This window comes from Oncorhynchus kisutch, linkage group LG5 (genome assembly GCF_002021735.2).
Source record: "Oncorhynchus kisutch isolate 150728-3 linkage group LG5, Okis_V2, whole genome shotgun sequence".
NCBI lineage: Eukaryota > Metazoa > Chordata > Actinopteri > Salmoniformes > Salmonidae > Oncorhynchus > Oncorhynchus kisutch.
Genome location: NC_034178.2, coordinates 52,389,970 through 52,508,602, shown reverse-complemented (window position 1 = coordinate 52,508,602; position 118,633 = coordinate 52,389,970). Strand labels below are relative to the sequence as shown.

The 118,633-nt window shown below is 42.7% G+C and overlaps 7 protein-coding genes and 1 pseudogene across 14 annotated transcripts; 4 read left to right on the top strand and 4 right to left on the bottom strand.

The window, feature by feature from the left end:
• The first annotated feature begins 9,960 nt into the window (after window positions 1–9,960).
• LOC109891229 (translocon-associated protein subunit alpha) lies at window positions 9,961–14,146 on the top strand. Its single transcript, XM_020483606.2, has 9 exons — window positions 9,961–10,128; window positions 11,249–11,367; window positions 11,480–11,573; window positions 11,726–11,853; window positions 12,193–12,327; window positions 12,493–12,569; window positions 12,708–12,786; window positions 12,924–13,017; window positions 13,227–14,146. The coding sequence occupies exons 1-9, from the start codon at window positions 10,059–10,061 to the stop codon at window positions 13,295–13,297; spliced, it is 867 nt and encodes a 288-aa protein (XP_020339195.1). The 5' UTR covers window positions 9,961–10,058; the 3' UTR covers window positions 13,298–14,146.
• A 104-nt stretch (window positions 14,147–14,250) lies between these two features.
• On the top strand, window positions 14,251–23,550 carry LOC109891228 (neuritin-like). 2 transcript variants are annotated; one of them, XM_031825364.1, is made up of 4 exons: window positions 14,251–14,783; window positions 14,885–14,973; window positions 18,325–18,475; window positions 19,353–23,550. In XM_031825364.1, exons 2-4 carry the CDS (start codon window positions 14,916–14,918, stop codon window positions 19,576–19,578), a joined length of 435 nt encoding a protein of 144 aa, XP_031681224.1. In that variant the 5' UTR covers window positions 14,251–14,783; window positions 14,885–14,915; the 3' UTR covers window positions 19,579–23,550. The 2 variants fall into 2 exon arrangements, with proteins under 2 accessions (XP_031681224.1, XP_020339194.1); XM_020483605.2 differs by having other exon boundaries at window positions 14,251–14,973.
• Window positions 23,551–27,814: 4,264 nt separating this feature from the next.
• On the bottom strand, window positions 27,815–30,153 carry LOC109890247 (protein SYS1 homolog). 3 transcript variants are annotated; one of them, XM_020482232.2, is made up of 4 exons: window positions 29,826–30,153; window positions 29,336–29,536; window positions 29,176–29,243; window positions 27,815–28,896 (listed from the first exon to the last, which is right to left on the bottom strand). In XM_020482232.2, the coding sequence occupies exons 2-4, from the start codon at window positions 29,495–29,497 to the stop codon at window positions 28,656–28,658; spliced, it is 471 nt and encodes a 156-aa protein (XP_020337821.1). In that variant the 5' UTR covers window positions 29,498–29,536; window positions 29,826–30,153; the 3' UTR covers window positions 27,815–28,655. The 3 variants fall into 3 exon arrangements, with proteins under 3 accessions (XP_020337821.1, XP_020337820.1, XP_020337819.1); XM_020482231.2 differs by having other exon boundaries at window positions 29,336–29,568; window positions 29,992–30,153; XM_020482230.2 differs by having other exon boundaries at window positions 29,992–30,153.
• A 16,624-nt stretch (window positions 30,154–46,777) lies between these two features.
• Window positions 46,778–58,531, top strand: LOC109891589 (inositol polyphosphate 1-phosphatase-like; annotated as a pseudogene).
• LOC109891227 (dnaJ homolog subfamily C member 14-like) lies at window positions 58,438–69,073 on the bottom strand. Its single transcript, XM_020483604.2, has 7 exons — window positions 68,778–69,073; window positions 66,609–68,161; window positions 64,820–64,926; window positions 64,288–64,407; window positions 63,900–64,060; window positions 63,346–63,451; window positions 58,438–61,631 (listed from the first exon to the last, which is right to left on the bottom strand). Exons 2-7 carry the CDS (start codon window positions 67,899–67,901, stop codon window positions 61,310–61,312), a joined length of 2,109 nt encoding a protein of 702 aa, XP_020339193.1. The 5' UTR covers window positions 67,902–68,161; window positions 68,778–69,073; the 3' UTR covers window positions 58,438–61,309.
• A 3,678-nt stretch (window positions 69,074–72,751) lies between these two features.
• On the top strand, window positions 72,752–80,956 carry LOC109891226 (NGFI-A-binding protein 2). 2 transcript variants are annotated; one of them, XM_031825357.1, is made up of 7 exons: window positions 72,912–73,338; window positions 74,084–75,004; window positions 75,145–75,278; window positions 75,985–76,036; window positions 76,691–76,805; window positions 77,627–77,812; window positions 79,419–80,956. In XM_031825357.1, exons 2-7 carry the CDS (start codon window positions 74,093–74,095, stop codon window positions 79,514–79,516), a joined length of 1,497 nt encoding a protein of 498 aa, XP_031681217.1. In that variant the 5' UTR covers window positions 72,912–73,338; window positions 74,084–74,092; the 3' UTR covers window positions 79,517–80,956. The 2 variants fall into 2 exon arrangements, with proteins under 2 accessions (XP_031681219.1, XP_031681217.1); XM_031825359.1 differs by lacking the exon at window positions 77,627–77,812 and having other exon boundaries at window positions 72,752–73,338.
• On the bottom strand, window positions 80,516–84,356 carry LOC116374220 (uncharacterized). Of its 3 annotated transcripts, none has more exons than XM_031825362.1 (5): window positions 83,885–84,356; window positions 83,418–83,521; window positions 82,428–82,556; window positions 81,848–82,230; window positions 80,519–81,755 (listed from the first exon to the last, which is right to left on the bottom strand). In XM_031825362.1, exons 3-5 carry the CDS (start codon window positions 82,537–82,539, stop codon window positions 81,576–81,578), a joined length of 675 nt encoding a protein of 224 aa, XP_031681222.1. In that variant the 5' UTR covers window positions 82,540–82,556; window positions 83,418–83,521; window positions 83,885–84,356; the 3' UTR covers window positions 80,519–81,575. The 3 variants fall into 3 exon arrangements, with proteins under 3 accessions (XP_031681221.1, XP_031681222.1, XP_031681223.1); XM_031825363.1 differs by having other exon boundaries at window positions 83,895–84,036; XM_031825361.1 differs by having other exon boundaries at window positions 80,516–81,755; window positions 83,418–84,115.
• A 2,756-nt stretch (window positions 84,357–87,112) lies between these two features.
• LOC109891225 (LETM1 domain-containing protein 1) lies at window positions 87,113–98,096 on the bottom strand. 2 transcript variants are annotated; one of them, XM_020483601.2, is made up of 9 exons: window positions 97,901–98,096; window positions 96,493–96,626; window positions 96,038–96,153; window positions 95,678–95,760; window positions 95,288–95,474; window positions 94,726–94,827; window positions 94,186–94,338; window positions 93,659–93,755; window positions 87,113–88,001 (listed from the first exon to the last, which is right to left on the bottom strand). In XM_020483601.2, exons 1-9 carry the CDS (start codon window positions 98,020–98,022, stop codon window positions 87,937–87,939), a joined length of 1,059 nt encoding a protein of 352 aa, XP_020339190.1. In that variant the 5' UTR covers window positions 98,023–98,096; the 3' UTR covers window positions 87,113–87,936. The 2 variants fall into 2 exon arrangements, with proteins under 2 accessions (XP_020339190.1, XP_031681220.1); XM_031825360.1 differs by having other exon boundaries at window positions 97,835–97,955.
• Window positions 98,097–118,633: the final 20,537 nt, after the last annotated feature.

Here is a 118,633-nt window from a genome sequence, read left to right as displayed (position 1 = left end):
TCCAGCATCTTATCTCAATCAAGATGACAGAGGAGTAATAATCCACAAGCGATAATTGTTAATGAGAAAATACTTTATGGTCAAAATGGTAAATTAACAATGATCGATAAATAACGATAATCCCATAATAAAGAATTACTACCTTAGTAAAACTATTTTTGCAGATTATGTGTAGCACCGTCCACAGAATGAAAGTGGACAGAAAGTGATGCTGCTCTATACTCTCTACCAGAGATCATGTGTAACGTGGATGGTGCTGTTTTATAAGCCTTACTAAACTCTGGGTGAAATCAATAATGTGGACATAATACAATGTTTTGATCACTTTGAACCTGTGTATCCGGAAACCCAGTATCCTTCATGGCTCTGTTCCCAGAGCTTCTGTGAGAGGAGACGAGTGGCAAAGGGCATAACACACAAGACTGCTTTATCAAGTGCAAAAGCAACAACACTGACCTGCTAATAAAAATAGTTGTATTCCTAATGTCTGGGGCCAGGGTTTTGTCCTGACCATGTGACCTGACCAGGAACAACTCTGGGCCTTGACCTTGCAGTGGCAATTAAAAGATCCAACAAAGATATGAAGTACACGTGCTCCCACCACTCAGCAACAGTAATGAGTATCAGTGGTGGCTGGTGCCACTTTAAATCGAAGGATGGGCTTATTGTAATGGTTGGAATGGAACCGTATCAAACACATGGTTTCATGGTACTTGTTGCCTATTCCAATAGAACACCTTGAGCCGGTCAACAATACAGATGTAGGATCTTAATTTGATCACCCTGTTACAGGATAAATGTAAAACGTGTACTGTATTTGAGGTGTAAACAGGCTTTTGAAGTTTGTAATTTCCACTTTTAAATTTCAAACTTGATATTCACTTACGAAAAATGTATCAACCCCTACAAAAATGTCCATAATCCACATAATAACGCAGATAGAACAATGAGACAAGATATTTCACCTGATATATAGTTGTGAAGCATCGGCTTGTGTTTCCACTCACTACCAAATATGGTAGTGTGAGGAAGCACAGTGGGAGAAGATGGAGAAAAGATGGAATTTGGCCAACATTCTGAAAATTTTCTCATCGATGAAATATTTGATCTCAATACAGTTTTCTGTCCCCAAAACTAGAATCTATTACGAACAGAGTGGACTAGGTTTTGCAGACTTTACCCTTTGCCAAAGTTTTTTTTAAATTGTGTTGTTTAGAAGGAACTCAACAGCAAATTGAACTATTGCACACACACACTTAAACAAGGATCTCACCTTTAAGGCAAAGAAATTAAAAGCTTGAAAGTGGTATATGTAGTACAGTAATGAATGCTAGATTTCAAATGAATTTCAGACAAACTGCTCAAGTTTTAATATAGTGATTATAACTTGCAAAGCCTCATGCCTGTATCTCAACGTGGCAGCTAGCCTAGTAGTTAGAGTGTTGGACTAGTAACTGAAAGGTTGCAAGATCAAATCCTTGAGCTGACAAGGTAAAAATCTGTCATTTTGCCCCTGAACAAGGCAGTTAACCCACTGTTCCTAGGCTGTCATTAAAAATAAGAATTTGTTCTTAACTGACTTGCCTAGTTAAATAAAGGTAAAATTAAGTTTTAAAAAGGCCTAGTCACTCACAATCACGAATGCAGCATTCTATGGGTTTAAACATTAACATATCAAAAGGTCTATGATGCATTATTACCCTTACAGTAGAATCTGACTGTCAAATGAACTGACAAAATAAATATACACCGAACTTAAATAAATTATCTGTTTTTTGTTTATTTCGAAAGGAGGTATTAGCAATTTAGACATAAACAATATGGGTGAACATCTCAACGATATAGAAATGGATTGCTTTTCACAATTTTCTCTTCATACATTTCATGTTCAGTTCAACCTTACTGTTAGGCAGGATCTGGAAATTATAAAACGGTAAATAACATTCCCCTGAAGGTAGACACTCTACCCGAACAGGCATCTGAAAATGTGTCATTGAAAAAAATTGAGGAAATAATCAACCCCAAATATTTTGCATCACATAAGGCTGCTGAGGGGAGAACGGCTCATAAAAATGTCCGGAATTCTGATTACTGAAGTTAAACCACACAGTTGTCACACACACACCGCTCTGCAGACTTTGACATTAAGAAGAGCAAGGGGATATATTTTTCAATAACTCACAAATAGCGACACTCAGTGGTTAAGAAGTGAAACTGCGGCTAGACAACCAACATCGTTTCCAAATCTTGCCAAATAAAAACAAAAATTCAATAACAGATTGGAAAGAATATCACCAACGTTTTGTCTCTCAGACATGGTTGGCATAGCCATCATTGCCATCCTCTGTGTCCAGAGTTTTGGTGCGGTCCGTTTGCACTGAGGCATAGAGGTCAGAAAGCACTGAGACCGTGTCAGCGTTGTTGTTGGTCACAGTCACCTTCTCCACTTCCTGTGGCCCCTGTAGTGTCACCACATCAGAGTACTCAATCTGGGGCTGTGGGGAGCTGCGGCCAGACACCATCTTTGGGGCCTTCAGAGTCAGGTTGGCATAACAGTCCTGCCTTTTAGAGGGCGCCTGACAGAAAGAAGAAACATGGTAAATGTTTAATAAAGGTCCAATACAGCCCTTTTTATCTGAATATCAAATTATTTCTGAGTAACAGCTAAGTACCTTACTGTGATTGTTTAAATTAAACTAGTCAAAAAGAAACAAAAATAGCTTCTTAGCAAAGAGCAATTTCTCAAGAAAGAATTTAGCTAGGACTGTCTGGGAGTGGTCTGAATGGGTAGGAGAAAACGAAAAATTAGCTGTTATTGGCAGAGAGGTTTGGAACTATTTTTCCCCATGGTCTGCTAACTAATTTACCGCTTGGTGATTTCACCAGGCAGGCCAAAACTTCATCCTTCCAATACAGGCTGAAATTTCAGGTAGTCTTTTCAAACAGTTCTTACACAAAAAGGGTATTATCAGAATTTTCTCAATTTCGCAGTATAATTCCAACCACAAAGGGAAATCACATTTTTGACTGCACTGGACCGTTTATATATAATCTTGTCGACCAGCCAGCACTCTCTAGCAATTGAGCCTGGGGACAAGGTTAGGTTTAATATACTGTAGCACCTTTTGGTATGGGCCTATACATGACACAAAGAGATAGGTAACACAAATAATGAACAATAACAGGAGACATCTGTGCTTCACAAGGAGAAGGTGTAGAAAAAGAAGCACCTGAGAACTACTTTTGATCGGACGATCTCTGATGGATGAGGAACTGAGTGGAAGTTCTACTCCTGTCAACAAAGAGAAACCAGTTGTGAAAAATAGAATAATTCAACCCTGTGTCACTCATCACATCGCAGTGCACATATTCCATGCAGTAAGATGGAATTGTATTTTCTTGGTGTTATTACATGTAAGTACATAGTAACTAAACTACAAAACAAATTTGAAAAACTAAATGACCTGTTTCATTACATTATGATTCAGAATGCTTTGCTTTCGGGTGCTTGCATTGTGAATCGTAATGTAATGAAACAGGTCATTTAGTTTTTCAAATTTGTTTTGTAGTATAGTTACTATGTACTTACATGTAATAACACCAAGAAAATACAATTCCATCTTACTGCATCGGACGATATGTGCACTACTCTGACAACAGTGAAACATTGACATTCAAAATGAAATCTTCTGGGAACTTCTTCTCACTTGTCTGGGTGTAGCTGATGTTCCCATAGATAGGGTTGTCCTCCATGTCCCTCAGTCTCAGACTAAGACTGGTTGATTCACATCAAGGATGAGGAGAGAGCAAACAGTGAGGTCATTAGCAAAATGGATGTTAGCATGTAATAATAGTCCAAAGCCATCATGATCAAACCAGATAAACAAATCTAAAGGTGAATAAAGACAAACATCTGTGATCCAGAGCCATGTATATACTGTATCTATATCTGTCTATATACTGTATATATGGCTCTGCATCATTCATTGCAGCCCCATCAGACAGACAATTAATCTGTCATTAAACCTTTTTGTCCCTTTGTCCCTCTGTCTAATCATTACAGTTTTTCTCAATTGCCTACAAGCATTTTTTTGGAACAAAACAGTAAATACATTTTCCAGATGTAGTTGCCTTCTCAAAACATAAATACATTCATCAAAACTATTTTATACAGTCAGAATTGCAAATTCATGAATCAAAAGAACACGAATGCCTGCAAGAAGAATAACACAACCATATTTACCTTGAGTCCATGCAGACAAAACAAAGTTAGTCTGTCTTTTCAATATCCCAGTAGATAAATACATTGTTTTTGCAGTCACTAAATCATGAAGATCAAATTTGGAAGAGCAACTATCCAAAGGTGCAGAACTATGGGCAATTACTCTAAATTTTTGCATATTTCAGCAAACAACTTCATACACAATTTCATACACCAAATTGTTCAAATAAAAATAATGTAAAAAATGCATTGGTTGCAGGATTCAGATTCAGAGTGTTTAATAGTCACATGTACAGGGTTGCAGGTGTTATTGCAGGGTACAGGGAAAATATTAGGCTCCAAGCTCCAGCATGCAGGACTTAAAATGATGCAGTGAAATAAAATAATGAAAATGGTAATAAAAACCAAAAACAATAGAAATAGCCCTATATACATCCTAACTGTAGTAGTGATGAATAAATAAATGTCCATTGGTGTGGAGGCAGAGTAAATAATGTTTAGTGGGTGTCGGGGTGTGGGGGAATGACCATAGGGTGAAAAGCATGACCATTGAGGGGGTGTGAAATAAAAACAATCAAAATGATATATAATATACAGTGGGGCAAAAAAGTATTTAGTCAGCCACCAATTGTGCAAGTTCTCTCACTTAAAAAGATGAGAGAGGCCTGTAATTTTCATCATAGGTACACTTCAACTATGACAGACAAAATGAGAAAAAAAATCCTGAAAATCACATTGTAGGATTTTTTATTAATTAATTTGCAAATGATGGTGGAAAATATGTATTTGGTCAATAACAAAAGTTTATCTCAATACTTTGTTATATACCCTTTGTTGGCAATGACAGAGGTCAAACGTTTTCTGTAAGTCTTCACAAGGTTTTCACACACTGTTGCTGGTATTTTGGCCCATTCCTCCATGCAGATCTCCTTTAGAGCAGTGATGTTTTGGGGCTGTTGCTGGGCAGCACGCACTTTCAACTCCCTCCAAAGATTTTCTATGGGGTTGAGATCTGGAGACTGGCTAGGCCACTCCAGGACCTTGAAATGCTTCTCACGAAGCCACTCCTTTGTTGCCCGAGCGGTGTGTTTGGGATCATTGTCATGCTGAAAGACCCAGCCACGTTTCATCTTCAATGCCCGTGCTGATGGGAGGTTTTCACTCAAAATCTCACGATACATGGCCCCATTCATTCTTTCCTTTACACGGATCAGTCGTCCTGGTCCTTTTGCAGAAAAACAGCCCCAAAGCATGATGTTTCCACCCCCATGCTTGACAGTAGGTATGGTGTTCTTTGGATGCAACTCAGCATTCTTTGTCCTCCAAACACGACAAGTTGAGTTTTTACCAAAAATGTATATTTTGGTTTCATCTGACCATATGACATTCTCCCAATCTTCTTCTGGATCATCCAAATGCTCTCTAGCAAACTTCAGACGGGCCTGGACATGTACTGGCTTAAGCAGGGGGAGACGTCTGGCACTGCAGGATTTGAGTCCCTGGCGGCGTAGTGTGTTACTGATGGTAGGCTTTGTTACTTTGGTCCCAGCTCTCTGCAGGTCATTCACTAGGTCCCCCCGTGTGGTTCTGGGATTTTTGCTCACCATTCTTGTGATCATCTTGACCCCACGGGGTCTGATCTTGCGTGGAGCCCCAGATCGAGGGAGATTATCAGTGGTCTTGTATGTCTTCCATTTCCTAATATTTGCTCCCACAGTTGATTTCTTCAAACCAAGCTGCTTACCTATTGCAGATTCAGTCTTCCCAGCCTGGTGCAGGTCTACAATTTTGTTTCTGGTGTCCTTTGACAGCTCTTTGGTCTTGGCCATAGTGGGGTCTGGAGTGTGACTGTTTGAGGTTGTGGACATGTGTCTTTTATACTGATAACCAGTTAATACAGGTAACAGAGGAGCCTCTTAAAGAAGAAGTTACAGGTCTGTGAGAGCCAGAAATCTTGCTTTTTTGTAGGTGACCAAATACTTATTTTCCACCATAATTTGCTAATAAATTCATAAAAATCCTACAATGTGATTTTCTGGATTTTTTTTCTCATTTTGTCTGTCATAGTTGAAGTGTATCTATGATGAAAATTACAGGCCTCTCTCATCTTTTTAAGTGGGAGAACTTGCACAATTGGTGGCTGACTAAATACTTTTTTGCCCCACTGTATATATTAATAACTGCAAAAGTGATGAATGTCGTCGGGTGGGGGCAGAGTAAAAGTCCCTTGCGGGTTGTCCATAGTGGCAGTAGCAGGGGAGCGGGGGGAGCAGGTAGCTGACTAGTGGTGGCTATTCAGCAGCCTGATGGTCTGAGGGTAGAAACTATTGGCCAGTCTTCCAGTTTTTACCATGATGCGCCTGTACTCTCCGCGTCTGAGTGATAGAAGCGGGGAGAACAGGCCATGGCTTGGGTGGCTGGTGTCCCTGAGAATCGGCCATCCTGCAACACCTGGCATTGTAGGTGTCCTGTAGGGCAGGCAGTGTGTACCCAATGGTGCGTTCGCCTGCACATATCACCATCTGAAGAGTCTTGCGGTCCGCAGAGGTGGAGTTACCGTACCAGGCTATGATGCAGCCCGACATTATGCTCTCAATGGTTCTCCTGTAGAACACTGTGAGGGTTCTCGGGGACAGGCAAAAAATGTTCAGCATCCTGAGGATGAAGAGTCGCTGTCATGCCTTCTTCACCACGTGTCCATGTGGTTAGACCATTTCAGCTTCTCTGAGATGTGTACGCCGAGGAAATAGAAGTTATTGATCGTCTCCATGGCGGCCCTGTTGATGAGGATGGGGGTGTGCCCCAGCCTGGTTCCTCCTGAAAACCACAATCAGCTCCTTTGTTTAGCTAACGCTGAGGGAGAGGTTGCTTACCTGGCACCACACCGTCAGAGTGCCTACCTCCTCCCTGTAGGCTGTCTCATCGTTGTTGGTAATCAGGCATACTATTGTTGTCGTCATGGAACTTGATGATAGAGTTGGAACTGTGTGATGCCACACACTCGTGGGCATACAGGGGAATACAGGAGGGAACTGAGAACGCACCCTTGTGGGGCACCCGTGTTGAGAATCACTGTTGAAGAGGTAATGTTGCTTACCTTCACCTTCACTGGGGGCGCCCGGTCAGGAAGTCAAGGACCAGTTGCATAGGGAGGAGTTCAGACTGATTGCTATGAGCTTTCTAAATAGCTTATAGGGCACTATGGTATTGAAGGCCGAGATGTAGTCGATGAACAGCATATTATGCATTTCTTTTGTCCAGGTAGGTGAGGGCAGTGTGCAGTGCATTGACGATTGCATCGTCCATGAAGCTGTCAGGGAGGTAGGCGAATTGGAGAGGGTCGAGTGTGTTGGGGAGGGAGGAGGTGAGTGCTACTGGTCGGTAGTCGTTCAGTTACTTTCCCTTTTTTTCTTTTTTTGTAGCAGAGTTTCGACTGTTAGATGCACATCAGCTGTAGTGATGCATAAAACAGTGGAAAGAGGCATGCTGCTAGCCAACATTGTACCGGAGAACAAGTGCCCACACATGGATTATTTGGCCTCCCCATCTTTCCAGACCAGATTTATACCCCCCAGAAAGGCTGGATGTTTTGCCCCTGCCTGCTATGAGAGTGAGCTAGTGAGTGAGTAAGTGAGCCAGCCAGCCAACACTTTAGCCAGATTCATTCATCGGTATCATCACAATCTAATTCCATGTAGTCAATACATAGGCTGATTTGTTGTAGTTTTGGAGACTTTCCTTTGGCGCACAGAAACAAAATCCACAGTAGAAATAAGGAAAGGTGAATACAATGGAGGAACAGAATTGATATGAATGTATAGCCCTCAATATATACCAAAGTAATTATCGATAATGGAATGTAAAATTGTTGAAGATTAAGATTTAATATTAACCAAAAGTTACTGAAAGTAACCCTCTACATCTCTGCATGTCTGCAATTTTATAAAAAGTATAAAAATGATATTGTCCCTATTGCCTAGATCTTTCCCTTTATTGTACATGGCTATGACACTGATGGGGTGATTAATAGTTTACTGATTGCCGGAAACAGAACACAATTGCACATATTTCTCTTCTGACAAAAACGTTGTGTTAATATTCTGTGAACAAAGCACATAACAGTGAATTTCGTATTCACTGATGACATATGTATTTAAAGTTTTGCAAAAGGTGGTCTAAGATATGCAAGTCAGGTATAAAACCAAGAATATGATCAGAAGATCTGTAAATGGATTTGAGCACAGATCAAAAAATTGTTTGTAGGCAATTGAGAAACTGCGATTAGATACACACCTCCTTCTGAAGCGGGGCAGAAATGTATTTCCTTTATCTGTAACAACAAAAGAGTGTTCTCTGTCAGTATTTTCTTTTCAATCAGAGGTTGTGTTAACCATTGACTTCAGTCTTACCTGTACAATGTGTTTCGATACAGCAAAGAATATTCCAGCACACTGAAAAGACCAACATTGTGCTGACAACTGACAGTAGGATCCACAGCTCAAAAGACCCGCAGAAAATACCAAAAACTATGGGGAGAACAACAACAAGAAAGAGAACAGGTGTATAACCGTTAGTATACGTTGTTTTCTTTGCATTCGGCTGACAAGACTTTATGGCATGTCTGACAAAGACTTTCGGGTCTAGATTTTGCACAATAAAACGGCAGGTGCATGCCACATGTCTTTTGGGAGCCTACAACAGTGTGTGGGTTCATTTGGATTACACTGTGTAATACTTTTTATTTTAAATTACGCTGACACCAATCTTTGAACCTGAAGCGTTTTGAGCTGCATTTTTTTTTTTTATGGCATGTAAATTTGACCTTTTTGACCTCTTGATGAGAATAAAATATTGTCTAACTTCAAACAAGCTTTTAAAAAGGACACCACAATATCCACTGTTTCTAGGCCGTCATTGAAAATAAGAATTTGTTCTTAACTGCCTTGCCTAGTTAAATAAAGGTTAAAAAAATCAAAATAATATTGTGAGTTAAAATAGATCAGACTTACCTGTTGTTTGAGTGCTGCTGTTACAGCTATCTGCCATGATTGCGAGTTTATAAACCTGATAAATTCAGACTCGCTTGAGAAAAATAAATTATTTAATCCCTCCCTGTGACTCTCTAAAAGATTGATCCAAGATGTAATTATATTGAAGCGTAATTCTGTACTAAACTATTACATTTGTATTTTAAGGTGTTGGTTTTAGTGATGCAGGTTCATCTAGGGTTCTTTCTGGGAGTTTGCTGCAGGATGTTAGCTTGTCATTTCTTTTGTGCATCAGCAGGGCAATCTGCAGAAAACCACAATCCTTCCTATGAAAACAACTCATGCTGAGCCACATTTTGGTAATGCGCAAAAGAGAGAGAATATTCTGTGTGAGTTTTATACCAAGGGATGCAGCACCGCTTTATTTTTGACTGAAAGATTAGGACACATTTTTGGTTTGTACGTTTTGGGAAATGTACTAATGTGTTTGCTATTGTGCTAAAAAAGATAGAAAATTATAGTGTCTGCAAAGAAAAAAAAAAAAAAACATTATAAATATTTAGACAGCGTAGGCCTAAAATGATCTACAATGGTTACCTATACTGAGACCCCCCCCCCCCCCCCCCCCCCCCAACATAAGTTAATTTAATTATCGATGATGGATGGAAGAATGACATGTGTTTTTGTTGTTGTTGAGTCAACCAATTTCTCCTAAACAGTTTGACAATACCTATACGTGCATAGTATGGGCGTGTCTTAAAACTCTTATCCCACGTCTTCTCTAACTTTTCTTCCTTTTCCTGAGTGCTGGTGTGTATGTAGCAAGCTACGAACTTGACCGCAGCAAAATGTTCAATTTCGGATCAAAAATACTTGTACTTTTTCTCGTGGCTTTCCCATGTGGCCTGATATCCTTCGGTAAGTCATTTTATCCTTTTGAATGTGTATTCGTCACTCCAACGGTCCAGAGTTCATTGCAATAATGAAACGTTAACAAAGTTAACATTGACGTGGCATAACGCAGTTTTTCATTCAGTGATATTTAACGTTTGAAGACTGCATTGTCTTAAAGCTTCGTGCTCAATATCCATATTTGATTAATTAAACAAATGCATTTAACATAAAATTATAGCAGGAACATAACACTTTGGGAAGCTTTCTCAATATAGGCTTGTTGAGACATCGCATGCTTATGCAAATTAAACAATTTCCATAGATGTAGTTTTGTGGTGAAAGATAATAAGAACCTTAAATGGAGAAACAAAAATGACACATTTTTCAAGACAAAATTTCTATACACAAACTAGTATTCTGCACTAGAGCGCTAAAAACGATATTCACAAAGTTTAGCATATCTTTGCAGGGGGGCTCTTATTTTGAAAAATACAAGTAAAAGATCTGCGGTCATGCTGCCAGCATAATATACTGCTGCTAGGAGAACGTGCGGTCATGCTGCCAGCATAATATACTGCTGCTAGGAGAACGGTAATCTCCACACTGAGTTCCCCTTTTCTCTATGGTGACGTGTCCCAGGATCATCGTTGCGATAGTACTGTGTTGATGCATTGTAACACCCGTGTGAGGCGCTTACTTTTACGTTGTATCTTGCCTGTTACATAGTGTTCAAATTGATACAATAGGGCAGGCCTACTACTAAATTTTTGGCTTTGCAATTTGTTATACAAAGTTTATACAGAATGTTCGATTAATTAGGCCTACCAATCATGAAGCATAACAAGACCTAGTTTTAACCTTTAGGCTACACATTCTTTGTGAACGAGCACAATTAACGAATTAATCTCTTTTCATTATCACTTGTATCTATTTAGTAGTGTCACTAGTTTACATTTATTTGATCCATTGTATCCTATGTGTATTTTTTGTGAAGATGGACAAACTAGGGGTAACGTTAGGTTAAGAGACCTGGCCTTTTTAACAGGTGGCGAGTTGAAATCACACATATCAGTTATTATAGCAATTTATGCAATGTGTATGTGTTAAAATGCACACATTGCTAATGGCTTCTCTGTTTGGACAGGCCAAGTATCTGCAGACTCTGAGTCTGCGGAGGACATTTTTCCGGATTCAACAGTCGATGAGGAGGAGGAGGAGGAAGAGGATGAGGTGCTGGTGGAAGAAGATCAGGTCCCAGGCTCAGTATGTGTCGTTGGTCGAACTGGGATGAAAGCGGCTTCTATTGTCCCTGCCAAATGAACCAGACAGTCATTTGACATATTGCTATTTGATTTGATATTTTTAAATCTCTCAGGAAACAGAAGATGACATAGATGAAGATGCTGCAGTTGGAGATGTAACCTCTCACCCTGATGCTGACACCACCATTGTCTTTGTGACTGGGGAAGGTTGGCCTTCTCTTCCTTGATGAAGACTTTCATATAATTTTACACTCAGTCATTCATTGTAAATTTAAAGGCTAATATGCAAGACAGCATTGATGTGAATGAATTATTCAATTCAATGGTTTAATTTGTATATCTTTGTGCCCTCTATCCAGAGTTCCCAGCCAATGAGATTGTGAAGTTCCTGGTGGGTTTCACCAACAAGGGAAGCCAGGATTTCACTGTCCATTCCCTGGAGGCCTCCTTCCGTTACCCTCAGGACTTCCAGTTCTACATCCAGAACGTGAGTCTGGTCTCTCGGATGCATGACGCCTGCATGCCTCATATGAGGAATAGAAAGTCCCCATGAAAACACACATGATTCTGTAACACTTCATACATTATAATGGGGTTTGTAATCTGTTTACTTCCAATTTATTAACTAACAATTACTATAATATTAACTTATTATAAAGCCTTTACAAACCTGATAACATATGTATTACCTATGATAGATGACAGTTAGTTCAAAAACAGTGTGTTGTATTTACCAAATATACATGGAATGCCCTGTAAAATGTAGTATTGGGAACTTTCTGCCATTGTTGATCAGAAAAGTAGACAAGATTTTTTTGGTATCTAGTTCACAGCCTTGCCCCTGAGCACTGTGGTCCAGCCCCAGAAGCAGGCCTCCTTTGAGTACTCCTTCATCCCTGCTCAGCCTATGGCTGGTCGTCCCTTCGGCCTGGTTATCCTACTCAACTACCAGGACAGTGAGGTGAGATTTATTGATTGTTTTTATTATTGTAATGTTTTACATCTTCAGTATGCCCAGCTCATATGGGTGGTTGACCAGGTGTTCAGACATCACCCTGACCAGGTTCAGAAGTTCATTGGAATGTATGTCCTGAGGCGCTGATCTTGTGTTTTGACTGTCCTGCAGGGCAACGGTTTCCAGACGGCCATTTACAACCAGACCGTCACTATCGTTGAGCTGGAGGAGGGACTGGATGGAGAGACGTAAGCATTTCTTTGCATACATCAATTCTATTTTTATGCCAGTATTTGGTTTATTTTAATTTATGTTTTAGGTACATTTGTTTAAATATTTTAACTCATTTTTATAGTATGACATGTTTTCCTTTGTTTCTCCTCCAGAATATTCATGTATATCTTCCTGACTGGATTGGTTGTCTTGGCGGTCTTTGGAATGTACCAGGTGCTGGAGTCTAGGACGGTACGAGTTTCATGAATCTAAATTGTCATAGTTTATCTTCTATGTCATCTCCACATCTTTACATAAGGTGTTGAATGTTACATTAAAAATGAGCACCAGGGTGAATGAAGTGATGACCTTTCATCTATGTTGTGCAGAGGAAGAGGTTCCCTGTGAAGGTGGAGACGGGCACTGGTGGGATGAACGGTGTGGACATAAGCTGGATTCCCCAAGAGACCCTCAACATCATGAGTAAGTTGAGCTTCGTCATGAGCTTTAATACTCTGTCATAGCTTTTCTTCCTGAGTGCAGGAAGACAAATTCAAACTCTGCTTATAACAACCACTTTTTTGGAAGTGTACTTGAAAAGGCCTCTGTTTTTATCTTGTCTGTACAAAGATGAATATCAACTCAAATGGCTGTATTGACCATCCCTCTTTCTCTCTCGCTCTCTCTTACAGGCAAGGCATCGGCATCCCCTAAAGCCTCCCCAAGGAAACGCACCAAGAGAGCGGTGGGAGTAGATCAGTAAACCATTCCATGATGTGGCCGCCTTCATATCAATGTCCACCAGGCCCATGTTCAAGGCCCATGACATCACAACCGTCAACACCATCAACCTCTGCTCAACCTCTGGGTGGACCTAGTTAGTTATCCAAGAGCTTTTTGCCACTGATACATAGGCATACACCAAATGTCTCAATGTCAAGGGTTCTTGGACTGAAGACACTGGTGTCACGAATGTGTCCCATTTAGACACCACTCTAGTTGGACATGGTCATAATTGTGCATATTTGGCCCACATTTAGTTTAATAAAGGAACTTGTTTTTTATCACTGTGTGGTTGAAACACTAACGGACTGATATGAGACTAAAGACTGAGTAATTGAATCACCATGCCAGCTCCATGAAAGACATGGGGAAGACTTGGAGTTTTAGACCTGCCAAAGAAAGCTATAATGCTACACCAAGTATTTCAATCAATCTTTTTTCTTACTTTTACAAATGTATTTAAATACTGAAATTCCTGAAGTATTATGATATTGAGCTTTTAGTTCTATTTTATTCTGTGCCTTAGTGGCTGACTCCCTGTCTGCACGGTCAGGAATTGAGATAGTGACCAAAAGGGTATCCCAAGTTCCTCCAAGGGAAAGTTTTCCTTAATGTGGACCAGGTTTTTCAGTGTCATACTTTGGAATATCATAAAGATGCTTTGAAAGGCTCAGCAAAGAGAATTTCAAAAGAAAAGGCCATAAGCTACCAGGTTACATTGTTAAATGTCAAATGATACAAATGCATTTGAAAAGGTACTTGCTTTCAGAGTCCGGTTTCATTTTTTCCCAAAGCATACTACAATAAATGTAACTGGTTGACTTATGAATTATATATTTTTTTCACACATACTGCGCTGACACTCCAACACACACAAACTACATATGTACACACTGCAGCTACTCTGTTTATTATCTATCCTGATTGCCTAGCACATTGACTCAGTACCGGTACTCCTTGTACTGTATATATCCTTGTTATTTTATTGTGTTTCTATTTCCTTTTTATTTTGTATAATTGTCATTTTCAATCTGCATTGTTGGGAAAGGGCTCTTAAGTAAGCATTTCATGGTAAAGTCTACACCTGTTGTATTTGGAGCATGTGACAAATACATTTGTTTTGATTTCATGCCTCAATTTATGATGCTCTGAAATAAGCACTTTATATGGTCTTTTGATTTTGCTCAATACTATTCTCAGAGAAATCAAAGATGACTGATGTCAGATTGTCAAGGGATCTGAATGAGAGGAGACTGTCCATATGTACCAATGGGCTATTTGTTTGTCAGCAAATGAGAGACATGGGATGGCACTAAACGTATCTCTGGCGAAGAGCGTTGATGAGGTGAGAGAAGCGCTCTGAGACGAAGCACGCACGCGAGGGGCAGGTTAAGTAACGTCACCGTTATCATGTTTTGGATGGAGAATAAACTGCAACTGATACTGCAAATGTCAATCGACTCCTGGTAACCAGATAGGACGTCATAAGCAATTTATCTTGATCGATTCATCTTACTTCGCTTTGATTTTTTTCTCAATTTATGAGCGACTTTGTTGGATCCCACAGATGGCGAGAGGCACCCTCCGCTGGGTTTGATATGGGAATGGGATTTACGTCAGCGAAGATTCTAATATTTTGTGCATGTATTACATTAGGTAAGACGGGTTCAATAATCGTTCTAGATACATATTTATTTGTAGAATATTCAATTTATTTTTCGACACCACTGTATTGGCTCTGTTTTTATAATATATTGGATGAAACGTAATATTTTATTAATTAAGGGTGTAGGCTAAATGTAGATGTTGCATGCAGAGTGAGAGTTGTAGCCTACTATTTGATAGTGACAAGCCTTATTCATATTTTAAGTGCTTATCAATAATGCATTGTCACTCAGGTGTGTGCAGTTAGATTTTGGAGTGCTTGAATGATATTTGACAAGAAATAGACTTGCAATGTTGTGCTGGTTTGGGGTCACAAAGTACTGAGTATGGCTGGAGGGGGACTAGGCCCCATCCTGAAGTTGGAGAATTGTGCATTTTTCAAACACCTGAAACATTTTTAATCATTATGCTTAATTCTATGTACAAAAAAATATATATGTAAATGTCTCTGCATATTTAAGTTTACCTCTTGAGCTGTATCCTCCTGACTGGTGGTTAAGAAACTAAATATGCTTCTCTGGTAAAAACTGGGTAAATGATTGAAAGGAATGTGAGTTGTATTCAGTAATTGCTTGCTTTTCTGAAGTCTACCAACCTTGCCAGAAGGTATTTAATTTTGTCCTTATTTTACCAGGTACGTTTTATCATCTACAGGAACAACCCTCAGAATAGTTACAGGGGAGCAGAATGATCCAATTGAAAGCTGGGGATAATTAGTTGACCATGATGGTATGAGGGCCAGATTGGGAATTTAGCCAGGACACCAGGGTTAAAACTCCTACTCTTACAATAAATGCCATTGGATATTTTAGTTACCACAGAGAGTCAGGACACCTGTTTAATGTCCCATCCAGAAGACAGCACCCTACACAGGGCAATGTCCCCAATCACTGCCCTGGGGCATTGGGAACTTTTTTTATATATATATCAGAGGAAATAGTGCCCTCTACTGGCCCTCTAACACCACTTCGAGCAGCATCTGGTCTCCCATCCAAGACCAATCCTGCTTAGCTTCAGTGGCAAGCCAGCAGTGTGTTGCAGGGTGGTGGTATGCAGCTTATGAGGTTGGGAGATTGGGACCCTATCTAGGCTAGCTAAAGCCAACGTCATACAATTGCTAGGTGGCCAGTAGTATTACAGCTAATATATATTTTTAAATATCATTATTATTATATAGTGCCTTGCAAAAGTATTCATCCCCCTTGGCATTATTCATATTTTGTTGGATTACAACCTGTAATTTAAATAGATTTTTATATTGATTTCATTTAATAGACATACACAAAATAGTCCAAATTGGTTAAGTGAAATGTAAAAAAATGACTTGTTTAAAAAAATAAAAATAGAAAAACAAAAAAGTGCTGTGTGCATATGTATTCACCCCCTTTGCTATGAAGCCCCTAAATAAGATCTGGTGCAACCAATTACATTCAGAAGTCACATAATTAGTTAAATAAAGTTCACCTGTGTGCAATCTAAATGTTACATGATCTGTCACATGATCTCATTATATATACACCTGTTCTGAAAGGCCCTAGAGTCTGCAACACCCCTAAGCAAGCTGCACCACCAAGCAAGCATCACCATGAAGACCAAGGAGCTCTCCAAAGTTGTGGAGAAGTACAGATCAAGGTTGGATTATAAAAAAACATCTGAAACTTTGAAAATCACACGGAGCACCGTTAAATCCATTATTAAAAATGTTTTGAAAGAAAATGGCACCACAAAAAACCTGCCAAGAGAGGACAGCCCACCAAAACTGACGGACCAAGCAATGAGGGCATTAATAGAGAGAGGCAGAGAGGACAACAAAGAGACCAAAGATAAAGCAACACTTGAGTGGTTTAAGGGTAAACATTTAAATGTCTTGGAATGGCCTAGTCAAAGCCCAGACCTCAATCCAATTGAGAATCTGTGGTATGACTTAAAGATTGCTGTACACCAGTGGAACCCATCCAACTTGAAGGAGCTGGAGCAGTTTTGCCTTGAAGATTGGGCAAAAATCCCAGTGGCTAGACGTGCCAAGCTTATAAAGACATACCCCAAGAGACTTGCAGCTGTAATTGCTGCAAAGGGGGGCTCTACAAAGTATTGACTTTTTGAGGGGGGGGAGGATAATTATGCATGCTCAAGTTCAGTTATTTGTCTTATTTCTTGTTTGATTCACAATAATAAAAAAAAAATTGCATGTTGTTTAAATCACATGATACAAACCCCCCCAAAATCTATTTGATTTCCAGTTTGTAAAGCAACAAAATAGGAAAAATGCCAAGGGGGTGAATACTTTTGCAAGCCAATGTATTTGGGGAGGGGGCATTGGATTGAATGTGCAGTGGGACACTGCAAATGATCCAGGCAAGCAACCAAATCTGGGGGCAGTTGCTCTATTCTCAGAATCACAATATAACCCATGCCCTGATATACTTCAAAGTTTTCTATGCTTTAAAATCAATCATTCAAGCTTATATAACAGACAGTTGCTATTACAGTGGCCTTGGACAACTTATCCCTGACACCTGACCCCTGAGCCTAAATGATCAATAAGGGGGTGGGAGGGAGGAGGTAGATGGGAGAGAATTGTGACATGAACCATTCTCACAGGTAGCCTATGCTGCTTATATCTATTGGCAACGGACATATCTGCTGATGGCATCATCCACTCTTTGAAGCATTTCTAAATCACAGGAGGACAAATATCTCTAATGCAATCTCGTCATTAAAACTACATTGAAAGGCCATTTTGAAAGACTGGAAGAAAAAAATTTGCCAAACTTCCTGGGAGGGATGCTGAGAGCTGTTATGTCTCTGTTTCCTCCATTTTAACTCCAAGAACAACAAAGAAGGAGGGTGACCTACTTCTGGCATCCTCCCATTTGTTTCAGAAGACACTCTTCTCTTCAAACAGGGAGATGGATAAAGGTCTGGATCAGTGGAGGCTGGTGGGAGGAGCTATAAGAGAACGGGCTCAATGTAATGGCTGGAATGGAATTAATAGAACGGTATCAAACACATCAACCATATGGAAACCACATGTTTGACTCCATTCCATTCACTGCATTCCTGCCATTACAATGAGCCCGTCATCTTACAGCCCCTCTCACCAGTGTCCTCTGATCTAGATAAAGATGAGAACCTATTGCTATTCTATCATGACATAAAACAATTATATTTGGCCTCTGTAAGAGCAATGCCTGAATTGTACAATAAAACCTGTGGTAAAAATGAACAAGCAGGATATGTACCATATGGATACAGTATTATTTTTTTCACAACAGGCAATATAATGGGCTTTCTTTCCTTAATGCATTTGGATGTATTTTTCTCTCTGTGTGTGTTTTGCAGTGTCCCTGGCTGTGGCAAGAGTCTCAGCGGCAGATGTGAAGTGTGAGAATATTTACAGGGACTTCTCTGACTGTGTTCTGGAGCTGGGGGAGAGCATGGATAACTACCAGGAGAATGTGACCAGCGAGATGGGAGTGGAAGCTGTGTGTAGGTGAGAGGGGTGTGTGTGTCTGTGTGTCTGTGCGTGTGTGTGTGTGTGTGTGTGCAACGTACAGCATCCTCTACGTAGCTGCATCTGTATTTGCAGTGCACCAGGATCTCATGGGACCTGATTACTCTTACGACTGTAGGCAGAACGTATAAAACAGTGTCTGTGTTTTTCTCCTTCTGCTTGTGCATATAAGATCTAATATCGAAATCCAGTAAGGTGTGTACCTTGCGTAAGAACAGTGGAGAGAAGAGAGAGATGCTGCAACCTCTGAGGAAGATAGCATAAGTGAATGGTGCTGAAACACTGAGCCACTGTACTGAAGAATATACAACTTTGCTGCAGCAGTAATGAAACTCAGAGGCCATCTTCTATATATTTTTTTATTGTTACTGAGTGCATTCCTATACATAGTAAAAAATATTGTCTAAAGCTTACGCAGGCCTTGCCTTCCCCGGGTGAAAGAAGTTCCCTGTGCAGCATCAGCTCTTTTTTCGTATCGAATTTCTGTGACTACAAAATAAAGGTGGGTTGATCTTGCAAAACGCTAGAATAAAAACTGTTACAGTTTCACTGGACAGTAGTATAAAAAACAATAATAAACCAAAAATACTAATGTAAAACACACCTTTGGCCATATGTGTTACAGATGAGCTTTGAAGCCTGGCATGTGAGGCGATTAAAGTGCCAGATAAATCAAATCAATGATATTCTTCAATCCAATAGATTGAAAACCAATGGAATGTTTTCATGTCAAATATGAAACAGTTAGTGGATTTGTAGAAGACCCTCTTGTAAAGCACTTTGAGACAACTGCTGATGTAAAAAGGGTTTTATAAAATATATTTGACTGATTCATTGATTGATCTTTCATCCCTAGCCACTGGGAGGCGTTCCACACGTGTGCCCTGACGGCACTGTCCGGGTGTCAGAAGGAGGTGGGCTCCATCTGGGAGACGCTAAGAGAAGACTCCAGGAAGATCCGCTTCCAGGGCAGCCTCTTCGACCTGTGCAGCCCTAGCTCGGCCCCAAGCCTGCGCTCGCCTCTACCCCTGCTGTTCCTGGGCTTGCTGATCCTGGGGGGGCCCATCTGGCCCCCCACATAGGTGAGGGATCTCTCCTCCTCCTCGCTTCCACCACCATGCGCTCTCACATTCCCTGAGGTGGGGTGAGTAGTGAGACGATCAGTGAGTAGAGAGGGGATATGGATTGAAGATTAGGTTAGCACACAGAGCCATGTCTCTATGGAGACACCATTGATATATTTTGTACTGGGTAATCAGAAGCCTATGATGTCACAGAGCCATTTATGTCTATGGAGAGATTAATGGATACTTATGGCTCTGGGTTACCATAGATGTCACCATAGATATCTTTGGCACTAAGTAATTATAGGGTTATGATATCAGGGCCTTGGATGTTAATGTCATCAATATCTAGGAGTCTGGATAAACATACATACCCAAGACCCAAGCAATTGTAATGAAATTACCTACTACAGTATACGCCTATGAAAAAAAGCAATTTTAAAGCAATTGGTCGGTTTTGTTGACAATCAGGTGAATTCTTTATAAACAATGACCTTTTGACCCCTACACACCAGCCCCAAATGGTTGGAGTTGCATGGCTGCTATAATGACACCAAAAAGGTATTTTCTATATTTTTGCTCTGTTAAACCGTTTCTTTGGTCATCCTGTTAAACAGTAGGTGCTGTTAAAGTCAGGTAATGCTCTTAACTGAATATTGTAAAAAATCATTGTTAGTAATTGTGGATAAAGGACAACAGTCTAGTTAGTTTCTCTCTTGCCAACTAGTTATTGTACCTGAAAATTATCCCTGGTTATGTGAGAATGTTCAGTGTTGTTTTATGAACCTGTGTCTTGTATGGAAGTCCAAGTTTTTGGCTGTTAATTCATTTTATATCATTGACTCCACAACCATATACAATTGTACACAGTTCACTTCCAAGCACATTCAACCTTACAGAAAACGCACAGCATACTGAGTAGAAATAAAGATGAGGTAATGCCACAAATATTAACTTTATTATGGAAGCTAAAATATATAGGACTTAAGTCATAGGATTATCCTATGGCACCACCTTGCATTGTTAGGGCTAATGTCTCAATGCATTACAATATTTGATTTTGTCAACAGTTGTAATATTACATCAAACTGAGTAAATATAAATATAAAATCGAAGTAATTTGTAGTTTTATAGCAACATGTGGTGTTATTGTATAGCTTCTCCGTTACTACTCTGACTGAATAGGCAATGAGGGGTGAATCCTGACTTAGGAATTTATTCCTATCCTACACACTTCTCAGTATATTCAGACTTACCTTATTGAGTCGCGTAATGCGCTCTGCAGGTATGGCTACCTTGCGCACTCTGAATAAATGTAAAACCCTCCCACTTGCTGGCCACCATATTTTCTAGATGAGTTTTCATTCAATGGTATTTTCAGTACATTTATCTTAAGGCATCCCTTTAAATACAGTGTAACTTAATTTTTTAAATTTCACCTTTATTTTAACCATAGGCCAGTTGAGAACAAGTTCTCATTTACAACTGCAACCTGGCCAAGATAAAGCAAAGCAGTGCGACAAAAACAACACATGGAATAAACAAACGTACAGTCAATAACACAATAGACAAATCTGTATACAGTGTGTGCAAATTAAGTAAGGAGGCAAGGAAATAAATAGGCCAATAGTGGCGAAGTAATTACAATTTAGCATTTTACACTGGAGTGATATATGTGCAGATGAGAATGTGCAAGTAGAAATACTGGTGTGCAAAAGAGCAGAAAAACAAAAACAAATATGGGGATGAGGTAGGTAGTTGGTTGGATGGGCTATTTAAGATGGGCTATATACAGCTGCAGCGATTGGTAAGCTGCTCTGACAGCTGAAGCTTAAAGTTAGTGAGGGAGATATAAGTCTCCAACTTCAGTGATTTTTTTCAATTCGTTCCAGTCATTGGCAGCAGAGAACTGTAAGGAAAGGCAGCCAAAGGAGGTGTTGGCTTTGGGGATGACCAGTGGAATATACCTGCTGGAGCGTGTGCTACAGGTAGGTGTTGCTATGGTGACCAGTGAGCTGAGATAAGGCGGAGCTTTACCTAGCAAAGACTTGTAGATGACCTAGAGCCAGTGGGTTTGGCGACAAATATGTAGCGAGGACCAGCCAACGAGAGCATACAGGTCGCTGTGGTGGGTAGTATATGGGGCTTTGGTGACAAAAAGGATGGCACTGTGATAGACTGCATCCAATTTGCTGAGTAGAGTGTTGGAGGCTATTTTGTAAATGACATCGCCGAAGTCAAGGATCGGTAGGATAGTCAGTTTAACTAGGGTATGTTTGGCAGCTTGAGTGAAGGAGGCTTTGTTGCGAAATAGGAAGCCAATTCTAGATTTAACTTTGGATTGGAGATGCTTAATGTGAGTCTGGAAGGAGACTTTACAGTCTTGCCAGACACCTAGGTATGTATAGTTGTCCACATATTCTAAGTCAGAACCGTACAGAGTAGTGATGCTAGTTGGGCAGGCCGGTACGGGCAGCGATCGGTTGAAGAGCATGCATTTCGTTTTACTAGTATTGAAGAGCAGTTGGAGGCCACAGAATGAGTGTTGTATGGCATTGAAGCTCGTTTGGAGGTTTTTAACACAGTGTCCAAAGACAAATATAGTTAGAATATAGTCAACAGACTCAATAGAATACATAGAGAGAACGGGGTCAGAATATAGGGATTAATGAAAGAAAGCCATCTATGCATATTCATCTCTGTTTCAGCACCAACTGGTAGATTTAAAAATACTCTGATCTTGTCGATTATTTAGGCACATTTTTGGGCTTTACGCACAAAATATACTGATGAATAAAAAATACAGTGGTTCGAGTCAAACTGAAAGCTGTCATATTCAAGTTCAATCCATAAAATATTGTAAGGTGGAAAAAAAAAAGAGTACAATAGAGGTTGAACAATAATCCTATAAATCTACTCTAATTCCCACTAATCATGGAACTGTATGACAACAGTCCAGTCGTGTGTTCTTAGTTCCAGAATGATTCAAATAGGCTACATGTCCCAACTTATTGCACAACGTTAGCCGAATATGATCCACTAATGCTAGCAACCCCCAGGAACAATTTACAAGGACATGACAGAGGAAAGAAAGGTAAACGGAATGGAATGAAATTATGCAAAAATAAATGTATGTGGGTATTACTGACGGTGGCTCGAGATAGTGGCTAATATTTAACGTGATACAAATTGTCAAATAAAACAGAGAAAAGCCTGGGCATATAATCAAAACATTCTAAAGAGCATACATCAACTTGGCAGGTTCAGCCCTACAGAAGCCTACAAATTTCATCAATGCAAATTATGAGGGCACACAATTACAATTCTGAATAATGACACAGCAATTTTTGTTTTCTATTTCACTGTGTTAAAGGGGCGGCAATATATGTCATGTTGATATGATTTTCAGTTTGCTTCTATATGCCTGGTGTCACATTTGTCTCCAGGGGTCATAAGAAAATATTATCTAAAACAACTGCCATGTTTATTTACAATTCTCCAAACGGTATACTAATTTACCTAGCTCTTATCAATATATAAATTCCAGTGCATGGAGAATGCTGTTATTTAAATTAGAAAAAAAGAAAGCACATGCTTTTTCCACTTGGAACTGTCAGGCTAGCTTGACCTTATTCATGGTTTCCCTGCAAGTTAAAATGGCGGAATTATGAGGGGAATTAAATCAAGGTCAAAATACGATGTGTCCGTAGACACAACTCCACCACACCTTCACCACACACCTCCACCTCAAACGAATAGCAGGTGAATATCATGCTATTCTCAAGCTTAAATTCAAGGTAATAATATGTATAGAGAGAAAAGCTCATAAAAAGGTAATTACCTTCCATTTACGCACGCTTAACTTGGGTTGGAATCGGGGCCTTAGTACTAAGATTTTTGTGCAAATCTCTCATTGATAAGAATGCATGATTTACGCCTAAACTAAAGCTATATCCACATCCATGTATCTCAAATTAGGATTTGACCCAGAGAGAGCATGTCAAATATTCACACTGCTTCAGCCAACATAGGACAGTCTTCTTGTTTTCTTTTGTACCCTCCCAACAGTACCTATAGTATGAATGGATCTCTCTCTGCATGGTTGTGTCTAGATATTCAGTTGAAAATACATTCCCAAGAGACATCCTATATCAGCATGTTTGTACTGGTTGTCCTCCACACCTAGTCTGTGCTCCTGATTGTGGTAGCATTCTGTCACCCAATCTGTGTGACTGATGGCAAGAGTCCACATTTGTTTATTTTTTTAACAGAGTTGTGCTATTCACAAAGCATGAGCAATATGTATGGGAAACACTACTTTCCTTTTCTGTGAGATCGGCAGCTAACAAAAGCATGAACAATATCACATTTTTAAAGGGAGATATCATAAACACTAAGCATATCATTATGTATGACTGATTATTGAAAGAATTACTGCATGGAAAAATAGGCCTACATCAGGAAACACTAAGAAGTCAAAATGTATGTGGTTTTTCAGCGATACAAACTACAGAGTACATTAAATATTGTATTAAGTATTGTATTGCAAAGTAATGTGTTTGAAATAATAAAGTATCAAGTTTCAAAATATGACATATTATTCTGTTTATACCTGCATGACCACAGGATCTGCTAGATCAAGATGATACTTGCTCCTACTCAGTATATGCTCTATCGCAGTTATAGAGGATAGATTCTAGGCACGAGACACTTATTGTTGATATGATGTCCCTCCCCTGCACCATGGTTTCTTTTTTAGTCGTCCTCGTGGCAAGGTGCTAATAATCAGGACTGGATCCAGTATGGAACAGCCCAGCTGGCAGTCAGCCGCTTGTTAGTGGGCTACCATCTGTTCTCCCCAACCTGGCCACAGAGAATGCAGAGAGGGAGTGGGGGGAGTGGCAGAGGGTGCAGCAGGGCTCAGGGCCCCCAGGACTCCCCATGGAAGGCTAACATCTATGTGTGGTGGTGGTGTAAGCATCTCATTATGTTGCCTCCTCCGTCGCTGACATTTCTACAGTCCAGTTTATCACCCACAATATCCCACATTACAATGCACACGATCACTTCGTCTGTGCCAATGATAATGCACTTAATAAGAAAGTAGGTCTGTATTGCATGTTGCAGTAAGTAACTTCTTCCTGCACTGTCTAGTAATGCTCTGGTGGATAGAAATCTGATGACAAGTAATGAATGACTGAATATTCAGATCTATCTTATTGATGGAAGACAAATAATCTTAACATGGATCCAGTGATGCAATAAGTGGAAACTACAGCATTGCACTTCCTTACAGAGAAACCTTACAAAGTCCAAGACAATTAGCTGATCCATGACTTTCCTGAGTGCTTATCATCTAGTCGAATAGATTGTTCCCACACCGAGAGCTAATTTTCAACAAATGCATCTACTATACTGCAGGCAATTATGATTTCATTCATTTCATGGTTTTTCTCTGATTTTAAACCACAAGCCCTGTTTTTTCAGGACTTGCGGTTTAAAATCAGAGAAAAACCATCCCAGATAATATGTTAAGGTCACATACAGTGGGGCAAAAAAGTATTTAGTCAGCCACCAATTGAGCAAGTTCTCCCACTTAAAAAGGTGAGAGAGGCCTTTAATTTTCATCATAGGTACACTTCAACTATGACAGACAAAATGAGAAGGAAAAAAAATCTAGAAAATCACATTGTAGGATTTTTTATGAATTTATTTGCAAAATATGGTGGAAAATAAGTATTTGGTCAATAACAAAAGTTTATCTCAATACTTTGTTATATACCCTTTGTTGGCAATGACAGAGGTCAAACGTTTTCTGTAAGTCTTCACAAGGTTTTCACACACTGTTGCTGGTATTTCGGCCCATTCCTCCATGTAGATCTCCTCTAGAGCAGTGATGTTTTGGGCAACACGGACTTTCAACTCCCTCCAAAGATTTTCTATGGGGTTGAGATCTGGAGACTGGCTAGGCCACTCCAGGACCTTGAAATGCTTCTTACGAAGCCACTCCTTTGTTGCCCGGGCGGTGTGTTTGGGATAATTGTCATGCTGAAAGACCCAGCCACGTTTCATCTTCAATGCCCTTGCTGATGGTAGGCTTTGTTACTTTGGTCCCAGCTCTCTGCAGGTCATTCACTAGGTCCCCCTGTGTGGTTCTGAGATTTTTGCTCACCGTTCTTGTGATCATTTTGACCCCACGGGGTGAGATCTTGCGTGGAGCCCCAGATCGTGGGAGATTATCAGTGGTCTTGTATGTCTTCCATTTCCTAATATTTACTCCCACAGTTGATTTCTTCAAACCAAGCTGCTTACCTATTGCAGATTCAGTCTTCCCAGCCTGGTGCAGGTCTACAATTTTGTTTCTGGTGTCCTTTGACAGCTCTTTGGTCTTGGCCATAGTGGGGTTTGGAGTGTGACTGTTTGAGGTTGTGGACAGGTGTCTTTTATACTGATAATAAGTTCAAACAGGTGCCATTAATACAGGTAACGAGTGGAGGACAGAGGAGCCTCTTAAAGAAATCTTGCTTGTTTGTAGGTGACCAAATACTTATTTTCCACCATAATTTGCAAATAAGTTCATTAAAAATCCTACAATGTGATTTTCTGGATTTTTTTCTCATTGTCTGTCATAGTTGAAGTGTACCTATGATGAAAATTACAGGCCTCTCTCATCTTTTTAAGTGGGAGAACATGCACAATTGGTGGCTGACTAAATACTTGTTTTGCCCCACTGTATGAGTCAAATATGTGATGTGAAGAGAAGCACTCTTTGTGGTGACTATAAACCAAAATAAAAAGATTTGGTCTTAAGACACCAAATGGTCCCACTTATTATCAAGAGTTCAATACCTAAGTTATATAAAAACCACAGCAGCAATGCCAGCGGAAAAAACATTAACAGGTGAGGTGTAGAAAGATCTCACTGCATAGTCCAGATTTCTACCGCAATTCAAGTAAAACCTCTGTGATCTCACACAAAGTTCAGAATGATATAAAAATGTGTAAGGTCCAGACATAGTTTCAATGCCATACAACACTCCTTCCGTGGCCTCCAACTGCTCTTAAACGCTAGTAAAAACCAAATGCATGCTTTTCAACCGGTCGCTGCCTGCACCCGCATGCCCGACTAGCATCACCACCCTGGATGGTTCCGACCTAGAATATGTGGACGTCTATAAGTACCTAGGTGTCTGGCTAGACTGCAAACTCTCCTTCCAGACTCATATCAAACATCTCCAATCGAAAATCAAATCAAGAGTCGGCTTTCTATTCCGCAACAAAGCCTCCTTCACTCACGCCGCCAAGCTTACCCTAGTAAAACTGACTATCCTACCGATCCTCGACGTCATCTACAAAATGGCTTCCAACACTCTACTCAGCAAACTGGATGCAGTCTATCACAGTGCCATCCGTTTTGTCACTAAAGCACCTTATACCACCCATCACTGCGACTTGTATGCTCTAGTCGGCTGGCCCTCGCTACATATTCGTCGCCAGACCCACTGGCTCCAGGTCATCTACAAGTCCATGCTAGGTAAAGCTCCGCCTTATCTCAGCTCACTGGTCACGATGGCAACACCCATCCGTAGCACGCGCTCCAGCAGGTGTATCTCACTGATCATCCCTAAAGCCAACACCTCATTTGGCCGCCTTTCGTTCCAGTACTCTGCTGCCTGTGACTGGAACGAATTGCAAAAATCGCTGAAGTTGGAGACTTTTATCTCCCTCACCAACTTCAAACATCAGCTATCTGAGCAGCTAACCGATCGCTGCAGCTGTACATAGTCTATTGGTAAATAGCCCACCCTTTTTCACCTACCTCATCCCCATACTGTTTTTATTTATTTACTTTTCTGCTCTTTTGCACACCAATATCTCTACCTGTACATGACCATCTGATCATTCATCACTCCAGTGTTAATCTGCAAAATTGTAATTATTTGCCTACCTCCTCATGCCTTTTGCACACATTGTATATAGACTCCCCCTTTGTTTTCTACTGTGTTATTGACTTGTTAATTGTTTACTCCATGTGTAACTCTTTGTTGTCTGCTCACACTGCTATGCTTTATCTTGGCCAGGTCGCAGATGCAAATGAGAACTTGTTCTCAACTAGCCTACCTGGTTAAATAAAGGTGAAATAAAAAGGAAAAAAAAAAAATGTGTCAGAAAATCATTTTGACAAATAATAGGATATGAGAAGGAAAGAGAAAGTGCATTGAAAATCAGCAGAGACCCATGAGTACTAAGCATGCTTACTAAAATAGGTTTACGTATAATTTGACCATAGATGGCAGTCACTGCACCATCGAGCACAGTCAGGCACACACACAGTGACAGCATCTTGTCAGAACACAGCTGGTGGCTGACAGACCATCCCCAGAGGAGCCATCTGCTCTCCACAGCATCACATCTTGTACACACACAACACTATGATCATGCTAAGCGATGATTATCAGATACTTGCTGCTCCTACAGCGTTGTCATGTTAACTTCATAATGTTGACGTACGGATGAGCATTGCTGATTCCTTTCACCCCTCAAGCTCACAAACTATAATGAGGAATAAAATATAATTCCATACGTGGTGATCTGTTTACATGTATGACTAGTTTGTTATAGTTTTTTTTTTTTCAACTGGAAAGGACATAACCGAAAGCATGTGCATGACAATCATTTTGCCACAATCATGTGATATCATCATTATTTAATTAAATCATGAAACCTTTAAGCTCTTTGTAGGACAAACTAAACTCTGCTTCGAACTGTCTCAAAGCAAGTGATATCTTAGTGGGTCGAGGAAAAAGTTAGCATTCACTGTTAGACAGGTAGTACATGTTTACAAATAAATACAGCAACCAGCACCATTTCAGTTAATTTCCAAGTCCTTGAATCTATTGAGAGGTGTGCAATGTTCCAACTTGGAGCATCTCTGTCTCTAGATCCAACTACTGCGTTATAGCAGCTGACATCCCAGTCCCACCAAGTCTTTGGGCACAAATGTCATACCCTACATCATACTGGGCAGAATACTGTCAGTGAACAGTTCACAGGGAATGAGCCAGAGTCACAGAGTGGGGTCAGGTGGTCAGCAGTCAAAGGTTAGACTTAGGTCCACTGTTGACTGGGATGGCCCTGAGCTCAGTCCGCATGCATAGGTACTCTCCAATCACGGCCATCAGAGCCATGCAGGCCACGTTGACCAGCCACCAGGACAGGGCCGCCGGGAGGTGGGCATTGTAGAGCCAACAGCCTATCATGTGGAAGAAGTGCACGGTGATAGTGAAGTCCAGACACTGCTTCCCTCGGCGGATAAAGAACAACAGGCCCAGGGCACTGACAAAACAGCGAGACAGATGTACGATGAAAGACAACATGCCACAAAACAGGTTGGTCATTCAACTGACGTGTGTGTGTAAATGTTATGATAGTTTTTGATTCATAGCTCGTAGTTAGGCTAAGTTTACCAAACGTTAAGATTGTCATCTACTATAAAGCATCAAAGATTATTGACCTCATAACAAACCAGCCTTTCATCAATGGTATATGACTAGACTTCTTCATACCAAAGTGTTGAGGGAACATGCAGCACTCGAAGTCGGCTCATTAACTTACCAGGTAAGTGAGTTCAAGATGAACGCCATCATTGAGAGTCTGCCCTGCATTGTTGCAAATCCAAGAACCTGCAAGCATAGAGCCATGTTGTGAATCAGTCTACTGTCAACTCAACAGACAAAAATTAGGAAAATGTAGGAAACATTTCACAAAGACTCACCTCATAACTGAAGATCTGGTCCAGTGATCTGTTGGTTTGTACAAGACTGTCCACAACAGCCAGCCACAAACCCAGGAAGCTGTAGTAGATGCATTGCATCAACAAAATCTGAGACAAAATGAGGACCGGGTCCCAGATGTAACTGCGGAAATGACTGCCCATTCCAAAGCTTTAGGAGGGAACACAGGGACCGCCGAACAGCTGAAAAGTAGGGAGTGTCAGTGAATCAAAACCTGAAATGAAATTGTAGACATTTCAAAGGTCCATTATAGTTGAGTTAGTACATTATAACCTAACGTTAGCTATAAGCTGTTCTGTTACACGCATTATTCAAGATAGTTAGCTGGCTAGATATCTAACAACGTTGCTAGGCCTACTTGTTACAGTAGTTATCTAGCTATGTGACATAGCTAATTTAATTTAGCCAATTAGCTAACGTTACAACCAAACTCGTGTTTTACATGTCCTCTTTTGAAAAAAATCTAGCTACCTTAAATGTTTGATAGCTGGCCGACATTAGCTAATTGGATTAGCTTTGTAGCTAGCGAGCTATGTCAACAACTGCTTGGCGACATAGCTACCTAGCTGGTAACTTTAGCTAGCTATTAACTTGTTAGCAGCAGTAATTGTTATTGAGTTTACAAACTGTAGCCTACTTTTGCAGATAATCAATATCGAATCGGGGTGTTTGGTAGTGAGATATCCAAAAGTACAACACATGAAATGCCACGATAAATCTACCAGATAACGTGGAGCTGATGACGAAAAACAGAAATATGAAAACAACGCCACCAAATTTGACCCGGAAGTGATTAACCTCTAATACATTCATTTCAAAATAAAATAGTGTATCTGGAATGGGAGGGAATATCCGGCTTTTTGAAAAATGAATGAACATCTTTAATAAAAATGTTATTTCACTGATTTTGGGGGCCGAAATTAATACGTATGTTGTTACGATTTTGTTTTAAGGCCTTTACAAGTTGCCGTATTGTAGTTCATTCTTCTGAAACTTTTTTGTTTGTTTGTTTTTTTGCAGGCCCCATTCTTCACTGAATGGGCCCTGAATGTTTGCCTGGCCAGGTGGACGCCCAAGAAAAATTTGCAAGCAGTCAAGACTTTGCCAAAAGCCGTGCATATGAAAAATAGGAGGTAGGTATAAAATACAATGCCATATAAATGTTCTTAAACAATTACCAGTCCCTAAATGCTTTGCTCACTTCTCTCTCAGGCAAGTGGGCAATCCCATGGTAAAGACTTTACGCTGAGATTCAGATGTTTCATTTTAAAATGTATACCATACAAAAACCATTGATGTCAAAGTTTAACAAACCATACAACTCTGTGTATAAGGACCACTTTTAACAATTTCCACAGAAAATTGTACAAACACATTTCCAGGATGAACTGTGCAGATAAAATGTTTATCAAACTTTGCATCTGCAGTTTTTCCAGTAAATGTTTTTGTTTATTTACTGTGTAAATTGTTCAAAGTAGTCACTGTGCATAGAGTTGTATGGTTTGTTAAACTTTGAAATCAATGTTTTTTGTACATGCATTTTAAAATGAAACATTTTCACTGTCAATATTACATTTGTTCATAGATAAACAATGAAATTGGATGTTCTGGGTCATTGTCAATGCTTAAATCACATCAGGAGACCATTTTTTAGGTCTGGAAGAAAACGAACACATTTCGGGGGGAGGGGGCGCGGGCGCTATCTCGAATTAAAGAAATCTATAGACTGACCTCATATCACTTTAATACTAGGCTGCTACGGTAAGATGACAAGATCCATTTGGAAATTAAAATAGGGGGTTTATTTTTCAGAGTGGGTGGTGTAGCTTCACAATAAAGAAAAAGACATCGACTATATTTAACTTATCAATTTTCGCTTTTCAAATAGGGTATGGTTATGGGTGTAAGATGGCACAGTGATGCCATCTGTTGGTAAATGTTAATTACTGCAATTCCAGTGTTTTACCGGTGTGCTTGAGATACCCGGGTGGATTGCAATGTACTGAACAAGACTGGTTACTATGCCTCTGTTTCGTCATTTAACATTCAAACATGGTGTCAGAGGCGGATAACTAACCATGCTTTCCGCAAGTTAGAGTCACCTGTTCTGGTTTACCATAACAAAAACAAAAAATGCTTATTTGAGTAAAACTTCGCCGGAATTGGCATTAGCTAGAGTGAGTTTGGTAGTTAGCTTCAGTGTTGTTAGCACCAGTTAGACGTGGCAGCGAACATTCCCCCTCCCGCCGTTATGAAGCTCAGCGGGGATTGGAGCACGAACTGGGATACGTTTATAGGTGAATGGGAGGACTATGCGCTAGCAACGGGACGTCTGGAAAAGGACGATGAGGTAGTGGCTGTCACTTTGAGCACTATAATGGGAACTGAATGCCGACACGTATACAAACACAACCTGAACCTAACAGCAGCACAGCAAGGTAATGCTGCAGCTATTCTTGATCCTCTTGAACATTACTTTACGCCAGCAAAGAACGTCATTGTTTCAGTATGATATGTTAGATAAAGGAACAAAGACAGACACCAATGTCAGGTTCAATATCCTTGTTTGTGCATTGTACAAATCCCTACAACTGGAGTCCCGGGGAACAGTCCGGCTAGTCGATTACCTATCAACTAGACTCCGTAACATCATCCTTTTCAATAGAAAGTTTTTACTTCAGTTGTCATCTTCCTTTTTTAATTTAAATTGAATTATTTAAGAAAAAAATATAGATTTTAATTAACCGAGGGCAAGTTAACAGTCCCTTGCTTACAGAGTAAGCCTGTCCGGTGGCTTGCACAGCCGACCCACCCGTGAGTAAGTATTGGCTCTGACAGGGGTAGGATTAGGGGCACGAGCTGGAGAGCTTGGTGAGGTAGAAGCCTCACCTTCAGTTGGCCCATGTCTCAATTCTGCGCCCCTTACCCTTAGGCCTGGACTGTGATCCAGCTCATCTAGGTGAGTGTATGGCGTGTTCTGGTTTGTCTGCTCTGCTACACGCAGATCCACCCGACTGCGACGATAGAGGGAGCCACCAACATCCACCAGGTAAGAACGTGGTGCAACTCTCTGCAGGCATGTGCCCAGCCTCCAAAGTCCTGTGTGGTCTCCCGGCAGCAATTTCATCCTTATCGTTTCACCCATCTCCAGCTCTGGTAGGTCCCGAGCAGTCCGGTCGTAGAAGCACTTAGCGAGCTGCTTTCTGTGACGCAGTTTGTCCAACCATGACGCAGGGCTCAAGTAGCTTGTTAGCTACGGGGATGGTAGTCTTCAGACGTCTGGACAGAAGGTGTTGTGCTGGGCTGCTGTCCATGTTTTCGGTGGGTGTGTTCCTCCACTGTAAGATCGCTTTCCATGGTTCGTTGCTGTCGCGCAAGGCCCTGCTTAACAGGTTTTTTGCAATCTTGACAGCTGACTCTGCCTTGCCATTTGCTTTTAGGTGTCTTGGAGAGGAGGTCACGTGGTCAAACTCCCATTCTGAGGCGAAACGCTTGAAGTGTGCAGTGAATTGTGGGCCATTGTCCGTGATTACCTTGTCAGGCTGACCTTGCAAACTGCGCCTTGCAGCGCTTTATGACCGTCTCTGCAGACAAGTCAGGGAGCAGTTCAATTTCCAAAAAGTCAGAGTAGTGATCAACGATGAGAAGATAGTCCTTTTGTCTGTGGCTGAATAAGTCCATGCTGACGATTTGCCAGGCCCTTGTGGGCAGTTCGTGTGACATCATGGTTTCCTTTTGCTTTTCATGAGCGTACTCGTTGCATGTGGTACAGTTGCTGACAAAGTCTTTAATTTCTGCTTGCATGTTTGGCCAGTATAATGTTTCACGAGCCTGGCGGTAGCATGCATCACCTCCAACGTGACTGGAGTGTATGCGGGTAAGCATCTCTGGACGTAGTGATTTGGGAATAATGACCTTCTGACCTCTGAACAAGACGCCATTTTGCAAGCTGATCTCATCTCGAAAGGTCCAGTATTCTCTCACTGTGAAAGGTGTCTCCTCTTTCAGGTATGGCCAACCTGCGAGAGCCATGGACTTCAGTGACTGTAGGTGTTCGTCCTTGTCAGTGTGTTGCCTTATCTGGGCTAGGCGGTGATCTGTGACGTTTAAGTAGTCTGCCTGATTGATCTGTTGAACATCTTGTTGTTCCTGCTGTAGCGAACAGATGGCCTGCTGCAGATAGACAGTGCCTCTGCCTGTACATTGTGTTGTTGCCCTGCTCAGTGTGTCGCTGATGTACATCTCTGGTCCTGGCTTGTATATGACCTTCAGGCTGTAGTTTTGCACAGTCAGGAGCATGCTTTGAAGCCTCCTGGGCGCATTGAGGAGAGGTTTACTGAATATGGCAATGAGTGGTTTGTGGTCAGTTTCAGCGATGACCAGGTCTCGCCCATATAAGTAGTGATGGAATCGCTGGCAGGAGAAGACGATGCTGAGGCACTCTTTCTCAATTTGTGCATAGTTTTGTTCGGTGGGGGTGAGCGCTCTCGAGGCAAACGCAACGGGCTGGCCTTCCTGCATAAGGCAGCATCCAAGTCCCCTTTGGCTGGAGTCGCTCTGGATTGTGACAGGCTTCATGACGTCGTAGTAGCGCAACACTGGCATGGATGAAGCCAGAGATTTCATCTCCTGCACTGCGGCCTCGTGCTTGGGTAGCCAGTGTCATGGTGTGTCTTTGTCCAGCAACCGGCGCAGAGGCTCACAGACTGCTGATAGGTGTGGCATGAACTTTGCAAGATAGTTTGCAAAGCCGATGAGACGCTGTACTCCTTTTGCATCAGACGGGTTTGGCATGTCGAGGATCTCTCTGACCTTGTCTGGGTCCGGCTTCAGGCCTTTTGCCGAGAGAATGTGGCCATGGAAGTGGACGTCTTTCACCTTGAACTGCAGCTTCTTCAGGCCAAGGCGAAGCTTAACTGATCGGCAGCGCTCCATCAGTGCCAGGAGCTTCACATCGTGGTCGCGTTCTGCTTCTTCGCCTGTGTCACCACAGCCTACGATCAGGACATCATCGGCGATGGGTTCAATGCCCTTGAGCCCAGCCAGTAACTCGTGCTGCTTACGTTGGTATATCTCAGGCGCCACTGAGACACCAAACGGGAGCTTGAGCCAGTGTTTCCGACCCCAGGGGGTCCAGAAGGTAGTCATGAGGCTGCTTTCTTCATCCAGCTTGCATTGAAGGAATGCATCTCGGGCATCCACCAAGGTGAAAATCCTGGCCTTGGGAAGCTTATAGAGGACATCCTCCAGTGTCGGCATGATGTAGTGGGATCGTTTCAGTGCTTGGTTCAGATGCTTTGGGTCGATGCAGACCCTCAGCTTCTCTGTTTTTTTTCACAATGACCATGTTGCTGATCCAGTCAGTTGGTTCAGTCACAGATGTCATGTGGCCATCGGCCTCATACTTGTCCAGCTGGGCCTTCACAGCCACTTTCATTGCAATGGGCACGTTGCGAGGAGCACACTGGACTGGAGTGATGCTCTCATCCACTTCAAAGTGTACCTCCCCAGGCACAGATTCAACGGGCATGTTGAATACATCGTCATATCTGCTGAGTAGTTGTTCTTTGGACAATGCTGGACATGATCCACAATGTGCAGGTCATTTGGTACAGTGAACTGCATCAGTCCCAGGCGTTCGCATGTAGAGCCTGAGAGGAGAGGATGTTGACTGGTTTTTACAATCTCAAACTCCAGCTTGTGTTTGCGTCCCCGAATAACACATTCGGTCTCAAAGGTGCCCATAGAGCTCATTAGCTCTCCTGAGTACAGCTTTAGTCTAGTATCGCTGGGCAATAGATGTGTGTCAGGTGCCAGATTGATTTTGTCTTTGTAGCTCATTACGTTGCATGTAGCACCAGAATCCAGTTGACATTGTTGTTGCTTGTTGTGTAATCGTAGTGTCACAAACCATTTCTTCCCTCTTGAGTGTACAGCCCCAATGGATTCATGCATGTAAATGTAACTTTCACTTTTCAGCTCTGAACATTGAGTGACATCATCAACACAGTGAATCTTGCCCTCACTCACCCTTCTTTTGCTTTGAGACACTTTTGCAAAATTATTATTAGTTCCACAAGCTCTGCATGGTTTTCCGTAGGCAGGGCAGTGCTCTTTGCCACGTGTGTGTGTGTATTCCCACAGTATTTACATGCTACGGGGCTCTCTGTGTTCACCGTTCGTGGTGAATTGCTCTGCCTCGATTGGTTTAGTCTGAATGTGCCTAGCAACAGCGTGAACATTATCAACGTTGGAGCGTGGGGTTTCGATTTCCATTGCTCTCATTCTCATGTCAGTGACTTCAGCAGTGCGGCACATTTCGATGGCAGTTACTAATGTTAAGTCTCTCTCTCTCTCAGTAGACACCGGCGTGTATCCTCATTTGCAATTCCCAGCACTATTTTGTCACGAATCAATTCATCTTTCAATCCCCCGTATTCACAAGTGGTGGATTTCTCTCTCAAACGGGTTACAAAGTTGTGTACTGACTCACCCTCTTCCTGTTTACAGCTTCCGAAAACGAACCGCTCATAAATTACGTTTCTGGCGGGTTTGAAGTAATTCTCCAATGCATCCAATATAGCCTTTGCATCACACTGTTGTCGTGCTGTGAGGGTGAGATTGTGCCGGTAGATATGCCTGCATTCGCTGCCCATTAAACTCCTCAGAGTTGCAGCTTGTACCTCGTTGGCTTTCTCATGTAGACTGGTCGCCAGCGCATAGTCCTCGAATTCATCCCTGAAGTTGTCCCAATTAGTATTCCAGTCCCCTGTGAGAACCATGGGATTTAGTGGCGGAATGTTCGCTGCCATAGCAATTGAATATGAGATTTCTTTGCCTTCAGTCATCGACGTAGGTAGTGATGCTAGCTAGCCAGCTAACAACGAGTTGATCAGTGTTGTGAGTAGGAAACGGCGTGTGTTCGCATATGGAACGTAACTGCGCCTATACTGTACTTAGCTACAAAAATAACAAACGTGTGTTTTCCGAGCCACTTCTGATACCATGTTTCAGTATGATATGTTAGATAAAGGAATAAAGACAGACACCAATGTCAGGTTCAATAGCCTTGTTTGTGCATTGTACAAATCCCTACAACTGGTGTCCCGGGGAACAGTACGCTAGTCGATTACCTATCAACTAAACTCCGTAACAGTAATCTACGAGCATTATGTTTTCGGTTGTTGCAAACAGGAGGACGGGGAGTCCATTGACAGCTTTGTCACTAGGCTAAGGGAAAAGGCAGCTACATGTGACTATGGTGATTTAAAGAGATGAACTTATCAGAGATAAGATTGTGCTTGGCATAACTGATGAGGGCACCCGCACACGTTTGCTGAGAGAACGTGACCTGACGCTGGCCTTGGCAGTGGAGACATGCCGTGCAGCAGAGCTTACTGATATACTGATAAGGTCCATGGAGCTAGAAAGGCAACATATGGACAATGTCAATGCAACATTCAGGCAGCCAGTAAAGAAATTCCCCTTTGCCACAGCTAATGCTAATACTACAGCCAACTCTGCTGTAGACAACCCCAATACATGCCAATATTGTGGCATTTCTCATGGACGAGGAAAATAACACTGCCCAGCCTATGGAAAAATATGCAAATCCTGTGGTACAGCTAATTACTTCGCAAGGGCCTGCATGAAAAGCAAGAGAAAGGAGGGTATAGTGCACTCTGGAAACAAACACAGATGAAGGGAACGACAGCACAGAGGATGTATATGCTAGCGAGTGCATAGGGGCAGTGAGGGCAAAAGGACAAAAGTGGTTTGTCACTCTGCTACTTAATAATAAACCACAGCAATGCCAGCTAGATTCAGGGGCCACATGTAACGTTATGAGCCTCAAAGATATAAGGAGGCTCGCGCCCAGAGACAAACTCACACAGAGTAGCACCAAGCTGAAACTATATTCAGGCCAGTTCATGACCTCTTTAGGCCTGTTTGTGACCGTGTGTTTTACGTGGCCAGAAACACACCCTTGAGTTAGAAATAGTTGAGGCTAGTCAACAGCCATTACTGTCAGGTTCTACATGCAAGCGCCTTGGGCTTATTAACTTCACCATTCCAGCTGATATTAACATTATAGACAAAGTCCAGGCTGGGCCCCTGAGCAAGGAGACACTCCTAAGCAATTACCATGATGTCTTCAACGCACCGGTCGAGTCAGTTCCCGACGAAGTCCACTTTGAGTTGGACGCAGCAATCCAGCCTGTCCAGTGTGCACCCCGCAATGTACCAGTGGCCATGAAAGCAGCTACGAAGGCTCAGCTTGACAAACACGAAGCAGATGGCCACATATCCGTCACCGAGCCTACAGACTGGATAAGTAATATGGTTATCGTCAAGAAACAAGACCAGCTACGGATATGCATTGATCCTAAACACCTCAACCGGGCTCTCCGACGTTCACATTACATTATGCCCACGTTGGAGGATGTTCTTTACAAGCTCCCAAAGGCCAGAGTCTTCCCTCTCGTGGATGCCAGAGATGCCTTCCTGCAGTGCAAGCTTGACGAGCCCAGCAGCTACATGACAACCTTTTGGACACCCTGGGGCAGGAAGAGGTGGTTGAAGCTTCCGTTTGGTGTCTCCGTGGCTCCAGAGGTGTATCAGCGGAAACAGCATGAGCTGTTGATGGGACTCAGTGGAGTGGAACCCATAGCAGATGACATCCTCGTAGTGGGCTGTGGGGACAGTGATGAGGAGGCAGAATGTGACCATGACGCCAAGCTGCTGGCCCAGATGGTCAGATGCAGACAGGTCAAACTAAGGCTAAGCATAAAAAAGCTTCATTTTAAAGTGCCAGAGGTCCGCTTTCATGGGCACATCTTGTCCTCCACCGGATTGAAGGTGGATCCTGAAAAAGTGAAGACTGTCTTGGAAATGTCCCACCCATCTGACGTGAAGGGAGTGCAGCGCTTTGTCGGAATCGTCACCTACCTGGCCAAGTTCCTACCGCAGCTCTCTGAAGTGTGTGAGCCACTAAGGAGGCTCATGGACAAGGACACCATCTGGCATTGGCTCCCAAAACATGACGCAGCGGTGAGGGAAATAAAACAACTGGTCACCAAAACCTGTCACGATTCAGAGCGACTCAAGCCAATATGGACTTGGCTGTTGCCTCATGCAGGAGGGCCAGCCTGTGGCATTCGCCTCTAGGGCACTCACCCCAACAGAGCAGAACTATGACCAGATAGAGAAGGAGTGTTGGCGCGCGTGCATTCAAGTCACATAGGAGGTGAGGCCTGTTACAGACAAGCACGTGACGCACTGTATTGGCCAGTAATGCAGAGTGAAATCAAAGACTGTCAGTAAATGCACAATCAGCAATGAATATGCCATTGAGCAACAGAGAGAGACGATGATGTCCCACAAGCTACCGATGCGCCCCTGGCAGATAGTAAGTCTAGATCTCTTCCATCACAGTGGCAAAGACTTTCTGCTGGTAGTCGATAATTTCTCAGACTTCTGGGAGATTGACCTCCTCCCCGACCTCTCAGCAGAGACAACGATCAAACGCTGCAAGGCTCAGTTTGCCCGCTATGGCCAGCCAGATAGGGTAATTTCTGACAATGGACCCCAATTCTCCGGAGGTGAGTTCCGAAAATGTGCTGCAGAATGGAATTTGAGCACGTCACTTCATCACCACGACACCCAAAAGCTAATGGGAAGGCGGAGTCCGCAGTCAAAATCGCAAAGAACCTCTGCAAAAAAGCTCTGAGAGAGGGCAAAGATGCCTGGAAAGCAATCCTGCAGTGGCGCAATACCCCGACAGAAGGCACGGATAGCAGCCCGGCCCAGCGCCTCATGGCACGGCGCTTAAAAGCAGCTCTGCCAGTAACCAGCACTCTTCTGGAGCCATGTGTGGTGACAGACGTGCTGGTGAAGCTACGTCACAGAAGACAGGTCTCCAAGTTCATCTACGACAAATCAGCAAAAGACTTACCTGAGCTCAGGGTGGGTGAAACGGTGCGAATGAAGCCACCTCCAGTGGACCGAACGGGCCTCTGGAGACTCTGGTCCTGTGTACAGAAAGTGAAACCACGCTCCTACTTGGTCGACGTGAATGGATCACTGTACCGTTGTAACAGGGTTAACCTTTGGATTGCTGAGCCAGCACCAGCAGAACCCTGATGGTCAATGGGGTCGCATGACAAAAGACGGAACCCCAGCAAGTCACATGGGGCCTGAGGCACTGGGCGAAGAGCCAGGGGATCACAGGTCGGCCGCTCCCTCACCCATTAATACTCCCCTTAGACAGTCAGGTGACACGCCTGTGCGGGAACCTGCAGTCCTCGCAGACAAGCCCCCTGTCTTTTCACGCTGCGGGCGTCTGTCCCAGCCACCAAAAATACTTAATCTGTAGGTTTCCCATTAGGGATTGTTGACACAGAGATAAAAGTGAAGAGAGTATCAAAATGTGTTACAGTTTCCTGGAAATAAATAAATAATAATAAATAAAATAACTAAACTGTTCATGTTGGAAATTATTACTAGGTTTGTTAGTGAATTGACAGCTCCTGTCCTATTTTATATTAGTAGTAGAATTATTAGCAATAATATTTATATGATGACAGATTGTTTTGTCTGAACAGCTATTATTATTTAGTCTAAGACTATCTCACTCTCTCCCATCTCTCTATTTATGCTCTCTCTCTCTCTCCCTCCCCTAACCCTCTTCTAACAGTGACCACAGATGTGTCTGTATGGAGTTCCTATGTGGGCTGTGAGCCCATGGGATTGTTTTGGAGCCTGCACCTGGAGAGAGAGAGAGGGTCTGAGGTTGGAACAGGGAATAAAACTAACAAAGCATGCGAAGCTATCGTCACATTGAAAATGATTCAGAGACAAATGCTATTGTTCAACGAAGTCAATATAAAGATTTTTAAAAGGGATAGTATAACAACATGATAAAACTATGTATATATTGGGTGATTCCTCACAAAGCTAGAACAAAAAAAGACCATGATTTGGGGGATTTCATTGAAATGTAATCCATAGAATGGTCATTTTGAAGATGGAATTTTGACATACAGTTGAAGTCGGAAGTTTACATACACTTAAGTTGGAGTCATTAAAACCCATTTTTCAACCACTCCACAAATTTCTTGTTAACAAACTATAGTTTTGCCAAGTCGGTTAGGGCATCTACTTTGTGCATGACAAAAGTAATTTTTCCAACAATTGTTTACAGACAGATTATTTCCCTTACAATTCACTGTATCACAATTCCAGTGGGTCAGAAGTTTACATAAACTAATTTGACTGTGCCTTTCAACAGTTTAAACATTTCCTGAATATTATGTCATGGGTTTAGAATCTTCTGATAGGCTAATTGACATTTGAGTCAATTGGAGGTGTACCTGTGGATATATTTCAAGGTCTACCTTCAAACCCAGTGCCTCTTTGCTTGACATCATGGGGAAATCCAAGGAAATTCCAAACGCATGAATGTACCACGTTTGTCTGTACAAACAATAGTACGTAAGTATAAACACCATGGGACCAAGCAGCCGTCATACTGCTCAGGAAGGAGACGCGTTCTGTCTCCTAGAGATGAACGTACTTTGGTGCGAAAAGTGCAACTCAGTCCCAGAACAACAGCAAAGGACCTTGTGAAGATGCTGGAGTAAACGGGTGCAAAAGTATCTGTATCCACAGTAAAACGAGTCCTATATAGACCTAACCTGAAAGGCCGCTCAGCAAGGAAGAGGCCGCTGCTCCAAAACCGCCATAAAAAAGACAGACTACAATTTGCAACTGCACATGGGGACAAAGATCATACTTTTTGGAGAAATGGCCTCTGGTCTAATGAAACAAAAATAGAGAACTATTTAGCCGTAGAACAGAATAGAAGTGTTTGGCCATAATGACCATCGATATGTTTGGAGGAAAAAGGCTGACGCTTGCAAGCCGAAGAACACCATCCCAACCGTGAAGCACGGGGGTGGCAGCATCATGTTGTGGGGGTGCTTTGCTGCAGGAGGGACTGGTGCACTTCACAAAATAGATGGCATCATGAGGATGGAAAATTATGTGGCTATATTGACGCAACATCTCAAGACAGTCAGGAAGTTAAAACTTGATCGCAAATGGGTCTTCCAATGGACAATGACCCCAAGCATACTGCCAAAGTTGTGGCAAAATGGCTTAAGGACAACAAAGTCAAGGTATTGGAGTGGCCATCACAAAGCCCTGACCTCAATCCTATAGAAAATTTGTGGGCAGAACTGAAAAAGCGTGTGTGAGCAAGGAGGCCTACAAACATGACTCAGTTACACCTGCTCTGTCAGTAGGAATGGGCCAAAATTCACCCAACTTATTGTGGGAAGCATCTGGAAGGCGACCCAAAACGTTTGACCCAAGTTAAAGAATTTAAAGGCAGTGCTACCAACTACTAATTGAGTGTATGTAAACTTCTGACCCACTGGGAATGTGATGAAAGAAAATAAAGCTGAAAAAAATAATTATCTCTACTATTATTTTGACATTTCACATTCTTAAAATACAGGGGTGATCCTAACTGACCTAAGACAGGGAATTTTTACTAGGATTAAATGTCAGGAATTGTGAAAACTGTGTTTAAATATATTTGGGTAGGGTGCATGTAAACTTCTAACTTCAACTGTAATTAACATTTGTATCTTAGAGGATAATTGAGAAATAATTAGTTGAAGTCAGAATATTTGTAAATTTTTTTGGGCCTTTCTGTAGGTGCTACAAAGCAAAAGTTGGTGTCACATGAAGTTTTACCGCTTGCTCTGTAATATGAGTAGTATTGTAATATCATTAAGACATTTATGAATATAGAAAAAGATAAACATGAATATTGAAAATACAACATTTTAGTTTTGGCAAATTATTCTTTGCTAGTTTTAAAGTTATGGCCCATTTTCACTTTCACTCTGTTGGTAATGTTTACAAATTGGATCATACAGTAACTCTAATAGTAGCAGAGATCCCAATCTGAAACTTTGATATGCCCGCAGAGTATATTATGTTCAACAATATATTGAAAAAATTGCCAACAAATATATATTTCTATATTAATGTGTATATTTTTTGACATTCATAAATGTATTAAGGACATTTGTTATTGAAATAAAAATACCTCTCATTTAGAGCAAGTGTTAAAGCTTCATATGACACCAACTTTTGCTTTGTAGCACTTACAGATTAAGTCTTAAATGAGGCTTGGGTAAGGCCAAAATGTCACAAATATTCAAATTTCAATTAATTATTTCTCAATTATGCTTTATTAAAGAGACAATCTGCAGCTGCTTTGACTTGCATTTTTTAAACTTAAATGAATGATATGAACCCATTGATTCTTGAAGAATATACCTTATAAATGCCGCATGAGCTTAGATCAGCTGTCGTACCCAATCAGAACCAAAAATATAAGCGTGTTTTACTCCAATGTGTGTAAACTAAGTGAATGTAAACAAACACTATATAGCCTCAACATCTTTAAAGCTGTAATTCTGATATCATGAATGGTGGTTACATTTCTCTTACCAAAACAGCGGCGAAGAGGCCGCTTTGTTACTGTTTGCCGCATTAAGATACAAATGTGAAATATATTTCAACAATCCTTCCTCCAAAGGACCCATGGTCTTGTTTTGTGAGGAATCACCCCATTTCCTTATTTTGAAAGTAGTCTATAGGCCAGGAGTTATTGTGGTACAATCTTGGTGTTTGTATACATAGTCCATGATAGTGACAATTTCATCCATGTATTTTCCCACAGGCTGCGGAAGAGAAACGTTGAGACTCTGTACTCAGTACAGTTGTCCTTATTAGAGGGTCATATTCAGGTTCGATCAGGTGAGGGTTCAAACAAGGAGTAGCAGCAGAGAGGGGAACAGGAGCTGGCTACAGTGACTATTGAACGCTGGTACATGGCACCAGGTGTCCAGAGAATAGAGATTCGGCAGAACGGAGTAGTGGGGACCTTGTTCTTACCCCCAGGTAAGAACTAGGTCTGAGGGAAAAGGATGATTGCTTTGTTAAATTGTACATATCAAATCTTTGATTTCTACCACAAGATTAGAGTATCTTTACAAAAACTATTATGACTGAGGCTTTATTCCAATACTGTGTTGTGGTGTCCTCTTTTGTTGCCTCCATAGGTCCAGGTCCTTTCCCAGCCATGGTGGACCTGTGGGGTATGGGCAGGGGGCTGATAGAGTACCGCTCAGCCTTGTTTGCTTCCCGGGGATTTGCCGGTCTCTCCCTGGCCTACATTGGCCACAAAGACATCCCTGGTCCACTCAACACTATCAATGTGGGAGATGCCTACTTTCAGGTAATAAGGTGGTAGTGCATAGCCTATAGAAATGTAGGACAACATGGGCTTATAGGAACACATTTCATTCCATGCATCAACCAGCTATGAAGAGATGGCTCTCGCTGTGCAACATGTTATCCTATTACTCTCGAATTCTGAATGCCAGGGCTCTCATGAAGAGTTTGATTAGATTTTTGATTGGATTTGCATTGATGTTAGTGTGATTAGAGGGAACAAGTGCCGGCGATTAGCGACTGGCAGTTAGTAAGTTTGTTGGGCTACTAATGACCATCAGTGGCATCAGAGTGTAGTGTTGGAGAAGCCTAGTTACCGTGACTCAATGGTCACATGGAATTTGACTGCGGTCAGGACTCGTGACTACCGGTGTGGCGGTAATATGGTCACGTAACAGTCCTAGTTAGTGCTAGTGTAACGGGTGTGAAATGGCTAGCTTAGTTAGCGGTGTTGCGCGCTAAATAGGGTTTCAATAGGTGACGTCACTTGCTCTGAGACCTTGAAGTAGTAGTTCCCCTTGCTCTGCAAGTGCTGCGGTTTTTGTGGAGCGATGGGTAACGATGCTTCGAGGGTGACTTGTTGATGTGTGCAGAGGGTCCCTGGTTCGCGCCCGGGTATGGTCTAAAGTTATACTGTTACACTAGGTTTCAAAGTAGCTAGGTGATGCTCCCCTGTATGACATAACATTCTGGCACCTCTGCAAAACTCTCATTCCTCCTTGTTTTCTCAATGGGCATTGAAAGACTGCATTCCAGTTTCTCCAGGACCACCCCCAGGTGTGTGGGGACAGGCTGGGGGTCATTGGCCTCTCGTTCAGAGCCTACCTGGCTCTGTGAATCACCACTCAGATTGGTGTCAATGTAAGTCTGGCCATACAACCCCCTGAAGCGGTCATCTGGAGTATTCCTTACCAGTCATCAAACAACTATTAGCCTTCCAAATATGAAATCATGTTTATACCTCTTGTGATGTGTTTGGGAGTTGGTATGTCCAATGTAGTCTAAGGTGGAATGACCAGAATTTGGGTAAAAGAGAAAGTGGAGAATAAAGGCTATATACAAATATGAAAGGCATATGTCATGAGTATGATGCGTTACAGTGAGCTCCAAAAGTATTGGGACAGTGACAAGTTTTTTTGTTTTGTTTTGGCTCTGTATTCCAGTACTTTGGATTTAAACAGATAAAATGACTGAGGTTAGAGTGCAGACTGTCAGCTTTAATTTGAGGGTATTTTCATCCATATTGGGTAAACCTTTTAGAAATTCTAGCACATTTTGTACATAGTCCCTCCATTTTAGGGGACCAAAAATATTGGAACAAATTCACTTATGTGTATCAATAGTTTAGTACTTGGTCCCATATTCCTAGCACGCAATGATTACATCAAGCTTGTGACTTTACAAACTTGTTGAATACATTTGCTGTTTGTTTTGGTTGTGTTTGAGATTATTTTGTGCCCAATAGAAATTAATAGTAAATTATGTATTGTGTCATTTTGGTGTCACTTTTAATGTAAATAATTGTTAAGAGTGTTGAGCCAGTAAGCGAAAGGTGGCTGTTTCGAATCCCAGAGCCGACTAAGTGAAAAATCTGTCTGTGCCCTTGAGTAAGGCATTTTACCCTAATTGCTCCTGTAAATCGTTCTGGATAAAAGGGTCTGCTAAATGACTAAATTCAAAGTGTTGGAGTACCGAGCCAAAACAACACAAAATGTGTCACTGTCCCAATACTTTTGGAGCTCACTGTATCTGCATGTAGGACTGCATCTGAATAGAAATTCCTGTGATTCCCATTCACTCAGTTTCTTTCTCTCAGCCCAGGTGTGTGATCGGAGTCAATGGTCCAAGGCAAGACCGAAAGCTTTGAAGGGTTAGTTACCATGAAAACACAGAAATAAGCTTTTGAAGAACTGTTAACATTATATAGCTATTTTGAAATATAGTTAACCTATTCAAGTATTGTGATGTTTAAAAAAAATATGGTATGCCTGAAAGATGACTTCACAGGGACTAAATTAGATCATTCTCATTATATTGGGTTATTGTCAAGAGGGGTGCAACTCTTTTCTTATCCCACTCATTGTTATGTTATAGGGATCAGAAGCACTGGGGCTACGTCAGCTTCAGAGAAGTGTCCACACCCAACAACATTCCACCTGAGAACAAAGCAAAGGTATGACCCTCAAGTGTTGATGGGGTCAAGAACACCCTCCAGCCAGCTGCACAGAAAACGTTAATACTCATATCATTTTATTTCTAGTATAGTAATACCTGTGCAGCTAGTGGGGTATTGGTGGAAATGAATGTAGAATTAGTTTCCTAGGGTTACATCAACAATGATATCCTCTGTACGTGCAGGTTGAAAACCTGTGTTGCCCCCTACTCTACATTGTGGGTGAAGATGACTTGAGCTGTGCAGCTATTGAGAACGCAGATGAGATAAGCGTACTTCAAGGTATGTCCATTAAACCAACCATATGACATACTATGGTAGTATATAGCTAGTGTCCTAGTTATAGCTGCGGATAGTAATAACTTTTCCAATATCCTGACGAGTCAAATGTCGTGAACATTTGAATGAATAATGTATATCTCCTTGGTTTTCAGATTGAGAAGAAGCTTAAAGATGCTGGTAGATCCCACCTGTTCACCCGCTTGTCATACCTGGGTGCTGGCCACCTGATTAAGCCTCCCTACACTCCCAATGCCCGAGCCTCCATGTGGACCACCCGACCAAAGAAACGTGGGTCCTCCTTTCCTCCCATACACACCTTCACATCTCTTTCATATTTGGTTTGTCATGCTGTTATGACCTTGTTTTCAGTGGTACTTTTTGTAAATAGTCTTGATTGTATCCTAAATGATAATCATACTTTGAATTTGTCTTGAAGTACATTTCTCAGTCCTTTATTCTTGATCTCTATCTCCAGTTAGATTGTAAAGGGTTTCCAAAAAAGGGTCATAGAAAGAAGGGTAATAGACATTTTAATTAACGTATATCAATGAGAGGATGACAATGTAATTTATTTTTCCAGGTTATTTCCCATGCTGTCCTGTTATGTATTTTTTTTCTCCTATAGTGATCACTCTCTGGGGAGGGCACCTGGCACCCCACGCTGTGCCACTAATGGTTGTGATCTGGGCTGAAGAGGTCGTGGCATGCTGATGTCACCATGGCGATCAACTCTTGGAAGTCAAACTCCAGGTCTCTGTTCTGTCCAGGTCTGCAAATACCTCATTCAGTCTGATTTTCCTGTATTTTCTTAAATGAGACAAGAGTCAACAGTAAAAATGAATCTGTCAGATTATTTTAGTTAAAAATGTCCTGTATAGGCCCGTACAATTTTATAACAAGTAATAACACATAGACCTGCAGGCTTTTAGTAAAGTGTAATAATCTAATAATCATAGAATAGTCATCTAAATCATTAGTTGTTCAATGTAATTCTTTATTGTATTTTTTAAATTTATTCATACAGAAGGCTAAAAAACAATTCCTCTTTATCGAATTGGATGAGCCCGTAGGGCTCTGGTCAAAAGTAGTGCACTATGGTATACAGTTGAGTGACTCACGATGATGAAGTGACTCATCTCATTATTGATAAGATCTATGAGCTCTGCCTTCTTCAGCTTGCACTTGTGGCCAGAGTATTTATGGAACACATGGATGATGGCGATCATGGAACTCTCTAGTTCTGACATGCTCCGCTCAGTTCTTTCAGGAACACAGTACCATATAATTACATATAGAACACACTATGCACAAAACACAGATACAACAAGCACACATCACCTATCAAAACTATATTTAAATATTAAGTAAATTGTCATTAAATACAAAAGTTTTATTAGGCATATTTAGAATTGTATAGCATCTTACCTGGTTAAATAAAAAAACATGTTGGTCTCATATTGCTCCTTAGCTAAACTCAATGTTCAAATAAATGTACATTGTGTTCGCCTTATCGTCTTATAAATGGACACAAATGAAAGCTCATTCAGATCATCTGACCATAGCGTGAAATACGAAAGGACATGAATGACTACAGAATGACACTAGGCGTGGGACAATACAACACCAAAATGACATGGACAACTATAGAATGACACTAGGCGTGGGATAATACACCAGAATTATTTTCCTCAATTATCTAAAACAATTCCATGCAAATTCAATCATTACTGCTAAATTATTTGCTTTATTATATTACCTGCATTTGAAGACAGAAACCCACACTTCTTTTGCTGTATTGTGAGACTTGGCAAACTGATGCTCTAAGACTGAGACACTCCTTGTCAGTGACCAGGACCCGCTGTATAGGGCTCTGATCAAAGGTAGTGTACTTCATAGGGAACAGGGTGTCATTTGGGACATATCCTTGTCCAGTGGTTGTGTGTTTTGCTGCCTCTTGCCTCAGTGCTGTGAATAGCTAAACTGTAATGATCAACCACATTAAAGCTCTTGGCAGTCAGTGGTTCTGTCACAAACAGCACCCTATTCTCTTTATAGTGCACTACTTTTTATGGGCCCTGGTCAAAAGTAGTGCACTATAAAGGGAATATGGTGCCATTTGGGGCTTAAATCTCCATTGCAGGCCTACTACAGTAATGCTTGATGTATGCAGCATGATAATGGATGCTTCTGGTGGTAATAGAGGGGCAATTTAGGGCGCACTAAAAACCATTCTCTTAAATTGTCTTATTTATTAGGATTATTTTACTGTTGTGTTCATATCAAATGACAGTGCATATACAGTTGAAGTCGGAAGTTTACACACTTATTAAAACTCATTTTCAACCACTCCACATTTCTTGTTAACAAACTATAGTTTTGGCAAGTCGGTTAGGACATCTACTTTGTGCATGACAAGTAATTTTTGCAACAATTGTTTATCACAATTCCAGTTGGTCAGAAGTTTACATACACTAAGTTGACTATGCCTTTAAATAACATGGAAAATACCAGAAAATTATGTCATGGCTTTAGAAGCTTCTGATAGGCTAATTGACATCATTTAAGGTATACCTGTGGATATATTTCAAGGTACCTTCCTTCAAACTCAGTGCCTCTTTTGATCATGAGAAAATCAAAAGAAATCAGCCAAGACCTCAAAAAAGATTGTAGACCTCCACAAGTCTGGTTCATCGTTGGGAGCAATTTCCAAACGCCTGAAGGTACCACGTTCATCTGTACAAACAATAGTACACAAGTATAAACACCATGGGACCACGCAGCCGTCGTACCGCTCAGGAAGAAGACTCGTTCTGTCTCCTAGAGATGAACATATTTTGGTGCGAAAAACGCAAATTAATCCCAGAACAACAGCAAAGGACCTTGTGAAGATGCTGGAGTAAACATGTACAAAAGTATCTATATCCACAGTGAAATGAGTCCTATATAGACATAACCTGAAAGGCCGCTCAGCAAGGAAGAAGCCACGGCTCAAACCACCATAAAAAATCCAGACTACGGTTTGCAACTGCACATGGGGACAAAGATTGTACTCTTTGGAGAAATGTCCTCTGGTCTATTGAAACAAATATTGAACTGTTTGACCATAATGACCATTGTTATGTTTGAAGGAAAAAGGGGGAGGCTTGCAAGCCGAAGAACATCATCCCAACCGTGAAACACGGGGGTGGCAGCATCATGTTGTGGGGGTGCTATGCTGCAGGAGGGACTGTTGCACTTCACAAAATAGATAGCTTCATTAGGATGGAAAATTGCGTGGATATATTGACGCAACATCTCAAGAGAGTCAGGAAGTTAAAGCTTGGTCGCAAATGGGTCTTCCAAATGGACAATGACCAAGCATACATCCAAAGTTGTGGCAAAATGGCTTAAGGATGACAAAGTCAAGGTATTGGAGTGGCCATCACAAAGCCCTGACCTCAATCCTATAGAAAATTTGTGGGCAGAACTGAAAAAGCGTGTGTGAGCAAGGAGGCCTACAAACCTGACTCCGTTATACCTGCTCTGTCAGGAAAATTCACCCAACTTATTGTGGGAAGCTTGTGGAAGGCTACCCGAAACGTTTGACCAAGTTGCTGCATAGGTCACCTTTACCTAGGATTGAGCATTTAGAATTGATGCAATGATTATTCTTCTCCCAGACTTCTAAATGTTGTGTTGCATAGCTTTTGTCCAGTCCTTTTACCTTTCTATGTAGATAAAAAATATTGGGCATGTAGAATAATTAATTATGTTGTAGGAAATAAACAGGAGTGGACGCCGTAGACGTCTATTACGCCGTAGACGGGTCCAGAAGTGTTGATGTTCAAATTGTTACATTGTAGCAGTGCTTACTTTCACGCATGCTAAATTAGGTTACATTGTAGCAGCACAGAACTCTCCACTGGTAGGCTACAGTAAGCACTACATTCTAAACTCTGCCCTCGTCTGCGCAGGAAAAGCCTTCACGAGCTGTGGAAAATCACCTCATCCGCCCTTCCCAAACGCAACATCTGCACCGACGTAATCAAACAAGAAAAGGCAACCCCTTCCCTGAAGTAAGGAATTCAGATCCCCTACATTGGCGTTTTGCCCATAGTGCATGTGTTTTTGTAGTCGATTGTAGACTAGCCTACACTGCTTCACGCCCATTCTGGAAATCCCCACCCTGTGTGCATTGACACAGGAAACATCTGCAGTGATCGTGACAGTCCAACTTCGAAGGTTGATAGACGAGAAAAGACCAAAGTACGAATCAGCCGGAACCTTTCCCGGTAAGAGTAGAATAAACTACAATGATTTTATTTCACTTAGGGTAGCATCCACTGTTGATAGTATTTTTATATAAAGACATGTCTTAATTACTAGATCAGATAATCTACTCAAGTGCGGAGTGGCTGGGTTTATCGTTTTTTTCTGCTACTACGGTAAAGAACTACAGCTGCATGAAATATGCGCATGTACAGGAAGTAGTCAACAGTATATTCGGAAAGTATTCAGACCCCTTGACCTTTTCCACATTTTGTTACAGCCGTATACTCAAATTGATTACATTCAATGTTTTCTCCATGATCTAAACACAATACCATATAATGACTAAATGAAAACATGTTTGCAAATGTATATAAAAAAAAAAACATCTTATTTACATAAGTATTCAGAGCTTTTGCATGAGATTCAAAATTGAGCTTAGGTGCATCCTGTTTCCATTGATCATCCTTGAGATTTCTACAAATTGATTGGACATGATTTGGAAAGGCACACGCCTGTCTATATAAGGTCCCGCAGTTGACAGTGCATGTCAGAGCAAAAAACCAAGCCATGAGGTCGAAGGAATTGGCCATAGACCTCCAAGACAAGATTGTGCCGAGGCACAGATATGGGGAAGAGTATCAAAACATGTATGCATCATTGAAGGTCCCCAAGAACACAGTGGCATTCGTTATTCTTAAATGGAAGAAGATTGGAACCACCAAGACACTTCCTAGAGCTAGCTGGCTGGCTGCCTGGCCAAACTGAGCAATCGTGGGAGAAGGGCCTTGGTCAGGGAGGTGACCAAGAATCCAATGGTCACTCTGACAGAGCTCCAGAGTTCCTCTGTGGAGATGGGAGAAGCTTCCAGAAGGACAACAATCTCTGCAGCACTCTACCAATCAGGCCTTTATGTTAGAGTGACCAGAAGGAAGCCACTCCTCGGTAAAAGGCACATGACAGCCTGCATGGAGTTTGCCAAAAGGCACCTAGACTCAGACCATGAGAAACAAGGTTCTCTGGTCTGATGAAACCAAGATTGAACTCTTTGGCCTGAATGCCAAGCTTCACGTCTGGAGGAAACCTGTCACCATCCCTACGGTGAAGCATGGAGGTGGCAGCATCATGCTGTGGGGATGTTTTTCAGCGGCAGAGACGAGGAGACTAGTCAGGATCGAGGGAAAGTGAACGGAGCAAAGTACAGAGAGATCCTTGATGGAAACCTGCTCGGGACCTTAGACTGGGGCAAACGTATACCTTCCAACAGGACAATGACCCTAAGTACACAGCCAAGACAATGTAGGAGTGGCTTTGGGACAAGTCTCTTGAGTGGCCCAGCCAGAGCCCGGACTTGAACCCGATCTAACATCTCTGGGGAGACCTGAAAATAGCTGTGCAGCGATGCTCCCACATCCAACCTGACAGAGCTTGAGAGGATATGCAGAGAAGAATGGGAGAAACTCACCAAATATAGGTGTGCCAAGCTTGTAGCGTCATACCCAAGAAGACTCAAGGCTGTAATCGCTGCCAAAGGTGCTTCAAGAAAGTACTGAGTAAAGGGTCTGAATATTTATGTAAATGTGTTATTTCAGTTTCTTATTTTTAATAAATAGAAAACAGTTTTTGCTTTGTCATTATGGGGTATTGTGTGTAGATTGATGGGGGGGGGGGGGGGGGGAGACTATTAAGCCCGTTTTAGAATAAGGCTGTAATGTAACAAAATGTGAAAAAAGTCAGGTAGGACATTACTGAGTGACTGGCGACACAATTACAATTGAAATTATTTAGCATTTACAGTGAGTGTATTAAACATTAAGAACCCCAGTATAGCCTCAATTTGTCAGGGCATGGACTACAAGGTTTTGAAAGCATTCCACAGGGATGCTGGCCCATGTTGACTTGTTAAAAAAAATATATATATATATTATTTTTTTATTTTTTTAACCTTTATTCAACCAGGCAAGTCAGTTAAGAACAAATTCTTATTTTCAATGACTGCCTAGGAACAGTGGGTTAACTGCCTGTTCAGGGGCAGAACGACAGATTTGTACCTTGTCAGCTCGGGGGTTTGAACTTGCAACCTTCCGGTTACTAGTCCAACGCTCTTTCTGGTTCATCCTCACTGCTTTAAGTCAAAACCATCTATGGAATTTGGGCACATTGAGGCAGCTGTGTGGTTGCCCCATTGGGTATTTTTGTACAGCCAGTGTTTCTCTGGTTATGGCCCTGCTAACAAATTGTTTGGAGACAAACAATTCAAGAGTTAAACTGATTACAATCTTCTAGAGTGCACAGTCAAGAATAGGCTACTAACACAGAGAACACCAGTTTACTAACACAAAGAACTGCAAAAGTTTCCAGTGAGTATCAAGAATGACCCACCACCCAAAGGACATCCAGCCAACTTGACACAACTGAAGGAAGCATTGGGGCGGTAGGGTAACCTTTTGCATTATTTAAACTAAATTGAACATGTTTCGTTATTTATTTGAGGCTAAATTGATTTTGATGTATTATATTAAGTTAAAATAAGTGTTCATTCAGTATTGTTGTAATTGTCATTATTACAACAAAACCAATCATAATAAATAAAATAATAATCGGTATCGGCGTTGAAAAATCATAATCGGTCGACCTCTCGTGGACACCTGCTTGTCGAACATCTCATTCCAAATTCATGGGCATTAATATGTAGTTGGTCCCCTCTTTGCTGCTATAACAGCCTCCGCTCTTCTGGGAAGGCTTGCCACTAGATGTTGGAACTAGAGGTCGACCGATTATTGGATGACCATAAAAGCAGATACCGATTAATCGGCTGATTTTATTTATTTGTAATAATGACAATTACAACAATATTGAATGAACAATTATTTTAGCTTAATATAATACATCAATTTAGCCTCAAGTAAATAATGAAACATGTTCAATTTGGTTTAAATAATGCAAAAAAGTGTTGAAGAAAGTAAAAGTGCAATATGTTCCATGTAAAATGTGTGCCATGTAAGAAAGCTAACGTTTCAGTTCCTTGCTCAGAACATGAGAACATATGAAAGCTGGTGGTTCCTTTTAATCTTCAATATTCCCAGGTAAGAAGTTTTAGGTTGTAGTTATTATAGGACTATTTCTCTCTATACCATTTGTATTTCATTAACCTTTGACTATTGAATGTTCTTATAGGCACTTTAGTATTGCCAGTGTAACAGTATAGCTTCCGTCCCTCTCCTCGCTCCTCCCTGGGCTCGAACCAGCAACAACGTTAAGCGTGCGCTACACAATTAGCGCGCGCTAACTAGCTAGCCATTTCACTTCGGTTACACGAGCCTCATCTCGGGAGTTGATAGGCTTGAAGTCAAACAGCGCAATGCTTGACGCACAACGAAGAGCTGCTGGCAAAAAGCACGAAAGTGCTGTTTGAATTAATGTTTACGCGCCTGCTTCTGCCTACCACCGCTCAGTCAATACACTAATATTGCAGTTAGCCATGATAGCCTTTATAATAGAACGCTTGAGACCACACACATTAATATTGTACTTGGGAGAAAAAATCTATAATTAGAAATGAAATTAAACAAACGGGCATTCTATTTCTCTCTTATCACCACTATAGACATTGATTAAGTGCACAAGAGGCTACATGTGTGCAAAAATAACATTCACTGAAAAAAAAAGTATCATCTCCCTCACTCACACAGGTACAACAAAAGCAATATATTTGGGCTACACTGCACATTATTACATTGTACACTTTCTGCCTATGGACATCTGTTCTACAATGTGCCAGCAAAAGTGAGGAAGAGGGAAAGCGTGTGGTGTTCCTTTCACCTATAGTGGCATCCAGTTTAAGCCAGGCCCAGCTCCAGCTACACTTGATCCCCGAATCCACTTGTTTAACAAGCAACGCCTCATTTTCACCTAATTCTGAAAATTAACCACATACTGTAGAGTGAGTGGTTAGTTAGTTAACATTTCACAAAGGATCTAGTAAGCAACTAACCCGTTATAGCTTGAGGAATGGCAAGGAGTCGTATACCAGTTAATACTATAGCGAATTGGTTATATATATATATTTTTTTATTTTTTATTTATTTAACTAGGCAAGTCAGTTAAGAACCAACTCTTATTTACAATGAGCCTAGGACCAGTGGGTCAACTGCCTTGTTCAGGGGTAGAACGACATTTCTACCTTGTCAGCTCGGGGATTCAATCTAGCATCCTTTAGGTTACTGGCCCAACGCTCTAACCACTAGGCTACCCGCTGCCCCAAGGGTACTAATGTTAGCTCATCTGATGTTGTAACGTTAGCTGTCTGACTTTATTAGCAAGTTCATTTTCACACCATAAACTCAAATTATTTTATCAGATAAGTTGGCTAATGTTGCTCAACATTTCTCTGGCTAGCTAACGGAGAATTCGATCCAGCTAGCAAGATGCTTAACAATGCTAATGCTTGTTCTACCACTTTCTCCCGTACCTCAAACTTTCCAACTGTTAGTAGTTCTTCGGTTACAGCTCATAAAGTACGCTTCATCACCTTCTCACCCCTGTCTCCGTGGTCAGGCTTCTCACCTAACGTTACCGTTCAGGGGACGCGCTGCCCTGACTGGCAAGCTGCCTTTCCAGAGCGCGCGCGGATGCTGTAACTAGCACATTGTCTCTTCTTCCTTCAGTCGCATGCTGCGCTGCATTCTGTTTGCTATGTGGACGATTGGCTGAGCCTTAGATACAGCCAGAATTGCTCCAAACGCGCATCACTCGTTCGTTTACAGCCAGTGGGGATCCAACCCCCACTCCTCTTAGTTTGCATCCCCGTAGGCGACGGTTAAATTCAGTGAGCTCTTCCGTGCTCGTCTTTATACACCTATCACCGAATCCAGTCATTTGAATGGATGTCGACATACTTTTGTATATATAGTGTATGTTGTTTCTATGTGTTTGGTTTTCGTTCAGATGCCACTAGCCAGTACATTGAGGGTCGTGAGGAGGTGGTGGAGGAGTATCCTCATTTGTAATTATCAGCACTATTTTGTCTTGAATTAATTCATCTTTCAATCCCCCGTATTCACAAGTGGCGGATTTCTCTCTCAAACGGGTTACAAAGTTCTGTACTGACTCACCCTCTTCCTGTTTACAGCTTCCGAAAACGAACCGCTCATAAATTACGTTTCTGGCGGGTTTGAAGTAATTCTCCAATGCATCCAATATAGCCTTTGCATCACACTGTTGTCGTGCTGTGAGGGTGGGATTGTGCCGGTAGATATGCCTGCATTCGCCGCCCATTAAACTCCTCAGAGTTGCAGCTTGTACCTCGTTGGGTTTCTCATGTAGACCGGTCGCCAGCGCATAGTCCTCGAATTCATCTCTGAAGTTGTCCCAATTAGTATTCCAGTCCCCTGTGAGAACCATGGGATTTGGTGGCGGAATGTTCGCTGCCATAGCAATGGAATATGAGAGTTCTTTGCCTTCAGTCATCGGTAGTGATGCTAGCTAGCCAGCTAACAACGAGTTGATCAGTGTTGCGAGTAGGAAACGGCGTGTGTTCGCATATGGAAGGTAACTGCGCCTATACTGTTCTTAGCTACAAAAATAACAAACGTGTGTTTTCCGAGCCACTTCTGATACCATGTTTCAGTATGATATGTTAGATAAAGGAATAAAGACAGACACCAATGTCAGGTTCAATAGCCTTGTTTGTGCATTGTACAAATCCCTACAACTGGAGTCCCGGGGAACAGTACGCTAGTCGATTACCTAATCAACTAGACTCCGTAACAGCTGTCTCTGTCCTTCAGGTCTGCAGTGTGCCCTGGTCCTGATCGGGGTATACCTCCGCGCCACTGGGGAACCCGTCATAGGGGTCATAAACCAGCCCTTCAACCACAAAGACCCAACAGGGTGAGACTCTTACTTTTCTATTATTTATCTATTTTCTTTCTCTCTGAATTGTTGGGAAGGGCTTGTATTTAAGCATGTCACTGTTAGTCTACACCTGTTGTTTACAAAGCATGTGACAAAAACAATTGGATTTGACTCTAGAACCAGAACAGCAATCATTTTGACACCAGGGTTAGGGTCAATGCTATTTAAGTTGTTGATTAAATTACCAATTTCTTTCAAGTTAAGTATTGGAAAAGGTATTTTCATTTGCAATGACTATTTTCAATCCACTTACTGAATTTAAATAGAATTAACACAGAAATAACATACTTAGTAATGCTTAGACCTCACCATCTAAGCTTCCTTTAATGACATTTGGTTGATGTGATGTGCATATTTGTTGCAGCTGGAAGGGGAAGCATTTCTGGGGTGTGTCATGTGGGAGCGTCAAAGCCTCCTCGGTGCTCCGACCTAAAGAAAGACCTGCGCAGTGTCCAGGATTATCGGTGGTGCTGAGCTCCAGTGAGAAGCAGGTGGTGAAGGAGGTCTTGGCCCCTCTGTGTAGGCCTGACAAGCTGATGTATGCCTCGGGGCCCGGATACAAGATCCTGTGTGTGATCCTGGGCCTAGCTGACATCTACGTCCTCTCCGAGGGCAGCACCTTCAAGTGGGACTCATGCGGCCCCATGCCCTGCTCCTTGCACTGGGTGGGGGGATGCTAGACCTTTAAAGAGTGCCTCCGCTTCGGCCACTGTGAGGGGGGGCACCATGACCAGGGGGAACTGACCTACCACCAATCCCACTCGGAGAGCCCTGGGGCAGACCGCTGGGCCAACCAGGGTGGCCTATCTAGACTGTCAAATGCTTCATAGGGTTATTGGGGAACTGAAAGGCAAGTTTTAAAGGAAGAGGCATTGATTATGGTGAAGGGCACAAGTAGCAGTATCATTGCTTATAGGGACATGCTGCTTAATATGTCCATTTTTGGAGGAGCTGTGTTTTAAAAAAATCTATGCTGTCAGTTATTTTGTAAAAGCTAGATGTATATGCAAATGTAAATATATAGTAAGGAATGTAAAAATGTTAAACTATCTACAGTAGCTGGAATGTTAAAGGTGTTTTGTAAAGGATTAAGTTGCCTCTAACTTCTACAGTTACTGGTTTTCTCATTGACAGGAAGTGTGTTGGTGGCAAACAAATCTAACTTAAGGAAAGACCTGGGTGCTGTTTAAGTAAAACTAATTCCAAAGCAAGATAATCAGAATCGAGAGACTGGTATGAATGGGAACAAGCATGGTTCAGGGAACAGTAGCACCCACTGCGTAGCTGAAACATGTTTTTTGTCTCAGTCATACCAAAATGTGGCACATGGCTATAACCCTGCTTTTGATTGGTTAAGGATCTCTGTTGGACTTACCTGAATATTACTTGATGGCCTTGTTGAAGTTGTGGTATAGTGGGACAGGGAGACATAGTAAATATCCCAAGTGTCCCCCCTTGACAGAAGCACTAATGGTGTGTGAGAGGCGAGAGCGGAGAGGACTCAAACTGGCTTCTGGGAATCTGCAGCGGCCCAGTTAAGGCCTTTTATGGAAAAGAGGTGCATTTTACACTGTTTCCATAGCTCTAGCTGTATGACCTAGGATAAATCAGAGCAGAGGATGGAAAAACACGAGGTGCAGCAATCAACAATGAAACGGGGGCTAGTGTTCATTTACTGTAAATGAAGGATTAAACCCCTTTAAGGAAAGGAGGGGAACTGTCACTGTCACACAGCCAGGTTAGTGGATCTATAGAGATGTAGCAGAATTCAGGGGTATTTAAACCCACTCCATTTATAGGATTAGGTTTGTCATTATCACTTGCACCACTTCATTGGCACACCCAATAATCTATTGGGATGCAGTCCAAAGTGGTTGTCATTACTAAATATGGCTGTCTATGGTCTTCCATCAGAAAAGCATGACAACCACTCAGGTCAGTGTTGTGGACCACTTGTGTATAAAGACTGGTTTGATCTACTGTATGTTTAAAATTTGTGTATTGTAAAACGCCATTTCATGAGTGTGCTCCAGAAGTGCCATTAGCAGGTCCCCTGGTTTCTGCTCCATTGGAATTATCCAGCATTCTCCTGTCTTGTGAGTCAGAATTTGAAGACGGAATTCAATCTACAAAACAATGAAAGTCCATTCATCCATCTGAAATCAACTTTACTATGAAATCCAGACAAAAGGAAAATCAACTGAACACTGATGTTTCACAATTGTAATAAACTCTTGCCAGCAAACTCACTTTCCTACCCCAAAAAACTGAAAAAAAATGCAAGTGCCCCGCACATTTAACCCTGATGATTGTCAGATTTTTTTGCAATATTTGTTTTTGCATATACTGTTTAAAAATATCTCAAGAACAAATTATAATCTGCGATATTGGCTCTTCTTCCACATTGGGAGCCCTTAGTTGACTTGCCACTTTAGACTGCTACTTAAGCCATACATTCTCAAGTCAACTAGGGTATCTAACAATCTGACAGTATTGACAATTCAGACTAAAACAGATTAAATTAAACCTCTAATACCTCCATAAAAAAATAAAAAGCAAGTGGACAATTGCACTGAAAACATTTTTCACTTCAAGGAGAACAAATAAACATGCGCAACAAGGGACCTAGGCCCTTTAAATCAAAGCTACAACCCATCTCCCAACATCCACAGAATAACACAAATCAAAAAGGTAAAATGGAACCGATACCTGGGCAGGGCACATATTCATAAAGCGTCTTGGTGTAGGAGTACTAATCTAGGATCAATTTAGCCTTTTTGATGCTAATGAATAAGATTACATGGAAAGGCCTGAACCTAGATCAGCGCTCCTACTCTGGGGTTATCGATAAATATGGAATCAGACCTATTAACGTTTGAATGTTTTATCTCCTTCACTGGAACCTAGCTAGACCTGTGGCTTATAAAAGGAATTAGATGATCAACTTTCACCACATTTATTTCCAATACTGTATCTCCACAGGAAAAACACAATGATTTGCCATAATGAGTACAGGCAGATTGTTAGAGATCTGAATACTACTATACAATCTGGAGCATACTGACTAATGAGATCTGAATACTATCCCTCTTCAATCTGGAGCATACTGACCAATGAGAAAGGGGCAAAAGAGGGCAGTGGTAGCTCTTCTTTGAAATAAAAAGTGGTGGTAGGACTGTTAGTCTTGATATTCAGCTCCCCTGTCATTCAATCAACCTTTAAACTGTTGGTAAGTATCTGCCAAAGACTAATCTCTGATAACAATATTGTACACTGCTAGTCATTGTGTTCTCAATGGAAGTTCAGCCACACCCGTTGCTGAGGGGTGTATAAAATCGAGCACATAGCCAATGGCAGTGGAATGGCCCATACTACAGAGCTAAGTGACTTTCAACAAGGCACCATCGTAGGATGCCACCTTTCCAACAAGTCAGTTTGTCAAATATCTACCCTGCTAGAGCTGCCCCGGTCAACTGTAAATGCTGTGATTGAGAAGTGGAAACATCTAGTAGCAACAACAGTTCAGCCGCAAAGTGGTAGGCCACACAAGCTTACAGAATGGGACTACTGAGTGTTGAAGCGCGTAGCATCATGGTTGCAACACTCACTACCAAGTTCCAAACTACCTCCGGTAGCAAGGTCAATCACGCTTCATCATCTGCCAGTAGAACGCTACCTACCCGAATGCATAGTGCCAACTGTAAAGGTGGAGAAGGAATAATGGTTCGAGGCTCTTTTTCATGTTTCAGGCTAGGCCCCTCAGTTCCAGTAAAGGGAAATCTAACGCTTCAGCAAGGCCATTCTAGACGATTCTGTGCTTCCAACTTTGTGGCAACAGTTTATGGAAGGCCCTTTTCTTTTTCAGCATGACAATACCCCTGTGCACAAAGCAAGGCCCATACAGAAATGGTTTGTCGAGATCGGTGTGGAAGAACTTCACTGGCCTGCACAGAGCCCCGACCTCAACTCCATACAACATCTTGGGATGAATAGGAACGCCGACTGCGAGCCAAGCCTAATCGCCCAACATCAGTGCCCGACCTAACTAATGCTCGTGGCTGAATGGAAGCAAGTCCCCGCAGCAATGTTCCAACATCTAGTGAAAGAGTGGAGGCTGTTATAACAGCAAAGGGGGACCAACTCCATATTAATGCCAATGATTTTTGAATAAGATGTTCAATGAGCAGTGTATCTATGTTGGGCAGGGAGCATACTTGCACTCTAATTCAGGTGCAAAAGCATTCCCCACAAACCTACTTCCCAATATAACTTAGTGACAAACTTTCACTCTAACTTCATTCAAAGCAATAAAAATGGCAGAAAAGCAGTTGCTCAAATGATAACCTAACAATTTATCAAAGAAGGCAACAGGCGGAAGGAAGGATGTGTACAAGCAGTAACAGGCAGAGGAGCCCTCTCTCTGGACAGTCTTCTCCCAGGATTCAGCTTGAACAGTTAAATTCAGAAATGAATCAATTCTGATTGGCTTCTTCTAGCCATGTCCCTCTCAAACACAAATGCAGAGACCTGAAGCAATATTACATTACCATATCCCCAAAAATGTATCACAAAAGTCTCAAGGACTAAAAGAGTCCAATGGCATGTAATTGTGTATGCAGAATTGTGCAGGAAAGTAAGATCTAAGGAAATGTGTTTGCATTATAAGCAATAGGCTTGTGATTTCAGTGGCATGGCTACAGCTGTTTCATCAAAGAAGAAAACAAATGAGAGTGGGAGAAGCAGAAATACTGCCACCTCCTTACCCCAAATATACTTAAACAGAGTTAGTTTCTTCTTCTTATACATGGTCCAGTCTCATCTCTGGCTTGGGACCTATGTGTTGTCAGTCATTGATTCGGGTGGTAGCCCCGACCAGTGTGAATCTTCCTGAGCTCGAGTGATCCTTCGACTCATGTACAGTAAGGGGAGGTCCGGGCTCGCTGACAGACAAGCAAGAAGACAGATATGGCCATGTGTAGTGTCCCTGTGTTGCTATGATGACGTATCACAACAATGGCCGCTCTCACCTCTGGAAGGGCTTGCGGACCTTCTTCTTCCTGCGGGGTGGAGGTTTGCCTCCGCTCTCAGCCCACGTCTCGCTGGGCTCTGGCCGGGGCCCCCCAGGAGGCATGAAGAAGCCAGTCTGAGGTGGAGGAGGGGAAAAAGGTCCACTAGGTCCCAGTCCAGCGCCAGAGGGGTGATGGGGGGGCGGTCCTGAGGGAAAGAAACCCCCGTTGGCAGCCATATCAGGGGGAGGTCCCCCCTGGAAGATGCGGTTGAAAAAGTCCTGCAGGTCAGCAGGGTTGGTCGGGCCTGGAGGAGGGTGCTCTGGGCCTGGAGGTGTCCTGGAGATCATGAAAGGAGAGTTACATTAATTTAAAAAAAAAAACATTCAACAGGTGACTCCAGGAAAATCAAGAAAAAGGAGCACTCGGTGTCTGAGTTTTATTCACGGGACAAACAAAAAACCATCAGAGCCTTGGATAGCCTTTCATTAATTTCTTTTTGATACTGTCGCAATGCTAACTAAAAAGCAGCATTCCCCAAGAGAGGATGGCTTTCACTTCAGCAGTAATAAATTCATTAACTTCTTTGAGGAAAAGATCATGATCATTAGAAAGCAAATTACGGACTCCTCTTTAAATCTGCGTATTCTTCCAAAGCTCAGTTGTCCTGAGTCTGCACAACTCTGCCAAGACCTAGGATCAAGAGAGACACTCAAGTGTTTTAGTACTATATCTCTTGACACAATGATGAAAATAATCATGGACTCTAAACCTTCAAGCTGCATACTGGACCCTATTCCAACTACTGAAAGAGCTGCTTCCTGTGCTTGGCCCTCCTATGTTGAACATAATAAACGGCTCTCTATCCACCGGATGTGTACCAAACTCACTAAAAGTGGCAGTAATAAAGCCTCTCTTGAAAAAGTGTCCGGTGTCCTGTGTGAATGCTCTCTCTAATTCTCTCTCTCTCGGAGGAGGACCTGAGCCCTAGGACCATGCCTCAGGACTACCTGGCATGATGACTCCTTGCTGTCCCCAGTCTACCTGGCCGTGCTGCTGCTCCAGTTTCAACTGTTCTGCCTGCGGCTATGGAACCCTGACCTGTTCACCGGACGTGCTACCTGTCCCAGACCTGCTGTTTTCAACTCTCTAGAGACAGCAGGAGCGGTAGAGATACTCCTAATGATCGGCTATGAAAAGCCAACTGACATTTACTCCTGAGGTGCTGACTTGCTGCACCCTTGACAACTACTGTGATTATTATTATTTGACCATGCTGGTAATTTATGAACATTTGAACATCTTGGCCATGTTGTGTTATAATCTCCACCCGGCACAGCCAGAAGAGGACTGGCCACCCCTCATAGCCTGGTTCCTCTCTAGGTATATATCAATACATTTGATTTGTTACATTCATTCTATTTCCATCTAGCCCACCAGGGTTGGGCAACCGGGGACACGTGGGCCAAATGGCCTTGGATCAATCCCACCCCCCAAAAAAAGTTACTCAGTCTCATGTGGGTACGCAGACCCGCGAGCAACTGCGGCCTCTCATAATGAGTTCAGATTTTTTGTGGCCCCACCCCCATCTAGCCTATAGTTAACCCTGATGCAAGTCACATTGAGATTGTTGCCTCTTTTGCCTTGGCCAAGAGGAGGCATTATTCACAAGCATCAGAGATGCTTAATAATTTTGAGCTCCAAAACTAATCTCTCTCCATAAATATGTAACTCTTTCACATGCAGGAGCACCTGCACTGACCAGAGCGTAATTGTATTTCAGAGAAAAATCTAATTTCGGCCTCTGTGGTCTTTTAGACGGTTGGTCACATAACACCTAGGTTGTGTCCCAATAATCTCTCCTTTCTCACAAAATATACACTTGTTCCCTTCCCTTCATGGATTTGAAAGGATATGACAAGTATATGGAAACTCCCTCTAGCCCATGCAGACACCAATACAATCATTTTACATTAGTGTGGAGTAGTTTACGATTGCAAACTTCAGGAGGAAAATTAGATTGGAACGCAACCCTCAGTGCCCTGGGACCTACCTGTGGCGCTGCGTGGAGTTGCTGTTGTTCTTGGATCCGAAGGAGATGTGGTAGGGAACGCGGTGTGTGTCTGGGGAGATTCCTATCCTCTGGCAGCCGGCCCACTCTGAAAGGTGGGAGCGGAAAAGGTGACAAATTAATCAATGTGACAATACTGAAGCAAGCGGCAAGGAGAAATAGTCAGTCTGACTTTAAGTGTCTTAACATTATTTAGCAGCTTAGAATTCAATTTAGTTGTAGAGCTCTTGAGCCTGTCAGTTGGCTTGTTAAGAGTGCTTTTAGTGTACAGATGAAACAGAAACATCTTTAAGTCAATACATAAAGAAGTATTGCATTAGCACAGATGAGAGCCTAACTATCCATGTGGGTGTCATTACACAGCTTGTCAAAGCAATGGGCTTGTTCGACAGTGGCGATTGCAGACTGACTGATCTACAAATCACTGTGCAGCATAAATAACTTCTCAATATAATTTTTTGATCAGTCAGTCAACATGTACCCACAATGCATTACAGTTTTGATGCTCTCAAAAACTGTCATAGTCAAGCCAGTACCTGTGATGTCGTAGACCTTGCCATCCATGCAGGCAAAGTATGTGATGCGTAGGCCCAGCATGCTGGACTCGGCCCACAGGTCTCCCTCCTCGGCGCTGTGGCGTCTGTTACACTCTGCACAGAACCGAGCCTCCGCAGGCTCCCGGTCCATCTCAAACCTCCTGCACACACAGGGAGGAGTCAGGGCCTGAGCTTTTTGTATGTAACTAATTATTTTGTAAGCAGCAAAATGTACAAATACAATTTTAGTGATTGGGAGTAGTCAGGATAGGTAAATTATATTACTATTCCAATCCCTCACTTTCACAATAGTCTGGTTATAAAAGTATGATACAGATATTATTAATAGATTCAAATATTACAGATATTAATTATGTCAGTGATGTACCTGTGCTTGCCCTCACACTTGGTGCACATCATAGTGTTCATAGCTTCCTTCAGGTCATCCTGCAGTTTGGTGAGGAACTCATTCATCGACTTGGAGAGTTCTGTCTTCGCCATGCGCTTCCTGAGGGAGGAGCAGGGAAACAAAAGTCAAAGCCATATCAACTACACCAAACATCCCACCGGCCTTCAGTGCAGTCATTTGATCACGGTTTATTGCATTTTAATAAAGTAATAGTCCAGTTTGGACTATTTGGACTATTTGGACTATTGTTTGGACTATTGTTCTACTCATATCACGTATTCTCTCCATGTGTCTGGGTTACTGAGGAACTAAACTAAACATCCCACAGGCCTTTAAATTGACTATAACATGCTAAGGACCACAGTTAAGGAATGCTTCTCCATCTGTAAACCTATTGTGAGAGGCCTGAGTTCTAACTTCAGATGTTTTTGTTAAAGGTGAAGTCATGTGATCATAGTTTCTTGCATTTCATATAAGTACTGGTCCAGTAGCTTGTGTGTCTTCAACTCACAGCTCGTATTCCCTCCGTGTTTCTGGGTTACTGACGATGTCCCAGGCAGCCCTGAGCACCTTAAAGGCCTCCCCAGCGCGTGGGTGCTTGTTCTTGTCTGGATGGACCTGAAAAGGAAAAAATAAATACAAACAGAAGGGTACAGCAGAAAACATAATGGAAGAGAGAGAAAAACTAAGGAAGAGACTACTTCTAGTAATTTTCTGATGACATTTTATATTGTGGATTAGAGGTCGACCGATTATGATTTTTTTAACGCCGATACCGATTATTGGAGGCCCAAAAAAAAACGATACCGATTAATCAACCAATTTTTAAAATGTATTTATTTGTAATAATGACAATTACAACAATACTGAATGAACACTTATTTTAACTTAATATAATACATCAAAATCAATTTAGCCTCAAATAAATAATGAAACATGTTCAATTTGGTTTAAATAATGCAAAAACAAAGTGTTGGAGAAGAAAGTAAAATTGCAATATGTGCCATGTAAAAAAGCTAACGTTTAAGTTCCTTGCTCAGAACACGAGAAGATATGAAAGCGTGTGGTTCCTTTTAACATGAGTCTTCAATATTCCCAGGTAAGAAGTTTTAGGTTGTAGTTATTATAGGAATTATCGGACTATTTCTCTCTATACCATTTGTATTTCATTAACCTTTGACTATTGAATGTTCTTATAGGCACTTTAGTATTGCCAGCGTAACAGTATAGCTTCCGTCCCTCTCCTCGCCCCTACCTGGGCTCAAACCAGGAACACATCGACAACAGCCACCCTCGAAGCATCGTTACCCATCGCTCCACAAAAGCCGCAGCCCTCGCAGAGCAAGGGGAACAACTACTTCAAGGTCTCAGAGCGAGTTACATCACCGATTGAAATGCTATTAGTGCGCACCCCGCTAACTAGCTAGCCATTTCACATCGGTTACACCAGCCTAATCTCGGGAGTTGATAGGCTTGAAGTCATAAACAGCTCAATGCTTGAAGCACAGGGAAGAGCTGCTGGCAAATGCACGAAAGTGCTTTTTGAATGAATGCTTACGAGCCTGCTGCTGCCTACCACCGCTCAGTCAGACTGCTCTATCAAATCATAGATTTAATTATAACATAACACACAGAAATATGAGCCTTATGTCATTAACATGGTCAAATCCGGAAACTATCATTTCAAAAACAAAACGTTTATTCTTTCAGTGAAATACGGAACCGTTCCATATTTTTTTATCCATAAGACTAAATATTCCTGTTACATTGAAGGTTGTGCAATGTTATGTCATAATTACGTAAAATTCTGGCAAATTAGTTCGCAACGAGCCAGGCGGCCCAAACTGCTGCATATATCCTGACTCTGTTGCACAGAACGTAAGAGAAGTGACAATTTCCCTAGTTAAAAGAAATTCATGTTAGCAGGGAATATTAACTAAATATATTATATTACCGAATATTAATAAATATCCTTGCTGCACTCGCATAACAGGTATAATCAGCCTGCCACTCAGTCTTCTCGTGGAGTGCAATGTAATCGGCCATGATCAGTGTCCAGAAATGCAGATTACCGATTGTTATGAAAACTTGAAACCGACCCTAATTAATCAGCCATTCCAATTAATCGGTCAACCTCTATTGTGGATATTTAAAAAATGATGTATGCAGCCATGCACAGCCAAGTGCAAATCTTGTGTTTGACTATAATCGCTACACTCTCCCTTTAATGAATTCCACACATTTTTATACACATGTATTCAAAAGATGTAATGCACATCTCATTGCACCCGTAAACTCACCTGGACAGCCAGCTGTCTGTAGGCCCTCTTTAGCTCAGCTTCAGTGGCATGGGCCTCCACCCCCAGCACTGTAAAAGGGTCCAGCTCCTCCTCAGGGACTTGAGCCAGCGCCAGCAGTCTCTCCAGCTCCTTCCCAGGTTGGTATCTGCCTGCTCCACCAGGAGAATCTGGGGTCAAGGGGGGCACCTGGGTGGCTCTCCTCCTGAACCAGCTGCTGACCCTCTCCACCAGCGAAGCCACCCTCCTCCATACCCTGGAGTCCTGCATGGTCGTCCACCACCGCTGGGCCCTCTCCCCGCCCAGCCGGACCAGCGTGAACCGGGCCCACTGGAACCCCAGCAGTACCACGGCACAGAGGAGGCCGAAGCAAGTTAGGGAGGCCTTCCGGACCCATTTCACCAACCGAACACTCTTATCCACCAGGACGGCCCCGGCGCACCTCGCCCTCTCCAGCACGCGTTGGGCATCTGCCTTCATCCCCGACACGTCAGTGACCCTGTTGAGCATCTGTGAGCCCAGGTCGTAGAGGGCCACCCCTCCGACCTCCACGGCCACTCCGCATCGGTGGGTCATGGTGACAATGACCTCCACCACCATGTGGATGCAGGAGATGCACCAGGGGCTGAGCGACTCCGACAGCAGCTCCCTGAAGGCCAAGGCCAGCTGGGTGCCCGTCCGCCGCCGGCCCCGGCCCTGTTGATGGTGGTGGTTGCGCCTCCGGGTCTGCTTGTGCCTACCGCCACCCGTCGACAGGGAAACTTTAGGGAGGTAGGAGGACGAGGATGACGATGTAGCCTGAGTGTTTTGCTCCGAGGCTGCCCCCCCCCCTCCGCTGTTCCGGGCCCGGCCTCTCCTCCCTCCGGCCCCCGAGTTCCTCCAGCCTGACTCCCCGTTTATGCTTGGCTCCTTCCCTCCGCTCTCCTCTTCATCTCCACCCTCTGTCTCCTCATTTCCTTCTCTCTCCACATGCACCACCCCCTCCTGTCTTAGAGAGACCTCATTGTCCTCTGCAATCGCACAATCCTCTGCTTCTACATCTTCCGAGTCCTCCTGGTTGACTGGGGATTGGATATCCTGAGGGGTAACTTTGATATAGTCAGTCATCTCCTTATTGGGAACTTGTTGTTGAGTTTCCTCCTCATCTCCTCTGACGTCCCACTGGTCGGGCATGGCGGTTGAAGATGGGAGGTGAGGAACACCTGAGAGCAGCTCTTCAGGACTCTCCTCAGTTGCCTCTACAGTCCATGTCTCTCCCTTCATCTCCACCTCCCTCTCAGCCACCTCTTTCTCCATCTTCCTCCCAGTCTCTTGATTAAAGTTCCAAAAAAGTATCCAATGTCATGTCAGGTGGGGGCCTTGATCCATTCTCACTGACCGCACCTTCTCCGACACCACACCTCAGCAAGGCCAAAAAGTCAGACAAGGACAGTTGAATAATACTATAATGGCAGGCATCATTGTCCTAGGTACCCTACCCAATGCAGACATTGAATCAAGGATCAATCGTTACAATCCTTGGACCCGACTGGCCTCATCTTGTATCTGGTTCTTGCCTGTAGAGAGACAGCAAGTTTAAACATTAGCCTACCCGTAACACGTTCACTTTCCCAAGCACCAGAACTAGGGGTCTAATCTAAAGTATACCGAAAAGTGAAATCAAACGGGATGTGGAGATTCTGCATTAATCGTTGTTGTTGTCAAAGTTCTAACATGTTATTGGCAATAATGTCATATTTGATGACCACAATATCCACTCAACGAGCTGATCCGCAGCGCCGACATTTTGAAAAGATAAACCAAACTCTTTAGCTAGCCATCTGGTTATCAGCAGTTGCACTAGCTAGCTATCTAGAAATGCAATTAATTTATTCTACAAGAAATTACTGGGACGGGATATCAGAGAATAGTTGGGGCAATGTTAGGTTCGAGCTAATAAGTCATATCGTCACCGTCGCGAACAAAATGACCAACTGTCTCGAGACGAATAGCTAGCTGTCTCGTAGCTAAAACGCTAACTAGCTTACAACATTAGTTTGCTCGTATATAGTTATCTAGCTAATGTAATTGTAATAATATTAACGGTGGATTGTTGACAATGTTATTTTAGCTATTTGACTGCTAACACTGACTGGAATAACATTGGGAAAGATGACCACCAACGCAACTCACCTTTCTCTTCCGTAAAAAGGGAAGGCAAGATTAGATGATACAATGTAGGCTAGCTTGAGCCCTGTAACGTTAGCGTCGCTCCTATAAAATGATCAAATGTGGCAAACTGATCAATTCTTCTCGTAGAAAGAACATTTAGTTATTGAATTGTGAATACAAACTATTATTATCCTGTATTAGTAGAGTGTGTTCTTTCTCCTAATTCAAATATACGTTTTTTCTTATTATGTTCTTGGCTAACGCTGTCCTTGTTGTTTGTCTTACTATTTTTCACTTCCGAGGGCAACAAACCACAACCTAATTTCCGCTGTATTAACCCTATTCTTGCCAGAAAAAAATTTGCGCACAAATGTTCGAATTAACTTTTATTGGCCACTGAATGTAAAGAGAAGAAGATGAATGTAACGTTAATCACCAGGTTATATCAAAGCAATTACATGGGTCTACAATTGTATTATCTTCAAGAAGCCTAGGCCTAATAACGAAATAATAATTTTAAAACTAGAATTGTAAAAGGCAAACTATTGTCTGGCTTACTCTCTATTTAAACAAAACAAGTAATTGTTTATTCAACAATATAAACATGGATATCATGCAGTCACTTTTTCATACTCTCAAACACCATCCACTCTCTCATGTCTGCCTTCTCCACCCACCTACACACTCCCTGGATGCATTGCATTCTCTAGCCTATTTCTGCCCATTCTGGATGCTGTGTGTTCCTCAAGGAGTGTGTGTGTTTGTGTGTGCAAGTAGTCTGTGTGGGCCAAGTGTCTAGTTAGTTAGGCTGGAGATGGATACAGAGGGCACGTGACCCCTCGGATTTGTCCTGTGGGTTTCCAATCTATCAACCTCATAACTATCACTGAAGTTGGAGACTTTTATTTCCCACACCAACTTTAAACATCAACTATCTGAGCAACTAACCGATCGCTGCAGCTGTACATAGTCCATCTGTAAATAGCCCACCCAATCTACCTACCTCATCCCCATACTGTTTTAATTTTATTTACTTTTCTGCTCTTTTGCACACCAGTATCTCTACTTGCACATCATCATCTGCTCATTTATCACTCCAGTGTAAATCCGCTAAATTGTAATTATTCACTCCTATGGCCTATTTATTGCCTACCTCCTCATGCCTTTTGCACACACTGCATATAGACTTTATTTTTTCTACTGTGTCATTGACTTGTTTATTGTGTTATTGGCTTGTTTATTGTTTACTCCATGTGTAACTCTGTGTTGTTGTCTGTGTCACACTGCTTTGCTTTATCTTGGCCAGGTCGCAGTTGCAAATGAGAACTTGTTCTCAACTAGCCTACCTGTTTAAATAAAGGTGAAATAAAAATTAAAACATTAAAGAATAAAAAAAATAGCTACCCAGAAGCCATTTTAGGCTATCAATCAGTTAGAGTATCTAGCTTGTCTAACTATCTTAGCTGGCATTCCTGCTGGCAAGGCTGGTAGACTTTAGAAATAACTAGATGTACTTTACAATAATCACATTCCTTTCATATTTTACCCAGATTTGAGCAGCGATACATAGAAGCATATTTAGTTTCTTTAAAAAAAGAACCACCAGTCAGGAGGATACAGACAGCTCAAGAGGTATGCTTAGATATACAGAGAAATATAACATTTTCTGTTACATAGAATTAAGCATAATGATTATGGCTCTAGATTGCAGAAAAAAAAGCTGATTCGGGTGAAAAATGCTAAATTATCCAATTTACGGATGGGGGATCTAGCACCCTCCGGACCACCCCCCCGCCATCCTCATGTAACTTTTGCCCCCTCAGATTTTTGGGGTGCATGACATCCTTGGATGGATATAAAGGAAGTGGGATGGACTGAACACAGTATGGATGTCCTCTGCCTCAGAAGACCAAGAAGTAGAAGACCTCTCAGAATCACCTTTATTTGACCTACAGTCAATCTGATATTTTAAGAGGGCAATCATTAATTCTTATTCATAAGAAAATCAGAATTCTCTGTTCCAATTAGGCCTACTATTATAAGAATTTTAGGAAAGTGAACAGTGCATCCGGAAAGTATTCAGACCCCTTGACTTTTTCCATATTTTGTTACGTTACAGCCTTATTCTAAAATGTATTAAATCATTTTTTCCCTCTTCAATCTACACACAATACCCCATAATGAAAAAGCAAAAACAGTTTGACATTTTTACAAATTTATTACAAATAAAAATTTAAAAAATAAACCATTTATATATGTATTCAGTCCCATTAGTTACTCAGTACTTTGTTGAAGCACCTTTGGCAGCGATTACAGCCTTGAGTCCTCTTGGGTATGATGCTACAAGCAATGGGAGTTTCTCCCATTATTCTCTGCAGATCCTCTCAAGCTCTGTCAGGTTGGATGGGGAGCATCGCTGCACAGCTATTTTCAGGTCTCTCCAGAGATGTTTGATCTGGTTCAAGTTCGGGCTCTGGCTGGGACACTCAAGGACATTGCAAGAGGCATCACTACAATCCATGGGTTGAATCCAGGCTATATCACATGTGGCCGTGATTGAGAGCCCCATAGGATGGCGCACAATTGGCCCAGCATCATCTGGTTTTGGCCGTGGTATGCCGTCATTGTAAATAAGAATATGTTCTTAACTGACTTGCCTAGTTAAATATTTTTTTTTGGTTCCCTTCCCGAGATCTGGGCCTCGATACAATCCTGTCTCAGAGCTCTACAGACAATTCCTTCAATATCATGGCTTGGTTTTTCTATGGCATGCACTGTCAACTGTGTGACCTTATATAGACAGGTGTGTGCCTTTCCAAATCATGTCCAATCAATTGAATTTACCACAGGTGGACTCTAATCAAGTTGTAGAAACATCTCAAGGATGATCAATGGCAACAGGATGCACCTGAGCTCAATTTCAAGTCTTATAGCAAAGGGTCTGATTACTTATGTAAATAAGGTATTTGTTTTAACATTTTTATAAATTAGCAAAAATATCTAAAAACCTGTTTTCGCTTTGTCATTATGAAGTATTTTGTGTAGATTGATGAGAGGTGGAAAAATGTAATCCATTTTAGAATAAGGATGTAAGGTAACAAAATGTGGAAAAGGGGAAGGGGTCTGAATACTTTCCGAATGGACTGTAGGCCTAATAGAAATTATTCAGCCTAGTATAAATAGTGAAGCCTATAGTTTAGTTTTCATTAATAATCTAGACTTTCTTTTCACACACACAGCTTTTGATAAATTAAAAAAAGATTGCTTATTTGGTTGAGAGGGCGCAGATAGAACGTGTGTCAGCATGCTTCAACGCCTACGTGGTGACCCGAAGGACACATAGACAATGGTGCTTTGTGCAAAATCACACAGCTGTGGTGAACATATAGGCCTACTCAACATAAACCATTTAACCAATTCGCCCCAAGTTAAACCAATCAAAACAACCATGGCCAGATATGCCTAAATGCTATTAATTTACGCAAAATCAACTTCGGATTTTGTTCAATTAATTTAAGATAGCCTATTTATCACAACAAACCTACAACGCTGTAGGACTACTGTACATCAAATTCACAGTGATGCATGTTGCATCATTGGGGAATCCCCTATCTTATGCGTCATGCAGAGAATCTACCCAACCGATCGGAAACAGTCCTTCGCCACCACCCACCAGATGATTCTGCCGCACAAGGCTATTACTGTATGTCCATTTTGTTTACACGACTGCGCTGTATATCAATACGATGTATCTGTGAAACAGCACCCAATATAAATAACTGATCTAGTGCAATAAAGGTTAGATTAATTAAATCGAAGGTTATGCTATTATCAGCATAGGGTATCATACAGCCCACCTCACACATTTATGTGACTGACCAGAATGGTAGCCTATGTGGTCCTCAGTTTGTATTGAATAGGCTTAGACAGGTGCATCTTATTGCGAAGTGGGCAGACAAAATCAGAAAATGAAAGGGTTAATAAGCAAACCTCAGCCTTTCAAGCCCCCGCCTCCCACATCTCCAATTTGAAAGCCGCCTCTCTACCGGGAGAGGAAAGCTCTTTTTCGGTCAGATGGCGTGCTGCAGTCCGCCCCCAGGTTTCTCGCACCCACACAACCAGCAAAAAGGCAGCCAGCAACCAATACGGTTCGTCAGGGGAGGATATCTGCTAACGAATCCAGACGAGTTACGATATGCTCAGGGATTTAGCTGATGACAACACCACTCCGAAGTGAGAAAGAAAACGATTGTACAGGGAAAGAGAGCGATTATACAAATCAATGTAAGGTATTTACAATAGGCTGTGTACAATAGCTCTGTTGATCACCGTTTTTTTATTTTTTTTGTCTCAGCCCTTTCATTGATAACAATTTAACGGGATTGGATGGGACTTTCGACAAGGTTAAAAGTGAGATAACCATAAGGCTTTTGCTCATTTACCTTTAGCATTCAATAATCGAGCCTATTACGAGGCGGCACATATTGCGCGAAAACTGGATTCTGTTGCTGGAGACACCACTCGGTCACTCAGTGAGCGCGGGTCCCCTCTGCCAATCCAGCCGTCGGACGACGTGGACGAGGTAAGAGATTACATTAGAGTCATTTAAATGTTTTATGATGAAATATTACATGCGTGTAATTCCATAGATATATGCATTGTCTGGTTTTGGGCTTGGACGGATGTGCGCGTAATACTATTGTCATAGTTTTTTCAATTATTGTTTTCGTAACCATCGCTTTGTGCGTTATATGAACTATCAAATTCGGGTTTCATAAGAGTAGACAAACTATTTTTTATTATCACAACTTGAATAAGAGATCAAAAATTGTGCATTTCTAAACTGTAGGCCTACATTTCCCCAATAATACCATGCGTACACATCCTGCATATTTGAGGTATAAAGGGTTGGGCACCCACATGTGAAATGTTGCCAAAGATTACCACCAATAATAATATACTATCAGGAAAAGTAGGCTATTGGAGTATAAGTCTCTAATTTAGTAATTTTGGTTGAATTTTTTTTAAAGATATTGACATTGTCTTCTTATATAAGACATCTGATGGATTTGGACTTTAGGTGTTCTTATATGAGACATCTGTTCCCAGATATAGTATCACAGCAGTAGTTACCACACCACAAAAAGATTGGTAGAAAATTGCTAACATTCCAAAGAAAACATAGATTATACCATATAGCAAACAAATGAATAAAGCATTCTGTACACACAACACAATACTCCTTCCATTGATTGATAAGCCATTTATTAAAACTTAAGACTCTTGAGTAACTCTCCTCTGGTCTGTTCCTTCTTTCCCACCTCCAGTCCTGCGCCATGTCTCTGCCACGCACGCTGGGCGAGCTGCAACTGTACCGGGTGCTGCAGAGGGCCAACCTGCTGGCCTACTACGACACCTTCATCCAGCAGGGTGGCGACGACGTGCAGCAGCTCTGTGAGGCTGCAGAGGATGAGTTCTTGGAAATCATGGCGCTGGTCGGCATGGCGACTAAGCCACTGCACGTGCGCCGTCTGCAGAAGGCCCTCCGCGACTGGGCGGCCAACCCGGCCCTCTTCAACCAGCCCCTGGCCAACGTACCCCTGGGGGGAATCCCTCTGTTCAAGGTTGATGGGACGGGTGCTAGCGGGACCGCTGCCGGAGGACTCAGGAAGTCCCTGAGCAACGGGCAGCCGGGGTCACCGTGTGACAGAGAGGACAGGGCATGCCTCACCCCTATGCACAGTGGGAGCCCCAGAAGCCCCTGCTCCCAGGCCTCACCGCAACCCCAGGACACCCACTACAGAGACAAGCTGTCCCCAATGGACCCCCACTGGCTCAGCCCTGAACAGGACGGGAACAGCGCCTCAGCCTCAGGGATGGACGAGGAGCAGCCCAGCCCACCTCTGTTCCCCCCTCGTCCCCCAGGTCCCTCCACGCCCCCGGCCTCCTCCTCCTCATCTCTCTCCCCGGCAGCCCTCTCGGCCTGGCCCGGGGGCCAGCTGGATGGGGAGACGGCGCAGGCAGTGGGGGAGAGCGTAGACAGGCTCCTGAGGACCCTACCCAGGTCAGACCCCAGAGAGGTGAAGACACTGCTGAGGATGAACAAGAAGATGGCCAAGACTGTGGGCCACATCTTCAAGATGGCACCCCAGGATGTGGCCAAGGAGGAGGAGATCCGTAAGTACAGCCTCATCTACGGCCGCTTCGACTCCAAGAGGAGGGAGGGCAAGCAGCTCACACATCACGAGGTAAGGGCATCAGTGTTTCTATATTAGAGGTCTCTGTGTACCGGTATGTGTGAGGCTTGAGCCTTGTCTTCTTTTTATCATGCTGTTCATATCATTCTAGCATTCTCTTTCCCCTTATTTTATGTCCTCCTCATGTTCAGCTGATCATCAATGAAGCGGCTGCACAGTTCTGTATGCGTGACAACGCTCTGCTTCTTCGACGGGTAGAGCTCTTCTCATTGGCTAGACAGGTGGCGAGAGAATGTGCCTACACCTCCACACTCAAGCATGCCAGGTAAGGGCACGAGCCTGCACAGGTCTTCCCTACCCCAATCTGATGACCATCCCACCCTCTGTCTCTTCCTCTATAACTAAGTTTTATCCCCTATGGGCCCTGGTCAAAAGTAGTGCACTACATAGGGAATAGGGTGCCATTTGGGATGCAGACAAAGAAACCCAAATAGAGTTACGATATTAGAAATTCAAATGTTATGCTCTGCTTTGCCTTGAGCATATATGATTCCTTTTCTCAACAAGATATGATCGTAGAGAAACTACTATGTGGTTGCAGGCAGCATAGGGGCGAAGAGAGGTGGGCGTATAGAACAGAGGGAAAGCTGGGAACTCCCACAGCACACATAGCTAAGCCTAGCCAAGGTCATGCTATTAGTCAGACTGCACTGCAGTCAGTGCATCAGCTTAAAAACAAAGTCATACTGTGTAACCAACAAAATGAAAGCACATTCAAATACTCAAGCTTCTCATATAATCAATAACAAAAACATATCTTTCAAACTCAATGAATAATGTATGTGTTTACTTTTAGTCACAAATAGCCTCGAGGTTTGGTTACTCGACATCAGTTTTTATATTGTAATTGGATATAGTGAGCTACTACTTGCTAATGAACAAAGCAGGACCAACTGAATCCTGGAGTTTGCACAAGAGGTTTGCTCTTCTTTTACTGCCTTCTTACTTTATTATACCTTCTCTTATTACAGATCAGGTGCAGATGACTGCAGCTTACCATCCCAAAAGAGAATAAAAAATGAGGTGAGTGGGCTTAAGTCTCTGAACCCCTAACAGAAAAGAGTAAAACTATACCAAACTCTCTCACTCTTGTTTAAATGTGTTATTGTGGGTGTACACAAGCTGTTTTGTCAACATAATATTGGTAATGTATTGGATATGGCATTGGTAGACAATGAATGAGCTGTAATGGCAATACATTATATGCTGTAATTTATACCATGGCTACAATTCAATTAGTCCTTTACAATATTGAAGCAATAAGGCCCGAGGAGGTGTGGTATATGGCCAATATACCATGGCTAAGGGCTGTTCTTAGGCATGACTCAAAGCGAAGTGCCTGGACACAGCCCTTAGCCGTGGTTTAATGGCCATATCACAAACCCCCGATATGCTTTATTGCTATTATAAACTGTTTACCAACGTAATTAGAGCAGTAAAAATAAATATTTTGTCATACCCATGGTATATGGCCTGATATACCACGGCTGTCAGCCAATCAGCATTCAGGGCTCGAACCACCCAGTTCATAAATCAATTTATACCATAGGTACTTTTCAGTAGTAATTGCATTTTAAGACACACAATATTACATTTTGGTGTGTGTTTCGGGTGATTGTGTGGAAGTGTGTATTTGAGATGTTTTGTGTATTTAATGGTTAAGTGTGTGTGTTTCAGGTGATAGTGTCAGAGTGTGTGTCCTCCCTCCATGGTGTTGAGGGGTCAGAGGGCGTGTCCCAGAGGGCTGACGAGGACAGCCTATCAGGAGAGAGTCTGGACAGCCTAACACAAGGTATGTACGGTGTCCAGATCCAAATATTATTTCTTAGTAACACTAGCTTGTATATCGGCTTAAGTCAAGTAAGTCTAGCATGTACACTATACACAGTAATTGTTGAACACATTTAGCACTGATCTTGTACAGTGTCACATAATCACATTCCATTCCCAGACATTCTTTATGTGTTTCTGTAAATGTCACAGAGCCCCACTGGCTTTAAAGCACCATTTATAATCAAGCCCAAATACTTCATGTTTTCTGTAGTGTCCGGCTGTGTCCCAAATGGCAACCTATTCCCTATATAGTGCACTACTTTTGACCGTAGCCCAATAGATAGGTTGGCTGACATCGTCACAAAAAATGTGTGAGCATCGATGAGGCAGAAGGCCATGTGGTGTTGTGATTCTGAACAGTCAAATAACTAGCAACAATGACAAGAAGCTGCCATATGGGGAATTGTAAGTGGCTCGTTTCAGCTCTTTGTATCTTGTTATTGATACCATGTATTCTTTTGAGGCGTTTTGACTCATGTCTATGCTAATATGGCTAAAATTCACTAGCTAGCGAATCAACAATTGTAACTATGTATTTGAGAGACAAGTGCTCATTGTGCAAATGTATTTGTTTTTAATAAACATTTGGAGACTAAAATGTATTTACATTTTGTCAACAATCTATGCCAACCCCATCTTTTTTGCCCCATAGTTGCGCACGTGTCGGTTTTGGTCTATGGGGAATTGGGTGCCATTTGGGACGCAAAGTCAGCCTTGTCAAGAAGCAGCTATATTTGATTGGTTCAAAATTGCATTCACACCTAACCTTGTCTGTCTTAGACGTAGGCTCACAGTGCAACCAATCTCCATCACCCCGCCCCCCCACCGACACCTCCATACCTGCCAACTGGAATCGCCAACTCATGCAACAAACGCTCATGGATGAGGGGCTGCGATTGGCTAGGATGGTGTCACATGACCGTGCTGGCAAGGTCAGCCTTAGGTCAGAGGGGACACATACCACAGGTGACTTTCTGAATAATGGCTTACAAACATTATCATCCAAGAGTTATCATACTAACACTCTTAAAGTGATAGGCCTGAAAAATTCAGACTAAACAGTTTTTGTGATGTTGAGATGACTCCACTCACAATTTTTTTTTGTGTAGATTCGGCTACATCTCAATCTCAAATGAATAGGATATATGCACCGTCTCATTTCATTGTTTTTAAACGGTGCCTATCTTAACCATTCATCTGAGATTGAGACATACAGCCAAATCTCACTAGAGCTACGCAACAGATGGCGTGGGACATTGACTCATCCTGATATTAAACCACTTTCGAGGCCTGAATCTTTTTAACTTAAATTTTGAAGTGAACTATCACTTTAACATACTGTCCCTGTAGCCAGTATCGTTTACATTGATAACAAGTAGAAACTGAGGTAGGGCTAAAAGGCCGGAGAGTTTTGCTACCGTCATTTAAAGACTGTTTCAAGGATCTTCGGTTTGAACCCAAGTGAGTCAGAATCTCTATTGTGATTCCTCCCACTAGCCAGGTCTGAGTTCTAACTAGCTGGGACTGGAGAAGAGAGAAAGAAGGAAAATTTGTTGGGGGATTTAGAGGGGAGGAGGTAGCTACAAACCATACTGAAAATTGACATGGATGTCAATACAGTCAAATTGCCATGAGGTCGAGTAGCGTATGTAAATAACTGATTATGACAACTCAAATGATTGTACTTAACCCTTTCCTGTCACATCTTATCACGCATCATTAAAATGTTAAAAGGTACAGCCATTCAGATGTTAATAAAACTACTGTGCCGTAGCACTAGGCTGTCACAGTAGGCAGGGTGGAGAAGATACAGGGAGATCGAGTGGGAGGAAGAGAGAATGATAGCGGGAGGGGCAGAGGAAGTGCTGTGGGGTGGTAGAAACAGACCCCCCCCCCCCCCCCCCTCAGCTGACGTCAGTGTGTTAGGCATGTGGGCTGAAGGGCGGGATGGATGGAGAGAGGGGGCGAAGGAGTGGGCTGTAATTGGAGGGGCGTTGCATTGACTCACCGAGCGACAGAACAAAAATAAAAACCTGTGGGCAGGGAAATGGCACATGCTTTTTTTCTCCCTCTCCCTCTACTTAAGAAGTAAGCAGAGGGGGGAAAACAACCATTTCATCTCTCTATGACATCGGTCTCCCTCTCACTTCCCCACCCTCGTCCTTTGTTCTTATCACTCACCTTGGTTTCCTTCTCCTTTTGTTTCACTCACTCAACACGACCTGTCTCCTCTGACCAAACTTTAACTGCACCTACGCCCTCTACAGTGTTATCCTATTAGCCTGTAGGTGGGCTCTTATTCTGTCAGACAAAACACTTGACATTTAATATTCCATTTCAAATATTAAAATTTGCTACCATAGTTGAATGGTGTTGTTGTATTTCCAGTTGTATTACTTTGAGTAAGTGAAGTACTCGTAAAAGTTATGACCCTAACCAATCTAATATGCATTAATTGGTGTACAGTTGACCATAGCAAGCACTCAAAGGTTCAGGGGGAGTAATAATGTATTGCCATTATATTGTCTCAGTCGGGCATATAGGCTAACAGCCCTCATCTTTCCTCTTCCAGACTTTGAGGCGAAGGCGGAGAGGAGGAGCTCAGTAGCAGTGTGCAGGAGCAGCAGCCCTGGCAGCACCAAAGATGACTCGGACCAAGGGGGAAAGTAGTGAAACCAACCACTCATCATCCTGAGAACCCATCAACAACCCTGCTTCTCATCACCTTAAATCCTGGAGGGCCAAACTCAGCAGGCTTTCCATCTGTACTTAAACCACTAACAGTAGTAGTAGTAGTACAGGGATGGGGGAGGGGACATGGAATAAATCATTCCTATCTATATCAAATCTACATCCTAAATGGCACCCTACATAATGCCCTACTTTTGATCAGAACCCTGGTCAAAAGCTGTGCATGATATAGGGAGCCATTTGGGACAGAACCCACAATTGGCTGAATCGGGTGGTTCAGGCAGAGGCAACACATCCTAAACCTGCAAATACTACAGCCCTCCAGTACTGAAATTGAGAAACCGGTGCTCTACAACTTTACCTCTGTATATAGTGTGCCCAAACCCTCCAAATAGCATTAGCCACATCTCCACAGGACTACTGTAACACTTACACAACTGTGGGAGGTTTGTCACATAATGTGACAATGTCTCAGTTTGTCCCCTATGAACATAATCCCAATAATCCCCTCCTCCCCCAGGACAATGGATGCAAAATGTTGATATCATGACTAACTTTTGGTGCTATTTTTGTTCTGTTGATACAAGGTTGTAACTGAGAAAGGACTTGTGATGAGGATAAGTATCTGTAATGACACTGCCGTTAAAGCTTGGTTTGCAAAGTGCCACTCGTTCGAGTGTTGACCGTTTGATAGTTAGATGATAAACAGAAATATGTGTACAGAGATGATAATCAGGTTCAGAGGCCTTTTCCTCCCAATACTGCAGCACGTGTCACTTACACCCACTGAGACTGTTCTTTTGGAGAGGTGGGTTTGGATGTTAATATGTTCATATTATTGAGCCCTTAGATTAGATTTATTGGTGAACTCAACATTCTTTGATTTAACTTGAGGCTTAAACAAGCAACAATAATTTACAAGCAACAACCATTTGCATAACTCTTACTTGAGGCAATTACTTAGATAACAATGACAAATGATCATCTCCCAATGTTTTATTTTTTTTATACAGTATGTTTGTCATATTAAACACTAAATTCTTTGACAATGGAGTTTGGGATAATTAAACTTTTATTTTTTACTAAGAAAACATCAGATGTTACTGGGTATGAATGTTGAAAAGGTGTTTGGATGATTAGGAAATCAGGATGAATCAAGGACATTTCATTTACTGCATCTCAAAAGGCCTTCAATATCCTATATAATGAACTACTTTTGACCAGGGCCCATATGGCTCTGGTTAAAGGTGGTGCTCTATAGAGGAAATATAATGCAATTTGGGATGCACACATTATTATCATGAGGTACCTAAACTGTAACCTCCTGCCTCACAAGCATTAAACAACCTCAGTTTGTTATGTTGAACAGAAGATTATTTATTTTGTTAAATCTCAATAAATGTTATTTTATTGTTTTAATCTTGTGGCCCCATTTGTTGCACTCCTTTTGTGGCCCCATTTGTTGCACTCCTTTTGACGGAGCATGAGAGTCAAATGTACGATAAGGCTGAATAAGCCTTCGTCATTCGAATGCTGCCAGCAATTAGGGAACTAATAGAAAAGCACTAAGTCCAAACAGACATTCCCACTCTCCCCCCAATATCACCACCGCCGTCAAGTTGTTTGTTCCTTCCAGTTCTGTGCTGAGTGCTAATCCTGTACAAACGATGCTTGCATGACTCACCTGTATCTGTGATGTCACCCTCTTTTCACTCCATGTGAGTGCGCACCCCCCACCACGATGGGAGCAGACTAAATATAGCGAGATATTGCTGCCAATCTGGTGGCTCGTTGAAGAGTTCTGCTGTGTGCTTTTGCGTCGCTGCTTTGATTGTGAAAGACCAAGGCTGCATCCCAAATAGCACCCTATGATATAGTGTACTACTTTTGACCAGGGCCAATGGCGCAAATTACTGATCACTGTGGCAACAAAATAACCCTCTGGGGAAAAAACTTGTTGAATCAACATTGTTTCCATGTCATTTCAAGCCTCAAAAATCTATGCGATGATGTTGAATCAACATGGAACCAGAGTTTTTTAGCTGATGTGTGTGTGGAGGTGGCGCAGGAAGTCCCCCCTGGTGGTGGTGTAGCCAGGGAACACAGCATTGCAGAAGTCACACACCTGAGACTGCATTGCCACCTCTGACATCAGCATCATTCCCCCGGTCTGGCTCAGGAACTCACTGTCCAAGAAGGAGCCACACGCCGAGGGCATCTAAGGGGGGAGGGGGGGGGGGGGGGGGGTGACTTGTCAAATTATTAAGTCTAATAAAACATTTAAATATGAATTCAAGGGGAGAAACCTACCCGGAACATTTGTCGGGTCGTATCATCAACCCAAAATCGACCTGCTTGCTTCGAGTCCCCAGAGACACTGGAGGGTGCCACCTCTCCATTATTACCCCCAGGTAGATCCAGAGGCCTGAGGGGAGCGGCTTTGAGGACCGCATTCCTTTCTGTCCCTGGATGAGCAAAGTCCAGCCGTAGTCTGCCCAAATCCCCCTCCAGGAGATCAGAGAGTGAGCCAAAGGCCCCAGATAGGACTATACCGCCACGGTGTGCAGCAGGGTTGTGTGTTGGTACCATTGGGGTTTCTGGCCGTGCAGGGAGAGACCCCAGGCTACCCTGGGTGCACTGGACTGGGATTGGTGCCATTACGCTGGGTTGTCCATCAGGAACAGGGGCTTCTCCTAAGGAAGGAACCAGATCTTATAAGTCTGTCAAACATCTTGACTGTATTGTACCCTACTAGATTAATTGATATTGTATATACAGTACGCACTGAATTCCCAGATTTTGGCATTCATCGTAACACAAAGAACCTGCAGAACAGGCATGTATGAGAAGCATATCATTTCTTATCATATAAAAAGGAGATGGGAGTGACCTCGCTGTCTCCTCAGTGTCTCTGTGAGTTGCTGGAGTAGAGCAGCCTGCTTCAGACATAGCGAGCGCAGTCGGAGGAACTCCCTGTACAGCTCTGTGTACGCCTCCTCCATCTCAGCAGCATAGGGATCTTTACAAAGCCAGTGAAAAAGAGACCCGTACATTACAATGTACATGAAAAATGATCACCTTCGAGTCCAAAAAATAAATGTTGATGTGAGACTTTTGCTCCTGTGAGTGTAACATACTATATAGCATGTTATGCTATCGTCAGTTGTGCGCAAGGTCTAGTTTCCCTCCCTCAACTTGAGTCTAAAGAAGGAAGTGATAAGGAAAAAGGGAACCAAGTCAAGGGGAGAGAATGGGGCCCTATCATACAAAACATCTGTGGGGTCTATGTCCAAAGTCAAACACAGAAATCACTGAACACATTTTACAGTATAACTAAAAATACCTGGCTCTAAATGTACTAAATACAACTGATACCTATCCAACGCCTTTATTTTCAGGCATAATAAAATCGTGTGTCTTTTTCAAGAGGCATATTCTATTTGTGAAGAGAATTGTAGACTGTACAGGAATTCATACACTTCATAAAACAGAAAGCATTCATAACATAACAGGAAGATACGGGCAATTCCATTACATGTCTTGTACAGGCTTTCTAATAAGGGAATGTAAAAGTTGAATTCGTGTTTGATACAGCCAGCTTACAAATCACTACTTCATTCACATGTTGAAGTGCATATGATTTTTGTGAAAACTTATAAGAGCTGTATTTGAAAACCTGCATATACAATTGACTGTCCATTAAATGTTAAATAACATACTGCAATTGTTGAAAACAAAGCATGTTGTTCCCCTAGCTTCATACTTTGTTTTCATTGATTGAATTTCTTATGAGATAAGGTCAACTCGGATCATTTTGGTTCAGGCATTTAAGACGTGGACGCACTTAAACTGACAAAGGTGAAGATTAATATAAACTTACGTTCATACGAGTGGTCTTTCTCAATGACACAACGGGAAATCACGTTGAACACGCTTTCATATCTTGAGAAGAGGCAGAGGACTTGTCCTAATGTTGATTGTAGCCTACCAGTGAAACAAAATCAACCCCGAAACAGGAACAGGAAAAGTTGTTATTCGTAAACAGTTCTTATGAATACCATTAACCGGATCATTGTTGAACTTTCAATGAGAGGCGCACAACAGAGAAGTTGAGTTGTTGCAGGAAAAAGGCAGAGTATATAAGATAAGGACACGCAACTTCGATATAGTTACTTTTTTATAGCAGGTTAGGAATCGAATTATCCTAACCTGCTGCGTAAATTCCCCAAACCTGCTACGAAAAAAGCCACTTCCGGTCGTAGTTGTATCGAAGAGGTGTTTTTTTAGGGAATCTCGATAAGGATACGCATGTAAAACGACTAACCAACATCTAAAACTGACTCTTACCGTAACCTACCACTCCGATTAATCGGTCGAGCTCCAGTTGAGATGTGTCTGTTACGTGAACTCTGTAAAGCATTTATTTGGTCTGCAATTTCTGAGGCTGGTAACTAAGGCCAGCATTCCGGAGTCGCCTCTTCACTGTTCACGTTGAGACTGGTGTTTTGCGGGTACTATTTAATGAAGCTGCCAGCTGAGGGCTTGTGAGGCGTCTGTTTCTCAAACTAGATCTCGAATGTACTTGTCCTCTTGCTCACTTGTGCACCGGAGCCTCCCACTCTTTTCTATTCTGTTTAGAGCCAGTTTGCGCTGTTCTTTGAAGCGAGTAATACACAACGTTGTACGAGATCTTCAGTTTCTTGTCAATTTCTCTCATTTTATAGCCTTAATTTCTCAGAACAATAATAGACTGATGAGTTTCAGAAGAAAGTTATTTGTTTCTGGCCATTTTGAGCCTGTAATCGAACCCACAAATACTGATGCTCCAGTCTAAAGGCGGACAGTTTTATTGCTTCTTTCATCAGAACAGTTGTCAGCTGTGCTAACATAATTGCAAAATGGTTTTCTAATGCTCAATTAGTCTTTTAAAATGATACATTTTTATTAGCTAACACAACGTGCCACTGGAACACATGAGTGATGGTTGCTGATAATGTGCCTCTGTACGCCTATATAGATATTCTATTAATACATCTGCTGTTTCCAGCTACAATAGTAATTTACAACATTAACAATGCCTACACTGTATTTCTGATCAATTCGATGTTATTTTAATGGACAAAAAAAAGCTTTTCTTTCAAAAACAAGTACATTTCTAAGTGACCCCAAACTTTTGAACGGTAGTATGTATATAATTAAAATATTAATATTATACAGTGGACACCTAAGGCTAAAGGCCTATGCATGTAATGCTCTGATGCAATTTAATATTCAAATCTCTGAAAGCTGACCCGTGAGGTGGACAATTGTTGTTTTAGGTACGTTGCCGAAAAACTAATTTAAAAAATAGGCTATGAAGTTTAGCACACACTCACTACACATCGAAACACAAGTGTTTTTGTAATTTGTTATAGCTGTTAAGGACACGTAAATGTGGCTTATTTGACCAACATCCCTGTTATTGATGGCGCTGTTTGCGCCAGGTCAGATCTGAATGCATATGTATGTTTGGTAAATTAAAATCGTCCCTGTCATGTTGTTCGATGCCAATTTTTTCTAAGGGAAACTCAAATGGTATATTGTTTTTATGAAGGTTTTAGAATATTGGTATGAAAATCTGTCGCCAATTGGATGGAAACCTAGCTATAGACACCCTAAAGACTAGTCCAATGTCACTTCTTTATGCCTGCACATCAGGATTTACCAGCAGCCCCAAACATCTAAAGAATAAGCTACCAGCAAAACAAGCTTGTAAGAATTATAATTAAAATCGCCCCTCATACTCCTCTGGAGGTTGAGAATATTTTTGTCTATGTAAATGTTTTGTATTTACAGTGCATTCCGAGAGTAAAATCAGACCCCTTGACCTTTTCCACATTGTTATATTACAGCCTTATTCTAAAATTGATCAAATATTTTTTTCCACTCATCAATCTACACACAATACCCCATAATGACAATGCAAAAACAGTTTTGGGATTTTTTGCAAATGTATTAAAAATACTTTAAGTATTCATACCCTTTACTCAGTACTTTGTCTAAGCACCTTTGGCAGTGATTACAGCCTGGAGTCTTCTTGGGTACTCTACAAGCTTGGTACAACTGTATTTGGGGTTTCTCCCATTCTTCTCTGCAGATCCTCTCAATCTCTTTCAGGTTGGATGGGGAGCTTCGCTGCACAGCTATTTTCAGATCTATCCAGAGATGTTCAGGCTCTGGCTGGACCACTCAAGAACATTCAGAGACTTGTCTCGAAGCCACTCCTGCGTTGTCTTGGCTATGTGCTAAGGGTCGTTGTCCTGTTGGAAGGTGAACTTTTGCCCCAGTCTGAGGTCCTGAGCGCTCTGGAGCAGTCCCTGCCGCTGAAAAAAATCCCCACAGCATGATGCTGCTACCACCATGCTTCACCGTAGGGATGGTGCCAGGTTTCCTCCAGACGTGACACTTGGCATTCAGACCAAAGAGTTCAATCTTGGTTTCATCAGACCAGAGAATCTTGTTTCTTATGGTCAGAGTCCTTTAGGTGCCTATTGGCAAACTCCAAGTGGGCTGTCATGTGCCTTTTACTGAGGTGTGGCTTCCGTCTGGCCACTCTTCCATAAAGGTCTGATTGGTGGGGTGCTGGAGTCCAAAAACCTTTCTGCTGCAGCCACAATAATGTCTAGTTTCTTCAACTTCTTTGAGAATTGCACTGTAGTTTATAACTGTGGCAATGAACGCAACAAAATCCACCTTTTTAACACACAGGGTATCTTTTGTCTGGAAGCAAACATTTACTACCGGCTGCATCACTTGTTTTCGCAATTATTTTAAAACGCCTCACATAGAGCGGTCAATCAAATCTAACTTTTGCCACCTCAATTTCCTTCACCCTTACAGGGCACTCCAGGAACTCAGGATCATGAAACCCACCACAATTGCAACACTCATCTTTCTACACACCTTTCTTCAGTATACTCTGTACCTATGCACATACTTGAAACATGGTCAAATCCTTTACAATTCTTACACTGCAGTGGTTTGGGGACGAAAGCTCTTACATAACCAAGCTTCACATGCGTAGGTATTTGCTCTTTATCAAAAAACAACAGGACTGACTTGTCTTTTTCTCCATTCACCCAGCGGGTCAGACGCTGGGAACCAACCACACCGTGAATTCTCTTCAGGTATTCAACTTGAACATCTGTCGTCACCCCTGAGATGACTCCTACTCTAAAGTTCAAAACACAAAACTTCTATTGTCTGGGTTCTTTTGAGGCCCACTGCAATCTCCAACTGTTCTTAAGAAATACAATTTATAAAAATATTTTGTCAGTCATGCCTTCTTTTGGGTACTCGAAGATATTCAAACCTGTCCCCCCAATATTTTGTCAGTCATGCCAATCTTTTGGGTAGTCGAAGATATTCAAACCTGTCCCCCCATTACTGTTGCTCTCTATAGCATCCTTTTCCCAAGAAACACTGCTGAGCTTTGGAGCAGAACTTGATACATTGTTGTTCTCTGGTTCTTGAATCAAGGGTTTGAAGTAGACAGATTGACGAGCATAGATACAGACAAAAGGTTTATAGATCTTGTAGTGTCATACACATGAACACTGTGCTTATTTTTTTATTAGATGTACCTTATATTAGGTGAAACTAAATATGCACCCGCATCTTTTGGTTGCAATATGGTTTCCAGTGGTATGCTTGTTACAAATAAATTCAGATAAAAAATTTAACAAATGTCTCAAATTTATTATGGTAGGCCTATATAAGTATGCGCCTTACAGACTGGTGTTCTGACCTGACAGACTATCATTTTACAATGCACCATACTTACCAAGTCAAGAAGTTACCTAAAAGGAACACTTACATTAACACCACACATAAAAATGTCCCATACTATCTCCTTGAAAGTATCAATATACAGCCCCACAACAGGACATTTATACATTTTGGAAGAGCAAGGTACAGCATTGGCATATTTGGGAACCCACTTCTATGCTGAACACCAGTTGGTAGACTGAAATGTTTGCATGCCAAATAAAAGTTTGAGTGTGTGCGAGCTCCTTCTTTTGAGTCACATTATCCAGTGCATCTCTTTCCAATTCATTCCACAAGACATATGCGTGACGTCTATTGTTGTGTGTGTGTGTGTACGTACACGTGTGATTGCAACCAAATGTGTGACATCAATTGACTGGAATGAATTAAGACATACAACACAGTAAAAGTCAATGTCATCCATGCACTGAATCATTGATTCTCCACATGGTAACAATTGACCAGTTTGGATCATTCTTTCCCTTTCTATCCCAAGAAAACAATTGTCGCTGTTCCATTAGACTTTCTTGCCTGAGAGCAAATTAATAAATATAATGAAGTCTGGTTGCCGCTGCATGCTTTTGTTCCTCTGGTCAGGAGCTGGGATAGTTTACTGAGAGCAGGACCATGTTGTGCAGCAGAAGAGATGTCTCTGATTCTAGAAAGCACAGAAGGAGACATAAGACAAGGATAGTGAATACTGAGACTCATGAGTGACAATTGGAAAATAAATAATTAACATTCATGCCCCATCTGTGGAAGTATACACTTCTAAATATTAATGAAGCTTAAGTTATTACTACATTAAAACATTTCTTTTAAAATTTACTTTCAGGTGTTTGTGTGATAAAGAAATTAAATGGCTACTTTCTGGTATAGGCTACTTCAAAGCATTCAACACCATTGTAGCTATGAAATTATATAAAAAGGTATAATGACGGTCTTTTCATGAATCCCCAAGAACTGTGGACTGTAATATCTGCAATTACTATATAATAACCATATTTACCATGTCATTTGTTTTGTAAATACCAGGGCCCAGTTTCCCAAAAGTATCTTAGACTTAAGTTCATCATTAGAATTTGAAGGAGCATCGTTAAATCCCGACTGTTTCCCCAAAACCATCGTTGCTCAAGTTACACTTAACAAGGGTTTATTTACAGACTGCCTTATACCACTTGTAGAACAGCTAAGTGCAATGTTAAATGCTTTTTATGCCATTCCCCACCACTTCATAAACTGAAGGATTCCACTAAACATAGAATAAAGCTGTTTGTCTCTCTGTGACCGCCGATAACTTTGGAGCGAAGTCGCCTACAAATACATAGTTGCAATGTCTTTGAAATTATTACAAACAAATAACAATTGTGAAAATGGCGCCGACAGATCGTGCAGCCGTGCTTCCAGTTCCTAGGCAACTTTGCAGTACTGTTTTTCTGTGGCATTGCTTACATTATTATCCCCAATTTGTGTGTTATTACGTACAGCCGGGAATAACTTTTGGATATCAGAGAGGTGATAACTCACCAGCATTACAACCAGGAATACGACTTACGATAGTTCAATTGCCCTGGGGGGGTCGAACAAAGTGATTCCAGAGGCTGATCCAAAACACCACCGGCAGAGAAGAGGTATTTGGAGTGGACTTCTAGGAGGTGCGCAGACAACCCACCGCTTCCCGAGTACATTACTCGCTAATGTTCAGTCTCTGGACAATAAAGTTGTGAGCATTTCCTTCCAGAGAGACAGATTGTAACACACTGTTTCACAGAAACATGGCTCTCTCAGGATATACTGTCTGAGCCTGTACAATCATTTGGGTTCTCAGTTCATCATGCATCTCTCCAGGAAGAAGGGCAGGGGTGTATGTTTCATGATTAACCACTCATGGTGTGATTGTGATAACATACAGGAACTCAAGTCCTTTTGTTCACCCGACCTAGAACACCTCAAATGCCAAAGGTATTACCACGTCGCCGACACCGACGTCTTGCTTCCGGACAAGTTAAATACCTTCTTTGCCCGCTTTGAGGATAACACAGTGCCACCGACACGGCCCTCTACCAAGGACTGTGGGCTCTCCTCCGTGGCCGACGTGAGTAAGACATTTAAGCAGGTTAACCCTCGCAAGGCTGCTGGCCATTGTGTTTATGGACCTATTCAATCTATCCCTATCCCAGTCTGCTGTCCCCACATGCTTCAAGATGTCCAACATTGATTTCTTGGGTACAGGAACAAAGCTAACTGAACTAAATCACCCCGTAGCACTCACTTCTGTCATCATGAAGTGCTTTGAGACTAGTCAAGGATCACCTCTGACACCCCAGACCCACTTCAATTTGCTTACCGCCCCAATAGATCCACAGACGATGCAATCGCCATCACACTGTACCCTGCCCAACCCATCTGGACATGTGGTATACCCATGTAAGAATGCTGAGCTATAAATCAACACTATTGTACCCTCCAAGCTCATCATTAAGCTTGGGGCCCTGGGTCGAACCCTGCCCTGTGCAACTGGGTCCTGGACTTCCTGACAGGCCATCCCCAGGTGGTGAAGGTAGGAAACAACACTTCCACTTCACTGATCCTCAACACAGGTGCCCCACAAGGGTGTGTGCTCAGCCCCCTCTTGTACTCAGTGTTCACCCATGACTGCGTGGCCACGCACGCCTCCAACAATCATCAAGTTTGCAGATGACAACAGTAGGTCTGATTACCAACAATGACGACACAGCCTACGGGGAGGTGGTGACGGCCCTGGGAGTGTAGTGCCAGGAAAATAACCTCTCACTCAATGTCAACAAAACCAATGAGCCGATCATGGACTTCAGGAAACAGCAGAGGGAGCACCCCCATCCATATCAACGGGACCACAGTGGAGAAGGTGGAAAGCTTCAGGTTCCTCGGCGTATACATCACTGACAAACTGAAATGATCCACCCACACAGACAGTGTGGTGAAGGAACAACAGCGTCTCTTCAACCTCAGGAGGCTGAAGAAATTTGGCCTGGCACTTAAAGATAAACTTCTCCTTAATACAACTGCTGTGTCAGATTTCAAAAAAGCTTTACCATGCGATAATCTGAGTACAGCGCTCAGCCACATAAACAAGACATACAGATACCCGACCAAGTTGTGGAGTCAAAAGTCAGAAATAGCATTATAAATATTCACTTACCTTTGATGATCATCGGAATGCACTCCCTGGAATCCCAGTTCCACAATAAATGTTTGTTTTGTTCGATAAAGTCCATCTTTATGTCCAAATACCTCCTTTTTGTTTGCGCATTTAGTTCACTAATCCAAATGCACAAAGCACGGGCACTAAGTCCAGAAGAAAAGTGAAAAAAGTTCCATTAAAGTTCGTAGAAACATGTCAAACAATGTATATAATCAAGCTTTAGGATGTTTTTATCATAAATCTTCCATAATATTCCAACCGGACAATTCAGTTGTCATTAGAAAGAAAAAGGAACGACCGTCGTGCTCACGGCCACGCGCAAGACTAAACTAAAGGCTTTCAGCCTGACCACTTGTTGAAACAGCTCTTATTCGCTCCCCTTTCACAATAGAAGCCTGAAACAATGTTCTAAAGACTGTTGACATCTACTGGAAGCCTTAGGAAGTGCAATCGGACCCCATTTAAACTGGATAGGCAACCACTTGAAAAACTACAAACCTCAGATTTCCCACTTCCTAGTTGGATTTTTCTCAGGTTTTTGCCTGCCATATGAGTTCTGTTATACTCAGACATTATTTTAACAGTTTTGGAAACTTTCGAGTGTTTTCTATCCAAATCGACTAATTATATGCATATTCTAGCTTCTGGGCCTGAGTAACAGGTAGTTTACTCTGGGCACCTTATTCATCCAAGCTACTCAATACTGCCCCCCGTTCCCAAAGAAGTTAACCTCTCTGGGGTAGGGGGCAGTATTTTGACATCCAGATGAAAAGCGTGCCCAAAGTAAACTGCCTGTTACTCAGGCCCAGAAGCTAGGATATGCATATAATTGGTAGATTTAGATAGAAACTTTAGAAAACACTAAAACTGTTAAAATTATGTCTGTGAGTATAACAGAACTGATTTGGCAGGCGAAACCCCGAGGACAAACCATCCCCCCAAAAAACAAGAACAAATTCAGCTTACTACTGTTTTCATATTTTCAATGGTTAGTACTATAATTATAAGCCCAAGTCCTCCGAAATTGTAGTTCCTAGGGCTTCCACGAGATGTCAGTCTTTAGAAAGAGTTTCAGGCTGGTTTTTGGAAAAGTGACCCAGAAATTGTAGTTTTTCTAGGTGGCTCCCATTTTGGCTGTAGTATTTCCAAGCGCGTGGAGGAAAGCGCGTTCTTTCTTATTTATCTCTGGTAATGAACATACTATTCTCTGTCTTCAATTTTATCGTTTTTTTTGCATATTAGGATCCCTAAGATTTGATTATAAACGTTGTTTGACTTGTTTGGAAAAGTTTTAATAATGTTTGGGATTCATTTTGTATGCATTTTGATGGAGGGAAACAGTGGATTATTGACTGAAGCGCACCAGCTAAACTGAGTTTATGGATATAAAGAAGGACATTATTGAACAAAAGGACCATTTGTGATGTAACTGGGACCTTTGAGTGCCAACAGAAGAATATCAAAGGTAAGGCATTTTTTTATATCGCCATTTCTGACATTTGTGTCGCACCTGCCTAGTTGAAATATGATTTTCATGTGTTTGTATGCGGGGTGCTGTCCTCAGATAATCGCATGGTTTGCTTTCACCGTAAAGCCCTTTTGAAATCTGACACAGCGGCTGGATTAACAATAAGTTAAGCTTTATTTTGATGTATAACACATTTTCAAGAATGTTAAATATTTGAATTTAGTATTTATGAATTTTGCGCTCTGCAATTTCACTGGATGTTGGCCAGGTGGGACGCTACCGTCTCACATACCCTAGAGAGGTTAAAACCCTTAAACCTTTACAGATGCACAATTGAGAGCATCCTGTCGAGCTGTATCGCCGCCTGGTACTGCACCGCCTGCAACCGTAGGGCTCTCCAGAGGGTGGTGCGGTCTGCCCAACACATCACCGGGGGGCAAACTACCTGCCCTCCAGGACACCTACAGCACCCAATGTCACAGGAAGGCCAAAAAAAATCAAGGACAACAACCACCCAAGCCACTGCCTGTTCACCCTGCTATCATCCAGAAGGCGAGGTTATCAAAGCTGGGACAGAGCGACTGAAAAACATCTTCTATCTCAAGGCCATCAGACTGTTAAACAGTCATCAGTAGCACCTTAGAGGCTGCTGCCCTATATTCAGATTTGAATTCACTGGCCACTTTAATAAATGTTTACATATTTTGCATTAATCATCTCATATGTATATACTGTATCTTAGTCTATGCTGCTCCGACATTGCTCATCCAAATATTTATATATTCTTGATATATTCTTGATTAAAAAGATGCTTCAAATCAAAACGACTGCATTAAAAGATACAGTATAGGCTACATAGGCCAATATATTTCAGTCATATTGAAATCAATATAATGTTCAGTCACTTGAGTTCTATTACGCAAATTGTAGGCTACACCATTTTTTTTTTAAGTGTGTAACAAAATGTGCGCAATGATGTGCCAAATCTGTGATATAGTACATTATTACAGGGCAAGCATAAAAATAAGCTGCCTCAATATTTGCAACCATATAAGTGGTCTCTCTTTAGGAGCTGATCTGCCATCTTTATTGTGGAATAATTGCCATGTTAAGGTTAGAGTTTAATGGAGAAAGCTGGTCTGAGAGAAGCACTGTCTTTCGATCCTATCAGTATCGACACATGCTCCAACCAACGCTCTTTCTGCACAGTGTTTTGGGAAACGCCTGTTAAATCTTCAGCTGTTGTAGGAACGATGCTTCGTTAAAACCCTCGTAGGCCTAGGTTCCATCGCTATCGGGAAACCGGGCCCAGGTCAATAGCATAATGCTGTATAGCAGGTGCACTGTGAAAGCCAGGATGTGCCATGATAAAAATAGAGTGTATAGAGCAAACTGGCATTGTGAACCAAGCTGTCATAAATACGACAGCAAGCAATCCCCGGTGTGTAAAACAGATCTGGATTCGAATACTTTTTGAAGTCTTTCAAATATATTTGAGTGATTGCTTTAGCCCGCCTTGAGTGCCACGGCAGGGGTTTGCACTTTAGCGACAATTCTATTGGTTCCACCGCAGCAGGCAAGCTCAATTGAGAACCCAAAATATATGAAATTATTTAAAATAGTATTTGAACCCAAGTCTGTCTGTAAGTAAAATGTGTCAGACCTGTGAGCTGGGTAGACAGCTGAAGCCACTGGAGGAGCCACTCTCGACACTGGCTAGTGGTGAGGCTACTGGGATTGAGACCCCGCAGATAGCAGGCCTGGGGAAGTGGAGTGAGGAAGAGAAGTAGTGCATCACGCTTAAGATACAACATTTCCCTTGTAAATTTGTAATTCTGATTTACCAAAGATTATAATGTATGTTTATTTTTATGCCATAAACCATACACTGGAGCATCAGCTAGCAGTTCCAACTGCTCTCTTTTTTAGATTATAGTGCTACACCCGAGTTGTAGGTTTGCTTACTGCATCGGACACATCTACTGAATACAAATTCTGCTTTGTGTAAAGGCATTTGCTAATTGATTTATATCTAAAAATGACAGTGTTGAGACCCCTGACTTCTACGATTATCACTTGCTATTCCATTTCAACCCATTTGTATAGACGGAGTACCGTATTGACTTTATTTAGATCTATAAATGGCAGTCTTGAGATGGGATTATATGGAGGGGTTGTGGGGAACCTGACCTCTCTAATCTCTGCGTCAGTGAGTTGGCCCTGTCCCAGTGTGTCTAGAGCCTGATCCAAGTAAAGCAGGTCCAGGGCTTTGGCCCTCAGCCGTCGCCGGAGCAGGAACCCAGGGAGCCAGGGGTTCAGCAAGAGGTGGGAGCACAGCAGCCTCTAAGAGAGGGAACAATGGAATTAGAAGAGGATAAGAATATAGGAAGGGGGAAAGAAATGGAAGCATGGGGAAAAATAAAGACCAGGAAAGAAAGGGAAGTGTAGAGAGGAATAAATGGGGAGAGAGTGAGAAAGACACCTGTCAGATGAATCATCTATGTGAATTGAATCCCCAAACGAATCAAAAAGAGTTAAAATAACCTGAAGCATATTGTGAAACCTAAGACCAATCACAGATGAAAATAAACTATTTTTATACTGGGATGACCCTCACCCTCCTAATCTGCTCTCTCCAAGTTTCTTATGAAACACAATTGCATAACAATATGAAACGCAATGCTCTTTACAAGCAGAGGCCCACTCTGAAATAAACACAAAAATCCTTACCATGTGACCAGAGTCCATGCCTGTTAATCCCAGTGGTTGTCCGGAAAACACGCCTCTCGCTGCACTGATGTCTTTCACACTGGGGTGAGCCCCACTCTGCACCTGCATAACAAACATTTCAAATCACCCCTCCCATTCTGCAGATACACACCAACTGGACCAGGCAGGACAGGTTCAACTGCACTCTCCACACAAAAAACACCTACTTACAGTCTTGTACTCTCATAACACAAAAGGCCTCAACCAATTGCCGGTGTGGGAAGTTATCACACTGTATTATTAGCATGATATGGGTGTGGACCTTTCCCTTTAGCCATTAACACAATTTCTCACTGATCATCTATGTAATGATAACTAGTAAACACAGAATTGTATAGCTGGGATAACCCTTAGATGATCTGTAATATTTACATACACTGACAGTCTGGTTATGCATTTCAAAATTGTGATGAATCGTTACCTACAGTATAGGCCTAGAATAAAATAAATGCATGGCAACTGTTTGAAATGTCCGTGTTCAATTAACAAACATGATCAGAGTTTAAAGAGCTAAATTATTAACCTTGCTGATAAGAGTAAGCAGATGGCTGCGGAGGGTCCACTCTTTGATGTGAGGTATTGACCAGGCCACACCCTTCAGGATGTTCTCACGGTGTCGGCATCTCTGCTCGTGGTACAATCTCTGGAAGTCCTGCTGCTGCTGCGGAGTCCACAGGTGACGAATCAGGAGCTGCCTAGGGAACAGGCACCTACCAAGGAGGGGACACATATCAGATTAGAGGTTGGAGGTAACCCATCATTCACCATTCATTTAATACCCCTCCCAAAAAAGGCATTTTGGAAGCATGCACGACTCCCCTAAAATTTACTTAATTTGCACTCTTTTCAATCACTCTTAAAACTGTTAGCAAATGATAGTCAATATCAGGTTGGTTGATTCACAACAACTCACATAAGAGTGAAAACCAAAATGATGGCAAAAGGCGGGATAGATATTATCACCAGGGGAATGGCTTTTATCATGTCTTTGCGAAACTGCAAGGAAAAGAGAGGTACAGACAAAGAGAGCATTACATTTGAATATTTCATCAAGTTCTCTGCTGTAGAGTTTATGACAGTCATAAACTGCCTCTATGATATGTGCATCCCAAATGGCACTGCATTTCCTATAGTGAACTACTTTTGACTGGAGGCCCTAGTCAAAAGTAGTGCACTATGAAGGGGATACAGTGCCATTTGGGACACAGTCAATGTGTCTACTACACAAAATGTATGGCTGCCAGGGTGGAACTGCAAAGTGTGACTCACTGACCAGAATGATGGTCTCCATCTCACGGTAGGGCAGTTCTTTGAGTGAAACATCTTGAGTGAGCATTTTCATCCTTATCCTCTTCGTTTCCCTCACATCGTGTACCATGAGCCGAAATCCTGAACACATAAACACATTGCAAAAATGCTTCATGGTATTGCCTCAAAGAAAAACACATACACTTTGGGCAGCACAATCTAGAGGGAAAGGGGCTATCCAATTCCAAATGGAAAATGTTACAGCTGTATACAGTCTATGGAGAAGTTGCACTGAGGTAGCTTGGTTGTTGCGTAGGGTTGCTTGCAACCTATGCATGCAAGTAATAATACATTATTTCTTGGGGGTGCTAAGCCTGTTTTTGAAGGGGCTTCAGCACCATCAAACCCCTCCCTGGAGCTGCCCATGAGAAGTTGTCAGTTAGGCATTAGAGGGTGTCATTTTGGTTAGGGGGTACTTACCTTTCACAAAGGTGGTATAAAGGATGTAGAGGCGGGGGAATCGATGTTCAAGGAATTTCTCATACCTCTCACTGGCTCTCTGAAATATGCCTAGTCTGCCCTGAGATAACGAGTAGTGCCTGCAGGATAATACACTGTGAGAGAGGGATATCAGATTTAGAGACAAATTACATTAAAAATACCTTGTGACATTGTGTTTTTGTTAGTCTCTCCCCCCATCATCCCAGTGTTCATAAAATAATTTGGTTCTGTGTTTCAAGATTATGTTTTTGTATATATCCCATGTGATGTTTTATATGAGGACAGGGAAGAGTTTAGTTTGGGACACCTAAGCCTATAAAGGTTTCAGTGGGAATGTAATAGATTTCTGTTGACAATAGTCTGCTTAACCTCTGGATGCAGCATAATGTGCTAGCCTGCAGGAGGATTGCAGGCTTACTTTCAATCCCTGGACACTGATTTAACCCACAAATGTCACCTAAAAATCAGGGAAAGGATTAACACTTTGGGTGTGGTTATATGTTGTGAAATATGATGACTTTGCTGACTGACAGTGGTCTTTGCTCTTTCACGTGCACCTGCCGCCGGGGGAATTTTTCTTTTTTAAAATCACAAAATGTGGTTACATTGTCACCGTTTAAACAGTGCCGTTCTCAGGCATAAGTGGCATAACTGCCCGTTCTGCTTGTTAGTCACTCAATTAGCCCATGTCAGCTGACATTTTATAGATAGCTGGCTAGACTAACTTACCTAGCAATCGATTTTGTTAGTCACTTTAAAATCACATATCATAATAACATGGCATAAGTCATGGAAAACCGTGTAGAAAGCAGGAAATTAGCTTTACATTTTTTCCCATGGCAAAATGTGTAAAATTACAGGAAATGTACTTTAAAACCGCAAAATGTTCACTCTGCCCCATGGAAAAATGAATAGAATTGCAGAAAATGTTCTCTCTACCTCCATGGCGAGGCGCCGCGTCCCCCGCTTACCAAAATGGTTTCCACTACGTTAGCTCCTATAGGCAGTCAGATTTCATACACAAAAACTAAATGAGCACATCAAAAATAATGTATTTATTTTGTCTCAATACGGTTAGGCTTAGCCATAAAGTTAGTGTGGTTAAGGTTAGGTTTAACATTCATTTAATTAGATATAAAAGACCAGAGTTTATGCCTTTGTGGCTATAGAAGCTAACGTTAGTACCGACCACCAGAAACTGACGAGAAGGCTGCATGCCAACGCTGTTAGCGACATTATTTATTTCGCGTGCTTGCAACATTAGAATGATCACCGTTAGCTCTAGTTGGAAGGACCAGAGAGAATAACCAACGACAATTACCGACAAAAGCATTTCGAGTAGGCTAGCTACTCTCCATCTTCCAGTGACATTCGCGTTATTCAGTACCTTAATCTTGAGTAGGCTAATATTGGAGTGTATGTCGACACGGTTGAGATCCCTTGAAATGGATAACTGCATCGTATTATCGTTGTAACACAGCATTGGACCCCTCTCTTGCACAGCGCCATGGTGGTTTTTACACTGCAGAGTGCGTCAATAAGGCGTGAGTGCGTCAATAGGCGTGTTTTGCATCGGCCTCCCGGTCGACTCAAAAGTACAGTATTTACGCGCGTGTTGTAATTAGTAGGATTCAGTGTTTCGCCATTCAAAAGTGATTGTCTTCATTGGGAAGGCTTTAATTCATTTCAAGGCGCTTTATTGGCATGGGAAACATGTTAACATTGCCAAAGCAAGTGAAGTAGATAGTAGATAATATACAACAGTGAAACAACCAATAAAAATGAACAGTAAACATTACACACTCAGAAGTTCCAAACGAATAAAGACATTTCAAATGTCATATTATGTTTAAATACAGTGTTGTAATGATGTGCAAATGGTTAAAGTACAAAAGGGAAAATAAATAAACATAAATATGGGTTGTATTTACAATGGTGTTTGTTCTTCACTGGTTGCCCTTTTCTTGTAGCAACAGGTCACACATCCTGCTGCTGTGATGGCACACTGGTATTTCACCCAGTAGATATGGGAGTTTACCAAAATCTTTTTTGTTTTCCAACTCTTTGTGGATCTGTGTAATCTGAGGGAAATACAGTGGGGCAAAAAATTATTTAGTCAGCCACCAATTGTGCAAGTTCTCCCACTTAAAAAGATGAGAGAGGCCTGTCATTTTCATCATAGGTACACTTCAACTATGACCGACAAAATGAGAAAAAAAAATCCAGAAAATCACATTGTAGGATTTTTAATGACTTTATTTGCAAAATATGGTGGAAAATAAGTATTTGGTCAATAACAAAAGTTTATCTCAATACTTTGTTATATACCCTTTGTTGACAATGACAGAGGTCAAACTGTTTCTGTAAGTCTTCACAAGGTTTTCACACACTGTTGCTGGTATTTTGGCCCATTCCTCAATGCAGATCTCCTCTAGAGCAGTGATGTTTTGGGGCTGTTGCTAGGCAACACGGACTTTCAACTCCCTCCAAAGATTCTCTATGGGGTTGAGATCTGGAGACTGGCTAGGCCACTCCAGGACCTTGAAATGCTTCTTACGAAGCCACTCCTTCGTTGCCAGAGCGGTGTGTTTGGGATCATTGTCATGCTGAAAGACCCAGCCACGTTTCATCTTCAATGCCCTTGCTGATGGAAGGAGGTTTTCTCTCAAAATCTCACGATACATGGCCCCATTCATTCTTTCCTTTACACGGATCATTCGTCCTGGTCCCTTTGCAGAAAAACAGCCCCAAAGCATGATGTTTCCACCCCCATGCTTCACAGTAGATATGGTGTTCTTTGGATGCAACTCAGCATTCTTTGTCCTCCAAACACAACGAGTTGAGTTTTTACCAAAAAGTTATATTTTGGTTTCACCTGACCATATGACATTCTCCCAATCTTCTTCTGGATCATCCAAATGCTCTCTAGCAAACTTCAGACGGGCCTGGACATGTACTGGCTTAAGCAGGGGGACACGTCTGGCACTGCAGGATTTGAGTCCCTGGCGGCGTAGTGTGTTACTGATGGTAGGCTTTGTTACTTTGGTCCTGCTCTCTGCAGGTCATTCACTAGGTCCCACCGTGTGGTTCTGGGATTTTTGCTCACCGTTCTTGTGATCATTTTGACCCCACGGGGTGAGATATTGCGTGGAGCCCCAGATCGAGGGAGATTATCAGTGGTCTTGTCTGTCTTCCATTTCCTAATAATTCTCCCACAGTTGATTTCTTCAAACCAAGCTGCTTACCTATTGCAGATTCAGTCTTCCCAGCCTGGTGCAGGTCTACAATTTTGTTTCTGGTGTCCTTTGACAGCTCTTTGGTCTTGGCCATAGTGGAGTTTGGAGTGTGACTGTTTGAGGTTGTGGACAGGTGTCTTTTATACTGATAACAAGTTCAAACAGGTGCCATTTATACAGGTAATGAGTGGAGGACAGAGTAGCCTCTTAAAGAAGTTACAGGTCTGTGAGAGCCAAATACTTATTTTCCACCATCATTTGCAAATAAATTCATAAAAAATCCTACAATGTGATTTTCTGGATTTTTCCCCCTCATTTTGTCTGTCATAGTTGAAGTGTACCTATGATGAAAATTACAGGCCTCTCTCATCTTTTTAAGTGGGAGAACTTGCACAATTGGTGGCTGACTAAATACTTTTTTGCCCCACTGTATGCTTCTCTAATTGGCCATACATTTGGCAGGAGTTTAGGAAATGCAGCTCAGTTTCCACCTCATGTTGTGGGCAGTGTGCACATAGCCTGTCTTCTAATGAGAGCCTGGTCTGCCTACGGCGGCCTTTCTCAATAGCAAGGCTATGCTCATTGAGTCTGTACATAGTCAAAGCTTTCTGTAACAGTACTCTTCTTGCGTTGTGTACAATCAATCATCGACAGGAGCTCCAACTTGTAGCACCAGTCATGGAGCTTTATTATGATAGCAACAGCACAAAATTGCACGTCATGCAATGCACAGCTCACCATCCAACTCTGCACAAAATATATGAACCCCCCCACCAGACACAGTAAGTTGCTAGCTAGTATTAGCTGGAATTGTCTACAACAAAATGCAGAACAAATACAGTGCCTTGCGAAAGTATTCGGCCCCCTTGAACTTTGCGACCTTTTGCCAAATTTCAGGCTTCAAACATAAAGATATAAAACTGTATTTTTTTGTGAAGAATCAACAACAAGTGGGACACAATCATGAAGTGGAACGACATTTATTGGATATTTCAAACTTTTTTAACAAATCCAAAACTGAAAAATTGGGCGTGCAAAATTTTTCAGCCCCTTTACTCTCAGTGCAGCAAACTCTCTCCAGAAGTTCAGTGAGGATCTCTGAATTATCCAATGTTGACCTAAATGACTAATGATGATAAATACAATCCACCTGTGTGTAATCAAGTCTCCGTATAAATGCACCTGCACTGTGATAGTCTCAGAGGTCCGTTAAAAGCGCAGAGAGCATCATAAAGAACAAGGAACACACCAGGCAGGTCCGAGATACTGTTGTGAAGAATTTTAAAGCCGGATTTGGATACAAAAAGATTTCCCAAGCTTTAAACATCCCAAGGAGCACTGTGCAAGCGATAATATTGAAATGGAAGGAGTATCAGACCACTGCAAATCTACCAAGACCTGGCCGTCCCTCTAAACTTTCAGCTCATACAAGGAGAAGACTGATCAGAGATGCAGCCAAGAGGCCCATGATCACTCTGGATGAACTGCAGAGATCTACAGCTGAGGCGGGAGACTCTGTCCATAGGACAACAATCAGTCGTATATTGCACAAATCTGGCCTTTATGGAAGAGTGGCAAGAAGAAAGCCATTTCTTAAAGATATCCATAAAAAGTGTTTAAAGTTTGCCACAAGCCACCTGGGAGACACACCAAACATGTGGAAGAAGGTGCTCTGGTCAGATGAAACCAAAATTGAACTTTTGGCAACAATGCAAAACGTTATGTTTGGCGTAAAAGCAACACAGCTCATCACCCTGAACACCACATCCCCACTGTCAAACATGGTGGTGGCAGCATCATGGTTTGGGCCTGCTTTTCTTCAGCAGGGACAGGGAAGATGGTTAAAATTGATGGGAAGATGGATGGAGCCAAATACAGGACCATTCTGGAAGAAAACCTGATGGAGTCTGCAAAAGACCTGAGACTGGGACGGAGATTTGTCTTCCAACAAGACAATGATCCAAAACATAAAGCAAAATCTACAATGGAATGGTTCAAAAATAAACATATCCAGGTGTTAGAATGCCAAGTCAAAGTCCAGACCTGAATCCAATCGAGAATCTGTGGAAAACTGCTGTTCACAAATGCTCTCCATCCAACCTCACTGAGCTCGAGCTGTTTTGCAAGGAGGAATGGGAAAAAATGTCAGTCTCTCGATGTGCAAAACTGATAGAGACATACCCCAAGCGACTTACAGCTGTAATCACAGCAAAAGGTGGCGCTACAAAGTATTAACTTAAGGGGGCTGAATAATTTTGAACGCCCAATTTTTCAGTTTTTGATTTGTTAACAAAGTTTGAAATATCCAATAAATGTCGTTCCACTTCATGATTGTGTCCCACTTGTTGTTGATTCTTCACAAAAAAATACAGTTTTACATCTTTATGTTTGAAGCCTGAAATGTGGCAAAAGGTCGCAAAGTTCAAGGGGGCCGAATACTTTCGCAAGGCACTGTATGCACCAAAAAACGCTGCATCTTATGGGTGATGTTTGAATAACATTTACAAACAAATTGATATAAATTGTACATTTAAATCATCACTTGGGAGTATAAAAATCACTTTTGACGCGCAGTGCTTTGCAACCAACAACTTACCGCTGGTTTGGTGCTTGTTCACTGGGACGTTTCTAATGAAACATCCTCCCTCGTAAGCAAGCTACGCAAACCAGCCAATAAGATGTCATGTTGAGTAGGTGAAGGCAAGACAAAACTAAAACCAAAAACCCATTGGCTTAACAATAAAGTGGCAAGGGGAATCACCAATATAACCCTGTTACATTTCCTTATGTTTGGTTCAGTCACAGTGGTCAGGTATTCTGCCACTGTGTACTCTCTGTTTAGGGCCAAATAGCATTCTAGTTTGCTCACTTTTTTGTTAATTCTTTCCAATGTGTCAAGTAATTATCTTTTTGTTTTCTCATAATTTTTGGGGTTTAATTGTGTTGCTGTCCTGGGGCTCTGCGGGGTCTGTTTGTGTTTGTGAACAGAGCTCCAGGACCAACTAGGGCTCTTCTCCAGATTCATCTCTCTGTAGGTGATGACTTTGTTATGGAAAGTTTGGGAATCGCTTTCTTTTAGGTGGTTGTAGAATTCAGCATCTCTTTTCTGGATTTTGATCATTAGCGGGTATCGGCCTAATTCTGCTCTGCATGCATTATTTGGTGTTTTACGTTGTACACGGATGATATTTTTGCTGAATTCTGCATGCAGAGTCTCAATTTGGTGTTTGTACCATTTTGTAAATTCTTTGTTGGTGAGCGGACCCCAGACCTCAACCATAAAGGACAATGGGTTTCTATAACTGATTCATGTATTTTTAGCCAGATCCTAATTGGTATGTCAAATTTTATGTTCCTTTTGATGGCATAGAAGGCCCTTCTTGCCTTGTCTCTCAGATCGTTCACAGCTTTGTGGAAGTTACCTGTGGCGCTGATATTTAGGCCAAGGTATGTATAGTTTTTGTGTGCTCTAGGGCAACGGTGTCTAGATGGATTTTGTATTTGTGGTCCTGGCGACTGGACCTTTTTTTGGAACACCGTTATCTTGGTCTTACTAAGATTTACTGTCAGGGCCCAGGTCTGGCAGAATCTGTGCAGAAAATCTAGGTGCTGCTGTAGGGCCTCCTTGGTTGGTGACAGAAGCACCAGATCATCAGCCAAACAGTAGACATTTGTCTTCAGATTTTAGTAGGGTGAGGCTGGGTGCTGCAGACTGTTCTAGTGCCCTCTCCAATTTGTTTATATATATGTTGAAGAGGGCGGGACTGAAGCTGCATCCCTGTCTCGCCCTGTGGGAAGAAATGTGTTTTTTCCCCCATTTTAACCGCACACTTGTTGTTTGTGTACAGTACATGGATTTTATAATGTCGTATGTTTTTCCCCCAACACCACTTTCCATCAATTTGTATAGCAGACCCTCATGCCAAATTGAGTCAAAGTTTTTTTTTAAATCAACAAAGCATGAGAAGACTTTGCCTTTGTTTTGTTTGGTTTGTTTGTCAATTAGGGTGTGTATGGTGATAATATGGTAAAAAGCCAATTTGACATTTGCTCAGTACATTGTTTTCACTGAGGAAATGTACGAGTCTGCTGATAATGATAATGCAGAAGATTTTCCCAAAGTTGCTGTTGACGCATATCCCACGGTAGTTATTGGTGTCAAATTTGGCTCTACTTTTGTGGATTGGGGTGATCAGTCCTTGGTTCCAAATATTGGGGAAGATGCCAAATATTGGGGAAGATGCCGGTGCTTCTACACCTGCATTACTTGCTATTTGGGGTTTTAGGCTGGGTTTCTGTACAGTACTTTGAGATATCAGCTGATGTACGAAGGGCTATATAAATACATTTGATTTGATTTGAGCTAATGATGATGTTAAAAAGTTTAAGTATAGGTTATTGGAATTTGTTGTCTGTATATTTTATCATTTCATTGAGGATACCATCAACACCACAGGACTTTTTGGGTTGGAGGGTTTTTATTTTGTCCTGTAGTTCATTCAAGGTAATTGGATAATCCAGTGGGTTCTGGTAGTCTTTAATAGTTGATTCTAAGATTTGTATTTGATCATGTATATGTTTTTGCTGTTTGTTCTTTGTTATAGAGCCAAAAAGATGTGGTTAACCCATACATCAACATTTTGGATAGATAATTATTTGTGTTGTTTGTTTAGTGTATTCCAATTTTCCCAGAAGTGCTTAGCTATGGATTCGTCAATTACATTGAGCTGGTCGCCGTGCGTGAAAGTACAAGCGACCCATAGAGATGTATGGCAACGGTGATCTGTCCCATAATGGCTTCTGTGACCGGAAGGGCAGCGCCATTGAGGCCATATACATTTTTAAGTAGTCCATTTTCTCCTACTACTACTATTATGATGTAATATCAAGTTATCTCAGCATGTAGGCCACATTTGTCTAAATATTAAACTGAATGAAATTGTAGAGACACTATATAGCCAGCAGATGGCAATCTTGTACATCACATCAGGCTGAGTTGCTGGCACTAATTACCACAGCCACAAATAATTATGGCTAAACCCCGACCATTTCTACAATTTATCTTTTTAAAAGCTGATTTGAACCCTAACCTTATCCATAACCGTAAACACACTGCTAACCTTATGCCTAACTTAAATTACATTTTTGTTGTCATACATCTTTACGATACAGCCAATTCTTACTTTGTGGCTCTGGTAACTAGTGACAACCACTGAGTAGGGCAGTGTCTGTCAAATGAGTTGGCCTAGATGTTGCCCACTGATACGCTCTAGACAAGTTACTATAGGTGAAGAACTTAGGGTCAGAATAAGTCATTGTAAATACAAGTTCAGAGTGAAGTATTAATGTAACTTATAATGTAGGATATTCAGTTGGTACCTGACACTGCTTTAATAAAATTATATACAGGAGAATTTGAACCATAAGATGAGGGTGAGGTGAGACACTAGCTATAAGTGAGATACTTGCCTATAGCTGATGCAACGGTACAATGCTGGCTTTAGCATGCAATTGATCTAAACTAGACACTGGTGGAGGACCTGGTTCAGAGACTGTGTCACTTGATTGAGCCGCAGTGCGTCCAGGGGACAGCCTGTCCCTCGAGTTTATCGGCCATGCGATATCTCTATCTTGGATCTATATTGGTCCCTGACTGAGCATCGCAGGGGAAGATTTGTAGTGGCTAGTTCCAAGAAAGTCCTAGGACCTAGTGGGTATCTCATGATGTGGTTGGAAAAGTTACAATATGTACACACTAAGCTCTCCCAGGCAACATCTGCTATATTTTAATATTGTAGAGAAAACGAGGCAGTGTGTATTTTGAGGATATTACCTGGTTTTTGATTATCATCTATCACCATTATGTTTTTTTCTTCAGTCTATGTTTTTTGACTGTCATTGATGTGTAAATGGTAAATGCAAATGCTATGAATAAAGTATCAAGTGATTTTTGGAAATGGATGTATGTTTGCAAAGATATTTGCAAATGAATAAAATTGAAAATGACCTAACCTTGAAAGTTCTAGCATCAAGCATCAATTATGCCAGTCAAATAGAAGATGATCATTGAATGAAGATACAGATCTTAATTTCTCCTGCAACAGGGTGATGAAATTAAGATCTTACATCTGCAAAGGCCCAGCAACATGATTTGTATAGGCTTTGTGCACTGGAGTTCCCCACAGGCCTTTTTGACGACTGACCGCTAGTGGTGTTGCCATCCAAATGTGGTAGTGATTACCAAGCACAGAGAGCGCTAATCCACGGAGGGTCCTTGCCGCCAACACACACTCTGTCACTTCTAAGTGGCATTATTGATTCCATGTGATGAAGCTCTATTTTTAAAGTCAGGACAAGGCTAATATTGGAAACATTCTTATGATACCCACCCATCCCCGATCCTTTTACCCCTTTGCCACTCCTCCTTCCTCCCCATCGTCTGCGAAGATAAAATGTGAGTTACATTACCGTTACATTACTGACTACAATTTTGGACACAAGGAAATGCAGCTGAGCTCTAGTTTGTATCCAAGGTACATGTGCCACCTGCTGATTGTTATTTTCAAGCTGAACTGTCAAAGTTAGTTGAGAAAATATTCAGCAACTCTTGGTTGGCCAAGGTAGGATTTTTTTTGAAAGGAATATTCCATTGTCATGAATGAATACATTCACCAAATATAGATTTTTCAAGCAATCTTCACATCATCAGTTTGGTCCACTTTGCATTGTTTGCTTAATTTTGGATTTTGACCTAATTTTATGGTCGTGGTCAAGGAGCAACGTTACACAAGGATATGCTGCCTAGTCCTAGTTTGCATAGGAATGTTAAGTCCGCTTTAACATAAATAAAAGTTAACATTGGTGTTCCCTTATGTGTTCCGAATGCACTAGATGACCAGTTCTTATAGCCTTTAGCCGTACCCTTATCCTACTCCTCCTCTGTTCCTCTGGTGATGTAGAGGTTAATCCAGGCCCTGCAACCCCCAGCACCACTCCCATTCCCCAGGCGCTCTCATTTGTTGACTTCTGTAACCGTAAAAGCCTTGGTTTCATGCATGTTAACATTAGAAGCCTCCTCCCTAAGTTTGTATATTCACTGCTTTAGCACACTCCGCCAACCCTGATGTCCTAGCCGTGTCTGAATCCTGGCTTAGGAAGGCCACCAAAAATCCAGAAATTTCCATCCCCAACTATAACATTTTTCGACAAGATAGAACTGCCAAAGGGGGCTGGAGTTGCAATCTACTGCAGAGATAGCCTGCAGAGTTCTGTCATACTATCCAGGTCTGTACCCAAACAATTCGAGCTTCTATTTTTAAAAATCCACCTTTCCAGAAACAAGTCTCTCACCGTTGCCGCTTGGACACCATATGTGAATTGATTGCCCCCCATCTATCTTCAGAGTTCGTACTGTTAGGTGACCTAAACTGGGATATGCTTAACACCCCGGCAGTCCTACAATCTAAGCTAGATGTCCTCAATCTCACACAAATGATCAAGGAACCTACCAGGTACAAGCCTAAATCCGTAACCATCGGCACCCCCTTAGATATTTAAAAAAACATGTATTTTTACCTTTATTTAACTAGACAAGTCAGTTAAGAACAAATTCTTCCTTTCAATGACAGCCTACAAACAGTGGGTTAACTGCCTTGTTCAGGAGCAGAACAACAGATTTTTACCTTGTCAGTTTGGGGATTTGATCTTGCAACCTTTCAATTACTAGTCCAACACTCTAACCATGCTTTCCACCTGGATACCCCTACCCCGGCCAACAGCTTTGCACCCCCTGCATCAACTTGCACAAGCCCCCTGATGCTGATGTTCTGCAAAATCTAGATCCCGACAAATCATACAGCACTTCTTCCGTGGCCTCCAACTGCTTTTAAATGCTAGTAAAACTAAATGCATGCTCTTCAACCGATTGCTGTCCGCAGTCACCCGTTATAACGGTCTGAGTGTAGTGGGTGAGGAGTCAGGCGCAGGAAGCAGAGAGTTCAGGGGAGTGCTATTTTAATGCACTGAGAAACGCTGAACATAAGCCAACCCTCACAAAAACACAGGGCGTACTGAACAAACAAATGCCCCAAACAGGGGGACTTAAACTGTCCAGGGAAAACCCACAAAATGGGAAAACACAAAACCCATAGACGTGCACACAAGTACACAAGTGCACAAGTACACCAAACAGACGATCACAATAATTAATCCCGCACAAGGAACCCTGCGGGCCGGCTGACTAATAAAGCCTTACTACCTAACTCAAAACAGGTGCACACAATCAACACATAAGGAGGGGGAGGAAATAATCAGTAGCAGTGTCCTTCGGTCGGAGTCGTGACAGTACCCCCCCCACCCTTGACACGTGGCTCCCGCAGCGCGCCGACACCGGCCTCGAGGTCGACCCGGAGGAGGAGGGGCAGGGCGATCCGGATGGAGGCGATGGAAATCTCTCAACATTGACGGATACAAAATGTCCCTGGTGGGTACCCAGCACCTCTCCTCCGGACCGTACCCCTCCCAGTCCACGAGGTACTGCAGGCCCCTCACCCGGCGTCTCGAGTCCAGAATGGCCCGTATCGTATACGCCGGGGACCCCTCGATGTCCAGAGGGGGAGGAGGGACCTCCAGCACCTCACCGTCCTGTAGGGGACCAGCTACCACCGGCCTGAGGAGAGACACATGAAACAAGGGGTTAATACGATAATAGGAAGGGAGTTGTAATCGATAACACACCTCGTTTATTCTCCTCAGGACTTTGAACGGCCCTACACACTGCGGCCCAAGCTTCCGGCAGGGCACGCGGAGGGGCAGGTTTCGGGTCGAGAGCCAGACCCTGTCCCCTGGTACAAACATGGGGGCCTCACTGCGGTGGCGGTCAGCACTCCTTTTCTGCCGTTCCACTAGCCTGTTGAATGGATTCCTGGACGGCCCTCCAGGTTTCTTTGGAGCGCTGCACCCATTCCTCCACCGCAGGAGCCTCGGTCTGGCTCGGATGCCATGGTGCCAGGACCGGCTGGTACCCCAACACACACTGAAAGGGGGACACATTAGTAGAGGAGTGGCGTAATGAGATCTGGGCCATTTCCGCCCAGGGGAGGTATCTCGCCCACTCCCCTGGCCGGTCCTGGCAGTACGACCGCAGAAACCTACCCACCTCCTGGTTTACTCTCTCCACCTGCCCATTACTTTCGGGGTGATAACCGGAGGTCAGGCTGACCGAGACCCCCAGACGTTCCATGAACGCCCTCCATAGTCGGGACGTGAACTGGGGACCCCGATCAGAAACGATGTCCTCCGGCACCCCGTAGTGCCGGAAGACGTGGGTGAATAATGCCTCTGCAGTCTGTAGGGCTGTTGGGATACCGGGCAACGGGAGGAGACGGCAGGATCCACAATCACCAGAACCGTGGTGTTGCCCTGAGACGGGGGAAGGTCGGTCAGGAAATCTACGGATAGATGTGACCATGGCCGTTGTGGAATGGGGAGGGGTTGTAACTTCCCTCTAGGAAGGTGCCTAGGAGCCTTACTCTGGGCGCATACCGAACAGGAGGAGACATAAACCTTAACGTCCCTAGCCAAGGTAGGCCACCAATACCTCCACCGAAGGCTCCCTACTGTCCTCCTCACCCCAGGGTGACCCGAGGAGGGTAGGACGTGAGCCCACCGAATCAGTTGGTCCCGAACACCAAGCGGCACGTACCTCCGCCACGCCAGACACTGAGGAGGCGCTGGTTCAGCCCGTAACGCCCGCTCGATGTCCGAGTCCACCTCCCATACCGCCGGTGCCATCAGCTTTGAGGCAGGAAGGATGGGAGTAGGTTCGGTGGACCTATCCTCCGTGTCGTAAAAGCGGGACAGTGCGTCCGCCTTCACGTTCTGGGAGCCCGGTCTATATGATAAAGTGAACCGGAATTGAGTGAAAAACATGGCCCACCTTGCCTGCCGCGGGTTCAGTCTCCTAGCTGCCCGAATATACTCCAGATTTTGGTGGTCGGTCCAGATGAGAAAGGGGTGCTTAGCCCCCTCAAGCCAGTGTCTCCACACCTTCAGAGCCCTGACCACCGCTAACAACTCCCGGTCCCCCACATCATAGTTATGCTCCGCTGGGCTGAGCTTACTCGAGAAGAAAGCGCAGGGGCGGAGTTTTGGTGGCGTACCCGAGCGCTGTGATAGCACGGCACCCACCCCAGCCTCGGACGCATCCACCTCCACTATGAATGCTAGAGAGGGGTCCGGATGCGCCAACACGGGTGCATCCGTGAACAGCGCCTTCAACCTGTTGAAAGCTCTGTCCGCCTCTGCTGACCATCGCAACCGCACCGGGCCCCCCTTTAGCAGTGAGGTAATTGGAGACGCTACCTGGCCAAAACCCTGGATAAACCTCCGGTAGTAGTTGGCAAAACACAAAAACCGCTGCACCTCTTTTACCGTGGTTGGAGTCGGCCAATTACGCACGGCCTTACTGCGGTCACCCTCCATCTTCACCCCCGAGGTGGAAATGCGATAACCCAGAAAGGAGACGGCTCGTTTGGAGAAAACACACTTCTCAGCCTTGACGTATAGGTCATGCTCCAGCAGTCTACCAAGCACCTTGCGTACCAGAGACACATGCGCGGCGTGAGTGGCTGAGTAGATCAGAATGTCATCGATATAAACAACCACTCCCTGCCCGTGCAGGTCCCTGAGAATATCGTCTACAAAGGATTGAAAAATGGCTGGAGCATTTTTTAACCCATACTGCATGACGCAGTACTCATAGTGGCCCGATGTGGTACTAAATGCGGTGTTCCACTCGTCTCCCTTCCGAATACGCACCAGGCTATACGCGCTCCTAAGATCCAATTTTGTGAAGAACTGCGCTCCCTGAAAGGATTCCACTGCCGTAGCAATGAGAGGTAGTGGGTAGCTGAACCCCACTGTGATGGCATTTAGACCTCTATAATCAATACCCGGACGCAATCCTCCCTCCTTTTTCTTCACAAAAAAGAAACTCGAGGAGACGGGTGAAATGGAGGACCGAATGTACCCCTGTCCCAGAGACTCCGTGATATATGTCTCCATAGCCAACGTCTCCTCTTGGGACAATGGGTACACGTGACTCTTGGGAAGCGCAGCGTTTACCTGGAGATCTATCGCACAATCCCTTCCCGGTCGATGTGGTGGTAATTTAGTCGCCTTCTTTTTACTAAAAGCGATTGCCAAATCGGCATACTCGGGGGGAATGCACACTGTGGGACCCTGGTCTGGACTTTCCACCGAGGTGGCACCGACGGAAACTCCCAGACACCTTCCAGAACACTCCTCTGACCACCCCTGGAGAACCCCCTGTCTCCACAAACTTTTAGGATTGTGCCGGGCCAGCCAGGGAATCCCTAACACCACTGGAAACGCAGGCGAATCAATAATATAGAGACTGATACGCTCCCTACGATTCCCCTGCGTTACCATGTCCAGTGGGATCGTGGTCTCCCTGACCACCCCTGACCCTAATGGCCGGCTATCTAGGGAGTGCACGGGAAAGGGAGAATCTATCGGCACAAGCGGAACACCTAATTTAATAGCAAGTCCGCGATCCATAAAGTTCCATGCTGCCCTTGAATCGACTAGCGCCCTATGCTGGGAAGAGGGGAAAAAATTAAGAAAAAAAATCGAGACAAACATGTGACCAACAGGGGGTTCTGGGTGAGTTTGGTGCTGACTCACCTGGGGTGATCGAGAAATGTTCCGCCTGCCATCGGCCGTGTGTCCTCTCCGACCACAGTTGGTGCAGAGGGAGCCTCCTCCTCCGGTACCCCTCGGCAAAGCCCCTCCCAACTCCATCGGAACAGGAGTGGAGGTGCTGGGTGGTGGAACACACAGGACCCTCTCCGAACGCCCACGGGCAGCCAGCAGATTGTCCAGTCGGATGGACATGTCAATTAGCTCATCCAAGGCAAGAGCGGTGTCCCGACACGCTAGCTCCCTGCGGACGTCCTCCCGGAGACTACACCTGTAGTGGTCGATAAGGGCCCTGTCGTTCCACCCGGATCCTGCTGTCAAGGTACGGAACTCCAACGCGTAATCCTGGGCGCTCCTTTTCTCCTGCCGGAGATGGAATAGTCGTTCTCCCGCCGCTCGGCCATCTGGAGGATGGTCAAACACGGCGCGGAAGCGGCGAGAAAACTCGGGGTAGTGCTCCTTAGCTGAGTCTGGGCCATTCCAAACTGCATTTGCCCACTCCAGAGCACGACCCGTGAGGCAGGAGATGAGGACATTCACCCTCTCCGTTCCCGAGGGAGTAGGTCTGACGGTGGCCAGGTACAGTTGTAGCTGGAGTAAGAACCCCTGGCACCCTGCTGCCGCTCCATCATAGACCCTCGGGAGCGTTCTGTGCTGGAGTCGGGAGATGGGGAGTCCTGAGGAGGGGGGGCCGAAGGTGGAGAGAGGAGACCGCTTCTCTCCCATCGGTCCATTCTCTCCATCACCAGATCCATCGCCGTTCCGATCCGATGGAGGTGTGATGTAGAACCCTCTCTTCCATCGATGGGAGGGGAGTGGCTGTTGCTCCTGCTGACTCCATTCCAGTGGTGCGGGATTCTGTAACGGTCTGAGTGTAGTGGGTGAGGAGTCAGGCGCAGGAAGCAGAGAGTTCAGGGGAGTGCTATTTTAATGCACTGAGAAACGCTGAACATAAGCCAACCCTCACAAAAACACAGGGCGTACTTAACAAACAAATGCCCCAAACAGGGGGACTTAAACTGTCCAGGGAAAACCCACAAAATGGGAAAACACAAAACCCATGTTTGGTGCACACAAGTACACCAAACAGACGATCACAATAATTAATCCCGCACAAGGAACCCTGCGGGCCGGCTGACTAATAAAGCCTTACTACCTAACTCAAAACAGGTGCACACAATCAACACATAAGGAGGGGGAGGAAATAATCAGTAGCAGCTAGTAGGCCGGCGACGACGACCGCCGAGCGCCACCCGAACGGGAAGGGGAGTGTCCTTCGGTCGGAGTCGTGACACCCGTCCGACTAGCATCACTCGTCTGGACGGTTCTGACTTGACTTCTTGACTTCTGAATATGTGGACAACTACAAATACCTAGGTGTCTGGTTAGATTGTAAACTCTCCTTTCAGACTCACATTAAGCATCTCCAATCCAAAATTAAATCTAGAATCGGCTTCCTATTTCGCAACAAAGCCTCCTTCACTCATGCTGCCAAACACACCCTCGTAAACTGACTATCCTACCGATCCTTGACTTCAGCGATGTCATCTACAAAATACCCTCCAACACTCAACTCAGCACTGGATGTAGTCTATAACAGTGCCATCCATTTTGTCACCAAAGCCGCATATACTACACACCACCGCGACCTGTATGCTCTCGTTGGCTGGCCCTCGCTACATATTCATCGCCAAACCCACTGGCTCCAGGTCATCTATAAGTCTATGCTAGGTAAAGCCCCGCGTTATCTCAGCTCACTGGTCACCATAGCAACACCCACCCGTAGCACGTGCTCCTGCAGGTATATTTCACTTGTCATCCCCAAAGCCAACACTTCCTTTGGCATCCTTTTCTTCCAGTTCTCTGCTACCAATGACTGGAACTAATTGCAAAAATCACTGAAGCTGGAGTCTTATATCTCCCTCTCTAACTATAAGCATCAGCAGACAGAGCGGCTTACCGATCACTGTACCTGTACACAGCCAATCTGTAAATAGCACACCCAACTACCTCATCCCTATATTGTTATTTATCTTCTTGCTCTTTTGAACCGCAGTATCTCTACTTGCACATCATCATCTGCACATATATCACTCCAGTGTAAATGCTAAATTGTAATTATTTCGCCTCTATGGCCTATTTATTATCTTACCTCCCAACTCTTCTACATTTGCACACACTGTACATAGATATTTCTATTGTGTTGTTGACTGTATATTTGTTTATGTGTACCTCTGTGTTGTTGTTCTTGGCGCACTGCTTTGCTTTATCCTGGCCAGGTCGCAGTTGTAAATGAGAACTTGTTCTCAACTGGCCTACCTGGTAAAAAAAATAAATGTGTGGTCCCTCAGCTAAAATGTGAATCAGTTAGAAAAGGAACTTCAGTTCCTTATTGAAGGGTTTGCGCCTGGCTTTGGAGGAAAAGTGAGAGAACCCATGTTAGACTGGGGCGGCAGGGTAGCCTAGTGGTTAGAGCGTTGGACTAGTAACCGAAAGGTTGCAAGTTTGAATCCCCGAGCTGACAAGGTACAAATCTGTCGTTCTGCCCCTGAACAGGCAGTTAACCCACTGTTCCTAGGCTGTCATTGAAAATAAGAATTTGTTCTTAACTGACTTGCCTAGTAAAATAAAGATAAAGAAAAAAAAGACTAATGCTGTCTCACTTCATACTTATATTTGATGACAGTGACTAAGCATGTTGTCCACAGCAGCTGGGTGCTTCGGTGACAGTTCAGACCGATTCATCACAGTTTAATGTCTTATGATTTTTCTCCTTTAACTGAGATGCATTCTAAATAGCACCCTATTCCCTTTTTAGTGTACTACTTTTGACCATGGCGAATAGGGTGCCATTTGGGGCGCATACTGAAGCTGTCTCCTTCCTCACTGACCTGCATATTCAGTAACCAAATAAAATCACATTTTATTTGTCACGTGCTTCTTAAACAACAGGTGTAGACTAACAGTGAAATGCTTACTCACGGGTCCTTCCCAACAATGCAGAGAGAAAGAAAATAGAGAAATAATAGAAAAAACTGGTAATAAAAATAGTTATAATAATGCACAATGAGTAACAATAACATGGCTATATACACGGGGCACCAGTACCAAGTCGATGTGCAAGGGTATGAGGTAATTGAGGTAGATCTGCACAGTATAATTAAGAATAAAGACAGATAATAAACAGTAGCAGCAGCGTACTGTATGTGATGAGTCAGAAAAATGTGTGCAAAAAAGGTCAATGCAGATAGTCCGGGTAGTTATTTGGGTAGCTATGTTACTAACTATTTAGCAGTCTTATGGCTTGGGGTAGAAGCAGTTCAGGGTCCTGTTGGATCCAGTCTTGGTGCATCAGTACCGCTTGCTGTGTGGCAGCAGAGAGAAAGTCGATGATTTTAAGGGGTAAAAAGGCATTATCTATATGATTTATTGTCATAGGCTGCTATGTGTACGGTATACATCCTGCTGGTCTTTCATGTTCTGTCTGTGCATGTGTGACTCAATAAATCTATGTAGATACATCATACAGTACAAGTGTGCCTGTCTTATTCAGACTGTGACCGCTGACTGGGCATTCTCTACTACTAGACAGTAAGAAGTTTCCCCTTTCACAGTTTTAAGTGTCAATACACATGCTCTGCACATTTATGAGACAGTGGGTCAGCTTAGGAGTTGTTACAGTTACTGAGTGTGGACAAGCCTGAATGACTGTCATTTTAAAGATGTGAGATTAAAACTAAGAGTGTGACAAAAAACATAAATGGACCAAACATTTTAGGAAGCCAGGAGCCACCACTACAAATGAAAAGGGTGGAAAATATGTTTATGTGTTGTCAACAAACTCATTTCTGTCCTCTTCCCATCACAAAGTAGGTCTTATCTCTTTTCTTCATGTGTGTGGGTCTTTTCCATTTCTCTCTTTCACAAAGCCAGTCCTCCAGATGAACTCAGCCTGAGGTAATTATTGAAATACGTCATAAAAACATGAGTGGGAGTGAGAGTCAAAGACAAAGTGAATGGGAGGGACCTCTTTAAATCATTTTATTCATGTCTTCCCTCCACAACGTCATCTGCTGCAATGGTTCCTCTGTCGAACAACGGGCCTTGTTCTCTACTCGTTCAGTGGGAAACAGTTCCCACAAAAAAATTGTCAAACACATCCATTCAGTGGAGATGAAATCTATGGTAATGTGTGATGCAGGATTTCCAATGCCCACACATTCAAATATGTCTCCATTGCAGGGGGGGTATGAACAAAAAAGTGACAAAAAAAAAGAAAAGAAGGAAAATGATTTTGTTGGGGGTTTTCGTCAGGTTTTGTCAAGGGTAGGATTGTGTACAGGGGTTGGCGTTGTTATGAACATGCTGGCTTGGTGATTCACACTATTGGCTCCTCTGTATAGTGTACATTATTGAATCCCTCTGTATAGTGTACATCATTGAATCCCATTGTTATCCTGCTACACTTTAGTTACCCTCCACTTTATCAAGCACAGCTAGAAGGAGATAGTCACATCGTTAGGGGCTTGTACATACTATACTATTCTAATGCTATTTACCACTGTACTACTCTCCACATACTGCAGCTATATACTACTCTTTATGACACAAAAATATATTACTCAGGGCCTGTTCTCCCAATAGCTCCACACCAGCCCTGGTAGATGGGAAGTACAAAGACCTGTCATATAATATGAATAAATCAGACCGCACTGATGGTGCTGAATATAGACATGCTAATAAGTCTAACACAGAGAAGAAAACAGTCAATAGGTACTTGGGCACTAAACACTTGACATGGCGCTATATTGATATATTGGCACCGCTGTCCACCGCGTCATAGACAGGGATCTTCTGTGACAGGATGCTATGAGACCCTTGCTAATGCTTTATTCCCCAAACATGACCGTTGACTGCAGAGTTGAGCTGGAGCCATTGTCTGCAGTCTGCCAGGCTATATTTTGCAGACACAGCAGTGCTCTCCAATCAGAACCCAGGCTAGGGTTTTGTAGTGGGGGCTGGGTCGGAGGTGGGTGACGGTGGGGTGGGGTGGGGGGGGGGGGGGGGGGGGGGGGGGACGAGTTGGGATGTGGGAAGACGAGTCATGGGGCTGTGGCTGACATTGGTTCAGAAATAGCTCTGTACTTCCTGTCCCAAGACAGCGAACGGTACATTGGAGGTGGCATCCCCCCAATGGAGTGAGATAGATTTTGCCCTCTACGGCGAGCAGCAACCATACCTAATAGCAGACTCCCTCTCCTTGTCCTCCGACAGAATTACGTAACACTGCGTTCCAAAAAGGACTTTATTCTATGTAGTGCACTACTTTTGACCAGAGCCCTATGGGTAGTAGTGAACTACATTGAGAATAGAGTGCAATTTTAAACACATTGTTTGAAATGTATCAGACTCAGTGAAGGACAGCCTTCATCCCCCTGACACTTCACAGTGGTGAGAGGCCTATGTTTTTGTTATGCTACTCCCCTTTCTTCACATTGTGCTAGAGCTAGCATGTTAATGCCTGTTTAAGACCTGGGGCCCATGCAAGTGTTCTCAGGTTGCAAGAAGCTCATATGGAAGATGTGTGGTACTTGCTTGCTTAGTTATTGTTCTAGTACATGTAATGTAAGTGTCCACACATGAATGAGAGCTTTTTCACCCTAATGCCTTGGCATAAGTCTGAGAACAATTGACCCTTTGATAAGCCCCGCCCCAAATTTTGGCCAACTAATCGCAGCACTCCATCGCTGGATAGCAACTGTCAGACAAGCTCATGTTTAAATCGCATGAAAGCCAGTGAGGTCTATGGCAAAAACTGATAGTTTTCTTTAAAAACTGTATGTTTAAATAGCTTAATAATTGTACAGTGCACCAAGAGTGCTTGCTACTGTGATTCCTGAAGTGCAGAGCCTATTGAAAAAAATATACAAAATTACATTGTAACTTTTGTTACATTGTTTGCTAGCTCAGCTGGTTAGCTAGCTAGCTAGCTAGCTCTCACTCTCTTTGACAACCAAGCATTGCTAACGCTAGCTAGCAATGAAACATGGTGAAGCCCCAAAATTGCCCTCGCTAGAAGCATGTGTTTCAGACATAAGGAAGTGGATGGCTGCAAACTTTCTACTTTTAAACTCGGACAAAACAGAGATGCTTGTTCTGGGTCCCAAGAAACAAAGAGATCTTCTGTTGAATCTGACAATTAATCTTAATGCTTGTACAGTCGTCTCAAATAAAACTGTGAAGGACCTCAGCGTTACTCTGGACCCTGATCTCTCTTTTGAAGAACATATCAAGACCATTTCAAGGACAGCTTTTTTCCATCTACGTAACATTGCAAAAATCAGAAACTTTCTGTCCAAAAATGATGCTGAAAAATTAATCCATGCTTTTGTCACTTCTAGGTTAGACTACTGCAATGCTCTACTTTCCGGCTACCCGGGTATAAAGCACAAAATAAACTTCAGTTGGTGCTAAATACGGCTGCTAGAATCCTGACTAGAAAAATTTGATCATATTACTCCAGTGCTAGCCTCCCTACACTGGCTTCCTGTTAAGGCAAGGGCTGATTTCAAGGTTTTACTGCTAACCTACAAAGCATGACATGGGCTTGCTCCTACCTATCTCTCTGATTTGGTCCTGCCGTACATACCTACACGTACGCTACGGTCACAAGACGCAGGCCTCCTAATTGTCCCTAGAATTTCTAAGCAAACAGCTGGAGACAGGGCTTTCTCCTATAGAGCTCCATTTTTATGGAATGGCCTGCCTACCCATGTAAGAGACGCAAACTCGGTCTCAACCTTTAAGTCTTTACTGAAGACTCATCTCTTCAGTGGGTCATATGATTGAGTGTAGTCTCGCCCAGGAGTGGGAAGGTGAACGGAAAGGCTCTGGAGCAACGAACCGCCCTTGCTGTCTCTGCCTGGTCGATTCCCCTCTTTCCACTGGGATTCTCTGCCTCTAACCCTATTACAGGGGCTGAGTCACTGTTATATCTGGAGTACTTCTCCTGTCCTATTCGGTGTCCTGTGTGAATTTAAGTGTGTTCTCTCTAATTCTCTCTTTCCTTCTTTCTTTCTCTCTCTTGGAGGACCTGTGACCTAGGACCATGCCTCAGGACTACCTGACATGATGACTCCTTGCTGTCCCCAGTCCACCTGGCT

Bases quoted from the DNA above. Each gene is read 5' to 3' on its own strand.
- LOC109891228 (XM_020483605.2), top strand. From the start codon at position 14,859: ATGAGCGACTTTGTTGGATCCCACAGATGGCGAGAGGCACCCTCCGCT. The intron at 14,974-18,324 runs GTAAGACGGGTT...TGTGTTTTGCAG, and splicing joins TTGTGCATGTATTACATTAG to TGTCCCTGGCTGTGGCAAGA. The intron at 18,476-19,352 runs GTGAGAGGGGTG...TTTCATCCCTAG, and splicing joins GGAGTGGAAGCTGTGTGTAG to CCACTGGGAGGCGTTCCACA.
- LOC109891225 (XM_020483601.2), bottom strand. From the start codon at position 98,022: ATGGCGCTGTGCAAGAGAGGGGTCCAATGCTGTGTTACAACGATAATA. The intron at 96,154-96,492 runs GTAAGTACCCCC...TTATGTGTTCAG, and splicing joins TTATACCACCTTTGTGAAAG to GATTTCGGCTCATGGTACAC. The intron at 95,761-96,037 runs GTCAGTGAGTCA...TTTTCCTTGCAG, and splicing joins AGATGGAGACCATCATTCTG to TTTCGCAAAGACATGATAAA.
- LOC109891229 (XM_020483606.2), top strand. From the start codon at position 10,059: ATGTTCAATTTCGGATCAAAAATACTTGTACTTTTTCTCGTGGCTTTC. The intron at 11,574-11,725 runs GTTGGCCTTCTC...CCCTCTATCCAG, and splicing joins TGTCTTTGTGACTGGGGAAG to AGTTCCCAGCCAATGAGATT. The intron at 12,570-12,707 runs GTAAGCATTTCT...TTTCTCCTCCAG, and splicing joins GAGGGACTGGATGGAGAGAC to AATATTCATGTATATCTTCC.
- LOC109891226 (XM_031825357.1), top strand. From the start codon at position 74,093: ATGTCTCTGCCACGCACGCTGGGCGAGCTGCAACTGTACCGGGTGCTG. The intron at 76,037-76,690 runs GTGAGTGGGCTT...TGTGTGTTTCAG, and splicing joins AAAAGAGAATAAAAAATGAG to GTGATAGTGTCAGAGTGTGT. The intron at 77,813-79,418 runs GTGACTTTCTGA...TTCCTCTTCCAG, and splicing joins AGAGGGGACACATACCACAG to ACTTTGAGGCGAAGGCGGAG.
- LOC109891227 (XM_020483604.2), bottom strand. From the start codon at position 67,901: ATGGAGAAAGAGGTGGCTGAGAGGGAGGTGGAGATGAAGGGAGAGACA. The intron at 64,408-64,819 runs GTGAGTTGAAGA...CTCCTCCCTCAG, and splicing joins ACACGGAGGGAATACGAGCT to GAAGCGCATGGCGAAGACAG. The intron at 63,452-63,899 runs GTACTGGCTTGA...CCCACCTTTCAG, and splicing joins CAAGGTCTACGACATCACAG to AGTGGGCCGGCTGCCAGAGG.
- LOC109890247 (XM_020482232.2), bottom strand. From the start codon at position 29,497: ATGGGCAGTCATTTCCGCAGTTACATCTGGGACCCGGTCCTCATTTTG. The intron at 29,244-29,335 runs GTGAGTCTTTGT...CTATGCTTGCAG, and splicing joins ACCAGATCTTCAGTTATGAG to GTTCTTGGATTTGCAACAAT. The intron at 28,897-29,175 runs GTAAGTTAATGA...CTGTTTTGTCAG, and splicing joins ATCTTGAACTCACTTACCTG to TGCCCTGGGCCTGTTGTTCT.
- LOC116374220 (XM_031825362.1), bottom strand. From the start codon at position 82,539: ATGGAGGAGGCGTACACAGAGCTGTACAGGGAGTTCCTCCGACTGCGC. The intron at 82,231-82,427 runs GTCACTCCCATC...TTCCTTCCTTAG, and splicing joins GACACTGAGGAGACAGCGAG to GAGAAGCCCCTGTTCCTGAT. The intron at 81,756-81,847 runs GTAGGTTTCTCC...CTCCCCCCTTAG, and splicing joins CGACCCGACAAATGTTCCGG to ATGCCCTCGGCGTGTGGCTC.